The sequence below is a fragment of the Carya illinoinensis genome, chromosome 15 (genome assembly GCF_018687715.1).
Source record: "Carya illinoinensis cultivar Pawnee chromosome 15, C.illinoinensisPawnee_v1, whole genome shotgun sequence".
Classification (NCBI taxonomy): Eukaryota; Viridiplantae; Streptophyta; class Magnoliopsida; order Fagales; family Juglandaceae; genus Carya; species Carya illinoinensis.
The window spans coordinates 7,451,524-7,595,702 of NC_056766.1; the positions used below are offsets into that span (position 1 = coordinate 7,451,524).

Genomic DNA, 144,179 nt, shown 5'->3' on the forward strand with positions numbered 1-144,179 from the left:
ATCGATTGCCCGTCTTGATAGGGCAGCAGCCTCCTCTCTCCTTCTCTTCCTCTTGTATGCCTATATTATTATGTGCCAGCCTAGGATTGTGATCTAAGTGCCCCTCCCGCGTTTTTTCTTGTCTACTTGCCTTAACTTTCTTGTCAACCTACCTGCTCCTTCGCTCGATCCTCCTATCTTCCTTACCAGGATCCACTAATGCTTGCAGAGTATCCCCTGTATTAACAAAGTCATCAGCTCTGTCCATGAATTAGCTGAGGGTGGAAGGAGTCCTTCGGGCGGAAAGAGTCCTTCGGACCAACTCTGCCATAAAAGGACTGCGCGGTCATACCCCTCCCAGAAGGGTAGCCAAAGTGATCTTTTCATCTTAGTCATCTATTGTTAAGTGTTCCTTGTTGAAAAGGGTCAGGTAGGCCTTCAAATTCTCATCCTCATTTTGCTTAACCGTTAGCAGGTAGGCGATCGGGCACTGACGTCTCCTGCTAGGCATAAATTGGGTTAGGAACTGTTTTGCTAACTCTTCGAAGCTATCTATTAATTTTGGCTTGAGGGTCTCGAACCACCCCCTTGTCGTCCCCTTCAAGGTCAAAGGGAAAGCTCGGCACGCAATCTCCCCTAGGAAACCGTGGAGCATGATATGAGTTTTAAAGTTTTCCAGATGATCTACTGGATCTCTAGACCCATCATACATGTCTACTTAGGGAACCTTGAACTTTAGCATGAGCAGCATGGCCATAATCTATGCGCTGTATGGCAGATCTGTCTGGTGTAGCACGCTTTCTACTGAGGAAGAACCCCTAATCTTTTTTGCCATCTCCTCGTACTTTCTCGCCAGCTCCTTCAACTTGTCATGTATTCTTTCATTTTCTACCCCTCTCGTATCCACTTTGGTGTTGCAATGTGCCTCTTCCTTGCCTTGCTCACTATGAATGGGCACATCGATATTACCAGAGTTGGCATTCTTTTGTCTCAAGTCATCATTTTCTTTTTACAAGATTTTCATGGCCTCCAATGCCTTTCTTAATCTTTCCCTTGTTACCGCTAGTCGTGCTTCCATAGATGGCAGCAATGCATCCATTGCTCGGCTTGCTACTGAGCGTGTTGCAGTTGGCATGTGAGAACCACGCTAAATCACACAGATCCTATAGACGGCTCCAAATGTTAATGATGTATCCCACTACCAGTCTACAACCGTTCACTTGCGAAACATCAAGGAGTCTTGAGAAGTTTCTCCTGAAAACACTCCAATATTTAAGTTAATGAAAAGGAAACCGAAATGAATCTTAATTTTCTCCTCTCCCTATTATCAAAGGTTACCTGGTATGTATAGGCTCACCTGCAATACTTATCTTACCCAGAACTTATTGGTATGGATCACTACTCAATATTTTGAATAATCATGTAACTTCCCAACGTCCCTATCCATCCATCAAAGGTGGCGCAATGTACATCTTCTTTAGATTCTCCTTATTTTCTCATATCGGCCCCTAGATCTGTCCTTTGGACTTTTGTAGTATAATGGGCCTTTTTCAACGTTTATGGCAGAATGGGCCTTTCGGTTCAAATAGTCCTTCCAAAAACCCAATTTCATCCCAAGCTCCATTAGACGGCACTGTAAAACACCTTCAAAATCTCTCTCTCCCTCTCCATAAGACACTCGCTCTCTATCATGTGTCCTTGCGGCATGACTCTCACTCGATTGGATATATAGGTTGAGGATATATAAGTGGGTGGCCCCCTATAGGTAATACAGATGGGTTATAAACGTGCCATGAGTCATTCTTCAGTACTAGGGATCTAATTATAATGAATATGAATTAGTGAGAGTTAAGGCCCAAAGAAAATTAGAGTATTTTTGGGAATTGGCGAAACGTAAGAAAATTGTAGTTGGATCACTAGGATTTTAACATAATAGAGAGGAATTTAATGTTCAGACTTGATAATTATAATTTTGGGGTTAATCACATGATTTTGGAGAAATTATGTGAATGGAGAGTGGCCCTATTTTAGAGATTCAAGGATTTTAGGCTTTAAGGAAATATAAATCAGTTTATTATTTTAGGTTTTAATAACAAAGTATTTGTTTGATTAGAAATTGACGTAAGTTACATACCTAGTAGGTAATCAGCTTCGCTCTTGAAATATTGGATTAGCGCTACAAGGTAAATAGCATGATTATGCCTTTACACATATATATGGTAAACAACATGTCTTTTATAAAAATAGTATGCATGCACGCCCTCCATTGGAAGCACCTTTTTATGTACCCAAGTCCTGATAAAATTATGAAAATCCATAATTTTACGTGAAAAATTATACATTAAATTATTTATGAAAATTCATGATTTTATGAAATAAGTTATGCATCAAAAGATTTATGAAAAGTCATGATTTTATGTGAGTGTTATGCATTAAAATAATTATAAAAAGCCATGCATGATTTTATGTGAAGATTTATGCATTAAAATATTTATGAAAAATCAATTTTATGTAAGGAAACATGTATTACAGAATGTTATGAAAGAATATGATTTCATTTGAAATTTATGATATGACAATTGTGCAAGTATGATTATGATAAAGTATGAATGATAAGATATATAAGAGCCTATGTTATGATATGAAGGCAGTACAATATGTTATGGGCATATGTGCTAGGTTTTACATGCTAGTAGTGCATCCAATGTGTCTTCTTTATGTATAGATTATACAACCCGCGAGCATGGGCGGAATAGAAATCTACTTAGATTCGCTAACCCTAACTTACAGGGGTCAACAGTGGGTACCGGCATATGACAAGTGAAAGATAAGCTCATATTCATGTTATTTACGTATGTATTTATGAATATGCATATTTTTCAAGAAACTTTATGTTTATTATGTTTACTGTATGATGTGTTGCTTATTGAGCATTTGACTCATTTATATATATATATATATATATATATTTATGTTTCTAAACCACCCCAAGTGATAACATTTATGAGGATGAGACTGCAAGACAAAACTTGGCCAAGGGAGGTGAGTCAGAGGCCTACATAGTTTATGTCATGTTCAGTTTTATGATTTAAAAGTTTATATAAGTTATGTTGATAAGCACATGAAACTTTATTGAATTTAAATAAGTGCTTATGCAGACTCTCTTTTAGATTTTAAGTATTTAATAAATATTAGATTTATTTATTTATGGGATCTTTTGTATCTGGCACTTCATTAAGAAGAAAAAGTTTTTAAGTCAAAGTTTGGTAGCACCGGTTTTCTAAAAATTCTAAAAATGACTTTATTGAGGAGCGGTGTGTTACAAACTGATTTGGCAATATCTGAGGAAGACACCCATGCATTCCAACTTTTTGCTACTCTAGCCGTGGATAATATTTAGTTTATGAGAAATCAGGTTATTCACAATTCAATAACTATAAGCCCATCTCTAGACTTGTTTATCATAGAAGTCTCCAAAATCTTCAATGAACACAACAAAACATGGCTCACCAAATTTCATCAGGAAGAGTCCACAAGGCAACTCCCACTGGAAGGCTTCCATTCACTGTCATTTGAGGTAGCAATCCAAAACCATGGCAGCATAGCAGCATTAGTTTGCAAATAAGATAATGGAACTCCAATCTTTGTTCACACAACCCTTCTGCACAGCACAAACCCAAATATTGGCGAAACATCAGCAGCACTAATAACAATTCAAGAAGCTCAAAACAGAAACCTGAAAAAGATTTACATCAAAGGAGATTCCAAGCAGGTTGTGCATGCAATTTCCAATACAAAGCAAGCAATAGATCGGACAATGCAATCCATTATAAGAGACATAAACACATGCTAAGCAGTTCTGAAAAATGGCAAGTGAAAAAAATTCATTAATCTCAAAATTAATGTGCACACAGCATTGCACAATGGGTAGCTTCCAAGCAAAAATTATGGAAGCATACCCCTTGTCAGTATTTCTCAATGCTTATTACGCTTTAACAGTAGAGTACTATATAAATACACCAAACTTTGATGTACTTATTTAGCATAATGAATGAAGCTTACTCAGGAAAAAAAATAAAATATATATATTATATATATAAATAGATCCCTCACAATGTATAACATGTGTCTGTGTCTCTGTCTATATATTCAAATTGTTTTCCATTGGGGATTCTCAGGCTTTTAGATATAAAGTTCAAGGCCTGACATCTGCCCATCTGGGTTAGGTACTAAGAAAATAGAAGCTTACAGATTGGGCCATCACATCTTCGTTTGGAATTAAAGATGAGTTTCTTGGTCCAGCTACTTACACAAAAATAAAGGAAAATTATTTATGTCCAGAACCATAAATTCTATATTGCAAGTTTAGGGAAATTTCACATTTTAGAAGAAAATTCGAGTTCTAAGATTAAATCATCAATGATTTTTAGACACATATATATTATATACTCAGAAAATTTGGAGTTCTAATTGTTGTTACTGGTCTTGTCCCTGGCTCTTGTATATTATTTTTCGCTTGTGCCCTTATGTGAGTGATCTTATTACGATTTTCCCCCTGGTTCCTGTATTATTTGAATTTTTTTTTTCTGCTGATACCCTTGTTTGACCGAGTATTATTACATTTTTGCCATTAACAGATGAATAGAGTTTTTTCAACCACCATTTTTTTTTCCCTAATTTGCCCCGTGTTTTCTCAACAAAGTCCCTTTCCTTTTGTGTTTTTATGTCATATCACCGACTTATCTCTTTGCTTTCCAATTTTGTGTCTCATGCGGTGTCATTCGTTTTATTTTACTTTCCGATCATGTCTTTGTTTCCACCAACCGGGTGCTATGTCAATGGGCATACGTTCCTTGCACCTACCACCCTTACTAACATATATATATATATATATATATAATTCCTGCTCTAGAAATTGGTGAAGTGCAACATCCATAGAGCAGGTAGCTAGGCTTACATCATCTTGACTGTTAAGACTTGAAAGTCGGATAATGTCATGTTTAAATCAGACTCTAGATTGTATAGATTCATTGTTTGGAAAATTAAGAAAACTGGCAGCAGAAGCAACTCCATGATTTCAATTGGGTTTGGAAGGTATGGTGGTTGAGATCATCGATAGCTAGCTGACTGGTTTTGGATATATATGGTTGAATATTTCCATTGGAAAGGTGTATATATATAGTGCAATCTTCCTATGGACACCATAACGATGCACCAAAGATCATGAATTAGTAAGGAAAAATGAAGTTTAAATAAGAGAAATATCGTCCACAGTTCCACTCATGATGTTTTTGGAGGGCCAGCCCAACATTGTGCACTTTTGTTGATTGATTTTGTTGGAATTTTCAGGCTTTTGTTTAGCCTAAACAAAAGGGGATAATGACAAGAAGATCATCAGGTTGATCAGTTTCTTATGAAGATCAGTAAAAAGGATTTTATATCTTGTCGCTTCTGTTTTATGTTATCTTATATTCCAAGCAATATCAATCTCCTGGCCATGCAACATGACAGCCAAGAAACTTTTGTCTTGTTTAGAAATATATATTGCCTTGGTTTCAATGAATTCCATATTTTGCCATGGGAAAAAAGGGAGATCTTGAAAGTAAGAGAATTGCAGAAAGACTCAAAAAATTGTTTATACCAACCACAAAAATACACCCAGCATACACATGAGGATCCAAGGATAAGAGTATGTGCAGAAATTAAAAATATTTTCATAGATCCTTTATCATTGAATAAGCCAAAAGCCAAAATCAATTGTAGTACTCCTTTGCAGAAATATAGCAAACAAACCGATGGATAGCATCAATGACAAAGTATCTACTTGCAAATTGAAGTGACAACCTTTTATCGTTGAATGGAAGACGCCAAACCCAAAATCATCAATTGGTGAACCCCTTTGCAGAAACAGAATGAAGTAAACCGAAATGGCAGCAACAATTACAGAGTACTTGCAAACGGAAGTGATACCCTTTTACCTCTTGAGGCATCAGTTCTATTCTGCATTCACATTTGTGATACAGAAAGTCTTCTTCCTCTCATCTTCAGAATTTGAATCTGCAGCACCTAAACGCAGCAGACTACTTCTCGCAAGAACTCGCCTCTTTTTCCTAATAGCTTCGTTTTTACTTCCCCCAGCCTGTTGAGAGCATATAGGACATCGATCCCAGAATCTCAAATTTCTAACTTCGAGCTGTATTAAGAAAAAAAATATGTGAAAAAAAAAAACTTTAGAAAGATAGAACTGTCATAAGGCGCCGGTGATATTTCAAGGGCGAAATCCTCCCACTACTGCAAAAAGATCTTTTCATGGATACAGGCCTTATGTGCAGACACTGCTTAATTGAAGAGTGAACCATCAATCTATGCATGCTCGAGTACTGCTTACCAACTTTCTTCTGTATAATATGCAGATGGGACCTTTCAGCATCCTCAATTTGATTGATAATCGAGCTCCCTTCAGATTTAGCACGATAAAAATTAGCTGCAGCTCGCCAAGAACCCATTGAAACTGACCTTCTCACCTGTATGCCATTTTCCAGATCCTTACAGTTATCCGTTGCATCATCGACTACCCGGAAAGCATGATTTCCACTGCAATTCACACCCGCTTTTGGTATACTTTCACCATTAACACGTTGTATTTCACCTTCTTCTGCTGTCAATCCAGCCCGGTTCTCAGACATCTCACGATTTCTTACCTGATAATCATGCAATTCAACATCATTGCCCGAGTTCGTCATTTGGGTCTCTTCGTTTATATCCAAATTATTTAGATTCTGATCTGCTGAAGCCGTAGGATGCCCAACAATGTCTAGAGTCACAGTTTCATTCACAATATTGGCACGGCACAAAGGACAGTTGGTGTGAGACCTCAACCAAGTATCAACGCAAGGAAGATGAAAGGCATGATTGCACTTAGGCAAGAGCCTAAGCGTCTCGTCTTCCTGAAACTCGTTCAAACATACAGAACACTCCGTCCCTTCAATCAACCCTTCATCCTTCTTGTACTTGCAAACAGTAATCGAACTTATAACTGACTGTTGCAGACCAACAGTTGTGATGAACCAGATGGGGTGATCAGCCTGATCAGTAGTCTCGTCGAGAAACTCTTGATCTGTGCCGTCCGATTGGGAGGGTGCCGCCGCTCCATTATTTCTCCACCTGCACCAACTCGGAAAGGACCTTGCTATGAAAACGTAGTAACTAACAAGAAGAAGAACGCAGGCTAAGAGGGAAAGTGAGATGATGAGGTAAGGTGAGAGTTGGAGTGATTTTGAGTGATGGGAAGCTGAGGGAGATGGAGGAGGAGGTAGTGGTGGGAAGTAGTAGTAATCTGGGAAAGGTTCGCAGTTATAAAGTTCACAATCTCCATTTTGGTCCGTTGAAGATAGTGCAGGGAAGAGTTTTCTTGGCTTCCTCGCCATTGAAGTGAAAAAAGAGCATCATAAAGGTGAAAAAGAGGCAACCATATATCAGAGAGATCGATCTAGAGTACCCTCTTTGCCTTTGAAGGGAGGTTTTAACTTTTGATTCCAATTGAAAAAATGAAGGAAAAATAACAAAACCGAAAAGAAAAAACAAAACTCGAATTGAAAGGGAGATGTTAACTCGTGCAAATAAAATTTTCCGAACGGCCCACCAAAAAGAAAAAATGAAAGAATTCATTTTTCCAAATGCAAAAGGCTGGTAAAGAAACATCACTTTCAAAGGTCTAGTAGGGGAGGGATCATGTTGATGATCTATGATCTATACGTTGCAACTTGCAACTGATGATCAAGAACCCAATTATTGCATTCCTTTGCCTAATAATTCTTAATTTGCATCATTTCTATTTCCTTTTTTCTTTTGGTTGAAAAGTCGTTTAATTCTAAGTTTACAAATCAAGTTTGGCAGTTGATTATAATTACCATCTTATTCTTTGGAGAAGGCATACTTAGAGCTAGCACTGGCATTGGCAAATGCCAATTTTTACTTAATTTTTATATGATTAGTTGAAATTGAAAATAATTAAAAGTTTTTCTTTTTTAAAATATAATTTGGAGTGTCCATGCATGCCTATCATGATCATTGATCATTATACCATATATATTGAACTACCGGTCAACCACCAAACATAACCAATTTTCAATATGAGATGAAATATGGGCCATATGAGATGAATAAATTTCAAGTAAAGAAACTTATATCACCTAAGAAATTAATAAATTAATCCAATAATTTATAAGGAGTAATTATATACCTACAATTCTTTTACATTTAGTCATTTTTAATTAACAACCAATGAAATCATATCAATCCATTAAAAATAAATTTTAATATTATAAAATTACCTTCCATTTCATATAGAGTTGTTAATTAAAATAATTGTAAAGTTATCATTATCTATTTATAAGTTCAAGTTTATTTAGAAAAATATATAGATGAAACTAAATGAATTCATAAATTAATTGTATGATCTAAATTTGAATTCGACTCATCTTTGAATAAAGGTACTTGTATTAATAGAACTCAAATATTTTTTAATACTCGAGTGCGTCTTGTTTGTTTTTCCAACTTATTTCATTTTATCTCTTCTAATCATTATAATTTTTTTAAATTTTCACACAAAATAAAATAAACAATTTAATTCTTTCAAATCTCAAAATAAAAATATTATTAAGAAAATATATTCTAATAATATTTTATTCAGCTTTTAACTTTCATCTTAACTCATCTTATCTCATCTCTGCAAAAACAAACAAGACAGCAGGTCGCGTGGCATTTCACCAAACAAGTGGGGTCTTATTTCTCAAAATTAAGACCCCACTTTTTATTATTTACAAGTATATGTGCGTGATTTTCTTAACCCAATCTCTTTCTTTTCTTCTTCTACTTATACTTTGATCTTTTACCTCTACTATATTTTATAATTTTCTTCACGCTTCTTCGGTACCTTTACCTTGCCCTTTCCCTTCAATTCTTCTGCTTTACATTACGCGTATATATATCCTATTGTTTTCGTTATTTTAATGACTACTTTGGTTGCAAGTCCTAATCATGATGACTGCATTTATCCTACAGTCGGTGCATGCGCTCCGTTTACGACTAAATTATAATTAGTTGTTCCATCAGCAAGCAATTTATATAATATAAGCTTGTCATTTGTGAAACTCCATCGCAACTAATCACATTTCATGAGAATATATAGCCATTCGTGATCATGTGTTTTGGATATGAGTAATATTTTAGCTATAAATAAATTATATAAAGGTACTAAACTCCCAAAATGAAGTAATTTGATGTAGTATATCATATTGTAGAGTTACTTTTATCATAAAATAATTAATAAATCGATCTAACGGATCGATCACATAAAGCTATATCAGTTTACGAATTTACTTTTATGTAACAATACTTTTCTTATATATGCGTGTTTTTCCGTGTCATTTGGTTGTTGAATAGTCTATTTAGTGTATGCGTATCCAACCAAACTAAACATATATAATACTAATTAAAGAAATTAATTTGATATGATTTAATTAGTAATTAATGTATAGCTCCAACTTTTTATTGTGCGTTGTGGGGGTAACTTAGAGATTAAGTTGTTATAATTTCATACTTCAATAATTTAAGACCATATGGCTGAGACTTAGGCTAACTATCACTATCAATTCGTCGAAAACATAAAAATCTTTCGACCCTCTTTCAACAAGAGATTAGATAAATGAACATTACAAGTAATTGGGACCATAAATATAGAATCGATCAATAATTTCTGGGTAATTGTTGACTCTTAATAAGTACACTTTTATATCAACATTATACGATTTTTCTTAAACACAACAGATTAAGCAAATCACTATAGAAAAAATAACTTAACTTTTTACGTCACCTAAATTAGATGCAAAAAATATAAAATGGTTGCAGAAAAAATTTTAGTAATCATTTTGTGTTTTTCACATCCAATTTAAGTGATGCAAAAAGTCATTTTTCTTGTATTGTCGATCCGAATTAGAACCACAAAGCCCTATAAATTGATCACAGTGTGTAATCAAGCAACATAATGTATTAACATATGTATTCTAATATGTGTTTTTAGAAGCAATATTAATACTTAGGGAGTTTTGCTTTTAGTCATCCATGCATCATGTCATCTTCTGATCCTATATATGCATGATGTTGGCCGGTTAACAGTCTATATATATACCTTCCCATACATCAATAAAATCTGTTTGTTTTTCTAACACACACACACACTCACACACATATATCGCTTTTGGTTTTAGTTTTTATAACCAACAAATTCATAAACATTATCAAAACTTTGAGCAAGTAAAAGTGCTTTTACCTCATTTTATGATCTTTTGGTCCTAGTCTCTCCAGTACTCAAGGGATCAGAAGATTAATTAATGGAGTTTGTGAGATTTATCTTCACTAACATATGAAAATAAAAAGTGCAATAAAAGAAAAGATCAAGATCATTTTCAATCAAATTTCAAACATTAATACATAATCATGATACCTTTTTAAAGGTTCTATTTATTATATAATTATTTAACAAAAAATACGATTTTTAGTTTAACAAAATCATTCCAAAACTTTACTTCTAGTTTTCAGAAAATGAAAGGCTATAGACACAGATTCTACAAAAATAAACTCTCAAACTGATGTGTTTATCTTCATTCATATAATACATTAGATCTATTTTACAATAAAAAAATTTTATAATTGGACTCGCTACGTCAAGTCATATTAGTTTATAAATTTACTTTTATAAAAACTATTTATATCTAAAATATCTCTCTTTCAAAAAACGCATGGTTTTTGCACGATTATATCTCTTGTTTTTTTGTTTTTCCCTTCTCCCATCAATTGCATGCGTTTAGGGTTCAATGCGTTTATTATCATGAATCAAGACCAAAGCCCAATAGAAGCAAAAGCAAAGGGGCAGAGATTCAGGCTGGTTTACATCAACTCGGGGCCCATATGTATAGAAGCATTATTGTCAGTTCCCCCATCCAGTACATATTTCTCTGATTCCTTGGTTGACAGTTTCAACCAATTAATTAGCACAGTTGTACACGTTTAAGCCATTGAATATGTGAATTGGATGAGCATGTCCCCGAGTGGCAGCCAAAAGTCATAAAGATATGGCATATTGGTCGGTCGGTTCATTTTTCTTCATATATCCCCATCATTTCAGAACGAAAGTTGCTTGTGATTGTGAAAAGCGTGCATTAAAAAACCTTGGCAAACTAAGCCTGAGACGCTTCAGCTGCAGCTAGACCTTAATTTGTGCAGGGTTCAGATCACAGTCCACAAGAGCATGATTGGTACTATTTATTAATTGCTTATCAAACAAAAAATATTAATTTTTTTTTTTTAAATACACTTAAAGTCTATTATCTATAGATGATCTGGTCATGATGTTCAACTTGTACAAGCATCATTCAATTAAAGTCTTCGAGGAAATGATCAAAGGTGTTCCATCGCCAATATTATCCATGACGTACATTGAAATCCAATGTATTTTTAAATGCGCGTCTTGTGGGATGTATAGATTTTAACGTAAATGCCATGTGTTGAGTTTTGGCTTGATTTCCTGCTGAAAATGTATTGTTTGGGGCTTGGCTTGACTGTTGCTTGACCCTGGCTTGACTGTGGCTCGACCGTGGTTCAAGCTAAGGTTCCGCTCGACCTCCGCTCGACAGTCCGCTCGAGCGAACTCATACAGAGAGTTCCGCTCGACCTCCGCTCGACAGTCCGCTCGAGCGAACTCATCCAGAGAGTTCCGCTCGACTTCCGCTCGACTGTCCGCTCGAGCGAATTCATCCAGAGAGTTCCGCTCGACCTCCGCTCGACTGTCCGCTCGAGCGAGAATGCAACCCTAACGTGCGCTCGACGTCCGCTCGAGCGAATGTTCTGATTAGCGCCTTGTCCTATAAATACATCATTTTCTCTTCATTTTAAAGAGCCCTCAGCAGCCAAGTTAGAGAGAGTTTTGAGAATCATTTTGTATACAATCCTAAGAGTCCATTGAGTGTATTGGGGCTTTAGGATTAAGGATTTTTTGTGATCAATACTCTTGTACTCCATCTTTGTTCATAGTGAAATTTGTTAAAACCGACCCCGACAGTGGACGTAAGCTCACATTGAGCTGAACCACTTAAATCTTGGTGTTCTTTGTGTGCTTGTGGTTTGTTTTTTGTTGCTTCTGCTATTATTTACTTCAACTTAGCCTTTGTTTGTTCGGTCCATTCCCAACAAACTGGTATCAGAGCGTTAAGCTCTTTGAAATCTTGAGGAATGGCTATGGCAAAGTTTGAAGTGGAGAAATTCGACGGTCAAAACAGCTTTAGCTTATGGCGCATCAAGATGAATGCTTTGTTACGACAACAAGGCTTGTCGAAAGCTTTGGAGGGGAAGGTATCCGAGGATTCTCCTGCATCGTCAAGAGAAGAAGATGAGAAGGCACATAGTGCCATTTTGTTGTCACTATCAGATGGAGTTTTGAGGGAGGTTGCTGATGAGGAGACCGCTTCCGGTCTTTGGTCCAGGCTTAAGAGCTTGTATATGAAAAAGTCGCTCACCAACCGTTTGTATTTGAAGCAGCGACTATACACTCTCAAGATGAGGGAAGGTACTCCTATTTCCGATCATCTAGATGAATTTAATAAAACTATTATGGATCTAAGGAATATTAATATTAAGCTTGATGATGAGAATCAAGCATTAATTTTGTTGTGTTCGTTGCCGGTATCATTTGAAAGTTTTGTGAGCTCAATGTTGTATGGTAGAGATACCATCTCCTTGGTAGATGTAAAATCTGCTTTGAACTCTAAGGAGTTGAGAACAAAATTGTGTGTACAAAGCACGAACAATCAAGCCAATGGTTTGTTTGTGAAATATTCCTCTGGTGGTAGATCTAATGGAAGAGGTTCAGATTATGGTGGGAGTAGTTCCAATAGTAGCTCTAAATTTAACAAGAAAAATGTTAAATGTCACTACTGTCATAGATTTGGTCATTACAAGAATGAGTGTCCCAGATTGAAGGAGGAAAGTAAAAGTTCCTCCAATGTTGTTAGCGTTGAACAGTCTAACAATTCTGATATTGTCCTAGCAGTCAGCGGCTCTAGTGGTCACTTTGGTAACAAGTGGGTCATGGATTCAGTTTGTACATTCCATATGTGTTCCAGGATAGATTGGTTCACTACCTATGAATCAATCAACGGTAACTCCGTTTTGGTTGGAAATGATATGGCTTGTGATATTGTTGGGATTGGTTCAGTTGAGATTAAGATGTATGATGGAATCGTTAGAACCTTGTCTAACGTTCGGCATATTCCATCTTTGAAGAAAAATCTTATATCTTTGGGCATTCTTGACTCCTTTGGTTACCAGTATTCAGCTGGAGGTGGAGTCATTCGAGTCTACAAGGGCTCTTCGGTGGTAATGACAGGGAAGAAGACAGATGGTCTTTATTTTCTTCAGGGCAGTACAGTGATTGGTGGAGCATCTTCAGATGTTCCAGATTCAGGTATTACTCATTTATGGCACATGTGATTGTGCCATATGGATGAATGAGTATGGTCATTTATGAGTAGGCAAATTTTTTTGCTTTGTGTAATCAGAAGACAGAAAAGCTTGATTTGTTTGTTTGCATTGTATTCTTGTAAAGCAGTGCTGAATCAGGTTTGCTGGAGTTTATGTCTTTATGATTTCTTGGGGTACATCTAGTGTGATGTGGTGCCCTGTTTGTACTCATATTTGTTGATGACCATTTGAAGAAGAGTCTGGATTTGTTTATCCTTGTTTTGGGATGTGTTTGATGTGTTCAAGCATTTGTGAAGGCTAGTGATCTACAGACAAGAAGGTAGAGCGTTGTTCATACCATACAGTTGGGTCCACTCCACAGAAATGGAGTAGTTGAATGGAATGGGACGGACTCTTGTGTGAGAGCCTGTAGTATGCTTTTGGATTTGCCAGGCTTGTCTACAGATTTGGGTGAAGCGGTCAACACAACTTGCTATTGGGTGAACCTTCTCTTCTTTACAATTTGTTTTTCAGTTGTTGTTTCCACAAGAAAGGAGAGCATGGTTATAGCAAGAAGGTGGAGTTGCTGGGAGAGCTTCACAACAGAGTGCAGGTGGTACTCTAGATCATGCTATCGAAATTAAGTATGATTTTGATTTTGGCATTGGCGTACAGTGAGAGCAAGTCTACAGTTTCATCTGGTAGATAGAGGAGACAGTTTAGTCACCTTTGGGATATGCTCGTGCAGACTTTGGGGTGTTCTTACTTTGGCAGAGAATTTTTGTTGTTAGCCTCCGTGTGTATTCAGAAGCCGTTGTTCAAGTAAGCAGTCTGTTCAGTGGTGCGTTGCCTTTTGTGTGAAGAGGTTGATTCTTCATTAAGACTAAGCTTGTGATTTGGTCAAGTTGTCTATGGTATTGAAGACTTTTGGGTGGAAATTGAGTTCTTCAAGGATAGACGTTGTGTTCGGGGTTTTGTGATTCCCCTTTGGTGATTTGTTGGTGGGAATCGATTTCTTGGTTAATGTTTTTTTGTTTAGGCTTGACGGAATTCAAGCCAAGGTGGAGATTTGTTGAGTTTTGGCTTGATTTCCTGCTGAAAATGTATTGTTTGGGGCTTGGCTTGACTGTTGCTTGACCCTAGCTTGACTGTGGCTCGATCCTGGCTCAAGCTAAGGTTCCGCTCGACCTCCGCTTGACAGTCCGCTCGAGCGAACTCATACAGAGAGTTCCGCTCAACCTCCGCTCGACAGTCCGCTCGAGCGAACTCATCCAGAGAGTTCCGCTCGACTTCCGCTCGACTGTCCGCTCGAGCGAATTCATCCAGAGAGTTCCGCTCGACCTCCGCTCGACTGTCCGCTCGAGCGAGAATGCAACCCTAACGTGCGCTCGACGTCCGCTCGAGCGAATGTTCTGATTAGCGCCTTGTCCTATAAATACATCATTTTCTCTTCATTTTAAAGAGCGCTCAGCAGCCAAGTTAGAGAGAGTTTTGAGAATCCTTTTGTATACAATCCTAAGAGTCCATTGAGTGTATTGGGGCTTTAGGATTAAGGATTTTTTGTGATCAATACTCTTGTACTCCATCTTTGTTCATAGTGAAATTTGTTAAAACCGACCCCGACAGTGGACGTAAGCTCACATTGAGCTGAACCACTTAAATCTTGGTGTTCTTTGTGTGCTTGTGGTTTGTTTTTTGTTGCTTCCGCTATTATTTACTTCAACTTAGCCTTTGTTTGTTCGGTCCATTCCCAACACCATGTCACGAGGAAAATGACATGCATGCATGTAACTTGAAAGGATCGTTTCTTTGCGCCCCCATACGGTTCTGAAACAAAGTACCTTTATCCGAGGAAGGAGGTGGTAAAATGGGCAAGCAAGCTAGTTGTGGATCCCAGTAAGCCATAAAAATTAGAAAAAGTTTACATTGCATATATATCACACATAATTTTTTTTTTCTCTTACTAAATATATGGTAGATATAAGATATTGATAAATAGAAGAACTCAATTAGTTTAAGAAGAATAAAATAAAAATAAATAAAAATAAGTATAGTACTGTATAATATGTAAGAATGATAAGTGGTAAAACTTAAATTATATTATATGCAAAGAATTAAAGAGAAAAAAAGGGTATATAGGGCCTTTTTTGGGTATCAGTGTGTTTATGAAGACATCCTCATTTTTTTCACAGAAGAGATAAGATGAAAGTTAAAAGTTAAAAATTGAATAAAATACTGTTAGAATATATTTTTTAATATTATTTTTGTTTTAGAATTTAAAAATGTTGAATTGTTTATTTTATTTTGTATTGAAATTTAAAAAAATTATAATGATTAAATGAGATAAGATGAATTAAAAATAATTGTGAAAATAAAGAGAGGCCGATAAGTATAATAATTGTGAAAATAGTTATAATAATTGTGAAAATAATTATAACTAGCTTTCCTTTTTAAGTTATTTTATTTTCTTAGTCGTTTTCTTAGGAAAATGATAGAGAGGCCGATAGGTAATAAGATTTAGAGGTTCTTTTGATAGCGAGACCAAATTAGATGATTTTAAATAAAAGTTAAAAGTTGAATAAAATATTATTAGAATATTAATATTTTTTAATATTATTATTATTATTATTTTGAGATTTGAAAAAGTTGAATTATTTATTATATTTTATGTATAAATTTAAAAATATTATAATGATGAGATAATATGAGATGAGATAGGCTGAGAGTATTTCTTACATTTAGTTTGTAAAAAGAGTTTAAAATGAAAATCTCTTGTATTCATATCTTAATCGTGTTAACAGTGTGACAAGTGTATCATATACAAAGACTTACAAGTATAATTTTTCATTTATGAATACTTTTGTATTGTCGCACAGAGCTTATAAATGCAGTTCTACGCATAGTTTTTGAATTCCATTTCATTACAATCAAAATGACTCAAATCTTTTGTTTCAATATAGTACCAAATACACTATATATCATTATTCTATTTCGTTCTAAATCTCGGCCCATTTCAGTCTGTCTCAACCAATTCTATATTACGTTATATTCCGAACTGTTTTAATGGAAATTTTATATTTCATATGTCTGGATGATATTTTTATAAATTTTAAATATAGATGGTGTTGTAATTTAAAATCTAAACGGTCTTTCTATAATTTAGAGTTTTTAATAATTTTAAATATAAACCTTCATTCTATTTTTTAAAATTTTATTATTTTTAATAATTTCTCAACTTTTTCTTTTATTTTTATCTCAATTCAAATTTATAATATATATATATATATATATATATATATATATATATATATAACTTGCATAATATTTTGTTCCAAAACTAAAATGGAATAATCATGGAAGGGAATCTGCCTGCGAAAGTGCAGGTGCAAGTTGGCCAAAAAGAAAAAAAAATTCAGAAAGGTAATGGACTTTCTAGGAAGGTCGGTGGATAAGAGCACGTTTAAGGTTTTACTAATTCTCTGCAACCCGGGGGGGACTGTTAGATCGTCTTATTATTTTACTGATTCTCTGCGAGGAAATTAAGAAACTTCCACCTAATGTCTGAATATGTTATGGACAAAAATCATCAAGTAACGTGAAGAAAACGGGGATTAACCAATTGACCTTGGGTGTTGTAGAAATTTCAAACACTTGACCCGACGACTAATCCGCAAACAAAGCGTGTCTTGAGAAACCATTATATATTTGTCTCCACTGTTCCTGCAAAATCATATTTTCCCCAACACTTTTCTCTGCCAATCACGCTCTTTATCTGCCTCAAATTCTAGCCCCTTGCAAAGTCTCCATCTTGCTCGAAAATTTTCTGTTATTTTCAGATAAACTTAGATCAGTTTGGCTCTTGCAGAAACTGTAAAGTCCCAGAAAGTAGGTTATGTCGGCTTTAAGATCAGGTTTTCTTTGTTCTGGTATTCCCGTTGGAACTTCTCGCAGATCCCCTGTTTCATTTCGTAATCCTAGTCGTGTTCTGATTACTTCAAAGCGCGATATCAGAAGCTGTTTTCTTGGAAACGGCCGGAGTTTTCAGTTTCTCAGCATCGGCCTGGGGGATCTAATTGCTAGCACTACAAAGCTGGGGTAATAATCTCGACTTTAACCCAAAATCTTCTGGATGATCATTATGTTGTACAAATGATTGTCAGCTTATGTTCTTTATGAATCTTATCATGTAGGGACATGGCTGTTGATAGCAGTTCACAACCAGGACCCATGGTTCCTTCTGATCCTTCTCCTGATTCATGGTAAGACTTCGGAGTGTCAATAAGTCATATCTTCTTCTCTGAACTGTTTGGTTTCCGGTTCTTTCTGACAAAACGTTTATGGCAATATCCACCAGGAAAATCTGGATCGTTGGGATGGCTGCGACTGTGATTCTTCCATTTCTGGGGATCAAATTTGGACCGTTCATGCAATTTAAAAGTAAGGAACTCAAAGCTGTTCTTGTCCATTTTACCAATAATAAAGCACAATAAATTTAGTTCTGCATCTCTATGAACCTGCCATTTTCATTGCCATTGCCAATTAATGGGAGTGGTGTTAATGCCATGCTTCGATTCATGAATGTCCAGAGCAAATTGACTCGGCGATGCAGATAGCAGAAGATGTGGCAGAAGCCGCAGAAAATGTGGCTGAGCAAGTGGAGAAAGTTGCAGAAGACATTGCCGATGACATCCCGGCCGGCGGCAAACTTAAAGATGCTGTAACTTTTATTGAAAACTTAGCCAAGGAAACAGCCGAGGACGCCCATCGTGTAGATGAACTAATCGACAAGGTTTTTACCTAACCCACTACTTTTCTTGAGCCAGTTGTAATTGCACATCTTATCCCATTACTCTCAGATGATAGAATCCAGCAAAAGTTTCGCCATTCATGTAAAAGGAAGTGAGAAAAAAAGGAAAAGAAAACAGCTTTGCTTCTGATTTCAGAGAAAAAAGACTGTTGCTTTTTCTGGGGGATTAGTCGCGACTCACATCACATGCATCCCCTAGAATTACACTTTACAGGGGATTCCATTAGAAAACGAATCTTAAAGGGTCCTTATCCCGATAGTCTCATGGTTTGCAGCATAGGGGAATATTAAATATTAGTCCCACTTGCTTGGTGATCCCTTCTTTCACGTTGCACCAATAAGAATTCCAACTTCGTTTTCTAATTAATGAGATTGCTTGTCTGCTTATTGGGACTACTGACATGATCGATGGCTTCCTTAATTTATGGCTGCTATGTGGTTTTGGAGTTTAGCAGATAGTCATGAATTAACATACAGTAGAGGGATGAGGATTTTAGACAATTGGAGATATAGATAGATAGCGAAATGTGTTTGTATAAAAAGATTATAGAGAAATCACTAATTGAGAAAATTATATTTGCAGTTATAGGATACGTACTCCTTTTGAAAAAATGAATAAATATGTAACGCACATAAAAAAAGAAATGGACCTTACTCTTTAAAAAAGGATAATGACGTTTACACAATTCATGATTGTATCTAGTATTGTTCATCTCGCTATAGATTTTAGAATCATATTTAAATTTTAAAAAAACTGATATTCTTAATCCAACAATCATAAAGATGAGGAAGCAACCAAAACATTTCTGGATAGTAACAGTTTGAGTGATGTACCATTTGCAGGTTCAGGAAGTGGAAGAGAAGGTGGACTCATTCATTGAACCAGACACTGATAAAGCGAAAGCGATGCCTAAAGAAGCAAATGGTCCAAAGCAAAACTAGAAAGTACCATTACAGAGCTGGTGGTGACCTTGACATATAATTTGTTGAACACAAAATATTATTGAAATGAGATGCTTCATCATCTTCATCATTATCTCTCTAATTTTAGCTGCAACTAAGTTAGAAATTCTTGTATTCAGTATTCAAGTCTTTATCATTGTTAAAGATGTTGAATTTCCAGTCATAATACATAAATAAAGTACAAAGATTTAACCATTACTTGATGGACTTTTCATCTTTTCTAGATAGGCATAGTGGGTAAGTTGAGAAGTGTTATAACTTAAAAAAGATTAGATAAAAATAAGCTCGTAAGCTAGTTTGATTTCATATAATATATTAGATCTACTTTAAAATAAAAAATAATAATATCTTAGCAGGTTTTACATATGATAAATCAATTCTCATCAACCTATGACTTCACAACTTTTTTTTTTTTTTTTATTTTACTAATGACTAGTTTTTAATTTAATCTTGCTTTTTCATTTTTTCAAATGAATAGAGAATGCAAGATTTGTAAGAGTAGTAAGGGGATGTTTGGAAACATATCTCGTCTCATCTATCACATCTCATCTCAATTCATCCAATCTTATTTAATTTTCAAACATCATTCAAATATAAATACTTTCAAATTAATCATTACAATTTTTTCAAATTAATCATTATTTTTCTAAATTTTCAAACAAAATATTAAAAATAATTCGAAATTTTCAAATATCAAAATAAAAATAAGATTACAAATTAGTATTATAAGAATATTTTAATTTTATAATATTTTTATTCAAAATTTTTTTTATTTTTTAAAATTCAAAAAATACTTAACTCAAACTAATTTATTACTATTCATAAATAATTTTATTACTATTTATAAAATTATCATCTCTTCTAATTCTCCAAGCGCCCCTAAATCTTTCCATCACCAAAACAAAATCTAATATGAAACTAAATAATTTTTTTTTTAAATATATAGAAGAGGTAAATTGCATCCATTAGCTCTAATGGGTGCGTACCACTCCTACAGCCATTAGGGTACTAAGACTGGGCTAATGGCTACACCCCATTAGCCCTGATGATTGCAGCCACCCCTATAGCCCACCCCATAGGGTGACCACGTTCAATTATTTTCATAATTATTATTACTTTTAAATTATTAATTATAAAAAATAATTATTTCTTATTCTTTCAAGAAATAATAGTATTAAAGTATCAACCATTTATTCATACAAATCGGAATTATTGAGTTAAATCACTCTTAGAGATATTCCAGAAATTACTCTTCGTAGCCATCAATACTAAACTTCAAAAACTTCGACTCTCACCAAACCTTCTTTATCCACCACCTACCTCCATGAGCCTTTAAAAGCCCCATCTCTAAACACCTATACCCAACCGTCCAAGAACCAACCTTTCCAAAACTAACGTCAAAATCCTCATATTAGGTTAAAGACACTTTCCAAAAGCAACCTCTTCCCAGAAACATGTCCTCACATCCATATATGGAAAGCCTCGTCTCAAAGGCAGAAGCACTAAACTGGAATGACATCAATCTAGAACCAGAAACAGAGGCCGCTGCTTATCTTTCTGCTCTTGCACTCATAGGAAGGATCATATCATCAAGGAAAAATCTAGTTATAAACACAACTGCCTATTAATATATGCACTAACTTAATATGATTAGTCAAAAAGTAGATTTTATTAAAAACAGTGCTAATTTAAATTTTAAATATGAAGGAATCAGTATTGATATGTAAATTAGTACGCGACTTTACTTGTGCATAGTAAAACTCCATCACCAAAGCCGATAAATAAGAATGGTCTACACACCACTATCAAAACATCATAGAGTTTTGTTATTGATCTCACCATAGAGGATCTGAACATAAATACATTCCTTTTCACCTTTCCTACTCAACAAGAAAAGAATAAGAGTCATGGCACAACGCTCATGGAACATCAAAGGTTTTCATGTGTTGGCTCGTGAATGGCCTCCAGGGTTGAGCCTTCAGGAAATTTATCTGAAAATGTCCATTGTCTTAGTGCAAATACATGGACTCCCGCTAGAACCGTTGACTATACCAAACGTTGAGAAAATCGCTAGAAAGTTGGGAAACTTCATCCAAGTAGATCAAGTGATGGTTCACAATAGTTGTTTTTTTAAATATTATTTTTCAGCTTAAATGAAGTCATATCTAGTCACGCATGTTATTTAGTATATTTTTTATTAGATATCATTTCTTTTAAATGGTTTATATGTGAAGTCATATCAATATGTATGAATAGAGATGATAGAATCTTAAATAAAAATTAATACTACTATTTTTCTAAAAGATGAGTGCCCTCTATAGGTACTTTTATCTTTTATCATAAAGTTAGAAAAGATATTTGTAATTTTAAATTATGCAATCATTACATAATCGTTTTTAAAAAAATAAATAAAATATGAGATTCACATGAAAAAATTAATAGTAATAATAATAATTAATTTTTTAATAATAGACTCTAGTCTTTTTCAAAACGATTACACAACGTTTACACACTTTATAATTTTACGTTAAATTACTCAAATTTGAAAGAGTGCCGCCATGTACTTAAGATGCGCACGAATCTAACATCAGCATTTTTCAATTTTTAGTTTTTTGAAAAAAGAAAAAATCTAGTTGCAAGTAATTGCACACTAATATGCGCACTAATTTAATGTGATTGGTCAAAAAATAAATTTTATTAAAAATAGTGTTAATTTAAATTTTAAATATAAATAATCAGTATTGGTACACAGATTAGTACGCGACTTTACTTGTACATAACAAAACTCTTGAAAAAAAATGAAAAACAATGAATAAGAAGAACAAAGACTCCGTCGTAAATGCCCTTTCTACATTTACAGAAAGAATAGTCTTCGTTCTTCTTCTTCGTTCCTCCGCCCTTTCCAGCATAACTTGGCGCACAAGATCTCTAATATGTCGGATTCAACATGTCACGGTCATTCAAACATAGTCTGGGTGGTGCTCTTTCATTCCTATGCCTCCGTTGTCCCGTTTCTCTATTTCTTAGTGTTTACTGTAGATTAATTTATGCTCTATTGGAGGAATTCAATTCAAAATCGTGGGCACCACTGCATCTTGGGAGGGAAAGAGGAAGACAATGGTTCTTCATGTATTGGATGAAGGTGTTCCAAACTTCCAATTGCGAGGCTTCTGATTTTCATAGAGGCTGCTAGGAGCAGAAACTGTTGAAGAAGAGCTTGCGGTAGTTAAGCTGTTATTAATGGTAATAGAATCAACGATGCTAGTGTTCTCGGAGTTGGAACTCTCCATTAATAATGGGAGTGAGTCCATGGATCTCTTTTGAGTTTTTGTTTGTTTTTTCTTGGATCTTGAGCAACAGTAGCTTTTTTCCTAGGAAATTATGATGATGTATTTCTTGGTTTCTGGCATCTTGTGCTCAACCTTCCTACTTCTAGTTCTAGGATTTTGCTTCTTCAATCTAGAATAATCTGTTAAGAAATAAATTGGTAGAATAATTTCTCATATTTCTTATTGATCTCATATCCAAATATATAAACATGTTTGATGAGTTATATTTCGAAAGAAAGATACAAATAACTATATAGAGAAATCGTGGGATTTTGTAGGATTTGGTAGTTGTAATTACTGAAATTTTGTAGCTGTAATTGATTTGGTAGCTGTAATACTCCCCTCAAGTTGGTGCATAAAGATCCGTAATGCCTAACTTGCAAGAAAAATGATGAAAGAGATCAGAACCCAGAGCTTTGGTGAAGATATTAGCAATCTGCTTGGACGCTGGAAGATGAGCGGTTGTGAAGAGACCAGAGCAGAGTTTGTCACGGACAATGTGGCAGTCGATCTCAATGTGCTTGGTGCGCTCATGAAAAATTAGATTGTGAGCAATATAGAGGGTGGATTGATTGTCACAATAGAGGGTCATTGGGAGCTATATGTGAGATGCCAAGGTCATGAAGGAGCTGTTGTAACCAGACTAGTTCACATGTAGTGACAGCCATGGCGCGATATTCAGCTTCTGTAGAGGAGTAGGTGACAGTAGTTTGTTTCTTAGTGCACCACAAAATAGGGCTAGAACCAAGTGTGATGAAAAAACCAGTGGTAGAGCGCCAAGTGGTGGGGCAGCTAGCCCAATTAGAATCGGTGTAAGCACTAATATGAAGATCATTGGAGGAAGAGAAAAAATGACTTGGCCTGGAGTGCCTTTATTGTAGTGAAGAACACAAGTGGCAGCCATCATGTGTGGAATCCGGGGAGCATGCATGAATTGACTGAGAATATTTACCGCAAAAACGATATCCAGTCTGGTGATGGTGAGATAAATGAGACACCCAACTAACCTTTGGTAAGGAGCGGGATCAGAGAGAAGTTCACCAATAGTGTTGTTTAGCTTCAAGTTCTGTTCCATAGGAAAGAGGGCAGGATGAGAGCCAAGTTGGCCACTATCAGTAAGAATGTCTAAGGCATATTTTCGCTAATTAAGAAAATGCCTGAAGAAGAGCGAGCAACTTCGAGTCCAAGAAATATTTGAAAGGGCCGAGATCCTTGGTTTTGAAGTGAGTAGAGATAACAGACTTGAACTAAGTTACCTAAGAAATATCATTGCTGACAACCAAGATGTCATCCACATAAATAAGAACAATGGTGAAATTTGGTAGCTGTAATTGCTGAAATTTGGTATGACGAAAACCAAGATGTCATCCACATAAATAAGAACAAGGGTGAGATTGGTAGCAGTGATCAAGGTAAAGAGAAAGTGATCGGCTTGGGATTGGACAAAACCTACAGTAAGAAGAACAAAGGTTAGCTTAAAACACCAGTTCTGGGAGGCTTGCTTGAGGCCATAGAGGGATTTCCTGAGGCGGCATACACGTGTCTCCCCCTTAAGACAATAACCGGGTGATGGGTTTATGTAAACTTTTTCATCAAGTTCACCATGCAAAAAAGCATTGTGAACAACCATTTGGTGAAAAATCCAATTTTTAGTGGCGGCAACGGCTAGAACACAGCGGACTGTGGTCATCTTGGCTACAGGAGTAAAAGTTTCATGATAGTCGAGGCCTTCCACTTAAGTGTAGCCTTTGGCCACTAGACAGGATTTGTAACTCTCAACAATACCATCGGCTCAGAGTTTGGTCTTAAAAACCTACTTGCAACCAATGGGTTTCTTACCAGTAGGAAGAGGTTCTAGTGTCCAAATGGAATTTTCTTCAAGGGCACGAAGTTCAGAGGCCATAGCTTCACGCTAGTGAGAGTGGTGAGTAGCTTCAAAGTAACAGGTAGGTTCAACAAATGCACTAAAGGCAGTTAAGAATGAATAATGAGCAAGAGAAAAATGAGAATATGACAAAAAGGTAGATAAGGGATGAGAAGTACTTGAGGACTATGCAGCGGTCAAAGAAGTAATGGACTCCGTGGGTATGGTAGGACAAACATAATCAAGGAGATATGCTGGACGAGTAATGTTGCGATGGGGACGTGAAGAAGTAAAGACGGCGGGTGCAGGGTTTGAAGAGATGACTGAGGAGGGGTTAGAAGGAGGAATGGGTTCTGGGATAGATAAAGGAAGAATGTTGGAGTTAGGTGTGTGAGAAGGCATAGAATTTTGAAAAGAAAATTGGTCTTCATGAAAAGTGACATAAAGCGAGTAGAAGATGGTGTCTATGTCAAGGTTATATAACTTATAAGCTTTACGATTGCTAGGATAACCAAGAAAGACACAACGGGATGCACTGGGTGAAAATTTATCGCGATGAGTCGTAAGAGTTTGAGCATAGCAAAGGCAACCAAACACACGAAGGTGGGCATAGGCTGGTGGAGTGTTGAGAAGAAGTTGAAAAGAGATTTGATTATGAAGAGAACGACTAGGAGTCCTATTGATGAGATATGCAACAGTAGGAACACAGTCTCTCCAAAATTTAAGGGGAAGAGATGCCTGAAAGTGAAGACTGCGAGCAACGTTCAGGAGGTACCGATGTTTACGCTCTGCAACACCATTTTGTTGAGGAGTTTCAACACAAGTATGCTCATGAATGATGCCGTGATCATGAAAATAAGTTTGGAGATTATGAGAAAGAAATTATTGGCCATTGTTGGTACGGATAATTTTAATCGTTGAGTTGGATTGAGTTTTAACAAGTGCGAAGAAATGCATCAAAAGACTAAATGTTTCGGGTTTAAAACGCATTAAATAAATCCATATAGTGCGTAAAAAATCATCAACAATAGTCAAAAAATAATGGGCACCACAAATAGAAGTAGTGGAATAACCACCCCAAATATCACAATAAAGGTGATTAAAAGGGATCGTACTTTTGTTAACATGATTTTGAAAAGGTAAGCGAGTGTGCTTAGACGAGCACGAATATCACAATGAGAAAGAGTACATGGACTATAAAAAATTTTAGGAATAGTAAAACTGAAAGGATGACCTAGACATTGGTGCCAGAGGGTCTTATTATCAAGGTTGTGAGCAGAGAAAGTAGCGAACTGTTGGGGCCAAAAGATATAGAGCCCATTGCAAGCTTTACCTGCTTCAATCAGCCTCTTCAACTGAAGGTCCTGAAAAAAAACATTTAGAAGATGAGAAAATAGCTACACAGGATAAAGTATTAGTGAGTTGAGGGACGAAATGGAGGTTATAACAAAAGGTGGGGACATAAAGGACATTTGGAAGGATGAGATATTTGGATAAAGAAATAGAGTCGATGCCTTCAACAGGAACAATTTCTCGCGTGGGTAATCGGACCATGCAAGCCGAGGGTGGCTGTCAAATGCTCGAGAAGAAGGATCAGCAGTGGCTCATATGGTCAATAGCGCCACTATTGATTATCCAGTCCGTCGTGGAGTCGAGAGAACAGGGGAGGGTTGAAGAATTACCCACAAAATTAGCCACTGAAGGAGGTTCATGAGTTGTTGGTAGTTTTCTGACGAAAGGCCTGGAACTGGGCTTGAAGTGGATCCAGGGAGATTGGCAGTAGCAACAGTAGGTGGTTTGCCAAGAAGTGAGGGTTGGCATTGATGACGAGGTTCATGTCCAAGAGGGTATCCAACAAGGAGCCAACAACGATTATGCATATGACCATCTTTCCCACATTCGGTGCACTTAAGGGGTGGACGACTAATGTGCGAAGTCTGAGCAGCAAGTGCAAGATTTTCGAAGGGTGTAGGGAAACTTGGAGAAGACGTTGTTATTCCTCTTGAAAGAGGATTGAGAAAATTTTGTTCAGAGATGGGAGAAGATCAGTGGCGAGAATTTGGGTTTGAAAAGCAGCGAATGAGTCGTTGAGTCCCAGTAGAAATTGGAACACACGTTCATCTTCAGCTCTCTTCTCCAAGGTGTTGGCATCGATTGGTGGTTGGAGATTGCCCAATTCACCCCAAAGTTGTTTGATTTTATTGTAGTAGTTAGGTATGGAGAGTTGGTTTTGATGGAGATTGGAAATTTCTCATTTGAGATGGAAGAGCCGGGCGTTGTTGCCATAGCAAAAACGAGATTCAAGATCGAGCCATACAGCTCGAGGGTCATTGTGGTAGTCCAGAGAATGGGCTAAGGAAGGGGTTATGGTGTTAAGAACCCAAGTGAGGACCATATCTTTGGTCCTACTCCATTGGGCATAGTTGGGTGAGGTATTAGCAGGTGCTTTGAGAGTGCCGTCAACAAAACAGAGTTTATTTTAGGCATTGAGGGCTCGACGAAGTGCACGTTGCCATTAGGAAAAATTATCTCCAATGAGATGACCGAAGACGAGGACGAGACTTAGAGAACCAGATGGATGGAGAAGATATGGGAAGGAAATTTGGGAAGCATCGTCGGAAGAAGTCATGGCAAAGGAAAGGTATGTCAGGAACGATTTTGCTCTAATCCATGTTAAGAAATAAATTGGTAGAATAATTCCTCATATTTCTTATTGATCTCATATCCAAATATATAGACATGTTTGATGAGTTATATTTGGAAAGAAAGATACAAATAACTATATAGAGAAATCATGGGATTTTGTAGGATTTGGTAGCTGAAATTGCTGAAATTTTGTAGCTGTAATTGATTTGGTAGCTGAGTAATTGATTTGGTAGCTGTAATATAATCTAAGGACAATGAACTGAGAGGGGGGGAGATTTTTATTTCAAGAAAGGAGGATGCATATATACTGTGGTTTCTTATGGTGGAGCAGTGGATGAGTCGTCTATTTATTCAAGGGCATGAAAAGAGAGAAAAAAAAAACAAAAAAAAAAGGGGAGATCGAAACAGAATTGCTACGAACAACCAAGATGCACAAACGGGGTGCAGCCGGCTATACATGGCAAAGCTTATGTGTAAGGGGAAAGAGAATGTTCCAAAAAACAAAAATCTAAGAACGTGTGTAAAGGAAAAAGAGGATGTTGCAGTACTACTGTGTTGAGATCAAAGAAATTGGTCAAGGACAACCTCACGGGTCTCCTGCTTCTCAGGCCATTTCCCCACCTTGAAAACGTCGAGGTTCTCAAGTTGCCGACTCGCCAGGGCACCGAGATTTTCACCATCTACATTCGGCACCCCATGACCACCTATACTATGCTTTACTCACGGCAACGTTGCTGATCTGGGCTATATGTACAAACTCTTCATTGAATTGAGCATCCAAGAAATAAAATGCCTCATATTACGCTCCAGTCTTCTTTTTTTTTTTTTTTTTTTTTTTGTTTAAAGTGCATAACAATTCAACACCATTCAAGCATTTAGTTCCAAAACAGCAGCAGGCAAAATGCAGAGAGTTACAAAGTTTGAAGGGGATACAAATTTGAGTATGTAAATCAATTCTTAATGTGAAGAAAATTTCCCGCAGTAAATATACCAGAGTTGGTATAGAATACCACACAGGACCTCTACCTGTCTATCTATAGTTTCTTTGAAATTATGCAACTTTGACATTCTTCAAGAAATTCTCCACTCCGAAAAATAAGTGTTGTGCACTAAACAGAGATTTGCTAACAATGCCAATAGCCTTATGTAGCCGATCCACACACCTAGATATGCAGCTACTCTCACTCCCATTAAGGCTTGACCCTGGTTTTGTAATACACTTATCAAAGCACTTCACCCTTATGGTCTCGAGGAACTCCTCAGCATAAGCTTGGGCAATCTGGGTCTTGAGCTAGTCCTTGAAATCTGAGGCCGAGAACTATTGAGATGGCAACCCACTTGACAGTGATAACGAAAATGCATCCATCGCCCTTCTCTCTGCAACTCTTCTTCCCCCAATCTTCTTCAATCAGCTCCCAAGTGCCCATTTCTCCAAACAATTTTTGGCAAAGAAAATCCTTGTAGACCTGTAAATGGTTGGTCTCTCTCTCTCTCTCTCTCTCTCTCTCTCTCTCTCTCTCTCTCTCTCTCATTTGCAAGAAAATGATGAATATGATGACGATTAACTTGATTTTTTTTTTTAAATCAAGATTTCTTTCTTTCTTTTTTTCTTTTGCTGTGATGTATAGATGCCAGTTGCCTACTCAAAAAGCATAAAAAAATCGTGGATTTTAGCTCTAAGTGGAGTAGATGAAGGGAGCTTCCGATGTTTTTTTATCGTGGATTTATGGAGTCTAGATCTGAGTTGAGAAACAAAGACAACGGGGCTGGCTTTGTGGGTCCGTGGAGAAGACGAAGGGAGCTTCGATGGTGGCTTCGAAGGGTTCGTGGAGATCGTATTTGAGTGGAGAAGAGAAGGTAGATCGTCTCTTTGCGCCCCCAAACAGTTCTGAAACAAAATACATTTATCCGAGAAAGGAGGTGGTAAAATGGACAGGCAAGCCAATTGTGGATCACAGGAAGCCATAAAAATTAGAAAATGTTTACTTATCATTCTATACACCGCATATCACAAATAATTTTTTATTTTTTTATTTTTTTCTCTTAAAAAATATGTAGTATATATGGATATTGATAAATAGAAGAATTTAATTAATTTAAAAAGAATAAAATAAAAATAAGTAATAGCATGTAATATGTAAAAATGATGAATAGCAAACCTCAATTATATAATATGCAAAGAATTAAAGAGAGAGAGAGAGAAAAAAAAAATAAAAAAGGCATATAGGCCTTTATTGGGTATCATTGTGTCTGGGAATACATCCTTGTTTGTTTTCATAGATGAGATGATATGAAAGTTAAAAGTTAAATAAAATATTATTAGAATATATTTTTAATATTATTTTTATTTTAGAATTTGAAAAAGTGAAATTGTTTATTTTATTTTGTGTTAAAATTTAAAAAATTATAATGATTAAATGAAATAAAATAAAATGAGTTAAAAATGGTTATAAAAACAATTGAGGTAAATAATAAAAAGTCAACACATGCAATTCAAGAGTTATTGTTTAATTAATTGACTTCTGCAGTTTTCCGTTATATGAACTTTCATTTTTTGGGCGGAAAAGTGTAAAAGTAGTTGGCCAAAACAGAAAAACGAAGATAACTTTCCTTTTAAGTTATATTATTTTCTTAGTAGCTTTCCTAGGAAAATGATAGAGAAGGCCGAAAGGTAATAAGATGAGTTTCTAATTTGGATAGTAAGATAAGATGAGATAGTTTTAGATAATAATTGAATAAAATATTATTTTTTAATATTATTATTATTTTAAAATTTAAAAAAATAAAATTATTTATTATATTTTATACGTAACTTTAAAAAAATTGTAATAACGAAATGAAATGAAATGAAATAAATAGACATGTTTCTTGCCTCTAGTTTGTAAAAGAAGTTTAAAATGAAATTCTCTTATATTCATATCTTAATCATGTTAACAGTGTGACAAGTGTATCATCTACCAAGACTAATTGCAAATATGGTTTTTCATTTATGAATACTTTTGTATTGTTGCACAGAGCTTATAAATGCAGTTCTATGCATAGTTTTGAATTCCATTTCATCACAATCGAAATGATCCAAATCTTTTCTTTCAGTCTAATATAAGGTACACTATATATCCTTATTCCGTTTCATTCTAAATCTCGGCTCATTTCAGTCCGTCTTAACCAATTCTATAATACTATGTTATATTCCGAACTGTTTTAATGGAAATTTTGTATTTCATGTGTCTAGATGGTATTTTTATAAATTTCAAGTCTAGATGGTATTATAATTTTAAACAAAAATTTTATGTATAGTCATTTTTATATACTCCTTGTGCACTCTATTAATGTGATTGGTTGTATCATTTTTTAAAATATAAAATAACTGTTTTGACCAATCATATCAATGTAATACATGAAGAATATGTAAAAGTGATTGTATATAATAGAACTCAATTTTAAGATTTAAAAGGTCTTTATATAATTTAGATTTTTTAATAATTTTAAATATATACCTTCATTCTATTTTTTTAAATCTCATTATTTTTAATAATTTCTCGACTTTTTTTTTTATCTCAACTCAAATTTATATATATATATATATATATATATATATATATATAACTTGCATAATATTTTGTTCCAATATTTAACCGGAATAATCATGGAAGGGAATCTGCCCGCGAAAGTGCAAGCTCCCAAAAAGAAAAGTAAAAGGTAATGGACTTTCCAGGAAGCTTGGTGGATAAGTTCACGTTTAAGGTTGTACTAATTCTCTGCAACCCGGGGGGGACTGTTAGATCGTCTTATTATATTACTGATTCTCTGCGAGGAAATTTAGAAACTTCCCCCTAATGTCTGAATATATTATGAACAAAAATCATCAAGTAACGTGAAGAAAACGAGGATGAACCCAATTGACCTTGGGTGTTATAGAAATTTCAAACACTTGACCCGACGACTAATCCGCTAACAAAGCGTGTCTTGAGAAACCATTATATATTTGTCTCCACTGTTCCTGCAAAATCATATTTTCCTAACACTTTTCTCTGCCAATCACGCTCTTTAACTGCCTCAAATTCTAGCCCCTTGCAAAATCTCCATCTTGCTCGAAAATTTTCTGTTATTTTCAGATAAACTTAGATCAGTTTGGCTCTTGCAGAAGCTGTAAAGTCCCAGAAAGTAGTTTATGTCGGCTGCAAGATCAGGTTTTCTTTGTTCTGGTATTCCCGTTGGAACTTCTCGCAGATCCCCTGTTTCATTTCGTAATCCTAGTCGTGTTCTGATTACTTCAAAGCGCGATATCAGAAGCTGTTTTCTTGGAAACGGCCGGAGTTTTCAGTTTCTCACCAACGGCCTGGGAGATCTAATTGCCAGCACTACAAAGCTGGGGTGATAATCTCGACTTTAACCCAAAATCTTCTGGATGATCATTATATTGTACAAATTATTGTCAGCTTATGTTCTTTATGAATCTGATCATGTAGGAACATGGCTGTTGATAGCAGTTCACAACCAGGACCTATGGTTCCTTCTGATCCTTCTCCTAATTCATGGTAAGACTTTGGAGTGTCAATAAGTCATATCTTCTTCTCTGATCTGTTTGTTTTCCGGTTCTTTCTGACAAAACGTTTATGGCAATATCCACCAGGAAAATCTGGATCGTTGGGATGGCTGCGTCTGTGATTCTTCCATTTCTGGGGATCAAATTTGGACCGTTCATGAAATTTAAAAGTAAGGAACTCAAAGCTGTTCTTGTCCATTTTACCAATAATAAAGCACAATAAAATTTAGTTCTGCATCTCTATGAACCTGTCATTTTCATTGCCATTGCCAATTAATGTGAGAGGTTTTAATGCCATGCTTCGATTCATGAATGTACAGAGCAAATTGACTCGGCGATGCAGATAGCAGAAGATGTGGCAGAGGCCGCAGAAAAGGTGGCTGAGCAAGTAGAGAAAGTTGCAGAAGACATTGCCGATGACCTCCCGGCCGGCGGCAAACTTAAAGATGCTGTAACTTTTATTGAAAACTTAGCCAAGGAAACAGCCGAGGACGCCCATCGTGCAGATGAACTAATCGACAAGGTTTTTACCTAACCCACTACTTTTCTTGAGCCAGTTGTAATTGCACATCTTATCCCATTACTCTCAGGAGATAGAATGCAGCAAAAGTTTCATCATTCATGTAAAAGGAAGTGAGAAAAAAAGAAAAAGAAAACAGCTTTGCTTCTGATTTCAGAGAAAAAAAGACTGTTGCTTTTTCTGGGGGATTAGTCACGACTCACATCACATGCATCCTCTAGAATTACACTTTACAGGGGATTCCATTAGAAAACGAATCTTAAAGGGTCCTTATCCCAATAGTCTCACGGTTTGCAGCAAAGAGGAATATTAAATATTAGTCCCACTTGCTTGGTGATTCCTTCTTGCACGTTGCACCAAAAAGAATTCCAACTTTGTTTTCTAATTAATGAGATTGCTTGTCTGGTTATTGGGACTACTGACATGATCGATGGCTTCCTTAATTTATGGCTGCTATTTGGTTTTGGAGTTTAGCAGATAGTCATGTATTAACATGCAATAGAGGGATGAGGATTTTAGACAATTTGGAGATATAGATAGATAGCGAAATGTGTTCGTATAAAAAGATTATAGAGAAATCTCAATTGAGAAAATGATATTTGCGGTCACAAAGCATATATTTTTTTTGAAAAAAATAAATAAATATATAATGCACAAAAAAAAAAAGTAGACCCCACTCTTTCTAAAAAAAAATAATGACGTTTACACAATTAATTGTATCTAATATTATTCATTTGGCTATAGATTTTGGAATCATATTTAATTTTTTTTTTTTTAAATCTTAATCCAGCGGTCATAAAGCTGAGGAAGCAACCAAAACATTTCTGGATAGTAACAGTTTGTGGGGTGTACCATTTGCAGGTTCAGGAAGTGGAAGAGAAGGTGGACTCATTCATCGAACCAAACACTGATAAAGCGAAAGCGAAGCCTAAAGAAGCAAATGGTTCAAAGCAAAACTAGAAAATACCATTAAAGAGCTGGTGGTGACCTTGACATATAATTTGTTGAACAGAAAATATCATTGAAATGAGATGCTTCATCATCTTCATCATTATCTCCCTATTTTTAGCTGCAATTCAATTAGAAATTCTTGTACTTAGTATTCAGTCTTTATCATTGTTAAAGATGTTGAATTTCCAGTCATAATACATAAATAAAGTACAAAGATTTAACCGTTACTTGATGGACTTTTCATCTTTTCTAAATATGGATAGTGGGTAAATTGAGAAATGTTATAACTTAAAAAAGATTCGACAAAAATAAGCTCGAAAGATAACTTGATTTCATATAATACGTTAGATCTACTTTACAATAAAAGAAAAATAATATCTGTTTTACATATGATAAATCAATTCTCACCGGCTTATGACTTCACAATTTTTTTTTATACTACTAACTAATTTTTAATTTAATGATGCTATTTTATCATAAATGAATAGAGAAAGCAAGATTTGCAAGGGTAGTAAGGGGATGTTTGAAAACATATCTCATCTCATCCATCTTATCTCATCTCAATTCATCTAATCTTATTTATTTTCCAAACATTATTTAAATAAAAATACTTTCACATTAATCATTACAACTTTTTCAAATTAATTATTACAACCTTTTTAAATTTTCAAACAAAGCATAAAAGCAATTCGATATTTTCAAATCTTTCAAATAAAAATAAGATTAAAAATTAATATTCTAATAATATTTTAACTTTATAATATTTTTATTTAATTTTTTTTTAAAATTCAATAAATACTTAACTCAAACTATCTTATTATTATTCACAAATCATTTTATTACTATTTATAAAATTATCATCTCTTCCCATTCTTCAAGCGCCCAATCTTTCCATCACCCCTAAATCTTTCCATCAGTTGATCAACAAAACAAAATCTAATATGGAACTAAATAGTTTTTTTTTTTTTAAATAATATATAGAAGAGGTAAATTGCATCCATTAGCTCTAGGACGCTTCTGAGCTACCGTTGGGGTTTCGCTAGGTTTAGAAAAAAAAAAAATTTACGTCATTTTTTAATATTTTTAAACATTTAAAAAAATTCATAATAATATTAAACAAATTTTTATTAATCATTAAGAAAAATAAAATAAAAAAAACAAACAAACAAACGCTCCCAGCAGCCATTAGGGTACTAAGACTAGGCTAATGGCTACACCCCGATTAGCCCTGAATCCCTGATGAGTTGCAGCTACCCATAGGGTGACCACATTCAATTATTTTTATAATTATTATTACTTTTAAATTATTATTTATAAAAGATAATTATTTCTTATTCTTTTAAGAAACAATAATATTAAAGTATCAACCATTTATTCATACAAATCGGAATTATTGTGTTAAATCACTCCATCTTGTTTGATTAATCAAAATCAAAAATTTTATTTCATCTCATCTTAATTTATTATTATAATTTTTTAAATTTCTATATAAAATATAATAAATAATTTAATTTTTTTAAATCTTAATATAAAATTAATATTTAAAAATTATATTATAATAATATTTTAATTATTATTATTTAAAATATCTCATTTCACCTATATAACCACACGGGAGATATTCCAAAAATTACTCTTCGTAGCCATCAATGCTAAACTTCATAAACTTGACTCTCAAGTCTCACCAAACCTTCTTAATCCACCACCTACCTCCATGGGCAGTTAAAAGGCCCATCTCTAAACACCTCTACCCAACCGTTCCAAAACTAACGCCCCATTTCATTTCATTTTATTTCATCTATATATAACCAAACGAAGTCTGAAGTTTTATACTCAAATGTGAGGAAACCCTTGTGATGCCGTTTAAGGGCTTGTTTAGGAACACAAACGATTTCATCTTATTTTATTTTATCTCAAATATAAATATTTTTTAATTTTAAATTTTTAACTTTATCATCTAATTATTACTGTATTAATTATTATAACATTTCCAAACTTTCAAATAAAAACAAAAACAAAAAACAATTTTTTCAAATTCTTAAAAAAAATATTAAAATTTATATACTAACAATATTGTTAGTTTATAATACTTTTATTCATTTTTTTCTTTTTTATTTTTTAAAATTTCAATAAAATTATTTAACACAATGATTTTATTATCATTCACCAATTAGTTTATTAATATTCATTAAATTTTCATTTCATTTGATTATCCTGACATTCCTAAATTTCTTGAAATCTAATTCTCCGTGAATAAGATTCGATCACGGGCATTTACAGTCAAAAAAATTTAATTGTAAACATAACTATATATTAATATATGTATTAATCTAATTTAATTGATTAAAAATAAATTTTATTAAAAATAATACTAACTTAAATTTTAAATTAAAAAAATTATTATTAATATATAAATTAGTACAAATTTTACTTTATTTATTTATATGTAATAAAACTTTTCACAGCCACGCCCAGGCAGAAGCCCAACTCCGGTTTCCTCTCGTACCAATTTTATTTAGCGCCAAAAAAATAAAAAATAAAAAATATGAAAAAAGAGGGTGAAAAGGGAAGGAAAGAAGAACTTAATTTTTGAATCCTGATTCCTAACGGCTAGCCCTCTTCTATTCGAAATCCGACTGAGAAAAGTTGCGAAAAAAGACTACTTTCATACAAGTAACCTCGACGATTCGATTCGGTTCCCAAAGATTAGGCCTTGCCACTTGCCAGTGTAACTCTCTCTAGGGCTTGCAATCTCCTATCCTCTGCAAGAATTTGGCCTTCATTTGCCCCCAAAGAAAAAGAAGACGCCCTCGTTTTTGTCCTCCAAACTCAAATCCTAAGTCCATTCACCGCATTTGAGAGGTTCAGTTTTCTGTTGTGAATTCGGGTTCTCGAGGTTTATAGGGTTTTGATCGGGGTCCAAGAATTCCTCGAGATGGACCGAGTCGACGACTACATCAAAGAATCCATTGATCACTCCCTAGGGCTCCCCGTATCCACGCGGACTCTGGATTTCAAGCTTCAATCCTCCGAAGAGGCACAGCACCGACTCCGCAACCGGTGCCTTTCCCTACAGACCCAATTGCAGGAGAAAGAAGACGTCATCGAGGGCGTTAGGGTTCGTTCGTTGCAACTTCCCGAACTAAATATGTATTTTTTTTTTATTAATTTAAAGATTGTGTTTTTCGTTCCTGGTTTAATTTGCTCGTTTGTTTTTCAGGCTGAAGCGAGTATGAATGCGTTAGCATTGAAGAAGTTCGTGGAGGAGAATCAGAACTTAGCTATGGAGTGTGCAAATCTTTTATGTCAGCGTAATAAGTGGGAGAGGGAGTGCTCGCTTTATGATCGTGACCGCGAAGCCTTGATGGAATTTGGGAACGAGGCCGATCAGCGTGCCAAGGAGGCCGAGATTCGAGTTCATGAGTTAGAGGAGGAGGTCAGAAGGATTTGCGACGAATTGCAGTTCTACAAGCATGAATACAATATGCGTGCGGTAATTTCTGTTCTCTCTCTTCCATCTTTTTCTAAATATATCTATATGTTTTTTCATCTTAATTTTGATAGTTGAAAGAGAAAGGTACCTGGGAACTTTGATGGGTGATATCTTTCAGTGGATTTCGTAGGATTTTTTTTTTGGGTTGGGGGTACACAATATACCATATTTATTTTTATTTTTTTTTATTTTATTCTTCATAAATTAATTGAATTATTTTACTCATCATTTATACACAAAAAATTTTAAAAATTACGTGTAATATGTGGTGTGAGGATAAAGAGTACAATTTTTCTTATCAAAATCATTTGACAACAAGGGCATATTTGGGTAACAAAATGATATGAGAAATTTTCAAAATTTTTCATAATTTTTTTCTTAAAAATCGCTAAAACACATAATATTTTTTAATTTTAAGTATCCAACATTTTCTTCTAATCATTATCTAAACACAAAAAACAATAAGAGAATGTTTGGAAATAGTTTTGGTCTCATCCCATCTCATCTCATCTCATCTCATCCTATCTCATTTCTTTCCCAAACATCACTCAAATAAAAACACTTTCAAATTAATCATTACTACTTTTCCAAACTTTCAAATCAAAATAAAAAACAATTCAAATCTTTTTGAATCCCAAAATAAAAATTATATTATAATAATATTTTTTATTCAATTTTTTATTCAATTTTTTCTCTCTCATTTTTCAAAATTTTATAGAACATTAACTCAAACTCTCTCAAGTAATGTTAGATACAGTCATGGGTTTTCAAGCACCATGTGCTTCAGAAAAAGTGCAATCACTTTTTTTTAAAAAAGTGCAAGATGCTTTCACACTCTATAACTATAAATATCATTTCTCAACTATCTCACTACTATTTACAAATCTTATTACTATTCACAAATTTTCATCTCATTTCATTCTCTAAGCATCTCCTTACTTCTCTAAATTTCCAAACAAAACACAAAAATCAATATAACTTTTTTAAATTTCAAAACAAAAATTATATTCATACAATTTTTTAACTTTGTAATATTTTTATTCTATTTTTTCTCTCTCATTTCTCAAAATCCAATAAAATATTATAACTCAAACTATTTCACTACCATTTACGGAATTACGAGAGAATCTTGCAATATCTTAAGAAATGGGCATAATACGCTTTAAGACATTTCAGTCTTGCAATATCTTTCAGAATGGCTAGTTGAATCTTTGGTACTATCTGTGCATATTGCTACAATATATATGCGCGTGCGTGTGTGTGATCACACGCGCGCTATTTACATTCAAATTAGGGATGCTTTAAATGTAAAGAGTTGTGAATGCGTAAGATATGCTTTTAATGCTTTTATTATATGCATTTCCTTGCATTCAAGTTTTTTAGTTTTGTATGTGATTTCAAAAAGAAAGGAAGAGAATTACATCTTATGGTAAATCTTTTCTCTTGTTTTATGTGTAAGAGTAGTGGTGAATCTGTGGGTCATTTATTACTTCATTGTAAGGTGGCTAGGGCCATTTGGGATGATATTTTCTGCAGGACTGGACTTGCATGGGTAATGCCTGAGAGGGTGGTTGATCTCCTTGCTAGCTGGAGAGGTATTCAGGTTAATCTCCAAATTGTAGCAGTTTGGAAGATTGTACCCTTATTTCTAACTTGGTGCCGTTGAATGGAGTAGAATGACTGAAGTTTTGACGATGCAGAACACTCTTCGGGGGACCTTAGAAGATTTTTTACAATACTCTTGTTATAGGCATCTGTTATTGATTTCAATGGAGCTAGTTTTCATGATTTTCTTATTTCTTTCTCTAGCACTTAACGCCTTATGTAGGTGTTTCCTTTTGAATAATTCATGTGTACTTGAGCCCTGTCTATTCTTTTGATTCAATAAAATTTTATTTTACCTATAACAAATAGTAAATATTTTCCTTTTTATTTTACGTACGTCCTCTATCTCTCTGATTTAATATTTCTCTTTGCTTATTTCACTTGGTCAGTTCTTTTTCAGATACTTTGAAGAAAAGCAAATAGATGCAAATGAATGTGGTGATGTCAAATATTGCTAATAAAAATATTAACTAAAAATAAATTTATATAAAATCGTAGAGAGTTTGATTTTATCCTGAATTAAATTGAGTCTTAACTTTTTTTTCACTTGAAGGTTGATTCATCTACCGAGGAAACAGTTATAGAGAACAATTTACTTGAGTCAGTGCTAACAACACTGATCATTAAAGATGATGTTGCATCAGTACATGGTTTCTTGGAGGCCAATAGCAATCACGAGTCATGTCAAACGATGTTAAAAATGTGGAATTGGTGAGTACTTTTCTTTCAATTAGGTATTGTTGCTTTTTCTTGGCTGAACTAGTTAGTTCTCACTTTGTATTTTGTGCCACTACAACAGAGATTTTACCATCATATATTGTTGCCCGTTTGAGTTGTCGTTGCTGTTGATTCTTAAAATTTCGTATGATATTGTTGCAGCTTGAGGCCATCAACCCAAAAAGTCCTTTCATTAGCTGCTAAAGTGAAGACACTTGAGAAAGATAAGGAATGTCTAAGGATTAACCTTACTAGAGCTGAAGAGGAGGTGAGAAGTGTTGCAAATCCATTCACCGTTGGAGGAGCTCCCCAAACCCTCCCCTCAGGCACCTTCTCTATGTGTGCGTGTGTTGGATTCTGTGTTCCCCGAATAAATGTTGATGATATATGTAGGTAAAAGTGCTGTTTGAAGAAAATAACATACTGAATGAGGAGAATACAAGGTTACTGAGGCAATACCAGAAAGAAAGAAGCCATGGTTCTGGTTCTGGTTCTGGTGGGAAACACACCGGCAGTGCTTCTGCCACGGCCAAGGTGAGAAAAAGTGGTGAAGTAAAGCTTGCACGACATCTTTACTTATTACAACCAAAAAGAAAAAAAATATATATATCATGCTTTGATCTTCGCATAATTTTTTTTCTCTGTGTGATCTAATATTGTAAATTACTTCTTTGCAGTCAAACAAGCGAAAATCAATCCCCAAAATGAGCAGCCCCATTGAGAAGAAGCTTGATTTTAATGATCTAGATTTGTCAAGACAGCCCCTGTCAATCTTGCAGCATAACTCTCCTGACCCTAAAATGCACCAGTTCTAACAAAATTTCGCAAATAAGTTTGATGTTGTAACAGAATTTCAGTGGCATCTACAATTAGAAGATCTTGAATTAAGATTTCTTTTTCTGTCACAATGACTTCGAGGAAAGGAAGGGCTTTCTTCCTTATAGATTTTGTCATTTGTTTGTGGAGGTATACTATAGAGAAAGGTTAACAGTTGAATTATGATTTTTGATGGGGATTCTCTGCATAATCTTATAAAGTTCTCAAATCTTGTCACAGTATCCGCTTTCATTTTGAACTTATCTTGCTTTCCGGGTCATCTTAGAACCCGAATAGCGTATTTTTCTGGGGAATTGTGACTTGCTGCTGCCCAAAATCACTTGGGAGTTACTCTTTTTATTAGCTCCAAATGGTAGTTTGGGGGACATGATGTAACATTCTTCTTCTTTCTTAGTTTATCTTTCAATTTTTTCTATGACCACTTTGGGGCTGGAAAATGACCTTAAAGTACTCCTTGTGTGCAATTCTTGAAATCTTTTTACCCAAGTCTACAGAAGGCTATTCATAGCCCATAAGTGTTTGAATGTCAGCAACCCTCACCAGTAAAGGGCATTTCGCTGATGAAATGATCATATTAAGGCCTTCATTATCTGCAATATACTGAGTGCTATGTTGATGCTATAATCCTTGGCATTCTGTCGAGAATGAATCAAACTCTCTTTGTCCCATATGGTATCTGAAAGTACGAATTCCTCTAGGTTCTTGTTCTCTTTCATTAGAAGAATATGATCCAAGCTGGTGCTGTGCTTGTATCTCCACATGACTAATAGACAAGACTCTTTTCATCTCCCTAGACAAATTGAGTAAAACTGAGAGGGTTTGGTTCAAGAGTGATATTGGAACTAATAGAAGTTTTATAATATAGGTATAAAAATTAGAGATGTTCTATTGGTAAGTTAATGTGTAAAACACACCATCCACGTAAGATAAATTTGATTCGTAATATTTAAATTTTAAAATTTTTAATTTTAAATTAAATTACGCCATATAAGAGATTTGCTAGATATGTTATCTAAACTGCCTTTTAAATAGGATTTTCTTAAAAAAGAAATGTGAATTATTAAGAAATAAAATTAAAAATAATTTCAATAAATATTCATCGGTTGTAATGTTTTTCTTATTCAAAACGACGACGTTCCAATTCGATGGCTTTTTCCACTTGCCAGTTCCAGCCAGTCGTCCAAGCTCTGCCCCGACGCACTTCTCTTATCCAAAGCCAACATTGTCCGTCTGTGAAAACACTACCACAGCAACACTGTCGCGAATCTTCTTCCTAGGAACACTGAGTGCAAACGTTAATGGCGGTTCTTCGTTTTCTACACTCTCCCTCGACGGATCACTTTCCCTCCGAACACCTCTCCCCCACGCCTTTATGCAATATTCCTAGTACCTACAATCTTTCTTTTTCTTGGTCTATACCCTCGCTCTCTCTCGCCTATACACATTCCCTTTCCGTCAAGAGTAAAAGAGTAAAGAACTTCGTCTTGCACTTCTCTTCCACCGCGCAAGAACAAGCTCTCGATTCTGTTTCAGCCCAAAGCAAAGAATCCAAGCCAGTGGCCGAAGAGTTCTCCCGAAACAGATTGATTGCCCAGAACATACCTTGGAATTGTACCGTTGAAGACATTCGCGCTCTTTTTGAGAAGCACGGGACCGTGCTAGATGTGGAGGTTTTCTTTTCTTTTTTTTTTTTGGCAATACTGTATCTGTTGTCTTAGATGGGTTATGGTTTTTGTTTGTTTTTCTGATCTGGGTTTGTGGTGTTTTTCTGTGGTGGTGAAGCTTTCTATGCATAACAAGATCAGAAATAGAGGTTTGGCGTTTGTCACTATGGGTTCACCTGAGGAGGCTCTTACGGCTCTCAATAATCTCGAATCGTATGTAAGCATGCTATTTTTTTAGTTTTAGTTCTTTTATCTTTTTTTTCATATACCTCTAGGTTTTCGATTAGTCGGGTTGCTGAGATAAGAGTAATTCGGGAAAGAAAGCAATTAGAATAGTTAGTTTCAAATTCTTGCATCATTTGGCACACCTGAGAAACCTTGGAAGACTAGTCTGTATCAAGTCTTTGTAACAATTTAACTCATTGATAATGGTGGCCGTCTGTTTTTGTTTGTGCTTTTTCTGGTGGCTCATTCATGCCGCTGTGTGTGTCTGTTTGTTTTATAAAGTTCGTTTCTGCTGGTTTTTCCTCGTTGGCCAGCATTTGGGGGTGTGGGGTTTCCTTGTTGCCAATGAAGTATCTTGGCCTCCTTTTGGGGGCATCTTTTAAAGCTAAGACAATTTGGACGGAGGTGCTAGAAAAATTAGAGCGCAGGTTGGCTGTGTGGAAAAGATTATATTTATCCAAAAGGAGGGAGGTTCACACTTATTAAAAGCACGTTATCTAACCTTCCTACTTATTTCTTGTCTCTATTTCCCCTTCCAGGTAGCATTGCCTCTAAGATTGAAAAATTACAACATGACTTTTTGTGGAGTGACATGGGAGATGAGTTTAAATTTCATTTAGTTGGATGGGAGATGAGTTTAAATTTCATTTAGTTGGATGGGACAAGGTGTGCACACCTTTGCATGGGTGGTTTGGGGGTTCACAATGTGAGGCTTTTAATCAGGCCTTACTAGGGAAATGGTTGTGGCGTTATAATTATGAGAAGGAAGCTCTATGAAAAAGGGTGATTGATGCAAAGTATGGGAGTGCAAGGGGAGGTTGGTTCTCTAATGAGGGAAGGGGGGCATATGGTGTGGGGTTATGGAAGCATATAAGAAAAGGTTGGGGGTTATTTTCTAGCAAGACCAGGCTATGTATGGGGAATGGCCAGAGAATCAGCTTTTGGAATGATGTGTGGGTGGGTGATACGGGTCTTAAGACGGCTTACCCTGCTATTTTCAGCATTGCAAGGGAAAAAGATGCGAAGGTGGCAGATTTGTGGGGTACTACACATGATGTCCAAGCGTGGAACATAAATCTCACTAGGGAGGCTCATGACTGGGAAGTGAGTTTGCTGGTGGAGTTTTTTAACATGCTCCATAACATCTCCCCTGATGCTTCAAATGAATATAAGTTGGTTTGGTGTCCATCTCGGAAAGGGAAATTCTCAGTAGGTTCTTATTATGAGACTATTACAGCCCCACCTTTGCCTAACTTTCTGTGGAAGAGCATATGGAGGAGTAAAGCACCTCCTAAGGCGGCATTCTTTGTTTGGACAGCAGCCCTCGGGAAGATCCTAACCATTGACAATTTAAGAAGGTGTGGTCTTATAATGATGGATTGGTGCTGTATGTGTAAAAAGAGTGGGGAAATAGTGGATCATTTACTCCTACATTGTGAATTTGCCAGGGACACTTGGAATCATTTTTTTAGCAGGATGGGGTTAGCATGGACAATGTCGGGAAGGGTAGCTGAGTTATTGGCAAGTTGGAGAGGGATCTTAGGGACAGCACAGATTGCAACACTGTGGAAAATGGCCCCCATCTATATCTTATGGTGCATCTGGAGTGAAAGAAACAGTAGGCATTTTGAGGATTAGGAAAAATCTGTAGAAGAATTTAGGGGTTTTTTATGGAAGACTTGTTTTTGTGGGGGGCTTTAGAGTTCAATGGTCTCAGCTTTCATGATTTCCTTGTAACAATTTCTAGTTCTTAAAGCGGTGCATTCACATGTATACTCCCAGTTTACCTGGCTTACGCCTTCTTTACATCAATAAATTTTAATATTACTTATCAAAAAAGAGGATCTTATTATTAGAAACACTGGATCAGATTCAAACTTTAGTTAACATTCAACCACTTTTTCTGCGACAATTTTGTTTCCTTTTCTTTGTCTTCTTGTTGAATTACTGGTTTTTCTTCTGTCTGCTAGGAGTTGGAGGGCCGAACTATAAAGGTCAATTATGCCAGGGCACGAAAGAAGAAATCTTACCCTTCCCCTCGTGTGCAACCAAAGCCAGTAACATTCAACTTGTTTGTGGCTAATTTGCCTTTTGAAGCAAGGTCTAAAGATCTTAGAGAGTTCTTTGGTTCAGAGAGTGGTAATGTTGTTTCTGCCGAAGTTATATTTCATGAAAATCCAAGAAAGTCCTCTGGGTATGGATTTGTGGCTTTCAAATCCAAGAAAGATGCTGATGAAGCTCTTCCTGCTTTCCAAGGGAAGGTAATTTGGCTGTGCTGAATTCTTTGCATTTATGAGTGGTGAATATGGTTGGGGGCATGTATATTATGCCCGGATTCCATTCTATCTGAATTTTCTAAGGCTATTCCTAGTTAAGAGCTTCCGAGAATTTTCCCTGCAGATGTTTATGGGAAGACCACTTCGGGTGGCACGGAGTAAACAATTTGTTAAACTACGAGCAGAGGAGAATGTAGAGTCTGGAGACACATCAATTGAGTCAACCTCTAGTGCGGAGCAAGCAGATGCTGCTGATGAGAATTGAAAGTGAATTTTCAGGACAGTGAATCTGTTTCATTTCTTCAATTTGTGATTTAGTTGGTAAAGCTTCTTAACTTCAATCCTGTGAATTGAAGCTATATAATGATTGATGTGGTATGCCTATTTCAATCATTTGATAGCTTTTTTATTTATTATTTTGGTTGTCGAATGTAAGGTCTTTGAGTGAGATAGAGCATTCCTATGTCACAGGTTAAAGTTTGTCACAAAATTTACAAGAGTAAGCACTGCTGTTTGAATTCCACTTTCCTAGTTCAAATGAAAGATATCTGTAGAATCCATATATTAGCAAAAGAGAGCACCTTCTGTCAGGATGGTTTTGCACATACACCGAATCATTCCCAAATAGATGTTTGTCCATATTCTTTAGTTACGAGACCCAGTTTTCAGTATACTTCTGCCTCTCTCTGCATCCCCACTCCAGTCTCCCCCCCCCCCCCTCCCCCCGGGGGCGGCGGGCGGGGGAAATTCATGAAAAACACAATGGCCACGAGAATGAAAAGTGTTTACATTTCCACTTCTGAAATCCATTGGTTTGGAGTTCTTAGAGAAGCAATGGAAAGTTCGTGCTATGGGCCACAACAATCATTTCTATTTTGCACCAATATGTTTCCAAACTGAGATCTGTATAAATGAGGCTCAACTCAGAACCTGTTTCCTTTCCATCCATTTCCACAACAATCAAAATTGTCATATACTACATATCGCATCCAAGATTCAGGGAATAAGAATGTTGCCTCAGAACCTGTTTCCTTTCCATCCATTTCCACAACAATCAAAATTGTCATATACTCCATATTGCACCCAAGATTCAGGGAATAAGAATGTAAAACCACAAAACACGTAGGGATGAAGGATGGGGCAGTAATAAGGATTGAATGAATTAGTTACTTTGGGCAAACCTAAAGAAAAGAAAACTGGGAAAATGGGGAAAATGTTTCTTTTGACTTTTCCCCCCTTTGGAAGGAGTGTTAGCCGCTGAACTTGCAAGAATGAACAATTTAATGCTATAACTTGTCTCCTGATTTCAGCACATTTCTCGAATAGATATAATGTGAACTTCATTTCCAATTTCCAAATCTTTTAGTTTATAAGTTTCTATTTGTTCTCATATTGCACTTTTTTGTGTGTTCCTGGTTATGTTGCTTTTATGTTGCTGACTAAAATTACTTATCAAAAAAATGTTGCTGACTAAAATTACTTGTCAAAAAAATGTTGCTGACTAAAATCAGTGACCACAAGAATGAAAATTCTTGAATCTTATCTGATCAGGAGAAAAAGAAAAGTGTCTTGATGCAGTTGATAGAAACTGCCCTCCGAGAACTGAGTTGCCGGAGAATCAATCTCAAACTTTAGGATATCTATTCTATTTACAGAAAACTTAAAATTTCCTGATCATTTATTTCTGTAGTCAAAGACTCAAATGCTCTTTCAGAAACCTTGGCATTTAGGAAATTCACTTTCCTATGATATTTTTTAAATCTCAAAGACTTGGATCAAAATGCATCGCGTGCCAACTCTTTTGGTAATTATAGTTCTAAGAAGAAAGGAACATTACACTTTATCCCCCTCAAATTGCCACTTATTTGTGCAAAATAACCACCAAACTATCAAAGTTAATGTTTAGTCCCCAAACTACCATTCGTTTTGCAGTTTATCTTCCCTTTTAAGATCCCACTATTAAGATCGGGTGTCTCCTATCCACCTTAATAGTCATCTCTTAACAAGGTGATAAATTACAACCTACGATAAAAATTAGGGTGTTAAATGATAATTTTGATGGTTTGGTGGTCAAGTAACAAAGGGGGTTATAGTTTGGAAGTGGTAAAATGTGTTTTTCCCTAGGAAGAAATAATGAAGTGTCCTACACGCTAAAACAAACTTCCTTCATTTAACGGTTCTCATTTCCAATTTCATGTTCTGATGCGTTTCTAGTGTCTCAAAACGCGTGTTGTTTTCCATAAGCTTCCTAGACATGGCTATGGACGAAATGGGATTTCTGTAGCTGTTGTGTTTTATTGATGTTTTAGTACCTCATCTTTTTCAAGAGGGGGAAGAAAAAAAAGAAAGGAAAGGGGGTGAAAATCCTGTTGATGTTGAAATTCTACCAAATCATTAGGTATAGGCTTATTGAAGATTTCCATGGTCAAAGTATTCATGATAGAGAGGATCATCCTAACTTCTTGTCTGTCATTCGTAACTGCAGAGACGACTACCTGATCAGTGAACTCGTGGACATGATGCAATCAATTGTATCTTTGGCTACAATACCAAAGAAGGGTAGGCATCTTCTTCTAGCCTTTAACAAGAGATTTTGAACAGTGAGTTTAAATGAGATGGATTAAGAGTAAAGTTAAAAATTGAATAAAATATTATTAAGATATTAATTTTTAATATTATTATTGTTTCGAGATTTAAGAAAATTGAATTGTTTATTATATTTTATCTGAAAATGTAAAAAAAATATAATGATTATATGAGATAATATGAATTGAAACTAACTTTGAGTCTAAATCCTGAATAGATAGATAATGTCAATAGTTGATAGATAATGCTACATATTCCTTGGGAATTCTTAGAGCACGGATGGTGTGGTATTCATATCACGACATGTCGTGTAATTAAAATTATTTATGCAATTATCAATTTTAATTAACATGACCTCTTGCTATAGGAATATAATAAGCGAAGAGAAGAGAAGACATTGGGACGCTCAAAATGGACGCAGTAGGTGAGTGTCTGACAGATAGACCCCAGGCCCTCCCTAACCAAACAGATAGACCCCAAGCCCTCCCCTAACCAAACCCTACACCACTTTTTCATGCAATCAAATATATGATTTTTGACTTAATCCATTTGGTTATATAGGTTAGATAAAATAAAAATTTTTAAATAATAATAAATAAAATATTGTTATAATATAATTTTTTAATATTAATTTTATATTAAGATTTAAAAATATTAAATTATTTATTATATTTTATATAAAATTTAAAAAAATTATAATAATAAATTAAAATAAGATAAAATAAAATTTTTAATTATGTGTAATCAATTCGAGAAATTATGCAACGCTTGATGCCTTCACGAATCTCACCACTTTTTGCCGCTGGTTAGGTGATGATTTGGACCGATACCAAAAAAAAAAGAAAAAGATAAAAAAGGTGCAGGGTGATTTCCACGAGTAAATCAAGTAATTATGTTGTTATCTTATCTCGATGGGACAATGTTTAATAGCTCTTAGGTTTTTATAATTTTAATTACCGATTGTTCTGAGAATTATTAAACCGAGTAATACTAGACATAATCATGTAATGTATAAGTATCGCATAATTTTTTTTAAAAATAATAAAATTTATTATTAAAATATTAATTTTTTAATATATAAATTCTGTATTTATTTACTTTTTTTTAAAAAAATTATACAATATTTATATATTTTACGATTACAAATATTATTTCTTTTATAAATACTATTACCAAAGAATGTGACGAGATAATGACATAGTTTGTAGTACTATTTTTTATTTTATTTCGATTGAAATTAACAAATTTTGTGATATTGTTTATTGGGTTTTCTTGTCTTTTTTTTTTAGAAAGGAGGGTTTTCTTGTCTGGTTTTTGTTTTTCTTTACTTGAAATACAAGCAATTTATGACATTCTTTGCTTCATACATACATAGAACTTATAAAGGGGTGTTGAAAAGGGAGTGATTTATGCCATGCATTTGTCCTTTTTCATATTCTTAATTTGATAATTGAGCATTGGAATATAATATTCTTAATTTCCTTTTGTTTTTTTCCCTTGGTGGGTACGTATTCAAGTGGGAATGAAAATTGTTTGATAGCCATGGAGCCGTCCTCTCTATTAGCTGTTGGTTATACCTAACCTCCACTACATCCCATTTAAGCTTTTATGTTTTAAAATAAATAAACATAATAGAACAGCAATTTTCTTCAATTGTTAGACTATATCAATGCAGCCTTAAGTAAGGAAAATAGTTATAGTTGTATCATTATTTTTATAAAATTGCGGTAAAAGTTATAAAAATGAGTAATTTTACGTACAATCGTAGAATGTGTAAATATTGTGCAGTTACTTACACACTCACGATCACAACTATTATTTCTCATTATAAAATAATTGTACGAATATCATTATAATGCAACTTTTGGTTAAGATTTACATGACCTCTTTCCCCTCAATGATCTGATGAGAGACGTGTTCAATTTTTTTGAGCTGTGTACTGTAAATGGATAATGGATGAAAAAACCTCAATAATTTGATTTGAAAACAATGATTAATATTTTTAAAATCCATAATACAAAATGCCTAAAAATGTTGGGAATATTGCCAGGAAAGTGCCTTTATTTCTGGTCCCAAAAGAATCATGTGCTTCCTTTTGCACCCATATGATGTAAAAGGATCCATTTTATCAAAGAATAATTTTATTTTTAATATATATATATATATATATATATTTGTATTTTTCCTTCCTTAAACAGCCCATATTTTCAATAACTTGTATACTAAAGTGCGTAGTGTTGAAGCAAATACTCTTTTATCTGTTTCCTCGGCATAATAATGTCAATCTATTATGATGTTTGTTCAAGAATTCCAATCAATATGGACACTTCTCTGATGAATTCGCAGACCTTATCACCATAACCACAACACTGAAAGCAACAGCTGAAAGCAACAATCCATCAATGGTCAAAAAGGAAAAAGATAACAGAAACTTTCTTGCCATCCTCCACTCATCACACATCATTACTTAGCAAAAAAAATTATATTTACGAGTCTCTACGCTTCGTAATTGATTTGTAAGAGAATATAATTTCATACTTTTGTAACGAATCAAATCATGTTACGTTAGCAGCGTAAAAGATATACGTGTCCTCAATACTAGCTTGCGAGTAAAAGAACTGGTTGTAGTCTAATTACGTAAAAAAAACATGATTAATATTTTAATTGATGAGGACAACACAACATGACAACTTAATCCAAGTAAGTTCTAGACTTAGTATTTCTTTACCAATTTAATTACAGGTTTCTCAAAACATAACATAACAAGAGTATCTTCATTCAACAACCACATTTCAAGTGAAGCTTCTAACAAGAAAAGAGGACCCACTTTCTGCAGCATTAGGTATAGAGTATAATTGAAGTCATCCCTTTGGAATGAGTTCGTACCATAGAATTCATGCTAGTGATGAGAAAAAGTGGACCAAACTTTACTAACTCCGACCCTTTATACCATTATATAAGCAACCCCAATCCTCGCCAACTTTTGCAGAAGCCTCATTTTCTTTGTAAGTTCCTCAAAATGGCCAGCTTCAATGCCGGAGTTGTGTGTGCATTGTTAGTGTTGTGCATGTTTGTGCCAAGCTTGGCCACTGTTTACACCGTTGGAGATACCTCTGGTTGGGCCATAGGTACTGATTATAGCACCTGGACTAGTGGCAAGACCTTTGCAGTTGGCGATAGCCTTGGTAAGTTTTCACTTTTCAGCCCCCCATGATGAGTATTTTAACATACCAAAACATGACCTTTACCTCCACAAATTTGATCATTTCTATGAATAATGAGATGTTTTTGAGTGAATAAAGCATAATATTCCACAAATCAATCTGCCTTGTATGAAACACTCTGCTCCATTCTCAAACTTGTACCTTTCCAAAATTTTATGTGATTGTTTGCAGTGTAAGGAAATACGTGACATGTATTTAACAAATGAAAATGTCTTCTACACTTCAAATGAAAAAACCCAGAATTTAACTTCTAGTTTTCTGAACTCTAGTGTAATGACAAATCAAAATGCCTTCTGCATTTCAGATATGACAGTGTGATCCATTATTGCTCTTTACAACTTTCAAATTTTGTTTATGGGACAGTCTTCAACTATGGAGGTGGACATACGGTGGATGAAGTGAGCGCTAGCGACTACAACACGTGCACTGTGGGCAATTCCATCTCCTCCGATAGTAGTGGCGCCACCACCATCCCTCTCAAGACTGCCGGGACTCACTACTTCATTTGTGGTGTTGTTGGCCATTGTGGGAGTGGCATGAAGCTTGCTGTGACTGTTGGTAAAGCATCAGACACTGCACCATCTGGAACAGGAACACCATCCACACCAGCGGTTAACACGCCTACCACCACTACCCCCACCACCACCACCTCAACACATTCGTCTTCAGGGACTACCCTCTCCCCTATTGTGGCTCTATTTGTTACTGCCTGGTCTACTTTTTCTGCGTTGGCTCTCACATAAATTTGGCTAGAATGCAGAATCTAGCCAGGTTGGAGGCAGTGCTCTTTCTAATTCTTTCTTTCGTGATCTTTCCATGGTGATTTTCTTAGTTTATGAATAGGCCATTTACAATTCAAAAAGACAGAATAGTATTGGGTATGTAAAATTATGATGCATCGATGAGTTCATCTCACTAAACCTGTGTGGGTTTCTTGGAATCAAAGCATTGGCATGAACATGAGAGATATAGATCGATATATGATGTGATCATTTAGTGTTGAAATAATTTAAAGTATACTTTGAACTTTGGAGTTTTACACCTTACTATTAAAAAGTTGCAGTAGCATTTAATTTGACTAAAATCAACAGATCAAATACATCTTTCAGTTGTTATGTTTTGTAAATTTGGAAAGATCTCAATTTTGTTGGGTGGTTAAATTATTTTTTCTATCTATTCACATTCATAGCAACAAATAAACAATGTTGGCTTACAGTAAATGCACTAGTCCTTGGAAGGAAGGAGGGTCGGTATGGGTCTTTACCTGCAGGTTCACGAATCTGAATTGAACTGGAGTCACATCTAGGAGAAAATGCCATTTTAGACTCTGAAAACTCTCCTTTCAAAATACTCTGGTGGGGTTGGTGCCTTTCACCTCATTTGAAAGACTGAATCGACGTTACAGATCCACAACTTTGCAGCCCTTGAACAAGAGCTGGACCATTCTTCAAAAGATGGGGGGTCCACTGGTTGATTAACAGAGGGGAACTCTGTCAACTTCTGCAACCAGGATTAGACTGGGCTCAACCCCGAAGAATTTAACAGAAGGCCCACTGACCCAAACGGCAGAAATACTTCTGTCATTCATATTTTCCTTTTTTCAGACTGGGCTGAAACAGGAGGTGTTTCTCAAGCAAAGATTTCTTTACAGATCATTCTCCTGTTAAGAAATTATTTTGATTCTCTCTTTCGACATTTGACAGTTAAAAAGTTGTCATTTCCAAACAAAAAACATTTACGGTTTAAAAGCTTCTTATAGTATTAAAACCAAAACACAAAAAACCTCATCCTCCAAACAACACAGCAGCCACCACGGGGTAGCCAGATAGATGCCTCAAACAGAGGAATCTCCACAATTATAAAAACCCCAAAATAAGGTTTGATCTCTTACCTCAATAGACAAAGAAAGCTTTCATATCTTCGCCACTCAACTTAGGCATCGGAGCTAGTCCCAACAAGCCCCATAGCGATATTGCCTCTACATTTGACTCAGAAATCGAGAGATCAACTACTTGGTGGGATTCGAAAACTGTAGCTACACAAAGAAGTAATGCCTAAAGAAATAATGGTTGGAGTATAGGTCCATTGCTACAACATATTCAAAAGGGAAAAGAGATTAATAGATGGGACCAAGAAGACCAAGACTAAACTTAATGCATCATACTTAGGAAGAACGTGCTTGTTTCCTAGACAAAACTACCTCAACATATACTGAGTGGACCATTATAGAATCAAAAATTCTATATCAGTCACTTTTACGTATTCATTGCACACTCTATTAATGTGATTAGCTACATCACTTTTTTTTAATATAAAATAACTGTTTTGACTAATTATATGTCTGTAACTACCATTCTAGACTTTGGTTTGTAGGAAGTCATATGATGCTTAGACTTGTCTCATGACACAAGTTGGAAGTGCCATGCATCCCCAAATCACCATCTCTTATTTATTGGAGAGTATCAAAATTGATTTGGGAATGGATATTAACAAGTCCTAAGATTTGAAAACATCTTATACTTTTAAGATCTTCCACCATTGCCAAATTCTAGGGGTGTAACCGCATCGGTTTGGTCCGGTTTTAGACATTTTTTAGAACCAAATTGGTATATACCAGTTTTGAAAATTTAAGAACCGATACCGTACTGATTTACCATTGGAACTAGAACTTCTAATTTTATCGATTTTGGTCCAGTCCATTTTTTCGGTTTTACTGATTATCTATATTAGTAATAATATGATGTTTACATATATTAAACTATTAGTCTATTTATATTATAGTATAAATATATTATTTTATAATATGAACACATACTAATTAATTTAGTATTGAATTTTATTATAGTTTATATAAGTTCTAGACTTTATATATGAGTATATATGATCAAATCTGTAAAAATGTATTTATAAAAAGAATATATATATATATATATATATATATATATATATATTATAATTTATAAAAGAATATATATATTATAATTTATTATGCCAAAAATGTATTTATCCTTTATATATATATATATATATATATATATTAAAAGTAAGTTTATATTAATAACTTAATATTAATGTTCATATTTAAGATTGAAATTTCATGTATATTAATTTAATATTGTAAGATTAAAATTTATATGCTATATCAAATGTTATATTAAAAATTATAAGATTAATTTAATGTTATATCAAATGTTATATTAATTTTATGTTACAAGATTAATAGACATGAATAATAAGATTAAAATTTTATTTTATATTAATTATCAATTTAGTATACAAAATATCTATAATATAATATAAATATATAATACAAAAAATTATATAAAAAATAATATATATGTATATATATAAAGTGGTTCGGTTGGATTCAAATCGATTTTTAAAACTAGTACTAGACTGATTTTTAACCAATTTTTATATTTAAAAATAAGATTATTTGTATTTAAACATTAAGATGAGATGGTAAGAAAGATTTCTTAGACGAGAGACGAGAGGAAAGGTTTGAAAGAATCTAAAGCATCATTCGTTTAATCAATAGTTACATCCTCCTATTTCTTTTATGTTTTAATTCGAGAATTGAAATGGGGTTTTTAGTACCCATCTAGATTCCACACCCACATATATCTATTACATTATAATAAGTGGCTATCTAACTATTATAATAACTTTTTTTTTTTATGTTTTTCTTTTAATTTTTCTTATTTTTCTATTAACTTTTGTTTTGCTGTTAATTTTCTGTTAACTTTTATTTGTTTGTTGCATTGAGAGAACAGAAAGATGGATGCATGCACATAGTTAAAGTTGAGAAAAAAATCTCTTTAATCGAAGCCTTTTATGTCATCAATGTTAGAACTGACTAGTTTTGTCATTTAATAAAAATTAATATGTTATTTATGTACGTGCATGACACCCGTTCATGATGTGTATGTGATCAACATATATAAATCGCAAATGTTGTTAATACATTGATGTAACTTTTTATTCCATCATATTTCTTGTCTTCCACATGGAGAAAAAAATAGAGAGAAACTGAATTATTTGTCGAAAACATTCAACTAGAAATACATGCTCTATCCTAAAACTTGAAAATAAGTTTTCACAAAAATAATTATATTCAACTACTCTATCAAAATGTTCAAATTTCACAAAATTTTAAAAATAAAGCATCAATCATTAGAAAATTTAGCTAGCAGCATCCTGATACAAGTATTTTTGTATGGTTGGTATTACTATTTAATATTACTAGCTTGAGATTATGATAAAGAGCATATATGGATGGAGGAGGGTCCACCTTAGATAATGCGATGTATTGAAAAAGAATATTATGTAACTGATGATTGATGTTAATGCAATCAATTCAAAATTACATTTTCATTTATAATTTACTATTATTTTAATCAAACTTATATCCATAACTAATTCCATAATTAGTACAACTTTGATTACAGTTTATTTATACTAACATATCTATGTCTCTCACAATACTTTTTATTTGTAGAGGTTGGCTTTTTGGGTCTTAATTTATAGATATAATGATTAAGAGAAGTTGATGTTTTTTTCATTTTAAAGTCAATAGGTATCTCTATTTTATATATTTTGTTTAGAAATAACAGAAAATAGGAGAGGATAATTTGATCTCAGTGTCCATAATTTATATTGATTTACCATATTTTGAATTTTTTGAATTTATATTTTTTACTTTTCTATTAATTATATACAAGCATTAAATTCATATAATGTGAGAGTATTTGCTATATTTAGAGAACATTGCAACACAAACTTCACAAAGAGATGGTTCAACGTAATGCATTAATTAATTTTTTTTTTTTTTATAAAAAATCATGTTATTTTTATTAAAAACCTTATCTCACCCAACTAGACAAACGTTACTCTGACATAGTAGAATATATATAGGGTGGTACTAGCAGTTTGCCTACAATAAATTTGTACTTTTTTTAATTAATTTTTTGTAAGTATTTTTTTAATATTTTTAATCATTAAAAAATTATATAAGTTTATTAATAGTTATTTCTTTAATTATTAAATAAAAAATAAAATTAAAAAATTAAAAAAAAAATCGAACATAACTCTAGATAATTTTAAACAATAATATTTAGAGAGAAAAGTAGCATTTTAGGATTCCATATAAAGAAGAAAGGAGCCGAATGCAAAGCTGTGGTCAACATCAGTTTGGACATCTGGTGTCTCTCGTGGCTGTCGCAAGGCACATGGGTCAGGGTCACACTAACATGTAAAGGCAGTTTTGACGACAGCTGTGACCACGTGACGCAGGTAAAGTCCTCCCTCCTCCATTTCTTTTTAATTTTTTTTAACTACTTTTGCTTTCTACCTTTTTCTTATCTCAAAACATAATTTATTTATAGGGAAGATAAGTACTAATATTTTATAAATATATATATTCTTAAAAATGAATATAAGTAATTTGTTTTTCCTCAAATTGTAAGACATTTCATTCATGTTTATCAAGACAAAAATATATTTATTGATCCAACATCAAATCCATCCAAACATACAACCATTTCCTTGATTTCATAAAGAAACAGAACAATTTACGTTGGTTTCAGAAAAGAACAGCACCGAAATGGCGTAACACGATGTCTTTTTTTTTTTCCAGCTGTCCTAAAATATCTGACACAAAAAGACAAAACACAAAAACACCTGTTCACCGCTCTTCCTGTAATTTCTATCACCTTCTCTTACAGTCAATTTAATTCTCCGACAACAACCAAGACTGTACTGAGTCAACCATCAAATATAAGGAAATTGGTACTTGGCGTTGCGAGTTTAGGGTTTGAAAGTTATTGCTAGAATATTTTTGGTTTTTTATTTTTAAAAAATATTTTAAAAAAAATACAATTTACACTAATGATAAGTTTTAAGGGACAAACTCATAGGACTAATTAGCACACTCGAGCTCTCAAAAACACAACAAAGAAAAGATATCTCATCTAATTTTATCTTAAATCTCTATATAAAATAAAATAGACAATTTTATTTTTTAAATCTCAATATAAAAATAAAATTAAAATAATATATTTTAATAATATTTTATTTAATTTTTAATTTAATCTCAAATTATCTCGTCTCAATTCTAAAAATAAATGAAGCCACATTGACTTGATTATATAAAACTATTTCATCTCATCCCCTCTCATATAATCATTATAATTTTTTTAAATTTTTACATAAAATATAACAAATAATTTAATTTTTTTAAATTCTAAAATAAAATTAATATTAAAAAATTATATTATATCAATATTTTATTTAACTTTTAATAAAATATCATCTCATTTCATCTGAAGTATATAACTAAACAAAACCTAATTAAATTTTTTTTTTATCCTTTTATAAGTAATTTAAATTTATTTAATAAGCCATGTATACTACATTGTGATGTCACGACAAAAAGCATAAGAGTTTCTATAAAGTAAGGAACATGGTAAAATTTTCCCCATAGCTAAAACAAAAGTTGAAAGTTGGGTTAGAAATATAATATAAATATAAATATATAGAGTAAAGTCCTTGTATAGTCTGGATGGTACCGTCTAAGTATACCGTTTAGAAATTTTTTTTATTTATTTAATAATTAAAAAAATAATTTTAAATATATTGATGTATTTTTTATTTTTTAAAAATATTTAAATTTATTAAAAATGTAAAAATAAATTGCCTGAATAGCACACCCAGTAGTAAACTCTGGATAGCACAGTAACCCAGTCCATATATATAATATCATTGAAATTACGAAATGAGCATTTTACATTATTTAATTAAATATTTTAATTATAAAATAAATTTCTATTAAATATTTCAAGGAGAAATCTGGCGCATGAAAAAAATGTTGAAATATAATCTAAATACATAAATCTTCAAGAACAGTAATTAAGGACCGAATCCAGTGATTTGACATTCAATATTTTCAAAGAAATATAGAATAAAATGGAAACTCAAAGTAAATTACTGATAATAAAGTCAATAAAAATAAAATAGACAAGAGACTCAAATAATTAATAATGATAACAACAATAATCAAGCATCACTATCTCCTGATAAATTTAAAGTACAATATAATACGAAGGAACTCCATCAAATTTAAAGGAAAAAAAAAAAAAACTAGTACTGAGATCAAACCCTAGCAAATCTGGGACTACGGTGGCGTGGCGGAGGAGAGAGACATGGCTCCGATCGGATCTACAGCAACAAAGTTGCAGCTAAGATGACCGAAGCTACAGATCCTGTGACGGAGACTGTGTTAAAGGCTGCGCCATTGCCAGGAGTACTGGCTGGAGACTCAGACGACGCCGGTGCGCTTATCGAGGGGCCCGAAACCGGAGCTTTAGCAGGAGTTGATGTGGGAGGAGCCGGAGGCGAGCTGGACGGAGCACCGGTGGGCGGCGTGGTAATGGAGGTCGGAGCGAGAGAGGGAGCGGGAGCGGATCGGGCTGGTGGAGACATAGTGGGAGAAGGAGTAGGGGTCGAGGTGTGAGACGTAGGAGGAGCAGCTTTAGGAGAAGAAGCCGGCGGGTACATGGTCGGCGCCGCTCCCGGACCTTGAGCAAAAGCCGAACCAGCCACTAAAGCGAAAAGCAGCATCATCCACACAAAACCAGAGTAAGCCATTGATGTTCTCTTTCAGCGCTCGGTCTCAGAGCTGGAGAAGGAAAAGTTCTGGACAGAACTAGAATGGTAGAGAGAGCAAGCGGCGTAATGAAAGACAGTAGGAGTACCTCTGCGTAGAAATTTATATATATATATATATGTTTATATATATAAAGTTATTAGAATTTTATGGTTTAACAGTATTTGTTATTTTATTAAAACTAATACCGTCAGTTATATAAATAAATTAAAATGTTCTTTCTTCTTAAAAGTTTTTATTTTTTTAATCTCTTTTTTTAATAACTTATAAATAAATTTATAATTATCAAAATTCATGTAAGATGTATCGATTTTAAAATTTATGTATTGATGATCATTTATTTAGAGTGTATATTAAATATATATATATATATATATATTCTATCTATATAAATTATATAAATATATATTCTATATTCTATTATATATATATATATGATATTTTATATAAGTTATAATTTATATATAAATTTATATATATGATTTAAAATTTCTATTCATTCTTTATATAAATAAAGAGAAATGTAAAATAATTAAGTTTAAATCTATACTCTTTAAAAATAAACGCTTTATTAAACTACGAAAACGTACTATGCACGTTGCTTTACTATTAACAGTTTGTCTCTTGCATTGCACAATTTTGGTTTAAAGTTCGTTTTTTTTTTTTTAAGGTATTTGTTATTTCCAGTTGTACTCAAGAGCACATGTAATAGTAAATAATAAGATTTTAATTTTAAATACTTTAAAATTAATTTAAGTCTATCTTATTATTTGACGTTAAAAATTATATTTTTTTTTCTAAAAATATTACATTATTAATCAAAAAATTTTCCTTAATAAAAATAATATTTCTATACACTTGTGAACTTTGGACGTTTCCCAACTATTAGTATATATATTATATATTATTTATAGGCCGTTTTCTCATGATATTAAAATAATTACATATTTTAAAATTTAAATGTTATAAAATAAATTTTATTATTTAAATGATATTTTATTATTTAAATGATATTTATGGTTAAAGAAGTGTTTAAAATGATTTTTATGGGTACGCTATTGACTATTGTGCCCCCGACTTCAAATAAAAATAAAAAACAGCAATTTTGAGAGAAAATGCATGAAAATAAATAGGACGCATGATGGTTTATTGATGCCTTAATTTGCCCAATAGACTGGACAGAAGGAAAAAATCATCTCTGACTCGTGACAATAAATAAATAAGTGAATAAAAGTAAATAAAGAGAGTCAAAATTTACATATTTCGACATAATGCATTCGTTTACGTGTTGTTTGGATATGAAATCTATTATGATAGATTATTTTACAATATCTCATGACTCACATAACACTCAATATAATGGAGGAATTTAGTCTAAGCGTATAGAAGTTGTGATGAATCTAGACATAGGGAGCTTCTATTTAGAGAACTTGTGTACGTATAGAATTTGTAGAGAGGCTTTGCTTTATATAGAGATCTATTTTCTTGAAGTGATTGGATTCAACTTGCCTTGTGAAACTTTTTCTTTTTAGAAGTCTGTGTTTATTTTCTTTTAGGAGTCTGAGTCAACTTATCATATCTCTTCTTAACTTTATCTTTTAGCTTTATTTTCGGTCTTATCCTGAGGCTAAATTATAGATTTATTTATAGGTTTCAAATAACCTCAAAAGTAGACTTTTTTGTAACACAACTCTTGTGTGTTTGCAAATTCTATAATCACTCGTGTCTCACAAGATTTGTTAACTTCCTAAGAGTAAGAGATCACTTAAATATAAATTAAATAATTAAATTTATTTCTTCTTATCAACTTAAAGTTTTTAGACAAATGTTAATTTTACATTGTATTAAAGCAGAGGTTCTGAAATCGAACCCTAGCTTTAGATTCTATCATATTTAATTAATTATTCAATTTGTTGGATCCACTTATTAAGGACTAGTCTGAGTCATATGTGAGGGAGAATATTAATATATAAATTAAAATACAATAAACAATTTAATTTTTTCAAATTCTAAAACAAAACTAATATTAAAAACTAATATTTTATTTAATTTTTGACTTTCATCTCAACTTATATTATTTCAACTTGCTATCCAAACCTCCCTAAGAGCGTTCACCAAGTTCCTATTTGAAAAGGGATTCCCAAATAGTTGAATGGTGAGGCCTTGAGTAATTAGAGATGAGGAAGCTTGTTTGAAATATTTTTGCTGTAAAAATTGAACCCAATCAGAAGTTGAATCAATCAACCTCCAGGTCAGTTTGCATTGGAGTGCAACATCATGAAGATTTTTGGGTGCCATGTCCACCTTCATCCAGAGACCTACAAATCTGGTTTCACGAAATCCACTTCCTTTGTGTGCGTTCCTTATTTCCTCCCAAAAAGAGAGCAAAAGATTATTGTAGGAACTCGAACACCTTTTTTAGATTCATTGTGGATTGTATTGATGGAAAAATACATCATTAAATGAACATTTGAATATTTTTTTTTATACATTGGGGAAGTGGAACCCATGATCTCCAATTTCGAGATGTAAGCCTTGTGCTATCAGGTCATATGCCGTCCACAATATTTGAATAATTAATTACGTAAAAGATGTTTAATATTGTTCGAGCAATTTTCGCAATACATATAGAACTTACTTTATATATTTATCACTTTATTTTATATATTATTGACAACATATTATATGAATAATCACTTTTTTTAAACTGATAAGAAAAATACTCTTCATACTTTAGGATATCTCAACCCTATTCCATCATTGCCTAGCCATTATTGAAAAAATGATTATAGATTCAGGCTTGGATTGTAATGATGCCCATGGGCCATAGTTATATGCATTTGTTTTCTGATATTGTATACAAAATTATGTAACCTGATCACTCTACTATATATATTTATCCGACTAATCCTTGAACATGAGCCACAAAATAGAGATGATGGCATGAAACAGAGACGACGGCACAAGGATTAAGATGACGCTTTGATTGGTAGAAGAAGCTAGGTTTCGACGAGAAAGAAAGAGAGAGAGAAAGAGAGAGTTGAAACGATGAAAGTGCGACAAAAATCTAAAAAACATTAAACTTAAAAACCTTAAAAGTTGAAACAAGGTAGTTTTTAAATAAACCTATTAATCGGGTTTTAAAACCAGTATCCAACCCGGATTCAATTTAGGCCTGAACTCGAAATCGAAACCCTGTTATCCGGATTTTGATCTAGGTCGGGAAAAAACCAGTTGAACAGTCCTAAAGACATTTAATATCAATGTCTCATTTCTACTGGACAATTATCGGATCCCTGATGTTGGTTCCATGAAAATAGTTTCAAACTCTGACCTATATTATAATTTATAAAGATATTTCTAAATGAATAAAAAAAGAATTCTCTTTTAATATTAACCAGTTAGACTTAAGATTTCATATTATTGACAGCATTAATTGGATGTGAGAAGGTTTGAGGGGTCCAAAACTGTCAATACACCTGTCAATGCTTTAAAAAAAAATGACTTCTCCTACGGTATTAATACACCACTTATTGTAAAACCAACTTTAATAAAATAAAGAGTAACGTTATATACAGTTCTTGAGTATCTATTAGAGTATACAGCTCCCGTATACTCCCTTTGAAAATAATTGAAACCTCTATTTAAAAAATAATTTTTTCGTATAAATCTCTTATTATCCACTTTTCAAGATGATTAATCAGAAACGACACACTTCAATATTACAAATATAATTCCTCTAAATTAAAACACCAATCATTTCTTAAAAAACACTCACATGTGAAACGCTTCCATATCAACAGAATGTTTGGTATATAAAAAATTATAGCTTATAAATATAATTTTTCAAAAAGTATTCCATCAAAAAGACTTTTTTCTTTTGTCATGTTTCGCCCCAACGCACGAAAAAGACTTGACCTTCCTGCAAGAACCTTCCACGCACATTCACACCGAAAGGGTCTGAGAACTTGCATAAGAAAGACTAAAGTCCTTACTTTTGCTCGTGGTCCTGTTAAGCTGTGAATTATGATCGTTTGTGTGGGGGCAGGAAAGAAAAAATCAGAATCACTTTACCCTTTGCCAATGATTTCTGTCTCTTTCGGCCATTGTCAGAGGCCACAACACCTCAGAAACCTCAAAAATATTATAGAAGATGATCATTCTCAGTAACCCAATTATTTTTACCCGTTTGATTTTCCTTGGACATAAACCCTAGAAGTTTGTCCTAAAGTTCGATTATAAAACCTCATTTAGTTGTGATCAGTTAGATCAATGGACACACAATGATGAATGGGATATGAATAATAATACATTGCTTCTAAATCTTGATGATCTATGTACCAACATAAACAGATAGCTCATATCTCTATGGTGTTTCTTTATTTTTATACAAGAGCAAATACTTAATATTCCTCCATCCTAGACTATAAATGGCTGCTCTCTTATTCACTTGAAATTCAAGTGTGGGTTTTATTCATATCTGCATTCCGTATGTGGCGTTTTTCTATCGAAAATTTTCAGTTCTGATCAAGTCCTTGATGCATGGGCCCTGATTCTACTCTCACCTCATAATCCAGTTTTGAGAATTTGATCAGCAAGAACTTACTGAAATAATCTCATAACTTGGCTTCAAGAAGAATTGAGGAGTAAGGAGCAACATTATAGGTGCTTCCAATGTCCGGAACACCATCAGGGACAAAATCGTTGGGAGACTCAAGATTAGTATCAGCCTACAAATTTAATGAGCATGAGTTTAAGTCAGTCAAACCATCAATTTGAGCAGTCCAAGGTCATAAAAGAATCTCCCAACAGAATAAAAAAAAGAAGAGGAAGAAATTGTGTGATTACTCATTTACTCCAGTTCTTTTTTCTAATCCCTTGTACAGAGATAGCTGTGTCATTTGTGGATATGTCTCTTTTATAAGTATAGTATTCATTGAGTTAAAACCAATGAGATTCTAATAATCAGACAATTGAACCCAATAGGTCTTCTACGAGCGCACGAACACATTCACAAACCGAAAAAGAAAAAAGCCAAGGTGGATTAAAGTAAAGGAAAACTTCAACAAATACTGTGAGGCACCCTATTGGTCCACAGAATAATTCTTTCCAAAAATGAATGGGACAACGTGAAGATCTAAACTATTGAAAATCACTGATCCATCTTTAAATTAATGTGCGTTGAATTCAAAGGAGGAATAGGAAGAGAATGAACGGACTAATTAAGCAAGTTGATGAGACATGTATGATAATTAGAAACAGAAAAATCGGTGGTTTGAAGTTTCCAGGGCACAATTAATAGCAAACAATCAACTGAAGCAGTAAAAGGCTTGGCTTATGTACCAAAAAGGGGAGAAAACTAACCACACGAAACCAGCTCCTCTTTATTGGTGGTCGAGGTAATGAAACTCGGACAAAATAGTCATGAGCATTGAATGCCAAATAGATGTCCCCTCCACCCTTGTCATGGAGCCTGCAAAATTAGTAGTTAAATCAAAGTTCCCAACACACACTGTTCAGCTTCTCCATTTTCATGTCCATAACCTAATATATAATTTTTCTGCAATGAAATGATATACCATGCATGTTTTCAACTCAAAATCTTGGAAACATATATGGTAAACCAAAACTAGATGTTAATATAAAATTTAGTACAAATTTTGCCAAAAGAAGAAAAAGGAAAAAAAAAAAAAAGAATGCATGCCAGAGTACATGAGAGTATATCAAAGGTCCCCTGAAAATTAAAAAGGGAGAAGACTACAGAGCTGTATCTAAAGAACCTAAGGTACCTTAAAAGGAGAAAGAATGAAAGCAGACCAAAGCAGATACCCAGTCGAAGAGGAACTATGGGAACATATGCTTTAAGCTTATTACAGGAGATCTTAACAGTGTCAAAGGTTCTACCATGCTTATCCTATTAAACTCAGAAGATATGGTTTCTTATTCTACTCGAGAAGATATTTATAAATGCTTACGTAAATGCAAGAAATTTGCTGTCATAATTCTCCCAGTTGTCTTCATGCCATGTCACATCATCCTGCATAAAACACGTGTTTCATAAGTCCTTCAGGGAATACTTAAATATACAAGTACAGTAATAATATGATTGATTTAAGAGAGAACTGAAAGGAGATTACTTTGCTAAGAAAACTTTCCCGCTGAAATAGGCGATGAGTTCGCCGAAATTTAATGACCTCTGAGAAAAACCTGAAATGATTACTCTTCTGTGCATCCAGCTGTTTTACAAAATAATAGAAAAAAATTGTAATTAATATTGATTCAGGTAATGAGAAAGAAAGAAGTTAAAGAACATAAATAGAAAATGACCTGTCCCCATTGGAAATGGTTAATGCTAGTATCATGTCCATAACTGTTGTTATTTCCGTAGCGGGTATGCCCATATTCATCCCCCATTAGCATCATTGGGGTTCCCTGATTATATGCACTCATAAAATTAAATTGTTGCTGCATGCTAACTAGTAGCATGAAACAGACAATTGACATCTTGCAATGACAATTAACAGTGCCAAATTTCAAAAGCGATATCTTAGTGAGAAAAAATGATTGATGTTGCGGGTTTGATAACCTTGAATCTGAATTGTGTAAACCAATTGTTCAGTCTAATCTTATTTTGAAGGTTGTTTTGTATAGCAATAAGAAGTGAAATAGAGAATGAGGCCGTAAAGTAGAAGAGACATGAAGTTGAGTTTCAAACACATTTACCTGAGATATCATTAATACCAAGTGGAAATTTTTCATTTGCCGGGAGCGTAAAGATATGATTTTGGGATCATCAGTTTCTCCTATCAAATTAATAATCATCAATTAAAGCAATAAATCTAGACAGCAAAGGAAAATAATACCGTACCAATTTCTCGAGTTCTACTGCATACAAGTCATTGTGTAAAAACGTCACTTACTATGGGCCCCATTAGTCATTAAAAAGAAATATTCTATTCGCAAGCCAGTATAAAGGACATACCCTCCACATCACTGACAAATCAGATTGTAAAAGTTCAAAATTCAAATTTTTAAACTTCTCATGCAAGTCAGCTCCTGCCATGTACACAGTGTTGAAGGTGTGTCTTCCACTTTAGCTTGCAAGTAAGACTACATAAAAAAAAAGGCAAAAACACAGACACTTCCTTATGCTAGCTGATATGTTAGGCTTCCACATCAATAGTGTGTTTGGTGTGTCAACAACGAGCTTGCAAATAAATTTTCAAGTTTCTCTATCAAACAATTGAGTAAACCTAGCTGAAGTGACACTGGTTCCATGTATTACAGCCTCCCCACCCACCAGCTCATTCTCTCTCTCCCACTCCCCAAAAATTTTCCCAAGAAAATCAGACAATAAGTGCTAGCGCATTTACCATCGCCTGTGTAGCCACAAAACTTACCAAAATTTAGTAATTGTTACTCTCATTTAATCATCTAATATTAGCAATAAGAAATTATGAAACTGTATAAATTGTTGTGCTTGGCCAATACAATGACCATAATAATAACTGTGCACTATCAACAAATGTAGGGAAAAGAAAGAAAGAAAGAAGCAGCAATATGAACAGGTCGAGAAGACAGCAAAGCATCACCAGTAAGTGATAAATGTAACATGATTGCAGTTAAAATCCATCATTGCACAATTGAAAAAGACAAATGGTGCTCATTGATTTAAGTTTTCAAGATTTTATTGAATACAGAAATAATGTACTTGTGTGGCAGTGTAAAGGCAAAAATGCAAGAGCATGGAATTTTCATCATATCAGTATATTCAAAAACTAAAATCAACAACTAATAATATGACGAAGTATGCATCACCTTCAAAGCCACAATTCCAGCTAAAATTATCATTGCTTCCATCATTTCCACCTTCTCCATTGGCATCATTGTGCTACAAAACCAAAACTTTCAAGGAAATACCCCCATGCTATAGGATAAGACGGAAAATAAACTGGTGGCAAGTAAATTCAAAAACACCTTTAAGTTGTATGAAACGAGATCATGTAGTGTGAAACCATCATGTGCAATCACAAAATTAACACCATGATAAGGCTTGCGCTTATTTACCTGTTGAATCAAGCAAAAAATAAGAGAACAGTAGCCACATATATTTGAGATCCATAATGCACAATGACAACACTGACAAGAACAATATACTGATGCAGAGGTTTAGGGCTTTCTATTTTCCTTCCATTAATCAAATGGGAATGGCATCTAATTCAAACTACTAAGAACATAATCTAATTCTAATTAGTATTTACAGCAAGCAACTAACAATAAAAAGCACGTCCCTTCTCAACACAAGCTACATCTTTCATCTATTGTGGGAAGAAGGGCACATTATATTTAGATTATAATTTGAAAATAACGAGTTGCAATGTGGAAAACAGGTCATTTGGTTTTAAACAAAAAATCACGTTGAGTGTGAGTAGAATGATGTTCTGACCATGTGATCGTTAGTTTTAGCCATTGACTTCAGCAGCCTATATACACAAGGTGCTGTCAACGGACAGCTTTGCTGTCCACACTTCTTTCCTTATTTTAGCCAACAATTGTTTCCTTATTTCTCTATTTAATATTCTGTACAGTTAGCATACATTATTTGACAGATTATAGTTTACATGTATAGGCTAGAATCATGCGGGAACTTATATGCTTTCCATGTATAGCATCTTTGTAAAGTCTATATCTAATATACAGAACTGAAGGCCAATTATTCGGCTATTCACACAATATTTTGACAGGTGCCACAGTCAATCAAGTGGTTTGCAAAAAAAATCCCATCTAAGAAAATAAAGGTAAGCTGGATCTTTGGGATTTGAGAATATGAAGGTTGGTATTTAACTCCAATTTTGTCACAGAACACCAAAACTGGACATAACAGTCTCAATATCAGTAATGAGCCCATAATCTCTACATCAAATATTATCTCTTGAACAGATTAAGAAATTTTGGTGGTAGAAAATTTAGTACTAAGTACTAATACTTGTGAATACCATTCATTAATTTCAAAGTTTGCAATGAGATGAATGATATAAAGTTATTAATCAATCAAGAAATTGAATGTAAAATATAAATAGCTGAAGATAACCATAATGATACCACAAACAAAATGATGCTTACTTTGTACAGGTCAGAAGAGCCAGCAACACGAGTTGCAAAACTCCCCTTCATGCCACGTTCACCCTATACGACGTGCAAATAAGAAGAAAGATTAAAAATAAATTTAAATCTAAAACTTTTAACAAAACCAACCCAATCATTGAAACATGTGAGGCTCCGAGATCCCTTTCAATCAGGATCGATGGTTCAATTTTTAGACTTTTTTTTTTTTTTTGGTTGCCTTCATACATGTATATTTTGTTATTGCTTTAACCGTTTTAAAAAAAGTAAAATAAAAAAGAACCTATAAAACCATCTGCAGAGGACAATTGCTTCCATGTATACCTTGATAAATCTTCTTATGTCATCACGGTACTTCCCGTTCCACTCAGCCCACCTGCATAAGAAACTCACAGGACATAGAGGTAAAATGCCACACATGAAAAAGAAATATTCACATAATCTCAGTACAGGGTAAAACTTAGATGATCAGAACCCAATGTTAATTGTGAGAATTTGTTGTTACTCAAGGTGAGGATGCGCATTAAGTTGACGAAAAATAAGTTCTCCAACTCAATCAATCCAGAGACTACAAGAAACCACTAGAATCCCATAAAGCAACATTAAGGGCATATGGAAAAATTCCAGGAGTAAATATTTCAAAGATTGACGGGCTGCCCTAGTTCTCAAGATAAGTGCTACAGTCACAAAGCGATTTCACAAAAATAAACTCAAAAACTAACATAGCTTCATGCGATACATTAGATCTACTATATAAGTAGCTGTACAATTTGATGTACCACGTCAAGCCATATAAGTTTGTAGGTTTACTTTTGTGGAATCTCTTTGTAGCTAAAACATTTCTCTATTATTTTACTACATTTTTTTTTTCAATGATGTAGTGACAGGACTACAAACTTTTTCAAAAATGACAAATCCAAATATATGAAGATATTATATATGGTCAACAACCACATAGCACAATCTCAGACAGTTTTCATTTTCCGTTTTTCAATTAAAAAAAATCACTTTCGTTTTACCCCAAAATTTGAAGTAAAACTACTTCATCAATACACAAATAGAATGTGTATCCCCGGGAAAAATATGTAATTAGGTGCACTAAAGCAACGTCTGAGATATGACAAGCTGGCCCAAGAAAGGCACAATGATACACCATTCACAAAGGAGTAACAAGATACTAAATACCTTTTTAAAAAAGGGAAAAAAATGCAAAGAGCAAAAGAATGAAGAAGGTGTAATATGAGGAATGTAGTGGCAACATCAATACTAATAAAAGAAAAATACACCCTTTTTTGAGCCTGAATAAGAAAACTTCACCAGCCAAAAGTTTTACCAGTTACAATGACAGCAATCATCCTTCCTAGTAGAACTAATTAAATGCCAAGGAAGATAAGCACATTATGTTCCGTTCCCATGATATGTTGCATAGGAGCAGGAATAATGGCAACAAGAAGAAGGAAGGATACTCCTTTAACTCACAATAACTAGTAATTTGATCTCACTAAAACAACAGATAGATGCCCTAATTGTCGTAGGAAGATTCTAAAATTATATATATATATATATATTTTGATAAGTAAGAAACTTTATTTATCGAATGAAACTAGGCGAAGCCCATGTACACAAGAAGTATACAAAAGAGAGACCTAATTACATTCTAGAAAGCTGAAAAGAAAACAAAAACTATTGACCATTCCCTCGAGTACAATAGCAGAAAACCACTGAACCAAAGAAGATACAAAAAAATTCCAGATTTCCTCCGCAGGACACTGCTTGTTGTCAAAGCACCTCTCATTCCTTTCCATTTATAAACACCACATTAAGCACAAAGGAATCATCCGCCACACCACTTCCAATTGAGAACTATTATGATGCCTATTCCAACATGCTACAAGATCCACCACACTCTCTGGCATAACCCAACTCAACCCAGCTCTACTTAGAATGCCAACCCATAACTCCCTAGCCACCTCACTAAGTAAAAGTACATGATCGATCAATCAATCAACATTTTTCTTACACATGAAACACCACTCCATTACAATCATAACACATTTCCTTAAATTATCAGCCGTCAAAATCTTCCTAAGAGCAGCTGTCCAGGTAAAAAAGCAACTTTAGACAGCACAGAAACCCTCCAAATGCTCTTCCACGGAAATGAGATATGTTGTTGAACTGTCAACGCCTTATAATATGATTTAACAGAAAACTTGTTGCTCCCCATATGTTTCCACAGCATTCGATCTCTCCCATTTCCTCCTATTTTCAGAGAATACAAAAAGCTGAAAAAACCTGCAATCTCATCAATTTCCCAATCCTGAGCATTTCTAGTGAAAATCACATTCCAATGCACAGTCCCATTAGCACGACACAACACCTCTGAGACAGCAGCCTGCTGATTTCCAACCAATCTGAAGACAACTGGAAAAACAGTATAAAGAGCTCTCTCACCACACCATTCATCAAGCCAAAAATGGATTCTTGCTCTGTCCCCAGCCTCAAACTTGAGATGTTTTTAAAAAATGTTCCACCCCTTTCTAATAAACTTCCATAGCCAGACACCATAAGACCCCCTACCCTCCACAACCACTTTCCTAATAATGCTTTATTAAAAATATTCAAATTGCTCACCCCCAAACCTCCATACACAATCGGATAGCTCACCCATTGCCAACTCACAAGATGAAATTTATTGTCCTCCCCCATACCACCCCACAAAAATGCACTACACAAATTTTCAATCTAGTTAGCCACATCCACTGGTAATGCAAATAATGAAAGATAATCTGTAGGAAGATTGGAAAGGGTACTTTTGATAAGGGTTAATCTCCCCCCTTTTGATAGATATAGCCGCTTCCAACCCGACAATCTTTTCTCAACCATCTCTACAACACCATCCCAAATATTCTTTGCTTTGAAAGACGCATTTATATATTATTGTTAGAGGATATGGTTGTCATAAGTGTAAATTGTGAGGGTGTAATTGTCAATTGTATGTAGTATATATATTGTTGTACATCAATGAATGAAGTATGAACTCCCTCCATGAATGTCTACAATTATATATACCCTACCCAATTGAGAAAAAAGAAAATAAAAATTGATACAAAATTAAAGTTACCTATCCCAATTTGGAAATCTTCCAACAAGATAGAGACCCGCACAGTCCCAAGGTTCTGCAATAATCTTACACCTCGATAGAACAGCATCTTTGGCTATTGCCTGGTCAAATAAACAATGATAAGATTAGTGCTAAACCAAGATACCAAGTGTCTTTATGCAGAGTTATTAGAGTGAGTAGAAGGAAAATCTGTATAAACATTGCATATGATGCATTCTTCAAATAAAAAAAAAAAAAAAAAGATATAACTCCACAACAAGTTAATAACAGTGCATTACATTGGGATTCAAATTCATCAAGATGTGAAAAAAACCAGAAAACTTTTTACATTAACATAACTGCACATGCTACACAAAGTGTTATTGTCAGCAATCAAAAAGTCCACAGCAGTCTTTATTTGAAAATTAAGTTATGAACTGTAATGGGCCAAGCCACATTTGGGCTCATACTCCAAAAGGACTAGTCAATATTACAATTGGAGTCCATTAGGATCATTATAAAGGGTGAGGGAAATTATAGCTACAGCTAAAGGTACTTTTTCGGTGCGCTCTTTTTATAAGTCTCTTTCTCAAGAGACACCTATTCAGTTCCCATGGCGAAAGATATGGAGACATAAGGCGCCACCCAAAGTAGCTTTTTTTGTGTGGACTGCAGCATTGGGTAAGATTCTCACAACTGATAATTTGAGGAAGCGCAGGGTGATCATCATAGATTGGTGCTGCATGTGTAGAAAGGGAGGTGAATAGGTGAACCATCTCTTAATACACTGTGAGGTAGCGAGTAGGCTATGGAATGAGGTACTTGGTAGAATGGATTTGGCTTGGGCTATGCCGGAGACGGTGGTCGGGGTATTGGCCAGTTGGAAAAATTTGAGAGGAAATCAACAGATAAAAGCAGTATGGAAGATGATCCCTATATGCATCATGTGGTGTCTATGGAGAGAGCGCAATGACAGGACGTTTGAGGACAAAGAGAGATCGTTGGAGGAATTGAAAGTTTTTTTCTTTAGAACTCTTTGTACATGGACCTTAGCGGTTGATTTCAATGGTTTGGGGCTACATGAGTTCCTTATATCCATTGTTCATACCTAGATGTGGTCTCTAATCTTGTATCAGGCTATTGCCTTCTTTTGATAATATAATTTATTGTACTTATCAAAAAATAAATAAATAAAGGGTGAGGACTTCTTCTTATTGAGCAATGTGGGATCTTATTCATCACCTTCCTATATAGAATCGGGGCATTACATGAACAAATCAAATCCACATCTCAAAACATATTTTTTTTACAAGGTAAGTATTATTAACAACCAACAAAAAGAAAGTAAATGAGAAGTATACAACTAGAATAAATGCATCTCAAAACATATCACAGTAACTCTCTTATTTCAACGGAGTAGCTTAAATGCAAAACAATGCACATACACAATCAATGAAAGTATTGTAATCATTGTCCACAAGAATTTACATGTCTATATGTGAGATATCCAAAGAACAGTTCTAGACTGTAAATGATGAGGAATATAAAGCCGCATCCTATTGCTGTAGTCAGAGATTCTTTGTGTGCATGAATGCAAGTAGAACTAAATATACACAGCACGCAATCTTAAAAAAGAAGCTCAAAGTTGCTTCAATATAACCTTTGTAAAAATATGCAGATATATATGAAGTATCACAGAGGTTTTTATTTCTTTTGCTGAAAAATCTCCGCCATTCCACTTATTACTTCAAATCTCCACAAGTTTCACTACATTGCTATACTTCATTATTTCTTGTAACAATATAGATAACTTCTTACCCTAATAAGTGGAGGAGCATTAAGTGGGGAACCATCTGTTCCTCGACAAAGAACACTGGTAAGGTCAAACCTGAATCCATCCACATGATACTCAACCACCCTGCAAATAGTTGACAGAAAAGAATTAATAACTTTGGGGCATAAAAGTAGCAATTCAGTTATAAATAAATCAACAATGAAATCCAACATATGGAACAATGAAAAATAATATTTCCATCAAAAGGAATCACAGAGTCATTTTTATCATTATTATCTATTTCCTGGATCAATAAATTAGTCTTGATTATCTCTATTAGAATACATAGTTGTAATTAGTGTATGTTATGACGGTGTAATAGTCATTGTATGTATATGTATAGTCTGAAAGCAATCAATGAATATACAACAGAAGTATTTTTCTCTCTATGTTTTTCGTCTTCATGGTACCAAGTATTTTGGTGGTGGTTGTGCGACGGAGTTTGTGGTGGTGGTTGGTGGTTAGTGGCTGTGTGTGCGTCCTTTTTCTTTTCGGCCGGAAGTTTTCTTTTCCAAAGTGTTTCCGGTGACAAGTGGGTGTTATCTCCGGTAATGGACACCATAATCGAGCTCGCCAGCGTGGTCTGTCCACTCCGGTGAGTTCGCCATCTCCATTAGCTGCCGGAAGGGCTGTTTATCGCCGGCGAAACTCGAAGTCTTGGGGAGTTTGGTTGTAGGCCTCCACTATCCTATCCTCAACTGTGCATGCCCCCAACTTGGAGTAAGAGCCTATTCCTATCTGGAATAGCACCTGCTTGGTAACAGGAATACAGTAACCTTGCTTCCCTTATCCCTGGTTAGGATAGCTTATTCTCGGTTTTCAGTTTTCTTTGAACCCGATACAGGTCGGTTCATACCCGATACTAGCCGGTTCAGACTCGAACCAGGCCAATTCAGACCCGAAACATGCCGGTTCAGACCCGAAAAGTGCTTGTTTCAACCGGTACAATCTGTTTTCAACCAGTACAGATCCGAGATTTGGTTTTTAAGCTTATTTTTCCAGCTTGTATTTTTTTAGTTTTCATCCATTTTTTCATACTTTTCTCCATGGCAACTAAGTTTGAGTCACTATCTATTGCACCAAACGTTAATATGCCTATGACTACAGTAAAGTTGAATGGAAAAAACTATATATTGTAGTCAAAATCTGATGAAATGTTTTTGAAAGGAAAGGATCTTCGTCGTACCTACTTGGTTGATCCAATATGTGACTCAACTAGTTCTACATTTGCTCAATGGGAGCAAGAAGATGCTCAAATTTGCTCCTTGATGTTGGCTAGTATCGAGCCTAATATTTGTGCTAGTTTAGTACACTTTGACACCACTAAAAAGATATGGAAGCATCTCAAACAAATGTACTCGCGTGCTGGAAACACAACCTGTATTTATGAGTTGTGTCAACAATTTTTTGTGTTGAAACATGGTACTTTGGGTCTGGAAGAGTATTATTCTCAAGTGATGAGCATATGTGAAGAATTCAAAATTTATCAACTTATTACTTCTGATGTTTCAACTATGCTAAAACAACGTGAAGAGTTCAATGTTGTTCGGTTTCTTGTTGGCTAAAACCTGAGTATGAGTCGGTGCGCTCTCAAATTTTGAGAAGCCCACAGCTTCTCTCATTTCCTGATGTGTTCTCCCGACTTCAGTGAGCCACATTATCTGGACAAGGACCTCAGTTGTCTTCTAATCAGAGTAATGAGAAATCTGCTTTAGTTGCGTCTTATGTTGCTCCTGGTGGCCGTGGAGATCGGAGTTGTAGAGATGCACGTGCGGGACGTGATGCCAGAGGTTACCGCACTCGAGGTCATGAATCTCGTAAGTGCACCCATTGTGGTCGCACTAATCACTCGATGGATTATTGTTGGGATCTACATGGTAGACCATCTGGGTCTGCTAATTAGGCCATTTGCCAAGATGCTACATCACGGGCAATGAGTTCCAACTTGACTCCAGAGAGATTAGCATATCGAAGAATGAGTATGATTAGTTTTTAGTCACACGGGGGGCTTTATCTTCCAGAGCTACTCTTGCCCAATCAGATACACCATCTACATGTCTTGTCTCATCTACTCAAAAGCCATGGATCATTGACTCAGGAGCTAATGAACATCTGACCCATTTGTCTCATTCCTTATCTAAGTTAGGTACTATGTCATTTCCCAAGAGTTACTCTTGCTAAAGTTACAAGCATTGGATCCACCAAGCTCACCGATTCTATATCCTTTTCATCTGTTCTTTACGCTCCTAGTTTTCCCTTTAGTTTGTTGTCCATTAGTAAAATTGCTCTAAATCTTCAATATTCCGTAACCTTTTATCCTTTGGTATGTATCTTTCAAGATCTCAAGACGGGGAAGGAGATTGGTATGGGGCAAGAAGCTGGTGGTCTGTATTACCTTGATGTCGAGCAGTCACCTACTCGAACCCTCATTTCCTCATCATCATCCGCTTTTGAATGGCATTGCCGCCTTGGACACCCATCTCTTCAACCTTTCTCTTTTGAAACGTCAAGTTAGGAATCTTGAAAATGTGTCTCCCTTTCCTTGTGAAGCATGTCAGCTTAGTAAACACCATCGTGTGTCTTTTGTACCTCGTAAAACTTATGGCATTGACTACAACGAGACTTTATCCCCCGTTGCCAAAATTTCATCTGTTCGGGTATTAATCTCTCTTGCTGATAATTTGGATTGGCCCTTATTTCAATTGGACGTTAAAAATGCATTCCTACATGGTGACTTAAATGAGGAAGTGTATATGGAGCAACCACTTGAGTTTGCTGCTCAGGGAGAGTGTCAAGGTACTATGTGCAAGTTAAAAAAGACATTATATGATTTGAAACAATCTCCTCGAGCATGGTTTAGGAGGTTCTCTAATACTGTATTGGCATTTGATCTTAATAGATGTCAAACAGACCACTCAGTATTTCATCTACATAGTGATGTAGGTCATATCTTATTAGTTGTACATGTAGATGACATTGTAATTACTGGGAGTGACTCAGTTGGAATCGCTAGGCTGAAACAATTTTTACATGATCAGTTTCAAACAAAAGACTGGGCAAACTTGGATAGTTTCTTGGAATCGAAGTCCATAAATCTTAAAAAGTTATTAACCTATCTTAAAGAAAATATGTATTTGATCTTTTGGAAGAAACTGACATGTTGGGTGCACGGCCTATTGACACTCTTATAGATCCAAATCGTAAACTCTTGAAAAAGGAATGGGACTTGTTTGAAGATCCAGGTCGGTATCAAAGACTTGTTGGAAAATTAAATTATCTAACTATCACTAGACCTGATATTTCTTATGCAGTGAGTGTATTGAGCCTATTTCTACAAATGCCTAGGGTCTCACATTGGGATGGTGTAATCCATATTCTTCGGTATCTTAAGTGAGCTCCTAGCCTTGGATTATTGTATAGACCAAATGGACACTTAGAATTGAAGCTTTTTCAAATGCTGATTGGACAGGATCTCCTTCAGATAGACGATCGACTACTGGATATTATACCTTTGTGGGAGGTAACTTGGTTACATAGAAGAGTAAGAAGCAAACCGTAATAGCTCGATCTAGTGCAGAGGCTGAATACAGAGCAATGGCTCACACTACTAGTGAGCTGACATGGTTGTAACACTTTCTTCAAGAGATTGGATTTCCAGCTCCTGTCCCTCTTCAGTTATTTTGTGATAATCAAGTTGCAGTGCATATTGCATCTAATCCTATGTTCCATGAGAGGATTAAATACATTGAGATTGCTTGTCACTTCATTCGAGATAAGATATTCAATGGTGACATTTCTACACCCTTTGTGAAGTCTGCTGATCAACTTGCATATGTGCTTACCAAACCATTGTGTTATAGTCGGCTAAAATTTATTTGTTCCAAATTAGGTTTATATGATATATATGCCCCAGCTTGAGGGGGAGTGTTAAAATACAAGTTAGGTTTATTTATTCTTGTCATGGATGTGCTAAGTAGAATGTTGAGAAGGGCGGTGGAAGGGGGTTTTCTCTCGGGTTTCACGGTGGGCGGTTCCACACATGGCAGCTTCACCGTCTCCCACCTTCTCTTTGCCGACGATACATTGATTTTCTGTGACCCAGACTAGGAACAATTCCGCTCCTTATGAGCACTTCTTCTTTGTTTTGAAGCTGTATCAGGCCTTAAGGTGAATTTATCCAAATCAGAAGTAGTCCCTGTGGGCTCAGTCGACAACCTAAGTACGATGGCAGTCATCCTGGGTTGCAAGGTTTCATCCTTGCCTATGAAGTATCTTGGACTCCCCTTGGGGGCCCCTCATAAATCTATGTGTGAAGGGATCATTGAGAGGTTTGGAGGAAAACTGGTAGGGTGGAAGAGAATCTACTTGTCTAAGGGGGGAGAATCACTCTTATTAAAAGTACGTTTTCTAACCTTCCAACGTACTTTCTCTCTTTATTCCCAGTGCCAGCAGGAGTGACGAATAGACTGGAGAAGATTTGTCGGGATTTCTTATGGGGAGGATTAGAGGATACATGGAAATTCTATTTGATCAAATGGAATACAATATGCACCCCTCTATCTTGCGGTGGTTTGAGCATAAGGAATTTGAGAACTTTTAACAAGGCTCTCCTTGGTAAATGGTTATGGCGGTATCATCTTGAGGGAGACGCTTTATGGAAAAATATCTTAGAATGCAAATATGGAAGTGTGTGGGGTGGCTGGTGCACAAAGGAAGTAAGATGAGCTTATGGTGTGGGAGTTTGGAAATTTATCCGGAGTGGATGGGATGGTTTTCGGGGTCATTGTAGGTTTGTGGTGACAGCATGATACATCTCCACTTGCCTTATTTTCTGTTATGAGTTGTATATATCTACTTCCTTATTTAGATAGCAGACGTTCCATACTTAGACAGATTTTGTACATAGTCATAGTTTCCTTTCTTGTAAATAGATTTAATTCCTGTAATTTAGCCTTGATTTCAGCCTTGTATCTTGCACACTTGTGCCTATATAATGAAAGGAAATCCTCACTAAGGAGGTATTGAATCATCTTGACATGGTATCAAGAGCTAGACCTTAAGAAATATTTCTAGTTCATTCTCGTGGGATTTGTTTTCTGGTTGGAGGCTAGTGTTGACTCTGTCGGCACTTTCTGTGAGTTGTTTGCTTGTGGCTGGGCTGCGATTATTTTTTTCTCGGTGGTGGGTGTCAGTTTTCATCCCGTCGGCACTGTCTGTGCTGGAAGAGAATCTACTTGGTAAATGGTTATGGCGGTATCATCTTGAGGGAGACGCTTTATGGAAAAATATCTTAGAATGCAAATATGGAAGTGTGTGGGGTGGCTGGTGCACAAAGGAAGTAAGAGGAGCTTATGGTGTGGGAGTTTGGAAATTTATCCGGAGTGGATGGGATGGTTTTCGGGGTCATTGTAGGTTTGCGGTGACAGCATGATACGTCTCCACTTGCCTTATTTTCTGTTATGAGTTGTATATATCTACTTCCTTATTTAGATAGCAGACGTTCCATACTTAGACAAATTGTGTACATAGTCATAGTTTCCTTTCTTGTAAATAGATTTAATTCCTGTAATTTAGCCTTGATTTCAGCCTTGTATCTTGCACACTTGTGCCTATATAATGAAAGGAAATCCTCACTAAGGAGGTATTGAATCATCTTGACGTGGTGGGAATGGGCACACAAATTAGATTTTGGCATGATATTTGGTGTGGTGATGTCGTTCTAAAAAATGCTTTCCCTTCCATTTATAGGATAGCTTTTGATCAGAATTCCTCAGTGGCTGAAAATATGTCTTACCACTGGTTCCATACTTTGGTCTGTGAGATTCACTAGAGCAGCACAAGATTGGGAGGTGGGCGCTATCACTGACTTGTACAGTGCGCTACATGACTTGAAGATTAGGGCTGGAGGGGCAGACAGATTATTATAGACATGCATAGGGAATAAGAAATTTTCAGTCCATTCGTACTACAAGACCTTGACGAATCACTCCCCCAACGCCTTCCCTTGGAAGCGCATTTGGAGAAGCAAGGTTCCCCTCAAGGTCGCTTTCTTTGGGTGGGTGGCGTCTCATGGTAAAATACTAACTATAGACCAGCTAAGGAAGTGTGGACTCATCATAATGGATTGGTGTTTCATGTGCAAACACAATGATGAATCAGTGGACCACCTTCTCCTTCATTGCGACACAGTAAATGTATTATGGCATGAGATTTTCTCGAGGCTTGGCATTGCTTGGGCCATGCCACGGAGGGTGATCAATTTACTGTCTTGCTGGCAAGGGCTAAGAGGGAATCACCATATTGCAGCTGTATGGAAGATGGTACCTTTATGCTTAATGTGGTGCACGTGGACCAAAAGAAATAGCCACTGTTTTGAGAATAAGGAACGCTCTCCAGATGCTTTTCGAGCTTTTTTCTTTCACACTCTACTCCTTTGGGCATCTACTATAGTTTTGAATGGAATGAGTCTTAGTGACTTTTCCGCTACTATCCGTAGCACTTAGATTGTAAATAGGCTTTTTTTTTGTATACTCCCTGTGTACTCAGGCTTGGCCTATTTACGTGGATCAATAAAATTTATTTACCTATCAAAAAATAATGATAAGAAGCGCACTATGGAGGAAATTTGGAAATTCTTTGTGTTCTCTTTATTTCAATGGTTTTCTACTATGGTGCTTAATGGAGCTTCAGCTCATGATTTTTTGTTTCATTTTCTTCTTTATATAACGTAATTATATGTTTTCTTTTGTATACTACCTGTGTACATGAGCTTCGCCTATTAGATGAATAAAATTCTTTTACTTATAAAAAACAAAGTCCAAATAACAATGCCTTTTTATCCATAATAGTTGGTATAAAGTAGAATATGATATATCCAATGTACAAAATACTAGAAGATGTGATTCAACCAGAGGTTAAAAATGTAGTATATATGTGCCAAATACTGATGTGCCAAAAAAAAAAACTACAAGAATTGTGTCACCAGGAAATTCCGATGTGAATTGTCATACCAGTGTCTTAAGCTGTCAAGGATCAGTTCCATGACCACAGGATGGTTACAGTTAAATGTGTTTCCTGGAGACCAAAATACTGCATCTGAGATTACTCTAAAAATATTACAAGATTAAATTAAAAAATTTCTTTTTTGAATAAACAAGCTCCAAAGGTAAGCATGTTATACTTTCAGCACAACATTACTGCGAAATGAAATTCAGCATAGAAATTGTCCTTCAAAGCAGAACAGAGCTCTTGAAATAATGGAGTTTTAAACTCTGTATTACAGCAGAAATGAGCACTTGGTAGATTAAGCAAACAATTTAAACATAAACTTCAAATAGTTACTTCTAGGTCGTTCTGCTTTCTCAGATGTGAGGAGTTGTTGCCTCCTCGTGATACTTTAGGATGCTTCGTCCATAAGGGCAGGCCAATTTTATTGGTTTTGCCTTCCTACGACCATATTATCAAAAGTATAAATGTTTTTAGCGACTTCTAGACCCTTCTGCTTTCTCAGGTATGAGGAGTCGTTGCCTCCTTGCGATACTTTAGGATGCTTCATCCATAAGGGCAGGGCGATTTTATTGGTGTTTCCTTCATACAGACCATATTATCAAAATGTAAATGTAAACATTTTAGACACTTCACAAAAATCCTGGGATTTTACTGTCGGGTGTGAAATTGAAAAAATAGTGTTTTAGTAAACAGTTAGTTTTGATAATTTGGGGTGCAATTTGGGAAAAAGGTAGTAATTTGGGGTACAAAATGAATTTTTCCCAAATAAGTAAAAACTCAAGTTAAGCCATTTTCAATTTTCACTATTAATCCAGCTATATATCTGTACACATTCTATACTAATGTATCCTTTCTGTAAAGTATATAAATGTTTCTGTACATATGTCCCATGTTTTTATGAGTGGCCATATCCACACACCACCTTTACATAATTTCAATTCTTGCTTTTTTCGTGCATATATGCATACTAGTAATGGACTATTGTTTGCATATTTAATGATCAGCTTTATAACTTCTATATAAGAGCCAAGATATAATTTCAGAAGTAACATGTCCAGAACGGTCTGTGAAAGTAGTCTAAAAAAAATTAAAAGCTTGTAATCTTGATTTTTTTTACTTATTATATAGCAGCAGAAGTTTATATCCTTGGGAAGAGTAAGAAAGACGCTGAGAAACACGTGGATTACCGCAACCAGAGAAGTTCAGCAGTTGGCAATTATTGTTTACATCCAGCATGTAATAAACCTGTACATGGATTGGGGGCATATATCATTGAAAATAAATGAAAAATATATGGAAGAATGACTATAATTAGATAGGAAGAATATATGTTTTCTTTCTGGCCACTTATGATCTTCACTTATTACAGAAATTACTTTTGAGTCATAGAATTACTACCTCAATTGTTCTATAGAAACCTCAATAAGAGTGACTATATATGCCCAAGTAGATGATAATAGCAATGTAATAAATCTATATCATAAATTAATATCTCGAATTATCTCTAAACTAATATAATCGATATGAGAGTATTCCAGCTTCATAGGAAAGTATAACAGTGTCTGTGCCCACAAAAACAAGAATAATTGAATGTGATTGTGCAAGGTTATTAAAATCTCACAACAGAAGTGAAAAATCACCTTGTTATCTATCCCACGGAATGAAGTAGTATAGGGCTTGGCATCATCAGCCTCATTAGTATGATTATAAACAACATCCAAAATGACCTGTTGAGAAAAAAGTATCTCAGTACAGTGGCATAACAAGTATTTGCTTCTGATCAGGAATACGACGAAAGGAAATCACTTGTAATTAATAAGAATATACATCTTACTTCCGAGGAAAGAAAACACACAACATACCTCTATCCCAGCACCATGCAAGGCTTTGACCATTTCTTTGAACTCCAGTGAAGCATTAATGGGACCTCCTCCATCACTAGCATAGCGACTCATAGGAGCAAAGAAATTTATCGTCGAATAGCCCCATGTATTAATCTTGAGAAAAAAAGCCCCAAAGAACATATTACCACTTTTAAGTCAGGTTATGAGACAATAATATGCATGTGCACTTAAGCATCACAACCAACCACACCTCCCCCAAAACAAAGCCCCAAGAGAAAGAACTGTCAGGTTCAATTTGTTTCAACAAATTAAGTGAAGGTACCTTTCATAGCATCCCACATGTGTCACCCACTAATGAGTCCATGGGACATTGACTTGAACTTGGTAGTCACACAAAAACCAGAAGCACTTTCTTTCGTCTTTTTATAAGTAATTAAAATTTTATTAAAGATTTTTTTTTTTTATTGGCACCGGGTGTCCAGGAACAGCGTCTTGACTAATCTCAGGGGTGCACATGCCCTCGGCAAGGAGTTTCTCGCAAGTGCACCTCGGGAAATTTAAGAGAAAAATTCCAGTCTGATGGCCCCTAAAGGTTGTTTGTTGTACCCAAGGGGATTTGAACCTTAGAACTGGGGGGAGCATACCCCCAAACCCAAGGCCTTTACAACTTTAGCCAACCCCTTGGGGGTTTTCATTAAAGAAATAAAAGGGTGCCACACCAGTAAAATTAAAAGCATTTTCCTGGAATTAATTTGAAACTCAAAATATGCTCGTTGGTGCTTTATTGATTGATTGTTCATGACTTTACCTTCTTCTTTTTTCATTTTAACAAGATTGTCCGAGTCCTTACTAAGATAATCGATTTCAGTCTCCATTTATTTTATCTCCTAATCCTGACGAGAATTCCATAAATTTAACAACTAAATTAATTCAGAGAAAATTGTTGCATTTGGAGATAAATGGATCCTCCCAAGAGAACCGAGTAATAATTTGTATCAGGTCCCGCACAATCTGACTCACGGTTTCCATCTATACAATCTCTATGATTTAAAATTTACAGGTGTTGATTCCAAAGTTGAATCCTCTAAACACCACACATAATCTCATGTATCGCACTTGTGAAAAAACGTGTGTTCAACTTACAAAGCAGTATATATTTCATACACAAATAAGGACAGTGATCTGTGTTTTCAAAGTCAGCAACATAAATACGTGTAAAGAGATCAAAACATGAACAGGGCTAAAAAAACTTGCATGCATCCCAAATTATGGGGTGTGTTTATGCAAACAAGTACATTATGTTGGCGTTGCAATCATTCAGAAAAATTTTATAAATGAGTATGTAAAATTCCACAACTTCACCGACCCAAGTAGTGATGGATCTACAATCCTAAATCAAAATATACTAAATTACTTGAAACAACAAGAAGAATATTTTTGGAAAGGTTTACGCAATAACATGAGTATAGTAAATAGATATACATTATATTTCTTTCTTTGCATCTGCAATAACAATAACATGAATATATCGATATGAAGTGAAAAGGTTTTACCAAGTGATCTCTAGGATTTGGGCGCCTCTGAAACTCCAATTCATCAAATTCAAAGACAGGCAGCAACTCCACTGCATTGATCCCAAGCTCTTGAAGATGTGGGATCTTTAGATTAAAATGAGAAAGTAATCCGTCATAAAAATATGATGTATCTGATGGTCAAACAAGCACTAATTTCCACAGACTACAGAAAGATTATTTACTCCAGGCTGGTTAGAGAATCATAATTGGAAGTCCTTCTGTTAATGTTATTTATGCAGGCATTGTTTGCTCCCACAAATTATGAATTTGACCATTGAAACTAGTTAGCAAGACGGGAAAAGACCTATGAAGCCTATAGCCTTTTTTTTTTTTTTTTTTTTTTGGATAAATAACCAAAGATTTTGTTAAAATATGCAACAGCCATAGCCAAGACATAGCTAGTACACAAGAGGAAAATGTTATTAGAAATAGGAAAGATTACAAAAAAAGCATGGAAACTCAGCCCATTACAATCTATAAACACCATCCAAAGGAACAAAGAACCAAAAAAGAAAGTCTTAAGCCCCTCCAACATCAACTCGCAATCCTCAAAATGTCTACCACTCTGTTCCTCTTTCCAAAAACACCACACTAGACAAATAACTACCATCTTTCACATTGCTGCAATTTGTAAACTACCATATAACTATCTCCAATTGGCAAAAATCTAATATCCTTCTGGGCATAACCCAAGCCAACCCAACTCGGCTAAAACATTATTCCACAATGTATTGGCAATCTCATAAAACAAGGTGGTCTATAGATTCCCCAATCCTTTTGCACATGCACATGCAGCACCATTCTGTAACAATAATATGAAGTTTCTTTAGGTTTTCCAAAGTGAGTATTTTCCCTACAGAGGTTGTCCAAGGAAAAAAAACCTACTCTAAGAGGTGATAGTCTACCAAATATTCCTTCAAATGATTTAGTTACTATCTTGAGATATAACAATCTTATCTTTTTTGATAATTAATAAGAATTTTATTACCAAGAATAGGCAAAGCCCAAGTACACAAGAAGTATACAAAGGAAATACCTATTTCACACTAGAAAGCAGGAAACTACAACAGAAACAGATTCAGTACATTATCGTCATTCCTTACAAATATCCTATCCCACAACTCAAAAGTAGAAAAGAAAAAATAACGAAGATCTTCAAAAGAACGCTCTGTCTTCAAAACAATCTTATCAAAAGATGGAGAAATGAACTTTCCTTGTTGGTGGCCCAAAACATTTTATCTACACATCCAAGATGTAATCTAGTAATGTACAAGAGGTTAAAGAAATCTGTGAAGACATCAACACCCAGTTATGGTCTAGTTTGAAAAATTAAGTTTTAACTGAGAGGAGCCACTGGAGAACTTGAACTGATTAGCCACTGAAACCTGCAGTGCGCGTGTAATACCATACATCTATGGAAAAACTTCCTTTAAGGCCCTAAACAACACGAAATGTCATGACAAAGTATATTCCTAGAGTTGTAGCCCATCTCAAGTGCTACATCAAATAAATGCAGCTTACACGGTTACACCTTAGGTGGATAAGACCTTCAATGAAGAAAAGAGGTCTTGAGGTCCCCCCGGGTTGGTTTGAAGAGCTCTACTTTGGTGACGATCCACATCATCAAAAAGAAAATTAAAACCACAAAGTTACACGTTGCAAAATACATTACCACCATTCACATCCTTTCTGTTTCTCACTGCTGAGAACTGACAGGTAGTGTTGATCCTCGCAATTGAGTTTCTATCTCCCTCACCTCTCTGCCTCTCTCCAACTTTCACTCTCTGCCTCTCTCCAACTTTCATCTCTTGCCATCATGGCACTCAACCACCTGATCTACACCCTGCAGGTCCCAACAACTAGATTGGCAATTCTCACTGCCCCCAACAACCAGATTGGGAGAAAGGTAAACAAAAACTCATCATGGTCAATAGGTTCAATAGCCATGCCCTGATCAGTCAGTCTAGGGGGACAGATTGTGATGGCCAACACCAGTTGATTTGACAATTGGAAATGGCTGAAAATGATCCAAGGGTTGCTTAATGCTATTATTGAAGCTACAAAGTCTACTCACTAAAATATCATTCAGTTTAAGATGATATATCATTACCTTCTCAATCACCCCAAGATAGCTTCCACGTATCTTTGGATCCAACCCACTAGATTCATCTACTGTATATGCACGGACATTCATTTCATACAGAACAAGATCTTTCTGCAAAGACACCAGAAATATAATAAAGGTTGACATGTAAAAGAATATACTATCTAACTAGGACACAGCAGAAAGAGAGTATAATTGACAACTTAAAAAGCCAGTGAGAATCTTTGATAGCAGCCACGGGTACAAGTAAAGAAAAAAAATAAAGGTATGCATTTAGTTATCGGGTTACTCGTCAAACCAAAAGGAGGAAGAAAGATTTCAATCAGGTAGAAAAATCTTTCATGATAAAAATTTATGAGTTGCCTGGACTACCGCATATAAGTAGTTTATCACCTCAGATATATTTGGAAGCTTGTAGTTCTCTCCCCAGTCAAAGGGAATGATATCAAAATCATAAGTTCCAAGAAATCTAGAAAATTTGTTGTTAACATCTCCAAAATATCGTCTGCCCTCAACTAGCTTTGCATATGGATCTATAAGCACAAGGCTGCTGTCAAATCGATGCCCTTGATGCCAACCTCGAGGCCCATCTATGCGATAACCATAGAGAACATTGCTCCGAGGCAAATCCTGCAGAAGTAATTCTTATCAATGTGATAACTATTTAAGTTACAAAAGTAAATGATCTTAATGTATCTCTGCATAAGTGGAAAATCCATTATGTCCCCATCCAATGGGCGTAGATGCAAGCAGTGCTCCAGCAATCATTAAACAAATTTATAACTTGAAGAAAAGTACATCAGTTCCATAATCACATCATATGATCATGCATTTTGGTTTGTCCACCGGAAAAAAAAAAAAAAAAAAAAAAAAAAAAAAAAAAAAAAGAAAAAACTATACCAGAAATAGCACACTTTCACAGTAGCAATATGTTTTTTCACAGTTTAGGCATCATAAATTTCACATCATTTTTCAAATGAATGTCTTAAGTATGTAATTCATACACTGACAACTTGAGCAGCTACTTTTCTAGTAGATTTTGTCAGACATATGAGATCTATTGAGTAATTTTTTCAAATCAATGCATCTTTTTTTAGTCATGGCTAGGTCCACAGGTGGGCTGGTTATAAAAACCAGACCAGCATTGTCCCCTCTCCAAACGACAAAAATAGGAAAGATAAAACATATAGCAAAATGCACACACAATATGGTGTAAAAATTGAATAATGATACTGTAAATGCATTAACTTGCAGTGGAGTTTGTATCATACTTCATCTCTGTGCACCCATGTAAAAAACAATATTATAGGCAAAACATAACTGAAACATTGTATGCATCAAAATAAAGTTGCCTAGGCATGAAATCAACTTCCAACACAGATAGAAATGTTTTCATGCATACGTGAAGACTACAACCCATAGGCAGGAGCGCTCTCTGCCATGCATAGGTAGACAAAAAGACAAACAACTTGTCACTGCCATGAAAAAGAACAGTCTGAGAGACTACCAGTAAGGTCTTGAAGCAAGTTGACATAGAAAAGACAAGAGAAGCTATCGATGTCAAAAAAAGATGATTAGAGGATTGTAGTGTTTGGAGAAACCTAATAGCCAGACTACCTCAATACATATGTGCCAAATATCTCCCGTCTTGTTCACATGAGGATTCAAAGTCAGTTCCATCATTTCATCATCTAGTCTTTCAGACCCCCTGATAATACCAATCACGAGCAGTTCTTTTAAAATCTGGGATTCCATACTAAGTGTACAAAAAACCAAAGCTGTCATTTACAAAAAAAAAAAAAAAAAAAAGTAATATATAGTTAACTATAGGAATAATATATAGTTAACTATAGGCAATAGCAATATATTTGTCATTCAAAGCATTTCTCTTTGAATGTAATCATGTCCCCAAAGCTCCCAAACTTCAATTTCATCTTGAACAAACTTATGTTATGCACACAAGTTATATCAATTCCATCACAACAATTATTATTATAACACCGCAGCATATAGGATGCCTAAATATATATAAAGGTACATTATATGTGACCAAATGACACCAACTCTAGGGAACACATATGAGTCTTGGACAAAACAAAATCTTTTACACGGTAAAACTGACAGGTTGAGGTATGACCAAGTCTTTATCTTTCTATCTTCATATCACTCATCTTCCCAGAAGCACCAGTACTTCCTTTTGGACCACATCAAGATTTTTCTGCTTTCAAATCCCTCAAAAGTAGTTTAAAGCTCATGATCACTGGTTCTACGTTCATAGATGTGCTTTCATGTTTCAATAAAAAATCTCCATATCACTTCCTTGGCGATGCCATAACAAAGTAGAGCAGTATTTAAGTGCAGATCACTAACCCACAGAATGAAAAAGGAAATATCACTTTTTTTAATCAAGTAATAATTCTTCATCATTAAGAACAAAACAAGTGCAGAGGAAGTATAGTACGCCTATCTAGAAGAAGATAAAGATACAGGAAAGTCATGTAGGTTTAGCCCATTAAAGTCAATGGAAACAATCCGAGATAACAGAGTATTGGTAAAAAAAAATTATTATGAGCTCCTCCAATACTGAACAATATCTATGTTTTTATGTAGTTAAGTACCTATGGATGTACATCGCACATATAAAAAGACCTTATCCAGTCCAGATCTTTTATAAAAGAAGTATTAGGCCTTAGCCTTCAAACTCTCATTCTTTCCTTAGATTAATATATTAACAAACAAAAGGAAAGAAAAGTCATTGGCAGAATTACAGTGTGTAAAATTCCAGGTCTTAACAACTTATAATTACAACAAGTTTAGAATGCATTAGAATTAGGACTTGTTTGGACACTTGGAGTATCTTAGGATTCTGTGAATGGTAGTGAAATGGTTTGAGATAAGATTTTGTAACGCCCCAATTGAAGGCCCAAACCACATGGCCTATACTCTAAAAAGACTAGTCAATGATACATTTGGAGCCCCATTGGAACCCTATAAAGAGCAAGAATTTCTCATTTCCAAGCAATGTGAGATCCGATTCACCAACTACCATTATCCTTATCATATGGGATATCATATATATTTTATTGGATTTTGAGAAATGAGAGAGAAAATGCTGAATAAAAATATTATAAAATTAAAAAATTGTTTGAATATTATTTTTGTTTTGAAGTTTGTAAAAGTTGTATTGATTTGTTGTTTTGCTTTGAAGTTTATAAAAGTTGTATTGGTTTTTGTGTTTGAATAGTGATTAGATAATGATCAAATGAAAAAGTGGAAGTCAAAGATTTGAAATTGAAAAGTATTTTGTGTTTGAGTGATGCTTGGGAATGAAATTATAAGAAGTTTTGATAATTTTGAGAATTCTATATCTCATTATTGTGTCCAAACGAGCCATAAGCAGAGTAAAATAGTGAAACCTTGAACCCTAAAAGGAATTCAGCTTATTTTGTGAGCATAAAAAATGTTTGTTGATATACCAGAACTGAATTTTAACATATTAGTTGAAAGTAAATGCATTGTCACCTGTCAGGAAGTAATAAGCAAAGTTTGACAGCAGTTGCATGCTGTGAAAAAATAGCAAAGTTAATCCCATTATCAACTTCTGACACACCCAGTGGAAATGCCTGACCTGGGAAATTTTTCAACGATGGGGCTATCTGAGACACTTGAGGGGCTTCTTCCTACAATGGCATACATGAGGATGCAGATTATATTCCCACTCGGCCTAATAAATTAAAATGACAATCTGATACCCAAAAAAACATGTGGCGCATCTTAGTTCAAATAGCAGCATAAAACCAAAAGATTTAAGCATAAGAAAAGACAATGAAAATCTTTTTTTCAAAAAAAAAGATTACACTTTATCCTTTAGCGAGCAAATGACTAAGCAGTATGCAAACCCAAGGAAATTTATACTTTTAACATTAAAAAGAAATATGAAGATTCTTTTCTGCACCGTAACAAAATAAAGCAGAAGAGATTTTGAAAAGGGGGGAAAAGCTTCGTTTGACTATACTATTCCTAGTTGTAAGAATTACACAGAGCCCACCACAACAAGAGGCATCAAACGTCACAGAATCCATTAAAAAAAGGAATTTAAGCACGATACCGCTAAAATGTAACTTATGATCTATTCATTTTCATAACAGAAACCCAGTGAAAGTCGATGTAATCAGAATCATTAGTTTATTAATAAAAGCTCTCAAAACCGCAACAGTTCTTTGAGATATCATGACATCTATCATCGGTTTTTAAAGTTTTTAGGTTCTGCCTTCTCAGCTGCTTTCAAATTATAATTTAGGAGCGCAAGGTGATCGAAAGCACTAGTCAACAGAGATAGCATGAAATGAAGAGTACCTCAAGTACACGTTCCTGAGCACGCTGACCATAAGCATTGGTTGCCCTATGCTTTAGACGATCCCAAGTCTAATTCCACGCAAAGAAAATTTTCACTCAAGCATTCAATTAATATGAGAATTATAAACGAAAAAGAAAAAAGAAAATTCGATATCCATAAGATCATCGAAACGTGAACTTGCCTGTCTAGGCCCATTGCCACCCGATGCGCGCTTACTTAATTTTAATCTGATAAGACAACCACATGTCAATGAACACCATCTACAAGCTTTATTCTATTTATTCATTTTTTTTTTTTTATCATGAGGAAAAGAAAAGAATAAATTAAAGCTCACGCCGTAAATGAATTACTCTCGTTTTTCATGGGCTTGAAAAGAAACAGTAGAGAATGAAAGACGTAAAAATGTAAGATTCAAAGGATCAATAGAATTCTAATCAAGAAATTGTTGAATGCAAGAAAAGGATACGGAAAGCAGAGCAGATACACTGGATTGGATTACCCCATGTCGGAGATAGAACAAGGTCCAATACAAGAACGAGCAGTGTTAGTCGAGCAAATAACAGAAGCAATGAGGGAAACTTTAGTAGCAGTGTTGGAATCGCATAGAAGTGGATGAGGCATCTTGAAGCTCAAAGTTGAACTCAAAGAAGAAAGGAATCCGAATTTTCTTTTTCTTTTCTCTGTGAGAGAGAGAGAGAGTTGGAGTGTGAGTTACAGCTACTGCGCCTTGGCAGTGACATGGCTGAATCTTCTGGATGGCTTCTGATTCCGAGAGCGCCATCGAAGCTGGGAATGCCGTCACGTTCGCCACGTGAACGGATACGAAATGGGCGGGGTTGAATGCTTTCCCATGCCTCGACAACTGTCCCTCAACCCTTTCTGATAAAATATCCCACATTAGTCTGCTGCTAATATCATATGATGACATTTGTTGGAATTTGATCGAGTAAAAATTTAATAGTAAGTATAATTGTGTATTAATATCTATATTAATTTAATGTGATTAGTTAAAATATAATTTTTTTTAAAAATAATACTAATTTAAATTTAAATATGAATGAATCAATTTTAATAAATAGATTAGTATATAATTTTATTTATACATAACAAAACTCATTAATTGATGTGTTATGTAATGTAAATTGTGTAACGGTCAGGTCCTTCTCTTAATCTTATAATTCTTTTTTTTTTGTGAATTTTATATTTATTTATTTTTATAAAATAATTATATATTTTATTACTATAAATATCATTTTTCATTATATTATAAGATCAAGAGATCTGATTATATTATAATTAACTAATATACAAGTTAAACTTGATTGGATAATTCGTCATTTTGACATAAAACTAATACGAGATTAACATGTAATGGTTAAGGGATTAAACCCGTTTTGATTAACATGAAATGTATGCATTTTCTTCGTTTTTTTTAAATTAAGTAAAATGAAGTCTACATTTGTTGATGGTCGGAAGGTTATTGATGATGGTTTAAGGATGAGATCGGGATTTACAAATATTGAGAGATGTAATTCTTTGATTTTAGCATCCCGAGTTTTCAATAAATGAAAATATGATGAATGAAGGTTCTCCAAAGATGGTACCACATATTCCGGAAGTGAAGTTCTTGGCGTTTTATAAATGAGGATGCTGAACTTTCTAGTGATATTTTTCTATACCATCAATCAAAAGAAACAAAAAGATGCAAGGCTGGCGTCCGAAGCAGACATTTACCTGGTACCTTGAACAAACATAAATCTGAAGGGTAGGAGTCCGGCTGCACCGTGTTGCACCGGGATCCGAACACGGTGCCCAGTGCCTTCTTCTATTCAGGTTCATTGAGTAGTATCTTGACTAACCAAGAACGATCTAACATGTCCTATCTTGGGCATGAATTCATGGCGTGCAGCCTTTGAACTTGATGTTATGCTAAACGGTTCTTGAAGTTATGTTCACAACTTCATAAACTGTATCCAATACATTATTCTGGCGGATGAGGGTTGTGTATTCGAAAGGGTGGATTCAAGAGCCTGGTCCCAACAAGACTTCATGTAAAATAGGGCTTTGCTAGATACAGTCGGCAAATGCAATCGGCATGCAAACGGCTGTACAGAATTAATAAAAAAAAATTATAAAAATATTTTTTTTTTATGGTTGTACGAAATGAATAAAAAAAATTATAAAAATATTTTTTTTTGTTTATATAGATCCCATATTAATTCATTTTTTCAAAGCGACTGCACGCCGACTGCATTTGCCGACTGCAAAAATCATTTCTCTGTAAAAAAATGTGTATCTTTTGCAAGTTAACTTGTCTGTGCGGGTGTGCATGTGCGCGAGCATTTACTTTTTTTTTTTTTAATAAGCAGTTCCCCCAACCAAAAACGAAAGCAAAAACAAAAACCACAAAAGTATTACCACGCTTTCTCCAAAAAATCCCCAAGCTGAAATCAAAGAGACCTAACCTACATTGATAACAGTTTCCCTCGACCAAAAATGAAAGCAAAAACAAACACCACGATTTAAGAACCATATATGCTTTCTTTCCCCAAGATCACATTTCAAGCTGTTGATAGCTTTCACCACATCATGAAGAAAGTTTTCCTTTACAACTATGAATCACGGAATCAGCACCAAAACATCAAACAATAAGCTATATATGCAACTTGAGGCAGAAAGTTTTCATTATTGAACATTGGGCTAAAAATGAATGCGTCGCATTCCCGTCCATTACCATAAGCCAATGATGTTAAGATAATTTTGTGGAGAGCTCCATGTCATCAGAAATACAACGGTACAATGTCTGATGTCGGAAATATTTATTGACAAACCAAACATATCCTCTAGTTACCATAAGTCACAACTTGGTAAGCCGCAATTTGACGAAGTGTTGTATAGAAACACCACCTGCATTAATGCATAACTAAACTGTTAAAAATATAATAAATAAGTCAATACACAAAGACGGAAGAAAATCTAACTCAGAAGTTTGAAGAAAATGGAATGGTAGAATCAATATAACGGGTAAAATCCTGGAGAATGCAGTTGTAGGTCACGGGAGGGGGAAAAAACGTTCCATTCAGCATTCTTTAGAACACAAAAGTAAAACAAAGTCCAGTGGGCACCATAAAAAAAGTTGAACGAATTGACATATAAACTCCTAGTATTTTCCAAAATGTATAAAGATCATTCTGATGTGCAACACAAGTTTCCATCACATGAGAAGGGGTAATTACACTTTCCAAGTATAAAATATCACCCAGTTTTCACTTCGTACTCTAAACAACAGAAGTTTCAATATGAATTGTTATTAAACTACCAATGGATTTGACTTTGCACCTTCCATTAAAATTGTTTCCATGACCAAATTTCGTTCATCTAAATGGTTAGATCTAAACCGAGTGTAGATGAAAAATATAGGTTGCTGGGGATAAAATCAACAGCTAAGAATCTGGCCCAAAGATAAGGCAAGTTGACTTGGACTCCTAAAAAGAAAGAGCTTCATAAGTCAAGTAAAACTCAATCACTCCAAAGAAGGAAATAGACCTCTATAAAAAGAGGAGATCTCTACAAATCTAGACAAGCTCTCTACGACTTCTCTACGCATGGCCTCCACCACGCACAGTGACTCCAAATGATCTTCTCCCATGGGAGGCATCATCTTCAACCTCCCCCCTAAATTTTTCCATTGTATTGAGAGATACGTGAGGCCATGAGAGATTAACAAATTGCCTATTATAGTGGATTTCGCCCCCGAACGACCCAGTGAACATAAACATTTATGTTGAACCACATAAATCTCTATGTGTCTTTGTATTTATAATCTATACGCTTTGTCTATTATTTATTTCATGGATGAATGACAAGAGCACCGTATCGACGCCCGATTCATCCTCGTGGGCCGGGGATGACTCTTTCTTCTGTTTGAGCCTGCATTAACATAGGTAGTTAGAATGCAAATTGAAACTGTGTTGAAGGATGTAAAAAATGAAAATGGGGCGGTAGTTTGTAGGTGAAAATAGGATTTTCCCCATAGAACTAGCAAATGTCCTGAGAACTTTAATATTGAGGAGCAAAAGCCAATTTCTGTGAAGGAATGTTGGTATAATAAATTGTTTGATTAGATGAGATGAAATGAGATAAGAAGAGTTGAGTGTTTTTGAATTCAAACAAGGCCTAAATTTTTCCAAGTCTTCTGGTTATTAAATCCTACCTTCTGAACACAAACGTCTTCCTCTTCAAATAACCCCACAATTTTCCCATCCTAAAGCCCACTACAAGCACATGTTGACAGGTTGGTTGTTATCTGTCCTATGTCACAATCAATTGAAAGATTAGCACATTTGTGGCCGTTGAAGTGGTAACTTGTGTGGCAGGCTGGCGGCTATGTCACAGTTTATGGAGGATCGGCACTTAAAAGAACTAATGATACATATTAGCAAAGGAGTGATATTGAACTGTAGATAACATAGCTAAAGTAGTCTTGATCTTTACCTTGACCTTCGCGGAAGCTTGCACATTATGACATGTAGGACAAGCTAATTGGAAATTGCTTAGCATTGGAACAAATTCTTCCAAGCAACCAGAGCAAGATTTGGCTTAAATCCCTATTTAATTGCAGCAGATGCAGAGGCCACTGAAGCCTCTGCTATTAGGGCGACTGGTTGACGAGCCTGCAGACAGGCACCTATATCAAAAGGGTGCAACTCAGAACCGTCAAAAAGAAGATTAACACCGGGAAGGATTACGTCTCTGCTATCAGCTTCATCTGTTTCAACCTTTACTGAACTCACAGGGGGACCTTCTTCTATGGGTCTTGTAGCAGCCTCATAGACAGGATTTAGTGCATATGATCTGCAAAGTAATTTTCCAATAAATCCAGGTGATTCACAACCAAATCAGAACAGCAGCAAAGAGAACCAACAAATCACTCCCTTTTCTATTAAAACATTTAAAAAAAAAAAGATGCTTCATGACCCTGTCTAGAAAGTGTGTTCATACAAATGATTTTGTTCTTCCTCACCACATTTAGACTCATAATGCTTCATCAGAAAGTTGTTTTGCAGCTTGAGACCACCTTATGCGACATTATGTACAGTTCACAGGTTATTTTCAGATCCAATTATTGACCTCCATTTATCATTCCAAACCAATACTGTGTCAAGCCGGAAAACCATGCAAAATAAACAACAAATCCACAGTAGTAACCACCAAGCTTGATCAGGCTCCTAACCGCATACTAGTTGATACTCTAGATCTGACACATATTTTCCCTAAAGAACTCTCTCTCAGGTTTTAACCGCAGAAGATTATATTTAAACTAAAATATATTAAACAAAAATGGAAACTTTATCCCAATCAAATCACATTTTCACATAAATAAATACCCAACTCTCTAAATATTGATCTTCATTTGCTTTTACATTGTGAGGTGGCTGGGGAGTTATGGGCTGGTATCCTTAGTAGAGCCGGGTTGAGTTGGGTTATGCCTAAGAGTGTGGTGAATCTACTAGCATGCTGGAATAGGCCTCACAATAGCGCTCAACTGGCAGCAGTGTGGCGGATGATACCTTTGTGCTTAATGTGGTGTCTATGGTTGGAAAGGAATGATAGGTGCTTTAACAACAACGAGCGTGTAGTGGAGGAAATCTGGAATTTTTTTGTATTCTCTCTTCTCCAATGGTTTTATGCTATTGTATTGAAGGGTGGGAATGTTCATAAGTTTTTATCTCCTTTCCAGTTTACTAGAATGTAATTAGGTGTCTCACTTTGTATACTTCTTGTGTACTTGGGCATTCCCTAGTTTCATTCTATTCAATAAACATTATTACTTACCAAAAAAAAATATTGATCTTCAATCAAATAGATCAAGCATTACATGTCTATTAAGTCGAATGCAGGCATATCCCCGAGTTATATTTTAAGTTCATGCACAACTTATTTATTATTCGAGCAAGTTTACGAGCTCCTTCATTTTGACAAAACAGATCATTAATATTGGATCTTATAACTTTATCTACAAATTTTGACAAACAAACTTTAACCTTTCGTTAATATCTTTAAATAATTTATATATACTCCTATCAATTATTATATTCATAAAAATTCAAGCAACATGAATAGTATTAGGGACATGATTTCTTCTCCCTTTATATAATTAAGATATTCCCATTATAAAAATAAAGATAATACTATAAAAAATAGTAAATACGAAGTAATTCTAATTTATATGAGCTTATACGAGTCAAGCTGAGTTTTATACAAGTTGCATTGTTTTTAATCAATCATAATTTTATGTTTGCAAACAGCTCATTTAATAAACGAATCAAGCTGAACTCAAGTTTGGCCTAGTTGATCTCTAGCAGCTTGTTTAATTGTCTTGTTTATTTACACCCCTAAATGCCCTAACTGCCATAACTGCACTCAGTATCACCAGCTCCAGGCACCACAAGATACACCTTAAGTATCCTGATTCCTAGTTAATCTTTCAAAATCATTAGCAAATACAAGAAAGAAGAAACTTTCCCATACAAATGTTTTCCAAAAAACAATCTCCCTCAGCTTAAAGAAGTATCATTGGTAAAAAATTAAGAGAAAATCCAGCATGGAGACCAATGAAATACAACATATCATAAGAGGCAAATAAGCTGCATGTAAAAATTGCGAGGAACTGATTTATACATACCTAAGAATGCTGCCATCAAAGCTCAAAACTTCAGTTCGGCAACGCTGCCGATTAGCAAGTTTTAGTCTATGATGCTCACTCAAGGCTCCCGAAATGGGAGAAGAAGGGTCAACAAGGGGATTCCATCTTCCACTAGCATAGTTCATGAGTTGCCGAGATGAGTCCTTTGTTTGTTCTTTCTGGTAAAGAAGTTTTGCAGCAGGACCTGTTGCTTGGTACTCCACACAAACATCACGTAACTTTTTTCGCAAACTTTGCATTGCATCATGATGCTCACTAAGTGAGTCTGATTGAAGTAATTGTGATGATACCACCCTTTTACATATACTGTTACACAATTTTGGACTAAAAAGTGGCATCCCAAATTCCACACTCAAAGGAACCCATTCATACTTTCCACAATCAGGAGAAAAGTGGTTTGAATTTCCTTCATTAAAAATTTTTAAAAGGCGAATGTAACCAACTGTCCATAAATCTATCTTGTTTGCCAGATCAGTTAACAGAGAGTTAAGTTTCAAACTTTCATCTTCGCACAGTCCCAATTCCTTCCCTATATGAGCAATTGAACCATCAGCATTCTTTAGGGGCAACGGAACGTCCATAGTTATGATTCTTCCAGATTTATCAAGATCATACCTACTGAGGGGCTGCACTAGCACAGCTGAGTATTTAAGAAGTGAATTTAAACAATGTAAAAGTATACTTCCCTTGACTAAATTTCCTTCAAATTTCCCTCCCAGCCCTCCAATTGTAGAACCATCCCAAGACCATATAAGGGCTTTCTCACAACCAGCCAATGGCGCAGGAAGTAAGCGTAGACATTGTCCTTTCATGAGGACAACTGATAGAGGCCCACTTGCCACAGTTAAATATAGTACTAGTTTCATCCACGGTGTCATAGATGAATACGAGGGAGCACCAAAATGTACGGGACCCGTTGGGCCAGGAAGATTTGATGAAGGAGGAAGAGGAACCATGGACACAACAATGTCATAGTCGCGATGAAACAACCGGTCTAAAGTTGCTGGAGCAAGAGAAGCCAAGCTTTCACAGCGAAGAATATCCACACGATATTTCTTTCTCCTTCTCAATGGATCTCTTCCAGCATCTGGCCCTTCAACCAGAATCATTTTCTCATCATTCTGGAAAGTTGGATCTGATTTAGGTACCTCGCTTGAGCACTTGGTGTCTTCTGATAAAGTAGCAGAAAACATTTCATCACCAGTACTTCCCGTAGCAGGTTCACTCAAAACAGAACCCTCATGGGGCACCCCCACCCTAGCCAAATCATCTTCATCCTGCTCAGGTTCATTTGTACCAGAGTTTCCTGCTATGTCCGTCAAAGTGATATTAGCTATCAAAGTGGCCTCATCATTGGCTGAAGCCACCATATCCATCTTATCACAAACTTCTTCTGCTTTGACATCAGTAGCAACTCCACCAGATTGCAGACATTCCAAAACACAACGGAGGCTAAATGCATGATTGGCAAATTCCTGCAATTCTCCCTCAAATTTGGTTCCCTCTAGTGTACCCAGATCTTTGCAAAGATCAGCGATGCTAGCATGACCCAACTTCCCAGCTTCATATAGTGTTACAGCATGAGACTTTAACCCTGAACAAAGCAAATAATAAGTAGGAGATCTTATTAAGGTTATAGAATTTGTTTAAATTCTACATGTCAAATAAAATTTCCATGAGTTACGTCAACTTGTTTCTCTCTGTTAACTCTGCTACTCTTTATAGTGATGTCTTCCAACGGAATTTGAATAACTGAGAGTGCTAAGCCTATAAACTAATCGGGCAGGGTAAGTAACTCAACCTGTATAGTTTTTCACTCTACCAGGCGAGTAAGCCAAAATCTTGTTGTCATGAGATTTAGACTGGGTGGAATAGATACTCATTTCTATTATAGAAAAATTTTAATTTAATAATCCATTATATCTTGTTTTTAACTTCTTGTGACTGAACTGGTATCACACTAGAGTTTCACCTCCACTCTTGCTGCAATTTTCACCTCTTAACAACTGGTAAGGGTCTTTTTGTTGCACTATCAAGTAGTTGAGTCTCGGAAAGTTCTCTCTAGCGTTTAGCAGGATCATAGTTGAGTTCTATAGAAGGATGGTTCCCTCTTCACACAAGTACAATCCAACATCAAAAGGCATACGAAACAAAAAAGAGTCAGAGAATGGCTATGCTTCAACCTCCTGACATGCGAGTTTGCCCTTGCCTCCCATAAAGATGAATAAGGACAGGTATAGAGTAGGTCCATTTGGGATGGATTCATTGATGAAAGACATTAAAGTTGCACTATGTAACGTATCAGAAGTGAAAGACATTTATCTCTAACGTGCCTACCTAGTTAGGGCGTTAGTATTGTAATTCTGGCTTTGCCATTGATCAATATATTTGTTTATTTATCAAAAAAAAAAAAAAAAAAAGAAGTGAAAGACATTTAAGTTGCACTATGGAACAGATCAGAAGTATTAAAGCTTGCTTCAGCCTGACCTTCTGCACCTACTGAAGATGCTAAAATACCCATGCCATATCCAGTCCCTCCTAGATCATTGCTACTGGGGGTTCTCATTCTGACAACAGGGTTAGTGTGTCAACCTTATTTTTGTTTTAACACAGATAGCACGTAACATTCATGGTACAAACACCATAAAGGGCACACTCAGGATTATAAGACAAATGGGCTCGAAATTGATATGAAGAAACATGTTATGACCAGAAGAAGAGTGAACAAACCTGGTGAAACAGACCCCATCATAAGGTAGGATGTTATATTAGCATCAACAACAAAAGCAACACGAACATGGGCAGAACTCGTCCCATTGTTTTCTGTCCCCAAAACATCTCCTTGTTGAGCAGCATCACCATCAATGAATATGCTTGCTGAGCCTAGACTAGCATGAGAAGCATCATCATCACTAAGACTGGTTCTAGGAGAACCCGGTATGCCTGTATCTTGAAGAATAGATCCTGGATCAATTAATTTTACTGCCCATCCCAATCGACATGCAAAAGATGCAGCAGCCTGCAGCTGCAAAAGGTCTGCCTGCAATGTTGCTGCCAATTCAGCTACAGTTGCATTCTCACTTGAAACAACAAAAACTGCATACAGTAACCTGAACAATATACTAGAAGTGTTAGTATCTTAATTCAACTGATTGCAGAAAACTGCCAAACGACAATGAAGATATCTACAGATTAAAATAAAGGCCTTACTCCTCAATAGGATCTTCATATGACTGCTCCCTGTTGGAAACAAACCCTTCAAGCCTGGAAACTGAAAAGCCTGAACATTAACAATGTGAACTCAAACCAACCCCCCCACCCCACAAAAAAAAAAAAAAAAAAACACGCACACACCTTTTTCTGCTTTCGAGTTCAAATAAAGATGATGAACCCTTCAAAAACATCCCTTATAACTTCACCACTCCATTTAACACAGATTTTACATAATTTTATGACGAAGAAACTTCTGCTCCCTTTCCACACTGTCTCAGCTTACAGCCAAAGTACAAAAGAGTATTGCTATCTAGATATATTTTACAGTATTTGACAGTGGTAGCAATAGCAGTAAAAGAAGAAAAATTTCCATGAGTCAAAGCAAATGCATCCTCTATAGCAGTTCCAGGTGTAGATTTTGATTGGCTAAAAAAGATGAATGTCAAATTACACAATTTTTCCCAAAAGACTTACAGCCAGCTTCAATATAAGACCACACAACCATGCTCCTCATGGAAATTAAGCATTACTTCAATGAAAAAGAACTTCAGCGACAAAAGACAACACATAATTTCATAATATATGAATACCGTTTACCTATAAAAAAAAAACTATTATTTTTTTAACTTGATCTTCCCAAGGGAAAGGATAGCATGTCCATAGATGACAACATGCATCATTTTATTACAACATAGACAAAAGGATGAAAGGATAAAAGAAAAAAAAGAATGAGAGAATGAGAAGAAAAAATAAAAAACTATATGCCAATGATTTTTAACGTTGGTGTATGTTTCAGGTAATTGCTTATCATATGGAGCTTCCATAAAAACTGTTAAAGAAATTAATGCCTTCAACAATTAGATAAACAATAAAAGGATGGAACTTACCCTTAAAACGATCATCAGAATAAACAGGGACATCAAAGTAGACCAAACCCCGTCTGTAGAGACCCTTTACAACGTCAGGATCAAACAAAATATATGAATTTCCCTCCTCCTTACAGACTTTATCAATTGTTGCCATTTCTTCTTCTGAGAGTTTCTATAAAAAGCGGGAAATTGATATTTTACCAAGGGCTTGACATAAAGCACATAAGTAGAGATTTGTGTGACTCACTCCCCATGAAATCCAAGGTTTTGATTTAGATAGAAATCCTCAGAAGTCAAAGCAGTGAAAAAGAAGAAAGGATTATTAAGAAACTCACCTTAAATTCTTCTAGAGTAAAGTTCACAAGACAAACTCCCCACCATGGTTCAATTGCAAAATCTACAGGTTGTGTAGGTAGCAGTTCTTTTGCAATTGACTTATTCAGCTTCCACATAATTTTCTGGATAGCTCCAAAAAAGGAAACAATTAGTTAAGTAATATGTACCCTTCATCTGCAAGCAAAGGAATTATTACAGCAGTATCAGCTTACACAGCAAAATCCATGACACTGAAAATAGTTAGACAATAAGAAGCTCGCTAAAGTTAACCACATAATATAAAGCTTTCATTACTAGAAGTAACTCATAACAGATAGCACTGATCATGCACAAATAAATAAATGATTTGCATTACATGATAAGAGTTCGATCAATTTAAAGATGGGAGAATCATGAAGAATGAAATTGGAAGGAGATGCCAAGAGATTCCTACGTTAGAGGAAGCAAATATGAAAAATATAGTCAAAGCTAAGTATTGCCTATTGTTGCTATTCCCCTCAAAAAGAAATGAAGTTCACAATAGCTATAAGGAGGTTCCTTCTAGTATTTAAGTACCTTTAATTTCTCTGTTAAAACACTACAGTGCAAGTCAAGTCCTAAGAACATCTATACAACGTTAGTAGAAAATTTTCAAGTTAGTGCAGCCTTAATATACAAATTAATGATGCCTGCATGCGTAATATCTGTAAACATACAAAGGAAACCAGTCCACCACCTTAGATCTGCACTTGTTCATGATATCAATGAACTCATTTCTTCCTATGCCCGTAAGCCGCAACGCATCTGCAGCACTGAAGTTGGGGATGCTGTCATAAGGTTGTTCTGCAAAGGGTATGAAATGCTTGAGAATGACCATCAACCTTTTTTAAAACTGCTAAGCAAGAAATGGGGAAACAAGCATGAGCACATGTGAGGCAAATGATGCATAAATCCACACAAACCTACATTGCACACTTAACCATGATAAGTATGCAACCTAGAATAGCCAAACAAATAATGAAGAGATGAAGTTAGTTTTACAAAGAAAAGCTTGGAATGACATTCTTTCAAGTTTACCAACGAAATACTTGAAACTTCCTTTGGGAGTGGCATTTAAGGCCAAAACAATTTGGGATGATATCGTTGAGAAGAAGAAATATTGATTGGCTGGGTGGAAGTGACTCTACAGGTCAAAAGGAGGTAGGCTAACTTTGATTAAAAGCACCTTATCTAATTTGTCCACTTATAATTTGTCACCATTCCTTAAACCCGCAGATGAGGCGAATAGCATTGAGAAGCTTCCGAGGGATTTCTTGCATAGCGGAATTGCAGATAAGTTCAAGCTTCATCAAGTCAGCTAACCCAAGATTTGTACTTTAGTATACTCGTGAGGGATTGGAGTTAAAAAAATTTATGGTGTTCAACCACACTCTGATGGGGCAATGGCTATGGAGCTTTGCCATGGAAAGGGAAGCTTTAAGGCATTCTGTAGCGAATGTGAAGTATGGCAATATGTTGGGAGGGTAGTGCTCTAATGAAGTAAGTGAATCTTATGGAGTTGGAGTGTGGAAAAACATAACGGGCCAGGGATCTTCACTAGCTTTACCAGATTGTAGGTAGGTAATAGGGCTAAGATAATCTTTTGGCATGACATGCGGTGTAGCAATCAATCCTAGAACAGTTCATAATTTCTCACAGTTAGGAAGCCTCAACAGTGGATTCTTGGCAGCTATCAAACAGCACTAGACAATGAAATAGCACTTTTATTCAATTAGCACAAAACTAAGAAGCGGAGTTGTTGTCTTCATTCTTTGACCTTTTATACTATTTTAGGATGGGGATGAAGATAAGATCCCGTGGGTTCCATCCAAAAAAAGGAAGTTTAAGGTCAGAATCTTTATCTAGGCATTGCAACCAGCTATCCTTCTTTTACTTGGACGGGCATTTAGCAAAACAAAGCTCCATCTTCATAGAATTGTTGTGTGGGCACCTGCCTTAAATAAGATTCTAACTATGAATGAGTGGAGAGGAATCTTAGCTATGGATTGGAGTTATGTGTGCAAGAAGAGCAGAGAAACAATGGATCACCTTTTCCTGCATTGCAAAGTGGCTAGAATAGTATAGGCCTCAGTTTTGGTGTTGAGCGAATGATACCCGCAAGGATAGTTGGCTTGTTAGAGAAGTTAGAATGTTGGTCAATGAACCATGGAAGTTTGGTGGATGGTTGTCTTATCTAATAATATGGCGCTTGGCAAGAACACAATGCTTGAAAGTCAGAACTGGGATTTCCTAGATTATTTGCTGAGGAGATATGGTTTTGTTAACACTCTGGGGTTGGCTCAAGTAGCAGAGGCCTTGGGCTTGGGGGTATGCTCCCCCTAGGTGTAAGGTTCAAATCCTCTTAGGTGCAAACAATCTCTAGGGGCCATCAGACTGGGGGATTTTCTACTTGAATAACCCGATGTGCACTTGCAGGAAACTCCTTGCCGAGAGCCTATGCACCCCCAAGATTAGTCAGGCGGTTATTCCTAGACACCCAGTGCCAATAAAAAAACAAAAACAAAAAGGATATGGTTTTGGTAATATATGGTGTTTGTGGATGAAGCTTTGTGTGTCGACTTCAAAATTTTCTATTTTGGTGAAAGGAGAACCGGTTGGTTTCTTTAGTAGCTCATGTGGTTTGAGGCAAGGTGATCCCATCTCCCCCTTTCTTGTTGTTATGATTATGGATCCCTTGAGTAGAATGATTGAGAAGGCCGTGCATGCTAATTTTCTGTCCAGCTTTGTGGTGGGTAATGAGGTTCGTAGTAGTTTAAAGGTCTCACACTTATTGTTTGCTGATGATACTTTGATTTTTAGTGAGCCCAGTTTTGACAATCTACGTGCTTTAAGAGCATTTTTGCAGTGTTTTGAAGCTGTTTTGGGTTTAAGAGTTAATTTATCGAAATCTGAAGTTGTTCCTATGGGTTCTGTTAAGAATATTTCAGACTTGGCAAATATTCTGGGGTGCAGAATTTCTTCACTCCCTATGAGGTACCTTGGGCTTCCTTTGGAGGCTTCTTTTAAATCTGTTAATACTTGGGATGGGATGATTGAGAAAATGGAAAGGAGATAGCTGGTTGAAAAATGATCTACTTGTCTAAGGGGGAAAATTAACTCTAATAAAAAGTACTTTGTCTAACCTTCCCACTTATTTCTTATCTCTTTTTCCGTTGCCGGCAAGGGTTGAAAGAAGATTTGAGAGTTTATTTCAGAATTTTTTATGGGGTGATAAAGGAGTTGAAAAAAAGTTCCATTTGGTTAGTTGGAAGAAGGTTTGTCAACCTATTGATTGTGGTGCGTTGGGGATAAAAAAATTTGATAGAGCATTACTTGGGAAATGGCTTTGGAGATACCACTTGGAAAGTAATGCCCTTTGGAAAAATGTTATTGATGTAAAATATGGTAGTTTGTGAGGAGGTTGGTGTTCTAAAGATACTAGTGGTGCGTATGGGGAGAGTTCACGGAAGTTCATTAAAAAAAGAATGGGGGGTATTTTCAAATCATATTAGATTGAAGGTGGGAGATGGGACGAGGATACTTTTCTGGCTTGGCGTGGTGTGGGGATTCTTCACTTAAGCTAGACTTTCCCTCTCTTTTCAGAATTGCAGGGGATCAAAATGCAGCTGTAGGAAAGTCTTTATGTTGTATTGACAATAATATTCAGTGGAATGTTATCTTTATCAGGGATGTTAATGACTGGGAAGTGTATGATGTTAAGGCTTTTCAGGAAAGACTTCACAGTTCAAAGTTGATGCTAGGTATGGAGGACAGTATGCAGTGGATTCCTGCAGAAAATTCTAAGTTCTCAGTCTCCTCTTTTTACTGAATATTAACCAGTCACAGGAGTTGTGAATTTCCCTGGAAACACATATGGAAAGTGAAAGTTCCTTCCAAGGTTGCTTGTTTCTGTTGGGTGGCATCCTTGGCAAAATGTTGACAACTGAAAATCTTAGAATGAGAGGTATGTACATTGCTGATTGGTGTTTCATGTGCAAGAAGGATGAGGAATCAGGTAATCACCTCTTTCTTCATTGTGAAGTGGCCAGATTCTCGTGGAATGAGGTTTTGAATTGGACTGGTTTACTTTGGGTAATGCCCAAGGAAGTGGTGGATTTATTGGTAGGATGGAAGGGATTGAAGGGTAGCAAGAATGTTGTTCATGTTTGGAAGATGATTCCTTCTTGTCTCATGTGGTGCCTATGGCTTGAAAGGAATGAGAGATACTTCGAAAACAAAGAACATTCATTGGGAGAACTTAGGGATTTTTTCTTCAGAACTTTGACTTTGTGGGCTAAAACTTTTGTAATGGAAGATAATTTCCAGAATCTGTTTTAGTTTTCCTTTCATTTTTTTAAAGTAGTAGGTATTTCCTTTGTATACATCCTGTGTACTTGGGCTTATGCCTATTTCTTGGGAATAAAATCTTTTATTACTTATTAAAAAAAAAAAAAAAACAGCCAATGAGCTAAAAATGCAAGTCCATAGTGCTAAAAATTTTTCTGGCTTGGATGGTGGCTCATAGATCTGGCCCTTTTATGTATCTAGATTTTATGTCTTTAGTTTTCCTTCCCTCTAATTGGGTCCTTTCACTTGCACACATCCCATGGGCCTGAGTTGCACATTGCATTGCACATTTATTTTTCCAAAAAAAAAAAGGAAAATTTTGGTTCCAGTCATGAAATGTCAAGATTAATGGTATAGGGACAGATCAAGGGTGAAGTAAAAAGGCAATAAAAACCAGCTGGACTCAATCAAACATAAAGTCATCCTAAGAAGGCACATAACTTTTTTTTTTTTGGTAAGTAATCAAAATGTATTAATGAAAGAATAGGCAAAAGCCTTATGAAGTACAAAAGTATGCCCTAGCTACATAGGGATTATAGATAAAAGGCTGTCATGAAAATCTTGTCCATTAAAAATAACAGCTGTGGCCCAAGTACAAAGAGTTCTAAAAAAGAAAGCTATTAGTTCCTCCCTCGATCTCTCTTTGTCCTCGAAAGGTTCGATCATTGCGCTCCTGCCACACGCACCACATGATGCATATAGGAATCATCTTCCATACAGCCTTGATCCATTGATTGTCTCGTAAATCTGTCCAGCTAGCCAAAACTGCCACTACTATCTCGGGCATAACCCATCCCAAATCCAGTCTACTAAATATCTCGTTCCATAACCATCTAGCCACGTCACAATGCAGTAGAAGATAGTCCACCGATTCACCCCCATTCCTACACATACAACACCAATCTACGATAATCACCCTCCATTTCCTCAAATTGTCCGTTGTGAGGATCTTACCAAGGGAAACGGTCCACACAAAAAAAGCTGCTTTGAGGGGCGCCTCGTGTCTCCAAATCCTTTTCCAAGAGAACTGAACAAGGAGCTCATGTGAAAGGGATTTATAGTACAAGCGAACCGAGAATACTCCTTTACCTGTAGGTATCCACCACAATAAGTCGGTATGCTGGTTATTCGATTTGAAAGAGTACAACATACTAAAAAAGGTTGCATAGCTGTCCATTTCCCAATCATTTGCCGCCCGACTAAAAGTGATGTTCCATTGAATGTGTCCCCCTGTTATCACCATGACATCTGCCACTGAAGCATTCTTAGCAACTGCAACCCTGAAGAGTTCAGGAAATAGTTCCTTTAGTGCATCAGGACCACTCCAAGAATCTTGCCAGAATTTGATTCTAGTCCCGTCTCCAAGACAGAATCTCAAGTGCCAAGAGAAAACACCCCACCCTCTTCTAATATGTTTCCACAACCCCACTCCATAGTAGTCCCATCTCTTGTAAACACACAATGTCTGCCTTCCATTCTTGCAGCAAGTTTCTTATTTGAAGACGCTTATTGGCCTCATTTAATCCATGGACATTCCACGAGACAATTTTTGGATTCATTTGGGATAGGTCACGCCCTTCCCCTTTAATCTATCCCTGCTAGTACTACTTTCAGAGTTCATGGACTAGGTTAACCTTTTGAGTTCCCGCTGTTTCTTTGAGTCTGATTTCCTGTGTTGTTGGTGACCCGCTTCAATGGCAATGAGTAAGGCCATGAATTGTTCCTCATATCCTTCACATTTCAAGCCCACAATTTCCTGTATATCCTTCACTGTGTTGAACACCCAATCTGAGGCATTTGACTGATCTAGAAACAAACGGTTCAAAGGTATCGGGTTCTGCATTCTGAATTCCATTTGTTCCTCTAAGTTCTCATCTCCGAGTATGAAGCCCACTTCCCCTATCTGGTTCTCCTCATCTGAGAGAAAGAGATCATCACTGACAGCTTCATCTACACCCAAAACAAGGTTCTCCTCGCTGATACTCACCAACTCACCCACTTTGTGCATCTCAAAGAACTGTTAGCGTGATATGCTCTATATTCCCTTATTTAGATTTAGACACTTGTATATATTTATTTACGTAGAATCTGTACAGAAGGCTAGTTTCCATACATAGACAGATTTCATTTACTGTAATCTAGGCTTAATTCTAGCCGTGTATATTGCACTTTGGTGCCTTTATAATGAGAAGAAATCCTCACAATGAGGTATTCAAGCCATTTTGACATGGTATCAAGAGCAGGTTACTAGTCTTACATTTTTTTTCCTTCGGGCAATTGTTTTTGGTGTTCTCGGCAGCATCTGTGCTGTCTTTCGGTCCTCTCTGGGTGGTTTTTTGGCTGTGGGTTTCGTGTGTTCTGGTGTTTCGGTCCTCTCTGTGTGATTTTCGGTGCAGTCTGGTTGTGGGTTACGGGTTTTCCATTTCGGCTTCGTGGCTTTCAGCACTCTTTTGCGTGACTCTCGTTCCAGACTTCTATTTCGGCTTGTGTTTTTCTGGTTTGTGTTTGCGTGACTCTGGTTTGCGTTTGCGTGACTCTGGTTTGTGATTTTCTGCCGCCTCTTTCCATTTCGGCTTCGTGGGTTGGGTATCGGCAGCAGCACTGTAATTTTTTTTGGTCTCGGCAGCAGCTTTCGGCAGCCTCTTTATTCCCTTTGGATTGTCGGCAGTTTTTGGTTTGTCAGGTATTATTTTTTTAATTCGGTGTTGCTTATTTTTACGGGCCTCATGTCTTCCGAGTCTTTTACCGTAAAATTCACGGGTAAAAATTATTCTGCATGGGAATTTCAATTCCGTTTATTTGTTATGGGAAAGGAGTTATGGGATCATATTGATGGGAGTAATCCGGCTCCTACTGAGCTTCCTAAATTAGCTCAGTGGCAGATCAAAGATGCTAGGGTGATGACATGGATTTTAGCATCGGTTGATCCTCTCATTGTTCTCAATTTGAGGCCTTATAAAACTGCTAAATCTATGTGGGAATATTTGAAAAAGGTGTATAATCAGGACCATACGGCTCGACGGTCTCAGTTAGAGTATGAAATTGCCAGTTACACTCAGGGCAATCTCTCCATTCAGGATTATTTTTCTGGATTTAATAATCTTTGGGGAGAATTTACTGACATAATTTATGCCACGGTACCAGAAGAGTCTCTCTCTGTTGTGCAGGAAATTCATGAGCAAAGCAAGCGCGATCAATTTTTAATGAAGTTACGTCCTGAATTTGAGGTCACTCGCTCTAATTTGATGAATCGTGCTCCTGTGCCGTCTTTGGATATTTGTTTTGGGGAATTACTTCGTGAGGAGCAGCGCCTTGCCACCCAGGCTACTTATCAGCACGACACAATGATACCCACTGCTGTTGCTTATGCTGCTCACGGAAAAGGCAAGGGACGAGACATGCGGACTGTTCAATGTTTCAGTTGCAAAGAATACGGACATATTGCTAATAATTGTGCACGAAAATCTTGCAACTACTGTAAGAAGCCTGGACATATTATCAAAGATTGTCCTACACGTCCCCAAAATCGCCAGGCTCATGCTTATCAGGCTACGATGGGTTCCGCTTCTTCTACTCCTATTAATGACTCATCTACTCTTACCACTGAGAAAGTTCAGCAAATGATTCTTTCAGCTTTTTCAGCCTTAGGGCTGCAAGGTAACGGTTCCCTTTCTTCCTCATGGCTTGTTGATTCGGGTGCATCTAATCACATGACTAGTTCTTCTGATACACTTAGCAATATTCGGCCTTATACTGGATCGACACACATTCAGATTGCTAACGGTAGTCAGTTACCTATTCATGCTATTGGGGATATGGATTCCACTGTTCGAGATGTTTTTGTATCTCCTCAGCTTTCTACTAGTCTTATTTCAGTGGGTCAACTAGTTGATAACAACTGTGATGTTCGTTTTTCTCGTGATGGTTGTCTTGTGCAGGATCAGGTGTCGGGCAAGATACTCGCGAGGGGGCCTAAAGTTGGACGTTTATTTCCTTTACATTTTTCCATTCCTGATGTCCTTTCATTTGCTTGTAACACTGTGAACAATAAGTGTGAAGTATGGCACAAACGGTTAGGTCATCCTAATTCCGTTATTTTATCTCATATCATAAACTCTGGTTTGTTGGGCAATAAAGATCAATTTTCTTCTCTCTCTTTTGATTGTTCCACTTGTAAATTAGGCAAAAGTAAGTCTCTTGCTTTTCCTTCTCATAGTACTCCTGCTGAACGTTGTTTTGATTTGATTCATAGTGATGTGTGGGGCATTTCTCCCGTTATCTCTCATGCAAATTATAAATACTTTGTTACGTTCATTGATGATTATACAAAGTATACTTGGATTTATTTTCTTCGCTCAAAATCTGAGGTCTTCTCTGTCTTTCAACAATTTACTGCTTATGTTGAAACTCAGTTTTCTTCTGGCATTAAAATTTTGCGGTCTGATTCGGGTGGTGAGTACATGTCTCGTGAGTTTCATGATTTTCTTAATCACAAAGGCATTGTTTCTCAACGTTCTTGTCCGTATACACCTCAACAAAATGGTGTTGCTAAACGGAAAAATAGACATTTGTTGGATGTCGTTCGTACGTTACTACTTCAATCCTCTGTTCCCCCTCAATTCTGGGTCGAAGCCTTATCTACGGCAGTTTATTTAATTAATAGATTACCATCCAGTGTTTTGAATTTTGAAAGTCCCTATTTTCGTTTGTATCATCGACATCCTACCTATCTTGATATGCATACTTTTGGTTGTGTCTGCTTTGTTCATTTGCCTTCTCATGAACGACATAAGTTATCTGCTCAATCTGTTCGATGCGCTTTTATGGGTTATAGTGCTTCTCACAAAGGCTATGTTTGCTTTGATTCATGCTCTAACAGATTTCGTATTTCTCGTCATGTTGTGTTCTTTGAGAATCAGTCCTTCTTTCCTTCTTCTGTTGAGTCTTTACCTGAGATACATGCTTTGCCTAATTTTGATGATCCGGTTTCTGTTCCTGATCGTTTCAAATCTGGACTTGTATATGAAAGACGACGTCCTCCTTTGCCCCTTCCTGAGCCTGGTCCGCCATCTGAGCCTGTTCAGCATGCATCCTCTACGGGTGATCTGCCTCCTACCATAGTTCCTCGCCGTTCGACCAGAGTATCTCGCCCACCCGACCGGTATGGTTTCTCTCATACCTCTCTTCATGCTACCTTGTCCTCCATTCCCATCCCGTCAGGTTACTCTGAGGCAGCGAAACATGATTGTTGGCGGACGGCGATGGCTGAGGAACTCCAGGCTCTTCAGGCTAATCATACATGGGATGTTGTTCCTTGTCCTGCTCAGGTGAAAGCCATTGGTTGTAAATGGGTTTATTCCATCAAGCTGCGTTCTGATGGGACTCTGGATCGGTATAAGGCCCGGTTGGTTGCACTTGGTAATCGGCAAGAATATGGGGTGGACTATGAGGAGACTTTTGCTCCGGTTGCTAAGATGACTACAGTTCGGACCATTCTCTCGGTTGCTGCCTCTCAAGGCTGGCCTCTTCATCAGATGGATGTCAAAAATGCTTTTCTTCACGGTGATCTCAAAGAAGACATCTACATGACCCTTCCTGCTGGTTTGTCCTCCTCTTCCTCCTCGGATGTCTGTAAATTGAAAAGATCATTGTATGGGCTGAAGCAGGCTCCCCGAGCGTGGTTTGACAAATTTCGCTCCACTTTGCTTCAGTTTTCTTTTAAGCAGAGTGCCTATGATTCTTCTTTATTTTTCTGCAAGACATCTCTTGGCATTGTTCTTCTTCTGGTTTATGTTGATGATATTGTTATTACTGGGACAGACTCTGCTCTGATCACCCGATTGCAGCATCATCTCCAAGCATCCTTTCATATGAAGGATCTTGGTCCTCTTACTTACTTCTTGGGATTGGAAGTCCATACTGATCCTTCTGGCATTTTTTTGAATCAGCATAAATACACTCAAGATCTGATTACTTTGGCTGGTCTTCAAGATACTTCTTCTGTGGATACTCCTCTGGAAGTAAACACGAAGTATCGTCGGGAAGAGGGTGATCTACTCTCTGACCCCACCCTATATCGACAGTTAGTGGGGAGTCTGAATTATTTGACTATTACTCGCCCTGATATTTCCTTTGCTGTTCAGCAAGTGAGTCAGTTCATGCAGGCTCCACGCCATCTCCACTTGGCTGCTGTTCGTCGTATTATTCGATATCTTCGAGGTTCCCCTAGTCGTGGCCTGTTCTTTCCTACTGGCACTCCTCTTCGTCTTGTGGCTTACAGTGATGCTGATTGGGCAGGTTGTCCTGATACGCGCCGATCTGTTACAGGTTGGTGCATGTTTCTTGGTGACTCCTTACTCTCTTGGAAGAGTAAGAAACAGGATCGTGTCTCCAAATCTTCTACCGAGTCTGAATACCGTGCAATGTCTGCTGCTTGTTCTGAGATTCTCTGGCTTCGGGGTCTTCTTGCTGAAATTGGTTGTGTTCAGTCCTCTCCTACCCCTCTCCATGCTGACAATACCAGTGCCATTCAGATTGCTGCCAATCCTGTGTTTCATGAACGTACCAAACATATTGAGGTGGATTGTCATTTCATTCGGGAAATCTTGGACTCTCGTATAATTACACTTCCTCATGTTTCTACTAATCTCCAGATCGCCGATGTGTTTACAAAGGCTATGACACGACAGCGTCATCAGTTTCTTGTCAGCAAATTGATGCTTCTTGACCGCCCAGCATCAATTTGAGGGGGGATGTTAGCGTGATATGCTCTATATTCCCTTATTTAGATTTAGACACTTGTATATATTTATTTACGTAGAATCTGTACAGAAGGCTAGTTTCCATACATAGACAGATTTCATTTACTGTAATCTAGGCTTAATTCTAGCCGTGTATATTGCACTTTGGTGCCTTTATAATGAGAAGAAATCCTCACAATGAGGTATTCAAGCCATTTTGACAAGAACGTCACCGTGTCATCCCCGCTACTTCCCACCAACGTAACCTCACTGTGCATCTCAGAGAGCGTCGCCGGTCCATTATCACCCCCCTACACACCGTCGGCGATTTCTGTCCATTCCCTGGAGGAGGATTGACGCACGGTGGTAGCGGAAGGATCTCTACCAACTCTGTCGGCCTCTCCTGCGCCACCAAACCAAACTCCGACGCAACCACCACCTTTATCAACTTCTTCTAATGCCGGCCCGATGAAGATTCCGGCGTGTCCACCACCCTTAGGTGGCGTCGCGGTAGTGCCTGCATTTGCGAGGGCCTCGGTTCAGTGCCTGACCAAGCCCTCCATTCTTTCCGGGTCACCTGATGACTGGGCTTACTAGGGCCCAGCCCGTATTGTAATTTATTAAAGCCGTTTGAGGCCCCACGGGCCTAATGGCCCAGCCCGCTGTTTGAAGCCTTTGAAGGCCCCTTAAACTTACCGTATCCTCCCCTAGAACGTACCGTTTGGTCACTTTCCTTATAAGCCCCAACACATCTCGCAACCTTCACCATCTCCCTCTGCAAATTCACCAACTGCTCCTGCACCTCCCTCAACATGCAATACACGTCTCTGCCATATTCTCTCTCCTACGAGATGTCGTGAGGGGCTCAATGCGCTTCATTGTCAGTGTACCCTCTACCAGCCCCTTCTCCACCTCCTGCCGGAGTTAGCGCTTCCTTGTACGTTTTCCAACCCCCCTCTGTTACTTTCCGTGGCTTCCTCTGCTCAATGCCAGCGCTCCCCACTTGGTTATCATCCGACTGGATAACCTCCATCAGCACCTCTTTCATTCTTCTCCACCCCCTTCCCCCTTCCTCTTCAGGTATGAGAATACATTTTCGACCACCCCCATCACCATACACTACCACTTCCAAGAATATGCCACGATTATTTGAGCATCGCTGGACTGTAACACACCGGTAGCCCTCTCTTTTTGACGAAAACAAATCCTTCCTTTCCCCTTTCGCCCACTCCTCCAGAATTCTTCCAAACCATTGTGCGGTGCCCAGACCAAGTACAAGCTCCTATTTAAACCTCCTGCCACTCTCTATGATACGTATCAAATCCCTTTCTCTCACGACTGCAAGAGTTTTGATTCGATAACAAGTGCTCTTTCAACTACAGATTAAAAGAATGTCAAGCAGGAAATATTCCTTTCCTCATCACACCCACCCCCAAATAAGCCCAACATTAAAGCATTTGTCAGTATACAAGATGTTGTAACAAGTGAGGCTGAAAAGATTATGCACGTGACATGATATCTACTTGTAAGCAACTAACAGTATAAACAAAACGATAGCTGCGAATTTAAGAAAACTCATATCAGATTTGTTAAAAGTTACCATTTTTCATAACCTCAAATAACATGTCACAGTAATATCTGAAGGGTGATATCCTCATTACACGGCAAACATACTCCGCAAGGTGATAGGGATATAGCTGCAAGTAAGAAAATCAAATGTTTTTTATAATACCATCAACATGTATGCTGCATAAATCCTGAAGATGACAATAAGACCATCTGAGATACCCATTTTTTCAAGAGATAAACGAGACAAAGATACCATACCCTACAGATGCGCAATACAGAAACTTTTGTAAAATTAAGGTATGACACGATTGGAACATGTTCAGTCAACAAATGGTAGATAATTAACAAGCCAATATTCAAGGAATAGTAAATAGCCACAAAGGAAAAAAAAAAAAAAAAAAAGACATTTTTTTTTATAGGTAAAAGAGATTTTATTGATCCAAGTAAAAAGGCAAAACCCGAATATACAGGAAGTATACAAGAAAGAGCCTAATTACAAGCTACGTGCTACGGAAAGTAGCATAAAAGTCATTAAAGCTCATTCCATTCAATACAATAGAGGAGGCCCATAGTAAAAAAGTATGAAAGAAAAATTCCCTAAATCCACCCAGAGAGCATTCCCTATCCTCAAAGCAGCGCCCGTTTCTTTCGTTCCATGTGCAACACATTAGACATAGCGGAAAAAAGGACATATTGAAGTACAAAATAACTGTCATCCATGTTTTACCGTTCATAAATATCCACAAAACACACTATCCACAAATATCTTTAAGCTAACAGCAATAAATTTTTTGATAGGAAAAAGATTTATTGGTGTTAGCTAACACCAATAAATTTATCATCAAGTCTATCCTTTTGTATAGGATATAATTCCGCCTTTCAAATGTTTAATATCCTATTTCTAACATTTTATTCAAAGATTTTTTTTTAAGTCATTTTATTCAAATATTTTAAGATAGCATTTAGAACCCCCCCCCCCCCTTTTTCTTTATTAGGGAATAAATATTTCAACCCCTGCCATGTCCTAGCCATATCTGAGTTGTGTCCCAGTCATATAGCAAAAGTATCTTGCTGTGTTCCAAAGTATTTGACTTTAAGATTTAATTTTTTAATTAATCTACACTCATTGGACATGGATTTGGTTATGTCCATGTCCGATGAGTGTCCCAGTCATATAGCAAAAGTATCTTGCTGTGTTCCAAAGTATTTGACTTTAAGATTTAATTTTTTAATTAATCTACACTCATCGGACATGGATTTGGTTATGTCCAAACCATATCTATGTTTGATTTTTATAAGACACAGATGCTTCAGCCTTTCAAAATATGTGTGCTTCCTATCTTCCAACACTATATATTATTTTTTTTTTGATAGGTAAAAGTAAATTTTATTCATAAAAAGGCATAGCCTGAGTACACTAGAGGTATACAAAGATCATGCCAGGTTACAACTAAGAACTAGTGAGGGTTACAAGCAAAGTATGGAAATCATCTGTAATACAAATAATGGCCGAAGCCCAGGAAAGCAAAGTACAGTAAAAGAAACGTTTCAGTTCAGCCATAGAGAGCTCCATATCTTCAACACTATATATTATATATATGTTTTCATTGAAAAACAATAGCATTCACTAAAGTAAAAGTTCAATAAAAGAACTTTCAAACAAATTTTCATATTGGACACACCGCTAGATTCTTTCGCAGGTAACGCATCATATCCTCGTAATATTCACTTTCTTTACACACTTTGCGAGCAAAACAAGTGTTCCATTGGAGTCTTTTCTTTATGCTGTGTTCAATTATCCTGCACTCATGGGATGAAAAGGATAAAATTAAAAGAAAATGAAAGAACTCATTCAACATCTACCCCCCAACACAAAAATAAAAGATAAAAACAAAAATAAAAATAAATCAGTCAGGCAGGTCAAAAAGATGGGCATAAATGGCTCAGAGATGATCAAAGTAACAGAAGTATAAAGTTCATTCCACAAGTAGAGCTCATAAAAACTAAACAGTCCAAGATATGCATGAATAAGTTATTAAAGTGAGAGGAAAACACCTGAAACATTGAATAAAATTAAGACCATATTATTTTCAGTGGCCTTTACAGCCAGTGTATTGATATCTCCACCTGAGAATAGATTTAAATTTTCTAGGGGGGAAAAGTAGAAGTAACCATTCACCTTCAAAGCCTTACTCACTCATGCACTGATTCACTCGGGTTCATAAGGGATACCCAGCAAGCATCAGTTCCAAATTGAACAGATGAGTCTCTTGTATATAATTTATTTTTGATAGGTATGAGTCCCCTGTTTCTTTTTTTTTTTTTTTGATCGGTAAACAGATTTTTATTGATCAAAAGAGAGACAAAATGCCCAAGTAGACATATACAAGAGCAACGCCTAGGCGTGCTAGTTTAGAGATACAAGGAAATCATGAAAAGACATGCTATGGAAATCAATTACAATTGACTAATGGAGTAAAGTATTGAAAAACAAAATTCGAAGATCTTCCATCGATCTCTCTTGATCTTCAAAGCTTCTTGTGTTCCGCTCCCTCCAAATGCACCACCATAGACATATAGGTATCATCTTCCATATGGATGCAATTTGAGAGTTGCTCGGATACCTCTCCAAGAAGCTAAAAAGTCACATACCCTTTCCGGCATCACCCAACCTAACCCCAATCGAGTAAAGACTTCATTCCATAAGGTCATGGCAATCTCACAATATAGTAATAGATGGTCAGTGGACTCTCCACTCTTCTTGCACATATAGCACCAGTCCATAAATATAATGCCACGTTTCCTCAAATTATCGGTAGTAAGAATCTTCCCCAAAGAGGTTGTCCATACAAAAAAAGCTGCCTTTAGAAGTGCCTTTGTCTTCCAGATGCTCTTCCATGGGAACGAATCTGAGTTGTGCATGGTCAAGGATTGGTAGAAAGAGCGGGCCGTAAAAACTCCCTTCTTAGAAGGGCGCTAATAAATCTTGTGTTCACCTTCCCCCGACACATGAGTAGAGTACACAAGGTCAAAGAATGCTGAATAGTCATCCATCTCCCAATCTTGTGCATCTCTAAGGAAAGTAACATTCCATTGGGGAAGGCCATTTGAGGTGATAACGAAATCCGCTATTGATGCTTCTTTCCTTCTTGCTAAGCCATAGGCTTATGGAAAAACTTCCATGAGTGCCTGATCATTGCACCATAAATCATGCCAAAATTTTACCTTCACCCCGTTTCTAACTTTGAAGCAAGTATGATACCGATTCCGACTTTTACCTTCACTTCTGTAAATGATACCATACCAAACAACCAACCATTCATTCCACTCTGGCTTTGCAAACAGATTATGAAGATCCTCTTCTATGAATAATCAAATTGCAAAGAGAACTACCTATTAGAGGAGGGTAGTGTGGCGGTGGGCCCCATTTGCCGGATGCAGGTGACAAGGCAATCCGCCTACATCCAGCCACCCCTGCAGGTGCAAGGGATGGACCGGGCGTGGTCTGCATATCCCCCAACCCGCATGATATATATAACTTATACATTAAACAAAACAACGCTGTTTTGGGGATTGTTTTGTTTAATGTGTAAATTCATCCCCCCCCACCCCCTTCTCTTTTTTTTATAAGTCATCCCCCCTTCTCGACTCCCCTCTCTCAAAACTCCTTCAACTCTCTCTCTCTCTCTTTCTCAGTCTCTCACTCGCCACTGTCGCTGATGCCCTCACCAAGTTCATGTCTCTCTCCTACATCTTCAGCTTCTAAGTATCCCGATGACCCATTAATTTTTAGTCTCAAATTGGACAATGGAGGATGGGATTTGTGGGCTGTGGAGATATTTGTGTGATTGTGATGATGTTATTGTTTGGTGAATTTTTGTAGAATTATTGTAAATCTAGTGTTGCAATTTGAAACCCTAAATTAGTTTAGAGGTTCACATAGAACCCTTAGATGATTTTAGGGTGTCGATTCGATTAATTGAAACCCTAAATTAAATTAGGGGTTTCAAAATTGAAACCCTCAAAACAGATTGAAACCCCGAAATTAAATTTGGGGGTTTCAACATTGAAACCCTAAAATCCAATTTAGGGGTTACAATATTGAACCCCAAATTATCCATAACAATAAGGCCACGCTTCCTCAAATTATCCATCGTCAAGATGTTCCCAAGCAATGTTGTCTATAAAAATTAAAAAAAAATTAAAAAAAAATAAAAAAATAAAAAAGCTTTGAAAGGCACATGAGACCTCCAAATACGCTTCCCATATTATTAAAAATAAAAAACTTTAGAATGCACATGAGACCTCCAAATACGCTTCCATGGAAAAGGAGGACTTTGCTGACCAGTCAACACCTTATAATACAACCAAACTGTAAACTTTTTACTTCCCTTAGGCTTCCATAGCATTCAATGCCTCTCATTACCTCCAATAATTCAACATACACATTTTCATTTAAGGATGAGAAATTTCAATATCCTGCAAGAGCATGAATACGTCCAGTCTTGCCAATTGCAAACTTCAGTATTTACCTACAGCATGTCCCTTTAATTTCAACAAAAGCTCTCAGTAACTAAACCTCACAAGAATTCTTTATTTTCTTTTCATTTCTTTATTTGTTTTTATAAATTGAAACTAACGCATGCGCCTATTTGTGATTGAAACTTTTTTATGAGATGAAATGCAATTTGATCCAAAGACCATTGATCCTGTTATGCCATTTTTAAGTATTTTCTCCTCTATAGAGCTGAAGGTATTTATAAACATGTTTAGCATAAAGGCCTTGGCGGCTATTATTGTAACGAGTCAAGAAAAGCTCAAGTCACATCTGGGCTTATACTCCAAAATGACTGATCAATATACAATTGGAACTCTTTGGGATCATTATAAACCCAATTCCACCTACTAAGGGCCCAGCATGGGAGTTGACAAGGCTCTACTCCCATTTTTAATGGTCCACAGAAAAGGTCAAGCCATTTATAGGCTTATACTTCAAAAGAAACAAGGCTACAATTGGAACTCCTAATAGAGCCATTATCAAGCCTACTTTCCCCTAGTAAGGAACCAATGTGTGACTCGACACTTGATGCATCTCCATTCAGTTCTATGATACTTCTTCCACCCCAAGTGGAACTTTGTAATGCATCACAAATTCCTCGTAAGCCTATGTCGCACTAAGAGCCTAATGGCATGTGCTGTTACTAACACAACTCTAATACCATTTATACTGACCCAAGGAAAACTCAAGTTACATTCAGATTTATACTCGAAAAAGATTAGTCAACTTACAATTAAAACTCCTTTAGGCCGTTATAAAGCCAAATTCCACCTCATAAAGAATCAATATAAACTTCATCCTCTACGGATCAAGAAAATATGAACTTGACACTCAACTCAAACTTATCATGCTATTCACCTCTATCGTACTTCTCCCACTCAACATAAAAGTTAATAAGTGAGGCATTACAATTATTAAACAAACAAGATGATAACCAAAAATAAAATAAAAAAACACTCACCTTCTGTGCCATTCTTCTTTAGAAGAGAGCGTCGCTTGAAGCCGTTTAGGGAGACTCTCCCACGGGCATTCTTCCTTGATCGCTTTCAATATCAACTGTTCCTCTATTGTAGCCGGAGCGTGCTGCATTTTATGAAACCGAGTAATCTACTCCCTGCAAAGAAAACCACTCACGGTAAACGACCACCAAATAGGAACGTTTGAAAACAACCGCACGAGCTCAATCAAATCTTTAACTAAATTCCGCACAATTAACACTTAATGACTGTCACGAGCCTCAAACTCAGAAATACCAATTGAACTGCTGTCTTATAGCACAGGACCATAAGAACAAAGATGATGTACATCAACAACTGAAATTAGATCGCAAACATGAATGCATCAAAAACTGCATATGCCATTGTAAACATGCAGATCAAAGAATCATACTTAGCAATGCGAGTGAAGAGTTCCACTTTCTATCTGAAAGAACGGAGAAGTAGAAGTACTGCACCTGTTCGTGATGGCAATGGTGGATCAAACTAGGGTTTAAACTGGGCAAAACTGCTCCGTCCTCTATGCGTCTTTTTGGCTATGGAATTTTGTACGAGATCTGAGTTTGTGTGTGTGTGTGTGTGAGAGAGAGAGAGAGAGAGAGAGAGAGAGATGAAACTGCCAAACTGGAAGCGCTGAATTTCAACTGCTGCTGCTTCTTCTTATCTATCACGACGAAGCGTGGCTCGTCGTCATAATTGCGGTCTTATGACCCGTTAGATGTTCTCCGGCCCGTAGATTCGACCCGTATTGTGTCCGTCTGCGGTAAACGGAATGGCCCGAATGGGGTAGAATTTCCAATTTTCCAGTGCGAAAATAGCAAAGCGAAAGCCGAACGGGCCCAGTTCGTGTCTGGTTGGGCTCAGCCCATTCTCTACCAATTTGGAGTTTTTTTTTTTTTTTTTTTTGTCTTTTTTTCAAGTTTTAAAGAAGCAATCATCCCAATTATAGTCTATTACTAAAAGAAAATTTCTACTCACCATTCTCGCGTCACACACTATACTTAATTTTTTTTATTTTTTTATTTTTTCCCTTATCAAATGTGCGATATATAAATGATAAGTATAAAAACTCAATTAGTTTAAGAGAATCAAACCAAGAAAAACTTTAAAAATAATAAAAAATAAATATGATATGTGATGTGTGGAATGATAATTAGTAAAATAAAAATTTATATTATTTTTAATTTTCTTCTATTTGTGAGATTATTTAAGACAAATAAATTGTGGGTGTTAGAATTCTTTCTCAAAACCAAGATCCCCTCCACTTTGAAAGTAAGAAGTAAGATGGCCAAAAATTCCATCTAATGACTACTCTGATACTTAGGTTAAAATAATAAGACCAAACATTTTTACCTAAGAGTCGGAGATATTTATAACATAGATTTTGCATTATGTGAGAGACATCCTCTATCATATTTGCAATTTGATATTTGCTTTTAATGTAGGTCAAATTACTTCATCCTTTTGGTCAACAATGGTTAATAGATGCACTAAATGCAAGTATGGTCATCACCCTCCATAGGTTGATTATCGCAATGATTGGGGACAAGTCTGGTGAGTAAAATGAAATAAGAATTTTGTAAATTATAGTGAGATAATTTATTGAAAAATGAGAAAGAAAAATTAAATAAAAAATATTATAAAATTAAAATATTGTTAAAATATAGTTTTATAATATTATTTTTGTTTGGAGATTTGAAAAAGTTAAATTGTTTTTATTTTTTGTTTAAAAATTTGAAAAAGTTGTAATAATTAATCTGAAAAAATTATAATGATTAGTTTAAAAATATTTATATTTAAGTGATGTGTAAAAAGAAGATAATATGAGATAAAAAACTTTAAGATGAAAAGAATTTCCAAACAAAACCTCAATATTGGGCTTTGATCTGATCGTATTAATTAGGCACCAGCTATCCATTCACAATTAATGCATGTCTCTTCTTGTATCTTGTAGCCTTAAATATGATGTTTGCCTCTTCTTGTGTCTTATAATATGTTATCCCATGTTGGGTTGTCCTTTGTCTTTCTTTTTCTTTTTTTCTAATCAAGCATGATATATATAATAGAAATACAACTAGTTCAAGATGGATCTTTTTCACTATTTAAGAACAGGAAACAAATCGATATATAATCTAAGGGTATACTACCAAAAATAAGATTGGTAGCTGCCCACTGCGTAATTGAGTGCATACATCGATTTGCAAATCAATGAATCTTGGTTAGTTTCCAATGCCGATGAAGATGAAAGAGATGTAGGATGTCACCAATGATGGAGATGATGAGCCACTGAGGAGAAGACTTAGGGTCTTTGATGGCTGAGATGACTAGTTGAGAGTCTCATTCAAAGATAACTCGAGATTGTCGACTAGAGTTGGCCATTTTAGTTGCAAGTAGAGTTGTCGATGCTTCCGCCACCAAAGGGTTTGGAGAGAGAAATTTTTCAGTCTGAATTTCTAAGATGTCTCCAAATTGATTTCTACGTATGACCGAAATAGCTAAAAAGGTATCTCTAGTTGCAGCATCAAAGGTGTAACTAAAATAGTCTGATGGAGGAGGGCGCCATTCTTCATTCTTTTTTTCTTGCTTTCCTTTCCAATCTTCTTTGTAGTTTTGGTAGATACGACCCAATTGAAGTTTTGCCTCTTCAATATAAAGAGAAGAATGGTTGTGGACTATTCCGTTTCTTTGCTTCCAGATGTAATCGATAATAATAACTGCAAAGAGTTGAAAGAAATGTTTTTCAAAATCTTGCAAACCCAACTCCTTCTCTAGAGAGATAATCATTCTAACCTAGTTTGATATTAATTGAATCAGCAGATTTCCTAAGTTCAAGGGCCATGGACTTTGATTCAACAATATTTGTACTATTGGGCATGTTACGAAAAGGTGGAGCGATGATTCTTTAGCTTAATTGCAGAGTGAGCATTTTTCTGGTATTGCATTATTGATGACTTCATTCACTCTGGATTTGGTGGGTAAAATATTCCAAAGTAGCTTCCATAAAAACATTTTATGTTTCTCGTGAATTTTCAACTTCCACAGTAGTTTGAAGGGATTCTAAGTGGCATTCTGAGTTGCTTGTTCTTAGATGTTGACTACTATTTGATAGGCTAATTTGACCATGAATTTGCAATTGTGGGACAAGGTCCATATCATTTTATCTTGGCTTTATGAGAGAGTCAAAAGTGGTATTTTCTAAATTTCATTTACACTCTCCTGATCTAGCAAAGTGTACATTCTCGTTATATCCCATGATCTTGGGTTGCCTGTGATGATATCCGAGACTTTTAATGTTGGATGAAAATGATCCATTCCTTGAATAGGCCTTGGTATAAAATTATCAATCATGGAAATCCATGGTTTAGACCAAATATTTGCAGAAAGTCCATTGTTTATTTAAAGTCACATTCCTTTTTTGAATGTTTCTCTAGTTTGTAGAATACCTTTCCAAAGATAGGAGTTAGGCCGTCTTGGTGCTACTTGCCAAAAGTCTAAATTTCTAAGGTATTTTACTGATAATATGTTGTGCCAGAGACAATTCTATCATTTGCTCATTTTCCAGCCCAATTTTGCAAGTAGTGCTTGATTTATGTTTTCCATTAGTCATATTCTTAAACCCCCTGAGATTTTTGGTATGAATTTCCATGATTTGAGAGTCATATTATGGGTTTTATCTTTCGGAAAGTCCCACAAAAAATTTTGAAGTCTTTTTCTAAAATCTTGCAAACTGATTTTCGGAGATAGAAAGATGATATGATTAACATTGTTATTCCTACTAATTTTTTTTCCACTTTGCTTAGCAGATCTTGGAAGTTTTCTCTTTTGTTTCTGCTAAAAAAAGTTGAGAGGCCTAGATACTTCATCTTTGCTGAGGAAACTTTATACGGTAGCCACTAGCGAATTGCTGTTATAGTAGCTAGACTAGTGTTCTTTGTGACAAAAATGGAAGATTTATGCATATTAATTTTTTTTCCTGTCCATTGTTGATATTTTGTTAAGCTCTCATAAATGATTTTGGTATTGTCAGCTGTTGTTTTTGTAAAAATAATTATGTCATCTGCAAAGAGTAGATGAGAGACAGGTGGGCTATTTCTACTGATTTTTACTCCCTCTAACTTTCTTTGTGCTTCCTCTTTTAATAAAATTCTTGACGGTGCCTCTGCCACTAGAATGAAAAGGAAATGTGAGATTGGATCTCTTTATCTTAGTCATTTCTATGCTTTGAAGAAACCCCACGGTGAGCCATTGATCAAAATGGAGAATGTTGCAATAGTGATACATTCTTTGATCAGATTGATCTAATCTAGTTATTCCAATAATTTCATTATCATAAATATAAACTCCCATTTCACTAGGTCAATGGCTTTTTCTATAGAAAAATTCTCTACACCATACTATCATTTCACTTGCATTCCACTAAGTAAGATGTGGCACATTTATTATCATTAAATGATTATTTATTGAATACTTTTTTATCACTAAATGATGATAAATATGATACTCATATATAGTAGGATGCAAGTAGAATGGTGGTGTGGTGTATAACTTTTCCATATCCAGCTTTTATAGCCATTTGGCTTTTTTTCCCAGTTTTCCTTTTGAGGTGATGAAAGAGTTCATGCAAAATAATGGTGTTTTCTTTAATATTATGACCTGTGACAAAGGCGGTTTGCAATGAATATATGATGGTGCCTAGTGTAGCTTTAAAGCGGTTGGCTATTATCCTAGTAATGATTTTATAAATGACATTTGTGAGGCTAATTGGACGGTATTGCCTCAGGGTGTTTGGATTTTGAATTTTTGGGAGAAGTGTTATGTTGGTGTGGTTTATTTGTTTTCGTAACTTACCACTCCGAAAGAAATTTTGCACTGCTTCAATAACTTCTTCTTTTATGATTGTCCAATAATGCATGTAGAAAATAGTTGTCATACCATATGGGCCTGATGCTTTATGATTTGGGATTTGTTTCAAGGTGCCTAGAATTTCTTCCTCATTAGGCACTACTAGGAGTTTTACATTTTTCTAGTCTGTGATTTACTTCTCAAATAGATTCTCTAGATTTTTTGGGAAGTATGGATTTGATGAAGCATATATGGATCTAAAATGATTTATGAAAGTAGATTCGATAATAATAGGATCCATAGATCAATTACCTGGGTCTAGCTTGATAAAGTCAATTGCATTTCTCCTTCTTCTTATTATTATCGACCTGTGGAAGAATTTTGTGCTGAGATCCATTAATGTGAGCCATATGATTCTTGATTTTTGACGCCATAGAAACTCTTCGTGTTCTCTTTGCTTGTGGAGACCATGTTGCAATTGTTTTTCTTTTTCCTGATTGAATGTGCCCATTGGATTACTTTGAATCTCTAGCAACTCTTTTTTCAGGTTTTGGATATTATTTTGAATTCTCTAAAACTGGTTTTTGTTTCAGAGTTTAAAGGCATCTTTTGTAGCTTTAATTTTTCGACAGAGGATGTAGGAAGGGTTACCCAAAAAGCTTTTGCTCCACACTTCTTTAATAATATTTTGGTTGAGTGGTTCATGGATCCAGAATTTTTCAAATTTGAATGATGATACCGGTCTTTGACTGTTGGTTGTATGGAGCAATACAGGATGATAATATGAAACAGACGATGCCGAATGTTGTAGAGAAGCATCTGGAAAGATGAGTCTCCATTCCTGGTTAGCTATCACTCTATCTAGTCTCTCCTTGATTAGGGCTAGCCTATGTCTATTATTTGACCATGTGACTAGACCTGAGTAACTAATGTCTATGAGGTCATGTCTATCCATTAGAGCTTTGAGACCTTTTTTGTGATTGTTAGGTAGTAGTCACCCTACATACTTCTTATTTTGATTTAGAATGTCATTAAAATCCCCCGTACAAATCCGAGGGCCTTTGAAGGTTTGAAGTATTGAGTTCAGGTGACTCCAAAATGTTGTTTTAAGACTTTGTTGAGCTGGGGCATAAATATATGTGATTAACCATGGATGGTTGGGAAGATCTGAGCACACCAAAACAGAAATTACATTCATATTAATATAGACTGATTATATTTCTACACCCGGTCGCCACATTAGTAGTAGGACTCATTTTTTATAACTAGCTTGGAAATAAACAAAATGATGGAAACATATGCTATTTACAATAGATCATGTGCATACTTCCAACACCAAGGTTTTCAACAAAAGTACTATATCTAAATTATACTTCCTGATATTAGCCCTTATATTTCTAATTGCCTTGGGGTGGACTAAACTCCTGCAATTCCAGGCCATTGTCTTCATTTGGATGGGGGAGGCATTTTGAAGCTTGTCTCTTCTGCTTTTTTGAACTTCCTAGAGGGGGTGGAGATCAATGTTTTAAATTTCATACCGTATTGGCCGGTAAGGCCGAAATATTTCGTTTCCATGGTTTAGCCGGTACAAAAAAATGGGTTGTTTCATACCGCCCCAAATACCGGCTGTACTGGCCTATATTTTGGTCTTTACTTTTTTTTTTTTTTCATTTCTTGAAACTTCAATCTCATTTTTTGACCTCCAATTCAAACTAAGCTATTTATAATTTTTATATATATGTATTTATATATAGTTTATTCATATATAAACTATTATTTTAGAATATAATTTAAATATATATATATATATTTATATATCGACTATTTCAAAATAGTACACGAAACGGTACCAGTACCGAAATATTTCATTCTAACGCCTTGACCAGTACGACCTCCGATACGTTATTCAAAACTTTGGTGGAGATAGACTATTGTATGGAGTCATACGAGCTTTACCTTTATTTCTAATCTTTCCCAAATTGCTTGACTAACTTTTCGGAAGTGTCTGTGCCAGTACAGATTTATCTTGGGAAGTTTCAATGAGTTTTCTATCCTTTTTTTTCATCATCTCAATTTTCATTGTGACTGCTTGGTGCTTTTTCTTGGGTGATTGTTAATATTCCTCAATGGTTAGATCATATTGCCTCTTTTTTGAACCTATTTCTTTCGGTATCTCATTCCCCAAATGACTAGGGCCCTGGTTTTGTATTTTACTTGCAAAGAGATTTTTTGGTGGTGGGGACAGGTTCGGATTCAAATTGGAAGATTGGGTTATGGCATGTTGGGCAAGAATGAGATTGGATGGGCAGGATTGCGATTGGATAGGCAGGATTGAGATTGGATGGGAGTAACATCTTGCATGGTGACAGTTAGAATAAATGGAGGATTTTGCATGGTGCAGTTGATTTCATGTGAGAGAGAGATGAGTGCCTGAGAGTTACGTGCTTGAGGGTTGCATGTGTGAGAAGGTTTCAGGGATGATATATGAGTCTCGACTTGTGAAGGATGGGTTTCTGTTTGAGGGCTTTTAGTGACTGGATTGATGAAGAGGTATTGGGCTTCATGAAGAAAAAGCCTTGTTGTTGTCACCCTGTACAGATCATGATTGTGTGTAGAAGAATAAGGAGTAAATGCATGAGAGGATGAGGCCGTTTGACTTGGATTTTGGATTTGAAAGTGGGTGGGTCAATGGGGGTAAATAGGATAGGCTTATAAATTGTGGCCCAGTTGTAGTGAATCCAGGATAAAATAGTTTATGTTGTAAAAGGATGAAGTGTTCGAAATGGGCTCACCTAATTGGGCCAATGAGATTTGACTGCAGCCGATTGGGGGTGAGGGCCCATGAGTGGTCCCATGTGCCTTGAAATCTAGCATTGCAAAGTATATATTTCTCCATTGAGCTTTCCACGAATTGTACTGGCAAGGAGCATGCAATCTAGGTGATGTGAAGCTTGATTCTGGGTGCTTTATAGTTGCCAACTTTTCAGGTATTTGATTCTCAAATCTAGATGTTAAGAGTTTGAAGTTATTGCTGCCGGCTTGTTGAGACTGATCTATTTTTGGAGTAGGTTGCACGATGAAGGTATTTAAACTGGTAGGTGTTGAGATTAATGGCTCCTTGTTCCTGTAGTTGAACAGTGATGATGAGCATTCGAAAGTCCACTATTTGTTGCCGATAATTTTGTTTGTGATGCTTTTTGTGATGGAAAAAATTGATGAAGTTTGGGCATTTCGACTTTTATCTCTTCACTGCTATTACAAGTAAAATCACATGGGTTAGAGAACTTTATTTTGAAGCTTTTCGACTCGAAGTCATCAAAGTTCATCAACTCTTTTCCTTTTAGGTCTTGTGCAATGATTTTTGGTTCTGGGTAAGAATCTGGTGTATGGTTCCTTACATTTTCATGATGGCCTAATGTTTGACAAAATTCTTGAGAGATATGTATTTCGTCCTCAACCATGGTCCAAAAGTTAGCTTGGTGGGAGGATGAGATTGATAATGACAGAAAATCTAAGAATAACCTAGCCTACCACATGCATAACAAAAGTCGGATAATCACTCATATTTCAGAGTGATCCATGTTTCATAGTTTCCCCTTCTTGGCATCATGAATCCTTGCTTTAGTTGGTGTATAACATTTACTTCCACCTTGATTCTACTAAATTTATGCAATACTACCCTGAAAATAGAATCCTCTTCCACCATTAGTAAGTTACCGAGTGCATTTCCTACGTTGGTAGCATTTTTTATAGTCATATAGTCTAACAAAAATCCATGAATTTGAACATCGAAAGTGAAATTTGTTAGACACACTTCTTGTAATGTAGACCCAGGGGACCATGGTTTTAGAATTAGTAGATGACCTTTAAAGTTCCAAGGGGCTTGATTAAATACTCTAAGTTTATCTTGTAGATATTGGAAGGAGAAGAGGAAAGTGTTGGCATCAATGTCTTCAATGAGGAATTTCTGGATAAAGTTCCAAGCCGCCTTAATGCTAGTACATAAAGCTAATTTGTTTAATGGCCAGTCTTCCCACTAGTATTGTTTCTGATACTTTTCTTACCATTTCTGATGTAGGCTCCAAATCTAAATCTTGCCAAGATAATTCTTCTATTTGCGAGATTAAGGATCCCATTTCCATCTCTTGTTGATGAATCAATGAGCTTTGATCTTTGAAGGTTGAGCGAAGAAGACGATGAAGTTGATAAGAAAGAAAAATGGAAAGAGACTAATCAGCGTAGAGAGACTCTGGTGAGAGAGTGGCCTTTGTCTTTCTTTTGCTTGCTACCTTCACTTTGCTTGCTTTTATCTTGTTCTTGCCCTCTAGCCTACAATCTTGATGGGCTTACTTAGCCCAATTCTCATTAATAGGATAACGTGACCCATAACCATATAATTTTCAATAAATAATATGACTAGTTTATTGCATGAAAATCTTATTTCAAGAAAAAAAAAAAAAAAGAGAGATTGTTTCAAGATTTAGAAAATTTTTAGATTGTAGTTGAAAATTTTTAGAAGTTTCTTTTAAAGAAAATGAGGCTAAACATGCACATCAGCAATAAGAAAAAAATAAAATTTTATATACCACACTATTATCTCACTTATCTCACTATATAAGATGTGTGTATCATATTTTAAATAGTGAAATGAAAATAGGATGGCAGTGTAGTTTATAGCATAAAAAATATGAGAGTGGAGTTTATTTATTTTTCTTTCTTATTTCTTCTTAGATTTTTTTTTTTCCTAAGCAAGTTTCATTGAAAGTAAATCAAACTACATTGTCTGGTTAAATAATATAGAACTAATGGGAGGGTCCTTCTCACTGTGAAAATCTAATATGCATTGAGGGATGCTAATAAGAGGTATGCTTCCATAGAGGTTGTTTAAGGCAGCTCATTGTGCAATGTTATGTGCACATCGATTATGAGATTGATGAATATTTTTTGCTTGCTAATCTTCAAAGCTACATAACAAGTGGTTAATGTCACTGATGATGGAATTCATTGTTTAGCCTGTAAGCTCCTTTGCTTTTGTTATTGCCTGTACTACCTGCTTTGAATCCCCTCGGATGAGGATTTTTTTTTTTAAGTTTCTTGCTTTGACTTCTTAGATGGTTGTTAGCGCTATTGTGGCTTCTCCAATATTTGAGTTTGTGCTATGAAAAAATGTTGTGTGGACAAGGACTGGAGTTCCATTTTCAGTTTTGCAAACTGTTGTTGCTTTGCTACCATGTCTTCGGACTGCTTTATTAAAATTCAGTGTACAGAAACCTTCTGGTGGCTGCTCCTAATGGTGTTAATTGTCCATGTATTTGTGTGTTATTTTATTATTGAGACTTTTGTTATGAACATGTCAATAGAAGGTTTGGTTGAGTTGTGAATTACTTATTTTCTCAGGAACCAAAGATTATCCATTGCTAATATTGCAAATAGTTGAAAAGCTTGGGTATCTTCTTCATGGATAACTAGTTCAATTTTGGGATTGAGGATACTTTTTATCTAATTTGAAATGGGTTGATGGGCAAAAAGGGCTGTGTTAATGAACCATTTTGATCGTCTCCATAGGATTTTTGGAAAGGGGCAGTTTAGGAACAAATGGGAGAGATTCTCATCTTCAGTGTTGCATAAAGGGCAGAGGATTTGGTCTTCTTCAAGGGCTAGAAATTTGTTTAAGCTCGATCTGGTGGGCAATATGTTTTTTGGTGATTTTTCAGATAAAAAACTTTAGTCTATCTTGCAGTTTTAGTCTATAGAGTTTCTTCCATATATCAGCAGTATTTTGTACAAGGTTGTTTTCTTGAGAGTTCACCAAGGTTGTATATGCTGATTTTATCGAAAAATTTCTAGTTGTATGGTATATCCATTTAATCTTATCCTCTGTGACTATGTAGTTGTAGTTGAAAGGTGAAATTTTTTGAATTTCATTGACTGTCTGTGTGAAGAAAAGTGCCTAGAGGAGATGGGTATTCCATCTTCTTGGTTCTTTTAGGGTCAGTTCAGTAACTTTCAGACCGGTCCATAGTTGGGTTGCTTGAGTTTGGTTGGGGCTTAAAATTTTGTAAAGTGGGAATCCAAGAGTCAAGCCATGCCTTGACTATGGTGCTATTGTTTATCTGATAGCTGACACTACATTTGATGAGATCTTTTTGTTTTAAGAGTCCTTTCCAAAACCAAGAATCGTTTGGTTTGGTATTGACTTCAAAGAAAGTTTTGTTTTTCAGATTTTTTTTTAGTAAGAAAATTCTTCCAGAGGCTATTAGTATTGCTTATGAGGTGCTAAGCAAATTTGAATATGAGAACTTTGTTGAAAAGAATATTGTTTTTTAGACCAAACCCTCCTAAGGATTTCGACTTACAAATGGAGTTCTAAGATTTTGGTGTGCAAGCTTTGGTGTTTTGATCTTTTGTTCCCCACCAAAATCTACGAAAAGTGGCATCCATTTTGTTTGAGACAGATTTTGGCAACCACATTGTGGTCATTGAGTAAGATGGGTTAGTGCTGGCAACAGTTCTGATCAGTGTTGTTTTCTCTGCCTGGGAAATGAGTTTTTTTTTCAACCTTGTATTCTGTTTTGGATCTTTTCAAGGATGTCCTTAAAAATGTTTTGTTTTGAAGGTCCAATATACAGAGGGAGGCCAATGTATTTGAGCTTTGGGGGAGATTCTTTAAAGTTGAGATTTTTATTTTTATTTTTTTATTTCCCTTTCTTTTCTTATAGGGGTGTTGTTGCTTAAATGAATTTCTTTTTAGATTTTCCATCACATCTTAATACTTAAACATTAATACTTCATCGCCTCCCGTGCTATCTCAACCTTTTTAATTGTCTATGTTGTTATCTACCATCAATTAAATCGCTTGTTGCCTTCTCTCAATCTCATACTTCACTTAAAACTTTGGCTTTTATTTATTTATTTGTGTGAATATAATAATTGATAAAACAAAATCATCAAATCTTGGTCGTGCTAGTTCAACGAATCGGTTGTGAGAAATTTTAGCTTTACACTTAACTTTTAATCTTAATAATAATAAACTAATTATTACCCCCACAATTAATATCAGTTAACCCCTTATTAGTTGACCAGTTAACAAAGTCAAATGTTTTTTATTTTTGTTTGATAATGTGAAAAAATCTATTCACAATAAAATGTATACATACAATTAACACATTACATCTCAACATCTAACAAGATTCAAGAAATGAGGAAACCTAGACATTTATGCCATTGTACAATGTCGTCAATGAGGTGAGCATATCGAGCCAACGAATGAGTTGCCTCATTTTCTTTTCATCCAACATGAGTCAGTTCATAAGCTATGAACCTATGAAGGAGAAGCTAAATTTGCACAGTCAAAGAATTTTGACTTAATAGAGTAGCATCTTTTACTTTAATTGCATCAATAACCACCAATGAATCTCATTCTAATATCAAATCAGAAAAACTCATATTCAAAACCATCCACAAACCTTAGAAAGCAGCCGTAGCTTCTATAGATAATGAATGCTCAACCTAATTTTAGAAATATGTGCATTTAAGAGATCTCAAAACCCATAAATCATAATCTCATACTTGGATACAAACTAAGGGTGCTACGATTATACCAATCAAATCTTGCCTAGCCCCATTCCCAATGAGGGCAGGTGTCCCCACCCTGATCGAAGTTAGGTTCACCTCTATTTGCCCTACAGTTGAACAATTTGATAAAAAATTTCACCTTAATATAGATCATGAAGAATAAATCAACTTTAATTCATAAATAGAAGACACAAAAACAAGAGAAAGAAATCCTAATCAAAATCAAAACTTAAACTAAAATCAAACATAATAGATGTGGATTGCAATATTCCTTTTCTTTCATTGTACTTTGTTAATTAAGAGAGAAAAATTGGACACCATGAGATTGATGGCCTGATAGCATATGACTCGGTTAAATTAAAAACCTAGGTTCAAACCTCCACCCCTTATATCCAAAAGAAAAAGAAGAAGAGAAAAATGGGACGATTAGGGCTAAATGGAGATGGGTGTCCTATATAAATATGTTAATATATAAGATTGCTAGCAGTCTATACCAAGCTGATTTCGCCTAGCCTTGCCCTTGCCCCTAGCCCCAACTATGATCACCCATACCCACCTATTTGTAGACGAGTAGACTAAAGTTTTCTCCTAGAACAAATTGTAAATGAGAGATAAGAACTAGAGGTAAAAAAAAAACAAAGAAAACAAAAAGGGTAAACCAGACCAAATCGGTGCAATTTTGGTTTGCGATCAGTTTCATTTTTCTTAAAACTGGTTAAAATCGATCTGGTTCTGATTTTCCTTTTTCTAACACTGGACTGAACTAGACCGAATTGGTTCATATATATATTTTAATTTTTTATATTGTATTAAATATTTTTTATATGATTTTTTATATTATATATAATTATATATAAAATAATTTTGTATCATATGATAAATTACTACTTAATATAATATTAAATTTTAAAATCCTATATCATTATAGTTTATTGTATTAATAGTTATAATAATAAAAATAGTTATAATAATACTATATCACTATATAATATTATATACTATGATATATCTTTATAGTTCATAATATAATTATAATATATTATAATTTATTATAATATATTATCACTATATTATTATATACTATAATATACTATATTATATATACTATATAATATACCAAAAAAATTAGACCAAATTGATAAAACCGGAAGTACCAGTTTAGAGTTGTAACCAATGCGGCATCGGTTATTCAAATCTCAAAGTTGATATATATCGATTTGGTTATAAAATATGTCCAAAATTAGATTGAACCGGACACGTTACACCCCAAATAAGCACTAATTCAAAAATCGATCAACACAAAAAAATCAAAACACAACCAAGATAATAATAATAAAACTTCTTGTCTAATAAATAAATCAACCGTGACATTGAGAGACATCTTATTAGTTTTAATTTACATGACACATCATTGACCCTTACAGGACTTCTCATTTCAAAGCTCATGGAGCAAGACTTTGGAGATAATAGAAGGGAACAAATAGCATTAAATAAAATTTGGGTTGGACAAACTCCATTCGCCCTTTAATTTTATTTGATTTAACCTAGTGGTGTAAACTTAGATGTGGATTCGAGAACTTGGCTATACCTGAATATGAATTCGAGTTTATAATGTGGTTTGAGTACTTACTGTGACGCCCCCAAAATCCCCACGCCCGAACACGGGGAATTCGAGACGTCCGGATGGTGACAACCCGGATCACCATCCTATCGACGGGTGCCAAGTGTGTGCAAAGGCAACAAATGTGCACAAGAAAAACGCAGCGGATAACGAAAGTCATATAACTAAGTACCAGAATTTTTCTTAACATAATACAAGCTATTTAAAACGTACATAGATAAAATATTACAAAACACAAATACAGTTTTAAACAAATAAAAAGATAACATCTGCAACCCGGCGGAGCCGCATCCTCGGGCTCAGCCTCCTCCTCTTCATCCTCTAACTCTGCACCAAAAGCTACGGAACCACGAATGGTACCGCAGGTAAGTAAAACCCAAACACTACCAGATAAAAACACATATAACTCAAACAAGATGCATGAAACATGCCCAATGCACAAACCCATAAAACACAAGTTTTCCACACACGCCAACAACCCATTTGGCCCAAAAACACATCCTTTCTGAAAAACACGCCAAAAGTCACATTTGGCCCAATATCTCGCCGGAAGTCCATCCGGCCCAATATCTCGCCAGAAGTCCATCTGGCCCACGCCAAAAGTCCCATTTGGCCTCACAAACCATTATCCAATTTTTAACCGTATGCACCATGACCTCCCCTAGGGGTCATCCGCACACCCTGGCTCCAGTGTCACACCGTAGAGTACCACCACGCATGTGACACCTAACGAGCGATGCCCAGTTCCGCGCCCCGCGCGTGCGTAGCCAAGCATCCTCTAGCCCTCGCCAGCGAAGGGCCACGGAGTCGGTGAGTAGGGCGATGCCCGGTTCCATGCCCGGCACGTTCGTAGCCAAGCATCCCCTAGTCCCGCTCCCGTCATCTCTCTCGATAACTCAGGGGACATCACTCAGTTTATTCCGCTCCCGAGTGACCAGAGGAGCTCCACCGAGATAATAACCCATCCCGGCTTGGGCTCGTGATACACACGCACCCGTAAAACCACTCACGCCAATACACAGGCTTTTCACACAAATCCCACAAACACACGTGCATGCTCCATGAAATGCCATATCAATGCATAATAAAATAATCCAACAATATAAATCAATAAAACAAGTAACTCCGTCCTCCATCCATCCGACCCCCGAAACTCCTCGGACTCAGTCCGGAATCAACAACCAACAACAGTAAATAAATTGAATGAGCAATATATATTAAAATCTGAAAATAGGGTTTGGAAAATACTTACAGCGCTATACGGTATTTTTAGAAAGCTCGCGGCGTTGCAAACGGCGGAGGAAAAGCAACGTAACAGTGTAATTTACACTGTGTCCGTGGGTAATAAATTACCCATTTTTGAACGGGGACAAACCAGGGCTTAGGATTGATAGGGAATGGTTTAGGGATGATTGTGAAGCTATTGGAAGTGGTGGTTGGCCGTGGGTGGCGGCGAAAACGCCGGAAATAGGCCGGAAAACTCAAATCGGAAAGCAAGCTCGTAGGAGCTGTTCCGGTGGTCGTTGGAGGCCGGAAATAGGTGGGTTAGGACGGCAAGGAGTCGGTGATGAAGTGGTGAAGAAATGGTGGCCGGAGGTGGAGAGACGGCGGCGGATCGGAGTAAAATCCGTGGGGAAAGAAATGGCTCTTCCGGCCAAACGGCCGGCCGGATGGGGGAGATATTTGGTGGGAAGGTGCGCCGGAGGGAGGGGGTTCGAACGAGACCGGCGGCGAGCCAAACGGTGGCCGGACGGCGGCGGTCTGGGCAGAAAACAGTTCCGGCGACAGGGGCAAAAACAGAGCAGGTGCAGCCACTTCCGGCGGCTCTCGAAAGCAAACGGCTGGTCCGATGGCTCTGAAAATTGGTGGGGATGATCTATGGTGGAAGGGGAAGAGAATGGTGGTGACGGTGCATCAAACGGTGGCCGGACGGCGGAGAACCGGCCGGTCAAAGGGGCAGCGACGGGATGGAGAGAAAAAGGGGCTGCTGCGTACGCGGGAGAGGAGGAAGAAGAAAGAAGAAGAAAAAAAAGAAAAAGAAAGAAAAAGAAGGAAAAGGAAAAAGAAAAAGGAAAAAGAGAAAAGAAAAGAAAAGATGAGGGAAAAGAAATGAGGTCCAGTCCTCACTCCGGAAACCAAAACTGATCCGCCGAAAACGATTTTAAAAACCGTAAAACGACTAAATAAAATAAACACATTAAATAAATTAAAAACCAATTTAAAACACATTAATTCAAAATAAATAAACTAATATATTAATTAAATTAAAAACAACCCTTCAGTGAAAATACACGTAAAAGCGGGTCATCACATCCTCCCCCCCTTAAAACAAATTTCGTCCTCGAAATTTGTGAGATCAAACCTCAGCACCAAGCAGGATACCATAAACAACTCCGATTATACTTGAGAAAATCATACCATCATCCATTTCCACACAAGTATGAAGAACGCGCTTCCCAAAAATACTCCTATAAGCAACTCCATCATATTCGCACTAATCTCCCAGAAATGCATCACGTCTAGAACTCTTAAAGCGGCCACGTAAACCGAAATCACCATATCCACAAGAACTTCAAAACCGCACCCAAGCAAATTTCAACAATTAGTACTTCTTATTAGAATGAATTGTATTAATCTCAATCAACTCTTATGCTATATTATCGAAACTTTCATTGTATACCATATCTTGGTAATCTAATAGTCACTTCCAAAATAAACCATCAATAATCATCATATGCACAACTAAAATATTACTCTCCAATTACAAGTACCTGCTTGAAATTTCGAGTCGTCACTAATTACCCAAATTCAGCACAAAATTTAAATACCTAATTATCTCCAAAATATCACGCTTCCGTGCGCACTCTGATAACTCGCCAAAATGTAAAAAGACTATATCCTCATAAAATAACACCCTTGAGTACAAGCTAACTCTAACACCTGGAAGCAAGAAAATCCTTTACCACACTTTGATAGAAAATAAAATCTCCCAAAATCGTGAATCATCACTCCTATCCCTCAATTATCTCTAGCTACCTTAATCAAATCAAAATCATCCCCTAAATTCTGAATATCGTCTAAATTTAGAGATGACTAAACACACTACGAACCACGATTGAATTCACCATAACCTTAATAAACCCTTCTTATAAACTCACTTACCTACTTCTATTCTCATAACCCTAATATTAGCACGACTATTTCCTTCAATTGCATACAAAATTAAATCTCAAGATAGGCCATGCTATTCAAACCTCCAATCCATCAAAACTATGGCACTACTCTCCTGACTTCTACTGCTTATTACCTTACGTACCTGTTTAGGTTAATCACCGCTGATTCCCAAACTTCCACTTTCAAGATTTTATTATCCACTACACCTGGCGACTCAACAATCTCTCTTCTAGTTAAATAAAATGTATATAATTCTCCCAATTGGACACTCAAAACTCCAAAAGAAAGTATAGTCTCAAAATTTAAATTCCTGTGTGACCTCAAGTCACAATTAATTCTCTAAGATAGTCTCCACAATAAATGCCAACTATCACTCCAATTGGTAACCCACTTCAACTGTACACTCCGATCAACTCACTAAGAACTCGAAGTTAAAATCTATTGAATTTAATACTATCACATCTAATCCATTTTCAGTACTCACCAAAGCCATTTCTCTCAAGCCCAAAAAGAGACTAGGATTTGTACTCTCCGAAATCCATACACCCTCACCACCACTATAAATGGATCTCATGTATCCTTAGCTAAGATCAATAATCATTCTAACGTATAAGTGATCCATCACTTCCATTTCCAACATCCGTACCTTATCCTCAAAATAAACAAAATTTCATTTCCCAAAACTGCATCATCTATTATCCTCAACTCGGTATGAATCAATCCTAAAACTTGTCACTATAACCTCGAGCTATAACAATTATTGCCAACCCACATTCCATTGAGTAACACGCTTCGACTGAACGCCCCAATCGATTTACCACTATCACGTGTCAATCTTATACGTCCTTAGCCGAAACCAATAGTCATTCCAACACACAAATAGTCTATTACCACTATTTCCACCATCTCGACTTATATCCGCAAATCAACATGACTCATTCCTATATCTGCTTAACTTATACCCTTAATATCAGTAAATAGTTATCGCTTAAAGCTTTGTACTGAAAATGACCTTAAACCTGCTAATAATCCGTTCCCAAAAGTTTCTAGAACATAAGGTCTCAACTTCAATCGAATTCAATACCAACAATTAAACTATTGCTTCCAAAACCTCAATGGATCTATTTCTTCCGAACCGACAAAAATCATTTCCTAAAATCGATTACTACAACCTCGAGTTAACAATAGTCATTTTCTGAACTAAGTCAATATCTACAATCCTCAAAGAAGTATATGAGCTAAATCATTACCTTCCATTCTCAAAGAAATGTACCCCAAAAAAATTTCATATTATTAACTAAACTCTGATCAACCCCATTTTAATGGTTGCAAACTAATCACTCTCCAGAGTGGATCAAGCTAGCACCCCAAGTCTGTAAAATTAAGAACTCAACTCTTATTATAAATTGGTCCTTCAACTCTGCAATTCTAAAACCTTAAATCAAATAAGAATAATTTCTAAAATTTCTAAGATCAATGAGCTTACACCCCATAATAGAACAATCGGCTCCCAAAACCTTTAAAATCTAATACATTAACGGATAATAAGTCATTTTCTGAAATCCTCGAGATTGATAGCTTTAATCCAAAACATTCACCTTAAAACTTGTAAATTTTTAAAACCCCAATTGCCACCAAATTGTTCATCCGAATAAGCGAAATTTAAAACTTGAAATTTAATTATTTCCCCCAAAGCTTGTCGAACCTAAAACCTTAATTACCAAAATCTTATTTCCTAAAATCTATAAGGCCTCAAACCTTAGATAAAATTTTCTTAAACCAATCCTTAAAGTTCGTTGAACCTACACTCTCCTATTCTATAGCTTCATTATATAATTTCTACAAAACCTAAGACCTCAACCGTCTTAAGCGACTTAAAGCTAACTCCCCTCCTTAGTTGCAACTTACATTCCTACTCCCAAGAAATTGCCTAATCCATGTCGTTCCCTTCTAGCCACAATATTATGAAAGTAACCCACCTTTATAAAAATTCAACCCTACTTCACTAAGTTTTTTTTTTTTTTTTTTTTTCAACAACATTCTCAATAGTACCGTCCTCCTGTCATAGCACAATCCTCAATCCCACTTTAACACCGGACAAAACAAAACAAAACAACTTAAAACAAAATAAACAAAACAAATAAACAACATACTTGCAATTCAAATAAAATCAAATCAAGTTAAAGAAAAACAAATAAAACCATCGTAAAACCAAAAACCAAAACCAACATCACACAGCAAGAAACAAAAGAAACCAGCATGCAAAAACATAACCAAATAAATAAAAACAAGCAAACAAGTTCAAACAAATAAAACAAATCAAATAACAACTTTACTTAACATAATTTTTGAAACACAACCTTTAAAAACATTCTGGTACTACCTACGGGACATGTGGTTTTACCCAGAGCCAAACCGCTCTGATACCACCTGTGACGCCCCCAAAATCCCCACGCCCGAACACGGGGAATTCGAGACGTCCGGATGGTGACAACCCGGATCACCATCCTATCGACGGGTGCCAAGTGTGTGCAAAGGCAACAAATGTGCACAAGAAAAACGCAGCGGATAACGAAAGTCATATAACTAAGTACCAGAATTTTTCTTAACATAATACAAGCTATTTAAAACGTACATAGATAAAATATTACAAAACACAAATACAGTTTTAAACAAATAAAAAGATAACATCTGCAACCCGGCGGAGCCGCATCCTCGGGCTCAGCCTCCTCCTCTTCATCCTCTAACTCTGCACCAAAAGCTACGGAACCACGAATGGTACCGCAGGTAAGTAAAACCCAAACACTACCAGATAAAAACACATATAACTCAAACAAGATGCATGAAACATGCCCAATGCACAAACCCATAAAACACAAGTTTTCCACACACGCCAACAACCCATTTGGCCCAAAAACACATCCTTTCTGAAAAACACGCCAAAAGTCACATTTGGCCCAATATCTCGCCGGAAGTCCATCCGGCCCAATATCTCGCCAGAAGTCCATCTGGCCCACGCCAAAAGTCCCATTTGGCCTCACAAACCATTATCCAATTTTTAACCGTATGCACCATGACCTCCCCTAGGGGTCATCCGCACACCCTGGCTCCAGTGTCACACCGTAGAGTACCACCACGCATGTGACACCTAACGAGCGATGCCCAGTTCCGCGCCCCGCGCGTGCGTAGCCAAGCATCCTCTAGCCCTCGCCAGCGAAGGGCCACGGAGTCGGTGAGTAGGGCGATGCCCGGTTCCATGCCCGGCACGTTCGTAGCCAAGCATCCCCTAGTCCCGCTCCCGTCATCTCTCTCGATAACTCAGGGGACATCACTCAGTTTATTCCGCTCCCGAGTGACCAGAGGAGCTCCACCGAGATAATAACCCATCCCGGCTTGGGCTCGTGATACACACGCACCCGTAAAACCACTCACGCCAATACACAGGCTTTTCACACAAATCCCACAAACACACGTGCATGCTCCATGAAATGCCATATCAATGCATAATAAAATAATCCAACAATATAAATCAATAAAACAAGTAACTCCGTCCTCCATCCATCCGACCCCCGAAACTCCTCGGACTCAGTCCGGAATCAACAACCAACAACAGTAAATAAATTGAATGAGCAATATATATTAAAATCTGAAAATAGGGTTTGGAAAATACTTACAGCGCTATACGGTATTTTTAGAAAGCTCGCGGCGTTGCAAACGGCGGAGGAAAAGCAACGTAACAGTGTAATTTACACTGTGTCCGTGGGTAATAAATTACCCATTTTTGAACGGGGACAAACCAGGGCTTAGGATTGATAGGGAATGGTTTAGGGATGATTGTGAAGCTATTGGAAGTGGTGGTTGGCCGTGGGTGGCGGCGAAAACGCCGGAAATAGGCCGGAAAACTCAAATCGGAAAGCAAGCTCGTAGGAGCTGTTCCGGTGGTCGTTGGAGGCCGGAAATAGGTGGGTTAGGACGGCAAGGAGTCGGTGATGAAGTGGTGAAGAAATGGTGGCCGGAGGTGGAGAGACGGCGGCGGATCGGAGTAAAATCCGTGGGGAAAGAAATGGCTCTTCCGGCCAAACGGCCGGCCGGATGGGGGAGATATTTGGTGGGAAGGTGCGCCGGAGGGAGGGGGTTCGAACGAGACCGGCGGCGAGCCAAACGGTGGCCGGACGGCGGCGGTCTGGGCAGAAAACAGTTCCGGCGACAGGGGCAAAAACAGAGCAGGTGCAGCCACTTCCGGCGGCTCTCGAAAGCAAACGGCTGGTCCGATGGCTCTGAAAATTGGTGGGGATGATCTATGGTGGAAGGGGAAGAGAATGGTGGTGACGGTGCATCAAACGGTGGCCGGACGGCGGAGAACCGGCCGGTCAAAGGGGCAGCAACGGGATGGAGAGAAAAAGGGGCTGCTGCGTACGCGGGAGAGGAGGAAGAAGAAAGAAGAAGAAAAAAAAGAAAAAGAAAGAAAAAGAAGGAAAAGGAAAAAGAAAAAGGAAAAAGAGAAAAGAAAAGAAAAGATGAGAGAAAAGAAATGAGGTCCAGTCCTCACTCCGGAAACCAAAACTGATCCGCCGAAAACGATTTTAAAAACCGTAAAACGACTAAATAAAATAAACACATTAAATAAATTAAAAACCAATTTAAAACACATTAATTCAAAATAAATAAACTAATATATTAATTAAATTAAAAACAACCCTTCAGTGAAAATACACGTAAAAGCAGGTCATCACACTTACTCAAATTAACCCGATTATAATTTGGTGAGTACTCATTTATAAAAATTTGGGTATCCGGTTACTCAAGTTTTAATCAAATATTCGAATTTGTCAAAAATTTGTTTTAAAGAAGAATGCTACGTTCACAAAATAATACCATTTTATCTGTAAGGTAACTTTTTTAAATGTAAAATCCAATTACAGATATCGGGTATTAATTTAGAACTGGCATTATATAACTGTACCTGCCTCTGAATAAGGGTAGTACAAAATCTGAGTACCCGCCCAAGTAAAATTCGGGTGGGTCCTGCTCGGATGAACTCGATTTTCTAGGTTCAAGATTGGACTGCACAAAACCAACCCGGATGCACATGCTTAATTTAACCCGACTGGATTAACATATGGATTTTTCGCCCATTTTCGTGTGAGCCAGAATTTGGGCCACCATGTGCAGAAGCAGAGTCAATTTTCAAAGTCAGACCCGGCCCACAAGACTAGTCTTAATGCGCGGTCTCCGACAAAGGAATAGGGATCAAAGTTGGGAAAAAACCTGGCAACTCTCCATGTCGCGTGGAAAGCAATATGACACAGGAGAACGCATTGCCGGCACAGTACATATGCCCAGCCGCCTAGGTAGACTCCCTTGGGCCCTGCTTTTGGCGTACTTTCTTGCGCGCCTTCTCTTCCCTCTCCCAAACAGCACGACCTATCGCCATCTTGTTTCGCGCAATTGCTACGTTCCCTGCCTATTTCTCTGTAATCTCTTTTTACGGAATGACATCGTAGCATATCAAAATCACGACTTTGCGTGGTGGAAGAGGCGAGACTGACTGTAAAAGTTGGCATTTTTCGCTTTCGTTTTCTTATCTGTTATTTTCATCTTTGTCTGGGTTTCTTTCGTTATTTTTTATATTAAATTTGTTTTGATGACGGGAAATTATCAGTTATCGGCGACTTCCTAGTGGAACAGAGGAAGAAATTTGTTCAATGGCGCTTCGTTTCGAGGTAATGTCTTTATTTGCGGGTGTCACAGTACGTATGTTTGTTAGTTTTACGTTCAATTCGGTTTACTCCGTTCACATTTTGAGTTCCAAATACATATTAAGATCCACATTTTTTATAAAACAGAGAAGAATGCTTCATTTAAGCAGACAAGAGAGAGGAGATAAGGTTGCTGATAGCCATTTTAGCATCGCATAATTAAAATTTACTTGGAGTTTTTAGTTTTCCATTGTAGAAGTACCGGCCATATTTTTTATTCATGAGAAAATTGAGAGAAAGGAAAAGAGCAAGTCTGCAAATGGCCAAGGAAGGATTTTATGTAGGCAAGATTTGACGTTAATGGGAAGTTACTGTGGATTGCAATCAACTAATGCCTTTTCTGTTTACATCTCGCTTCTCCGGATGTTTGAAGCAGCGGCTGTTTGATTATTATTGTCAGTAGACGGGTAAAAAGGAGGAACCTAGACAATGAATGGCAAAATCGTTATGGAAAAGAGCAACTTTGTAATCTGCATTTTGTTATCTAAAGGTTGTTTCTTTTTGTTGTGTGGTGTCATTAGCTTTTTACTGGGACAGTGGTTTCTGTTGACATTGTACGCAATATGAATTGTCACGAAACTGACTCTTGCCCATTGTAATTTGTAAACTTTGTTTATGGTTGTTTCTATTTGTGTTGTAGATTGTTATATGCTAATTTGTCTGGTCAGCTCTTTCTGTTCTATGCCTTCAGATTCTTGGGAGATTCAATCGTGCTCGTGCGGCCCAACTAACACTCCCGCACTTTGTGTGCCAGACACCCCTGTTTATGCCTGTTGGTACGCAAGGTTAGAGTTATACAATCTTATGCCTGTGGGTAGGCATTTCAATTGATTGTTTTTTGGTACATCAGTCAAAAGCAAATACTCATACGTGCATATGTTGACATATCCATGAATGTGAGCAGAGATGGTTGTTAACTTCTGTTCTATATAAGATTCTATAACATTACTAGGGTTTTTCTATTTACAGGGACGATCAAAGGGTTGGCTACCAGCCAGCTTGAGGAGATTGGTTGCCAAATAATACTGGGAAATACGTATCATTTGGCGCTTCGTCCTACTTCTGAGCTTATTGATGAATTGGGGGGTCTTCACAAATTTATGAACTGGCCCAGAGCATTGCTTACAGATTCTGGTGGCTTTCAAATGGTTGTCCTTAAAGATACAGTATCTTATTATGAATCTAAATTGATTCTATTTTTCTCTGTCATCCCAATGAAAAAACCAATAAAAAGTTTTCCTCTGTTGTTGATAGTGATTGTATACTACAAATGGTCATCTGTGTATGTAGTTTCAATTGTCGCTCTTAATATTTGTGAAAGCTGTTTGTGGCACATAGTTTCAGTAGTCTACCTGTCATGTCTTCTCACCCTTTTATGTTGTTAAATACTGTTACACATCAATTATCATTAAGAAGACTGGCAAATGCTGCATTGCCATATGAATTGATTAAAGTTGACATATGAAAAAGGATTACAATAAGAAAATGTTGCCTAAGGCAGTGAGACAGGCATGGTGATTTGTAGAAAAGGACATGATCCTATTAAACACTGAAAATGTCTTCTAATGGATTGTTCCTTTGGGCAGGGGCAATAAATTTTATTGGGTTAAATGCCCATGAATTTCTTATTTTAGTTGTAAACCCTAGTTAGGTATGACTCATTTATACATCCTGTGTACTTGGCTATGCCTGTTATTTTATGAACAAAACTTCTTGATTACCTATGAAAAAACAAAAAGAATGTCTTCTAATGGCAGCCCCAAGTAGTTATTTTCAGAAAGCAAGGAATCTTTGATCTTACCATTAGCCTTAACTACAACATGGGAATTGTGTCTGAAATTAAGTCAAAACAGCATTTTAGAGTGCAAATGTTAGATAATGTATCGGTGACATATGATTAAGCCCTGATAATTTCTTCTGAGGGGCTTCTGCTGTTTTATCTATTGTAAATGCACCTGGGAAAAAATTGGATTCTGAATACACATTCCGAGGTGAACAAAGGCTATTGTTGCCTCACCTGTTCATAATTCATTTGTAATTGAGTCTTTAACCATAATTGCCCTTTTTCTCGACTTTACTAAAACATACCTGAATTAGAGAAACTGTTTCATATCTGTCATTAAGCCAATACCTTGACAGCACTGTAGCAGCAACTAAAAGCACAACCTGAATCCTTTGTATTATGAATTTCATTGACTTCATGAATGTATAAGATGGGTTAAATATCCGATGCGAAGTGATGCATCCATTTTTTTCTAATTTTAGTTTTAGTTCCAAAAGCTTTAATCCTTTGGCATGTACTTTGTTCTTTTTACTGGATTGCTAGTAAAATTACTGGCTAGAATACCAGATGATGCTAATGAAAACTGGTTGTCATCGTTAAGGTTATTTATTCATTGTGACTATAATTTAGGCATTTGAGGTACATTTATTCTCTCTGTCTTGGCTAGGGTGTGTAATTTGCTTGTCTATTTAGAGAATTTGAGGTCCTTTCAGTTAATGAATACAATGGATTTACTTTTCTTATTTATTTCCTTTTTAGTTTTATCATTAATGGAATTTTGATTTTTTTAATCTTTTCTCAGTTTTGGAGTGTCATTTTGATATTGTTACTCGAATGTAAATGTGATAAATTTATGTAATTTAGTTTGTTACTCCTTGTTGGTCACATTCTTTATCAGCAACTCCAGCCTAATAATGTCTGCAGTTAAAGTTCATAATTTATTTTGCTGATGTTTTTCAGGTGTCGTTGTTGCATTTAGCTGATATCACTGAAAAGGGAGTTACATTTCAGGTATCTTTTTTTTAAAAACTTTTTTTTTTTTTTCGTTTTAATTTATGATGTTGGCGAAGTTTGCTATGTGTTATTTTTTTTTGAAGGCAATGGTTTACTAGATGAGAGTTTATTTTGAAGTGAAAATTCATTCTAAGGACCTGAAGAACCATCATGTCTTTCTCTTGAATTTATGTGTGAAATCTGTTATGATTAACATCAAGAAGTAACATAATACATGGGTGTAACCACATAATTAAGATGAATTGTTTCAGGATTTAAGAAAGCTGTTGAATATATCCACTTTTTTTTTTCTTTCTTTTACATGTCTTATGTTTTATTATTAAATGCACAAGTCTAATATTGTGTCATCAGTATATGTTCTTTCTTTTTTTCAAATATGCACGATTTTACTTTTTCTTATACCTGTCTTGTGTTTTATTACTAATGCACGTCTAATCTTGTGTCAGCAGTATATGTTCTTTCTTTCAAATTTGCCACCCCTTATTGTGTTGAATGCTCTGTAGAATATTTATTTCCCCTTGGTTTTAGTGACTAGTTCTCTGTTAAACTTTGTTAATTCGCTGTAAAATTCTTATTTAGGTTTCTTGCTTTTACCTATTTATGCTCTTTTGTAATGAAGAAGTGGATTGTACTACTGTTTTGATGTTGCTTGTAACTGAGGCTTCATTTTCTTACTTCAGTCACCAGTTGATGGAAAGCCCATGCT

The 144,179-nt window shown here is 35.9% G+C and overlaps 10 protein-coding genes and 1 long non-coding RNA gene across 21 annotated transcripts in view; 6 read left to right on the forward strand and 5 right to left on the reverse strand.

The window, feature by feature from the left end:
* Positions 1–5,673: 5,673 nt before the first annotated feature.
* LOC122297432 (RING-H2 finger protein ATL54-like) lies at positions 5,674–7,595 on the reverse strand. Its single transcript, XM_043107479.1, has 2 exons — positions 6,368–7,595; positions 5,674–6,172 (listed from the first exon to the last, which is right to left on the reverse strand). Exons 1-2 carry the CDS (start codon positions 7,404–7,406, stop codon positions 6,162–6,164), a joined length of 1,050 nt encoding a protein of 349 aa, XP_042963413.1. The 5' UTR covers positions 7,407–7,595; the 3' UTR covers positions 5,674–6,161.
* Positions 7,596–17,109: 9,514 nt separating this feature from the next.
* LOC122295497 lies at positions 17,110–19,462 on the forward strand. Its single transcript, XM_043104532.1, has 5 exons — positions 17,110–17,589; positions 17,685–17,753; positions 17,849–17,931; positions 18,081–18,283; positions 19,145–19,462. The coding sequence occupies exons 1-5, from the start codon at positions 17,387–17,389 to the stop codon at positions 19,241–19,243; spliced, it is 657 nt and encodes a 218-aa protein (XP_042960466.1). The 5' UTR covers positions 17,110–17,386; the 3' UTR covers positions 19,244–19,462.
* An 11,433-nt stretch (positions 19,463–30,895) lies between these two features.
* On the forward strand, positions 30,896–33,347 carry LOC122295638. The gene is made up of 5 exons (XM_043104731.1): positions 30,896–31,477; positions 31,573–31,641; positions 31,737–31,819; positions 31,970–32,172; positions 33,031–33,347. Exons 1-5 carry the CDS (start codon positions 31,275–31,277, stop codon positions 33,127–33,129), a joined length of 657 nt encoding a protein of 218 aa, XP_042960665.1. The 5' UTR covers positions 30,896–31,274; the 3' UTR covers positions 33,130–33,347.
* Positions 33,348–35,694: 2,347 nt separating this feature from the next.
* On the forward strand, positions 35,695–39,990 carry LOC122295808. The gene is made up of 6 exons (XM_043105064.1): positions 35,695–36,238; positions 36,341–36,613; positions 38,772–38,929; positions 39,098–39,203; positions 39,329–39,469; positions 39,613–39,990. The coding sequence occupies exons 1-6, from the start codon at positions 36,056–36,058 to the stop codon at positions 39,748–39,750; spliced, it is 999 nt and encodes a 332-aa protein (XP_042960998.1). The 5' UTR covers positions 35,695–36,055; the 3' UTR covers positions 39,751–39,990.
* Positions 39,991–40,927: 937 nt separating this feature from the next.
* Positions 40,928–44,460, forward strand: LOC122297737 (28 kDa ribonucleoprotein, chloroplastic-like). Its single transcript, XM_043107886.1, has 4 exons — positions 40,928–41,442; positions 41,555–41,653; positions 43,632–43,922; positions 44,062–44,460. The coding sequence occupies exons 1-4, from the start codon at positions 41,071–41,073 to the stop codon at positions 44,200–44,202; spliced, it is 903 nt and encodes a 300-aa protein (XP_042963820.1). The 5' UTR covers positions 40,928–41,070; the 3' UTR covers positions 44,203–44,460.
* Positions 44,461–49,496: 5,036 nt separating this feature from the next.
* On the forward strand, positions 49,497–50,786 carry LOC122297615 (blue copper protein). The gene is made up of 2 exons (XM_043107727.1): positions 49,497–49,708; positions 50,111–50,786. Exons 1-2 carry the CDS (start codon positions 49,543–49,545, stop codon positions 50,488–50,490), a joined length of 546 nt encoding a protein of 181 aa, XP_042963661.1. The 5' UTR covers positions 49,497–49,542; the 3' UTR covers positions 50,491–50,786.
* On the reverse strand, positions 50,480–51,884 carry LOC122297616. Its single transcript, XR_006238840.1, has 2 exons — positions 51,639–51,884; positions 50,480–51,247 (listed from the first exon to the last, which is right to left on the reverse strand). It is a non-coding gene; the product is annotated as an uncharacterized LOC122297616 (long non-coding RNA).
* Positions 51,885–56,962: 5,078 nt separating this feature from the next.
* LOC122296610 (classical arabinogalactan protein 10-like) lies at positions 56,963–57,391 on the reverse strand. Its single transcript, XM_043106411.1, has one exon. It carries the CDS (start codon positions 57,389–57,391, stop codon positions 56,963–56,965), a length of 429 nt encoding a protein of 142 aa, XP_042962345.1.
* A 4,303-nt stretch (positions 57,392–61,694) lies between these two features.
* Positions 61,695–89,236, reverse strand: LOC122295742 (isoamylase 3, chloroplastic). Of its 3 annotated transcripts, none has more exons than XM_043104847.1 (24): positions 88,854–89,236; positions 88,536–88,581; positions 88,354–88,422; positions 87,520–87,677; positions 85,615–85,705; positions 84,391–84,627; positions 84,004–84,108; positions 81,873–81,977; positions 80,338–80,472; positions 80,116–80,202; positions 79,663–79,720; positions 78,478–78,541; positions 71,452–71,551; positions 69,655–69,755; positions 66,858–66,909; positions 66,534–66,596; positions 65,388–65,477; positions 65,229–65,301; positions 64,134–64,213; positions 63,738–63,842; positions 63,548–63,646; positions 63,386–63,447; positions 62,775–62,883; positions 61,695–62,140 (listed from the first exon to the last, which is right to left on the reverse strand). In XM_043104847.1, the coding sequence occupies exons 1-24, from the start codon at positions 88,973–88,975 to the stop codon at positions 62,027–62,029; spliced, it is 2,325 nt and encodes a 774-aa protein (XP_042960781.1). In that variant the 5' UTR covers positions 88,976–89,236; the 3' UTR covers positions 61,695–62,026. The 3 variants fall into 3 exon arrangements, with proteins under 3 accessions (XP_042960781.1, XP_042960782.1, XP_042960783.1); XM_043104848.1 differs by lacking the exon at positions 88,854–89,236 and adding an exon at positions 88,689–88,732; XM_043104849.1 differs by lacking the exons at positions 88,536–88,581; positions 88,854–89,236 and having other exon boundaries at positions 87,626–87,677; positions 88,354–88,402.
* Positions 89,237–91,012: 1,776 nt separating this feature from the next.
* LOC122295865 (protein FAM91A1) lies at positions 91,013–118,486 on the reverse strand. 4 transcript variants are annotated; one of them, XM_043105118.1, is made up of 13 exons: positions 118,164–118,486; positions 117,672–117,824; positions 113,835–113,952; positions 112,184–112,280; positions 100,194–100,300; positions 99,478–99,600; positions 99,161–99,314; positions 98,271–98,331; positions 97,791–98,170; positions 95,040–96,654; positions 92,849–93,208; positions 92,227–92,284; positions 91,013–91,261 (listed from the first exon to the last, which is right to left on the reverse strand). In XM_043105118.1, the coding sequence occupies exons 2-11, from the start codon at positions 117,797–117,799 to the stop codon at positions 92,962–92,964; spliced, it is 3,030 nt and encodes a 1,009-aa protein (XP_042961052.1). In that variant the 5' UTR covers positions 117,800–117,824; positions 118,164–118,486; the 3' UTR covers positions 91,013–91,261; positions 92,227–92,284; positions 92,849–92,961. The 4 variants fall into 4 exon arrangements, with proteins under 4 accessions (XP_042961052.1, XP_042961050.1, XP_042961051.1 ...); XM_043105116.1 differs by lacking the exon at positions 92,227–92,284; XM_043105117.1 differs by lacking the exon at positions 92,227–92,284 and having other exon boundaries at positions 118,100–118,486.
* Positions 118,487–140,155: 21,669 nt separating this feature from the next.
* LOC122296188 (queuine tRNA-ribosyltransferase catalytic subunit 1-like) overlaps positions 140,156–144,179 on the forward strand; it is a 13,075-nt gene continuing 9,051 nt past the window's right edge. Inside the window, exons 1-6 of one of the 6 annotated variants that reach the window (XM_043105671.1) lie at positions 140,156–140,473; positions 140,580–140,640; positions 141,368–141,461; positions 141,646–141,824; positions 143,420–143,470; positions 144,154–144,179. The exon at positions 144,154–144,179 is cut by the window's right edge and continues 31 nt beyond it. In XM_043105671.1, coding sequence (XP_042961605.1) covers positions 140,623–140,640; positions 141,368–141,461; positions 141,646–141,824; positions 143,420–143,470; positions 144,154–144,179 — 368 coding nt within the window. In that variant the 5' untranslated portion in view covers positions 140,156–140,473; positions 140,580–140,622. Of the gene's footprint in view, positions 140,474–140,568; positions 140,641–141,344; positions 141,462–141,645; positions 141,825–143,419; positions 143,471–144,153 lie in introns of all 6 variants that reach the window. The other 5 variants (XM_043105668.1, XM_043105673.1, XM_043105667.1 and 2 more) reach the window with 5 other exon arrangements.

Coding starts and splice junctions, on each gene's coding strand:
- LOC122297432 (XM_043107479.1), bottom strand. CDS start 7,406: ATGGCGAGGAAGCCAAGAAAACTCTTCCCTGCACTATCTTCAACGGAC.
- LOC122295497 (XM_043104532.1), top strand. CDS start 17,387: ATGTCGGCTTTAAGATCAGGTTTTCTTTGTTCTGGTATTCCCGTTGGA. Junction 17,590..17,684: donor GCTAGCACTACAAAGCTGGG/GTAATAATCTCG, acceptor CTTATCATGTAG/GGACATGGCTGTTGATAGCA. Junction 17,754..17,848: donor GATCCTTCTCCTGATTCATG/GTAAGACTTCGG, acceptor AATATCCACCAG/GAAAATCTGGATCGTTGGGA.
- LOC122296610 (XM_043106411.1), bottom strand. CDS start 57,391: ATGGCTTACTCTGGTTTTGTGTGGATGATGCTGCTTTTCGCTTTAGTG.
- LOC122295865 (XM_043105116.1), bottom strand. CDS start 117,799: ATGCAGCACGCTCCGGCTACAATAGAGGAACAGTTGATATTGAAAGCG. Junction 113,953..117,671: donor AAAGAAGAATGGCACAGAAG/GTGAGTGTTTTT, acceptor CCATGAGTGCAG/GATAATTGAACACAGCATAA. Junction 98,171..98,270: donor TATGAAGATCCTATTGAGGA/GTAAGGCCTTTA, acceptor TATATTGTTCAG/GTTACTGTATGCAGTTTTTG.
- LOC122297737 (XM_043107886.1), top strand. CDS start 41,071: ATGGCGGTTCTTCGTTTTCTACACTCTCCCTCGACGGATCACTTTCCC. Junction 41,443..41,554: donor GGACCGTGCTAGATGTGGAG/GTTTTCTTTTCT, acceptor GTGGTGGTGAAG/CTTTCTATGCATAACAAGAT. Junction 43,923..44,061: donor TTCCTGCTTTCCAAGGGAAG/GTAATTTGGCTG, acceptor TTTTCCCTGCAG/ATGTTTATGGGAAGACCACT.
- LOC122295742 (XM_043104847.1), bottom strand. CDS start 88,975: ATGCCTCATCCACTTCTATGCGATTCCAACACTGCTACTAAAGTTTCC. Junction 88,582..88,853: donor TGTTCTATCTCCGACATGGG/GTAATCCAATCC, acceptor TTGTCTTATCAG/ATTAAAATTAAGTAAGCGCG. Junction 66,597..66,857: donor ACATAAGAAGATTTATCAAG/GTATACATGGAA, acceptor CACGTCGTATAG/GGTGAACGTGGCATGAAGGG.
- LOC122295808 (XM_043105064.1), top strand. CDS start 36,056: ATGGACCGAGTCGACGACTACATCAAAGAATCCATTGATCACTCCCTA. Junction 36,239..36,340: donor ACGTCATCGAGGGCGTTAGG/GTTCGTTCGTTG, acceptor TTTGTTTTTCAG/GCTGAAGCGAGTATGAATGC. Junction 39,204..39,328: donor TTACTAGAGCTGAAGAGGAG/GTGAGAAGTGTT, acceptor TGATATATGTAG/GTAAAAGTGCTGTTTGAAGA.
- LOC122295638 (XM_043104731.1), top strand. CDS start 31,275: ATGTCGGCTGCAAGATCAGGTTTTCTTTGTTCTGGTATTCCCGTTGGA. Junction 31,642..31,736: donor GATCCTTCTCCTAATTCATG/GTAAGACTTTGG, acceptor AATATCCACCAG/GAAAATCTGGATCGTTGGGA. Junction 31,820..31,969: donor ACCGTTCATGAAATTTAAAA/GTAAGGAACTCA, acceptor ATGAATGTACAG/AGCAAATTGACTCGGCGATG.
- LOC122297615 (XM_043107727.1), top strand. CDS start 49,543: ATGGCCAGCTTCAATGCCGGAGTTGTGTGTGCATTGTTAGTGTTGTGC. Junction 49,709..50,110: donor TGCAGTTGGCGATAGCCTTG/GTAAGTTTTCAC, acceptor TTTATGGGACAG/TCTTCAACTATGGAGGTGGA.